General features: G+C 31.1%; 9 protein-coding genes and 1 pseudogene across 13 annotated transcripts; 4 read left to right on the top strand and 6 right to left on the bottom strand.

The window, feature by feature from the left end:
- Window positions 1–3,412: 3,412 nt before the first annotated feature.
- LOC124831861 (triphosphate tunnel metalloenzyme 3-like) lies at window positions 3,413–4,778 on the top strand. Its single transcript, XM_088115702.1, has 2 exons — window positions 3,413–3,455; window positions 4,423–4,778. Exons 1-2 carry the CDS (start codon window positions 3,413–3,415, stop codon window positions 4,776–4,778), a joined length of 399 nt encoding a protein of 132 aa, XP_087971828.1.
- Window positions 4,779–7,439: 2,661 nt separating this feature from the next.
- Window positions 7,440–9,883, bottom strand: LOC124832005 (ABC transporter G family member 20-like). Its single transcript, XM_047306113.2, has one exon. It carries the CDS (start codon window positions 9,854–9,856, stop codon window positions 7,619–7,621), a length of 2,238 nt encoding a protein of 745 aa, XP_047162069.1. The 5' UTR covers window positions 9,857–9,883; the 3' UTR covers window positions 7,440–7,618.
- Window positions 9,884–15,302: 5,419 nt separating this feature from the next.
- On the bottom strand, window positions 15,303–21,726 carry LOC124832014 (calcium-transporting ATPase 4, endoplasmic reticulum-type-like). Its single transcript, XM_047306127.2, has 8 exons — window positions 19,881–21,726; window positions 19,551–19,623; window positions 19,157–19,278; window positions 18,181–18,462; window positions 17,708–18,085; window positions 17,345–17,454; window positions 16,268–16,496; window positions 15,303–16,150 (listed from the first exon to the last, which is right to left on the bottom strand). Exons 1-8 carry the CDS (start codon window positions 21,291–21,293, stop codon window positions 15,578–15,580), a joined length of 3,180 nt encoding a protein of 1,059 aa, XP_047162083.2. The 5' UTR covers window positions 21,294–21,726; the 3' UTR covers window positions 15,303–15,577.
- Window positions 21,727–31,324: 9,598 nt separating this feature from the next.
- LOC124831833 (uncharacterized) lies at window positions 31,325–32,370 on the top strand. The gene has a single exon (XM_088091924.1). It carries the CDS (start codon window positions 31,636–31,638, stop codon window positions 32,071–32,073), a length of 438 nt encoding a protein of 145 aa, XP_087948050.1. The 5' UTR covers window positions 31,325–31,635; the 3' UTR covers window positions 32,074–32,370.
- An 8,462-nt stretch (window positions 32,371–40,832) lies between these two features.
- On the bottom strand, window positions 40,833–42,830 carry LOC124832025 (protein CANDIDATE G PROTEIN-COUPLED RECEPTOR 7-like). Its single transcript, XM_047306137.2, has one exon. It carries the CDS (start codon window positions 42,662–42,664, stop codon window positions 41,342–41,344), a length of 1,323 nt encoding a protein of 440 aa, XP_047162093.1. The 5' UTR covers window positions 42,665–42,830; the 3' UTR covers window positions 40,833–41,341.
- A 282-nt stretch (window positions 42,831–43,112) lies between these two features.
- LOC124832033 (phosphatidate phosphatase PAH1) lies at window positions 43,113–50,970 on the top strand. 2 transcript variants are annotated; one of them, XM_088115069.1, is made up of 11 exons: window positions 43,113–43,465; window positions 43,743–45,407; window positions 45,489–46,075; window positions 46,167–46,240; window positions 47,073–47,157; window positions 48,204–48,290; window positions 49,258–49,330; window positions 49,975–50,018; window positions 50,110–50,238; window positions 50,328–50,426; window positions 50,514–50,970. In XM_088115069.1, the coding sequence occupies exons 2-11, from the start codon at window positions 43,814–43,816 to the stop codon at window positions 50,565–50,567; spliced, it is 2,826 nt and encodes a 941-aa protein (XP_087971195.1). In that variant the 5' UTR covers window positions 43,113–43,465; window positions 43,743–43,813; the 3' UTR covers window positions 50,568–50,970. The 2 variants fall into 2 exon arrangements, with proteins under 2 accessions (XP_087971195.1, XP_047162105.1); XM_047306149.2 differs by having other exon boundaries at window positions 43,611–45,407.
- A 7,810-nt stretch (window positions 50,971–58,780) lies between these two features.
- Window positions 58,781–60,052, top strand: LOC124831852 (putative membrane-associated kinase regulator 3). The gene has a single exon (XM_047305944.2). The coding sequence runs from the start codon at window positions 58,880–58,882 to the stop codon at window positions 59,960–59,962; it is 1,083 nt and encodes a 360-aa protein (XP_047161900.1). The 5' UTR covers window positions 58,781–58,879; the 3' UTR covers window positions 59,963–60,052.
- A 3,999-nt stretch (window positions 60,053–64,051) lies between these two features.
- Window positions 64,052–67,507, bottom strand: LOC124832060 (ankyrin repeat-containing protein At5g02620-like). Of its 4 annotated transcripts, none has more exons than XM_047306192.2 (5): window positions 67,307–67,507; window positions 67,142–67,216; window positions 66,390–66,924; window positions 65,566–65,975; window positions 64,052–65,166 (listed from the first exon to the last, which is right to left on the bottom strand). In XM_047306192.2, the coding sequence occupies exons 3-5, from the start codon at window positions 66,679–66,681 to the stop codon at window positions 64,306–64,308; spliced, it is 1,563 nt and encodes a 520-aa protein (XP_047162148.1). In that variant the 5' UTR covers window positions 66,682–66,924; window positions 67,142–67,216; window positions 67,307–67,507; the 3' UTR covers window positions 64,052–64,305. The 4 variants fall into 4 exon arrangements, with proteins under 4 accessions (XP_047162148.1, XP_047162142.1, XP_087947539.1 ...); XM_047306186.2 differs by having other exon boundaries at window positions 66,390–66,921; XM_088091413.1 differs by having other exon boundaries at window positions 67,314–67,507.
- A 6,428-nt stretch (window positions 67,508–73,935) lies between these two features.
- On the bottom strand, window positions 73,936–76,450 carry LOC124832049 (ankyrin repeat-containing protein ITN1 pseudogene; annotated as a pseudogene).
- A 22,424-nt stretch (window positions 76,451–98,874) lies between these two features.
- LOC124833462 (exocyst complex component EXO70H1-like) lies at window positions 98,875–101,401 on the bottom strand. Its single transcript, XM_047307958.2, has one exon. The coding sequence runs from the start codon at window positions 101,128–101,130 to the stop codon at window positions 99,040–99,042; it is 2,091 nt and encodes a 696-aa protein (XP_047163914.2). The 5' UTR covers window positions 101,131–101,401; the 3' UTR covers window positions 98,875–99,039.
- Between the last annotated feature and the right edge of the window lie 12,626 nt (window positions 101,402–114,027).

Genomic DNA, 114,027 nt, shown 5'->3' with positions numbered 1-114,027 from the left:
CTATAAAGACTTGTTATCAATATAAGTTTATAATGATTTAAAATACTTTTAAATATTAAAATTTAACAAGTTACTAGTAATTAAAAATTAAAAAACAATATTATGAATAAATAAATAAATAAAAAATATTATATTTGAAAAAAAGGAAATTTAGGAACAAAATTGTTTATTTTTTTGAAATACCAGGATCAAACTTTCAATTATTTTTGTAGTGGCTGAAACTTTTGTTAATATTATTAACAATGATTAGTAGAGAAATCTGTTTTCACTAAGTTACCACATAAATGGCATTTTCACTTAATATTTCTTAAAAAACTATATTTAACTTCTACCTTTTTATATTCGTTCATCCTTAATCTCTAAATCATTTATTAAATTATCATTTAATATTGTAATACAATAGTAATAATAATAACATATTACCATCATTGTTATTATCTTATCGTTTCATTCATAAAACAAAACTTTAAACTTTTATATAAAAAAACTTTGCTACCTTTATATTACATTAAATATTGAATAAGGTTGATAATAATTAGTCTATTAATATTTCTATATTATGATACTTTTTTAATTATTATACTGTTTTTAGTTTTATTTCATTTTTTTAACACTATGCATATCAGTTTTTTATGTTATTACCACTTTTTATAGATTGAACTGATTAATGATTAACATAATATAATGAAAGCTCATTGTACCACTTAAATAGCATTTTCACTTATTGTTTCTTAAAAAAACTAGATTTAACTTCTAACCTTTTATATTCATTCATCCTTAATCTCTAAATTATTTAATAAATTATCTTTTAATCTTGTAATATAATAGAAATATTGATCATAATGATATAATATAATAACTGTTATTATTATCTTGTTTCATCCATAAGATAGAACTTTACATTTTTATACAAGAAAACTCGTTTACCTTTATATTGCATCAAATATTCAGTATGGTTGATAATAATTTAGTTTGGACTAAAATAATAATAATATTGTAAGTAATATCAGGTATGGACTCAATAAAAACGGATGATTTAGTAAAAAGAAAAATCTGATGACCTGTAGACATGTATAATATATTGTTCTCAGTTCTGTCTAGGCAAGCAAATAACATTCCTAACATCTATTCTGAATCTTTATTTCTTAAATGACTTCTTTTTCGTATAAATTACTTTAAAAAGTATTAAAAGTAACTTTACATAAATTATAAATATAAATTTAAAAATATATATATATATATATATATATATATATATATATATTTAAATTGTAGTCTTTATAACCATAATTGGTTCTTATAACTGTTACTCCATAGATTTCACATCCAATTTTGTTCCAAAAATCATGTTCTTGAAGTAAACTAAAAGATCATTTTTGAAGTAATTTGTTTGATAACTTTTGTTCTTGAGAAATGTGGAACTTGAATGAATTATTTGAAAGGGTAGAATGTTCTTGTTAAGTTGTAATTTCTTCATTAATTAATGAGTTATTGTAAATGTTATTTAAGTAATGAAGGGAGGTCTTCCTAAAGAAATTTCTTGATTCCTAATTAATAAGAGATCAAATTATAATAATAGAAAATATAATAAATATAAATGAGACAAATGTTACTTACTGGTGATATTTTTGTATAGACTTTTAGCCTTCAAATAATAAGATAAAAACGAAAAATATAATGAAAGAATATATTAATAGTTTTGTTGTTGTGTTATATATATTAATAGCTATGATATATTAATATATCAATAAATTTTGATTGATAATTAATTAATTAAAATTACATTAGTATATTTTGGTTTATAATTGATTAATTAAAATGGATGAGTAACTATCACTACAAAAAATTAGATTTTTACCGGGGGTTATTTTTTCCGTTCCCAGCGGTTTTAACCCCCGGAAAATATGTTACCCGCGGTTAGCAAAACCGTTGGGAAAACCTGCATCGTTAAGTAATTACCGACGGTTTTTTAAAAAACCGCAGCAATTAGCGGGGGTTTTGGAAAACCGCCGGTAATAGGGGGGGTTTTACTAAAACCGCCGGTAGTAGTGGAGGTTTTACTAAAACCGCCAGAAATAACCGGGGTTAAGCAAAACCGCCGGTAATTTGTGAGGGTTTACAAAAACCGCCGGTACTTTTGAGGGTTTTTCAAAACCGCCGGAAATGTAAATAATTTAATTTTTTTTTATTATTCAAATTACTTGATTATCATTAATAAACCAAAATTAAACAATATGAAACCAAAATTAAATGTAAACATTAAATATAAACCAAAATATTATTATATAAATTGTAAACATTAGAAATACAATTAATGTTTCTTAAAAATTAAAATTAACATGATATGAATAATAATTATAGTTTCGTACTTCTTTATTATTTTCATCATTTGGTACTTCTTCATTTTATCCATCATTTGGTACTTCTTCATTTTATCCATCATTTGATATGCTTCCTTTTTCAAATACCTACAATATAAAACAATAATTAGTTAATAATATTTTAAAAAAATTATTAGACGAATTTAAGAACTATTGATGGTTGAAAAATATTAAAATATGATATAATAGAAACTAAATCCAAGTATATCGATGAAAACAAAAGGTTAAGCATTTTATGGAAAGTAAGAGAGAAAAAAAACATAGATCTTGATCTTAATACACTACAAAAATATCTACTATATCTTTGATATATATCAAATCATATGATTCAAATTGTGAATCTTAACTGTACGAAAGGTAAAAAATAACAATTGTCCAGATTTGCATCTTTGAAACAATATTAAACAGAACATATAAACAACTATTAATATAATATATAGAAAGGAACAAACAACTATTAATATTATATTAAACAGAATAATGCTTTATTTGTTTTTAGAGAAAGGAATTAATACAATATATAGAAAAGATTTTATATCCTTTAATAATAAAGATATGATACAAGAATAAACAAAAACACTCTTAGTAATACATATATACTTTGTGTACTACTGATTATATAAGATATGTTCCTTATTTCTATAATTAAAACAATAACATATGCAAATATCAATTATATTAGAGTATCTCATGCCTTTAGCGTGCTTTCATTCTTTGCCCAACTTCTCTCCATGAAAAGATATTCAGAAAACCACATTGACCAACCAATAACCTGCACATTTTAACTTAGCAAATAGAACAACATTAACACAAATGTTGATATTATCAATGAAGCAAAAAAAAAATGCAAGTAGGTTCAAAAGCTTCCATGTCCAATCAGGCCTGAAGCAAACATAAATCATGTGATAAACCAAACCACCAAACAGAATCCCATCCCATTATTATCAATAGATACAAACAATAAAGCCCCATTTCATAATTCATTCCAATTTAAATCTAAGAATATCACATTTATGGTTCTGTGATTGGATATGGCAACATTCACTGTTGAAACCAGTGACACAGCCTGCACTAGTTCTATTTTAAACAAAAGAAAGGCTTAATTCATATATATACATATAATACCCCACTATGTGACAGGGCATAGATCAAGCAGTACAAAATTTAATAAGAGAGAACGGTTCCTGAACGTATAGAAGAGGCACCAATAGCAAAATGAAGAGACTTGAAGGACTGTACCAAGTATAGGAAGATCCTGTCAAGTATTTCTATGTGGTGTTGAATTTGCATCGCAAGCCTTAACAAAGATAGGTTACACCACAAAGCATATATTGACAAAAAAATAAGGTTAAAGTCCAATTATTTGAATGGAAAGAAAACCAGCCCGTGTCATAGGCAAGGAAACCTACACTACAACCATATACTACACTAAAAACAACGTCTGCACCAATGTAAAGGAAATAAAACTGCAGCAACAATTTTATTAATGAAAAAGTGACTGCACAACTTTAATGAAGGAGGTTCTTAATTCCATTCGTGAATTACAATCCAAGGTATACATCAATTCCATATATAACCTTCATTATTTTACCAATTAAATAAATCCTAAAGAATGAAGTAGGTACAATACAAAGTAATTTGACAGATCATTTTATTCAAGGTATATGATTAAGTGCATATATATTCAGCACTAAAAGATTCTTTAGTCATGATTAATGTGCAGCTTTGGCCTACACCGAGAGAATTAGCACCTAGCAAGAAAAGAAAACTAAACACAGTATGATTAATGTTCATCATGTAATCTAACCTCTATGGCTCGGTCAGGGATGATCACAGCTTATTTCTCTTTCTCCTTCTTCATACTTCTTCAATTCACAGTCGCCTTTGCATCTTCTTCCAACCTAATTCTTGAAATCTAATTTACAAGAAGAGAAGAGATATGTGACTGTGAAGAAAGAAGAAGAAAAAAAATAAACCATAAAAAAAGAGTAAAAGAGAGATAGAAAGAGATGAGAACCTCCTAAACGCTCTTGTTCTGCAGCGCCCACCGTCGTGTCACCAGCTTGCTCTACCCCTTCCACGTCGTCACCCACCGAAAAAAACCTCTTCTTCGACGGCGCTGTGTCCGAGCTCTCTAAGCGCCACGCTGTGCTGCGCTTGCACTTCTACGGTGACGACGAGCGGTGCGCCGTTTCGCTGAAGGCTCGAGCAGTGCTGGTGGACAGCGTCAGTCGCGTAGACGAGGATGAGAAGGATCTGGACCCACGGGTCAGGCACGAATGCGTTGCAGAGCCTGGGAAGTTGGGATCGGTGGAATCTAGGGTTTTGCGGAGAGTGAAGGAGGACTTTGGAACTGAAAAGGGGTTTACAGGATTGGGAGGGTTTGGGAGAAGATAAAAAAGAAAAGCAGAGTTTCAAACTAAACGAAGGGCAATGAAAAGGAACTGGGGTTTACAATAATTAGTCAGAAAAATTATTTTAAAAAAATAAATAAATGTTTAGGGACGGTTTTTACTTATAAACCGCCGGAACTATTTAGGTTTCAAAAACTGCCGAAAAATAACCCCTCTTAAAATATACTTTTTTTGTAGTGTATGTAGTCTTTAAAGCTCAAAATCCATAAATATAACATTTATTAAATGTACTACTATATGACCGTGGTTGCATTTATATAAATTTTGTTATTCTTAATTGTTCTTAAAAGGATCTGAACATGGTTTCTATGACAAGTAGTAAAAGTTAAGTGAACGAAGAAATCTAAAGTATATTTCTTGACAACGGAAACATAAAAGATCTGCTTATGAAAGACTCTGAAATACTCAAATTAAGAGAGTTTTAATCTTTATGTGTAAAGAAGAATGAATATTCACTAGAAAATAACATATGTATTTATAGGAGATTTAGGCCTTAAGGTCCATGGTAATGTGATATCATTATCAAATGATATCGATAAAATAAAGACTTATCTACAATAAATAGACAATAATAGCGTGGTACCTTACCATAAATAGCAATAGTAATATCGTGATATAATCAAATTGACAAAGTTTGTTATGATTAATGTTAATATATGTATATTTGTTTCAATAAATGTATTTTAGACTATTTCAAGATGGAGGCTTATTAGGCCTTATTGAGCTGCATTTTTTAGCGCATCTATTAACCCGAGTAGGTACATAAGTTCACCTAAGTCTTGAGAGTTTGATTAGTGTATAATGACACATTCACCATTTTCAGATTTATAGTACACACATTTATCAACTTCATTATTTGAAAAATCATCACAAAGTCACATTATCAAGTTTTTCATGCTATTATTTTGGTGTTTGTTTCATTCTACAAAAAGACTTTAAAAGTTTTTCATGTTATTATCCTGGGTATAACACATCATTCAAGATGAGTCATATAAATTTCCTTTTTTAATTCATCATTCAAAACAATGGTCTTAATATCCATTTAGTGTACCACTAATTTATGGATAGTTGTTAAAGCTAACAATACTCAAATATAAAAAAATATTAGTCACAAAGGAAAAAACAATCTATGTTGGGCTTTTGGGTAAAACATTTTTCCATTAATCACGCCTTATATTTCCTTATGGATCCACCGTGATGATACTATTTTATCAAAGATCCACTTACAACTAATGAATTTTGCTTCTTTAGACAAATATGCTTAAGATAAAAATGCTTAAGTCTAAATTTTATTTTTCTTAAATAATTCAATTTTAATCCCAATTGTCTTATCCCTGTTGGGAATCAAGTCTAAGTCTCATATTTAATAAAAATGGGAAAGTAGAGTACTTATAAAGGTGAAAGACTCGTTCATCCATTGTCTTAAGATTTTGGATAGAGAGTGATGTTAATCCTTTATATGGTTGAGCTCATGTCTCAAACCCAACAGTGGTATGTAATAGCTTTTAAAAAACTTGTTTGATAATCCTTAACTATAAAAGTATAAAATTCATTTCCAAAGTAAGTTTTAAACAGAAAAGTAGATAGAAAATGAGAATGGGAGAGAATATGTGAGTTTGTGTGTGTGTTCGGAGGAAACATATTTATAAGTGTGAGAGGGGCTTATGTCGGGCCCGATATCCAACTTGAGGATGAAATTTGTAACAAATTCATTCAGCATTCACAACAGGAGAAAAAAGTCTGCAACCGTGTGTAAGGAAAACTTTTCGGGTGCAGCTCCCGTAACTTCGGCACCGCTTCAGAGGAGTATGCACTAACAACCCTGGAGTTTGTTCACACCAGAAGGAACGTTGCATTCCTTTTCATCTCATGATAAAACCCAATAATGTACAGGAATTCTAAACTAATGCCCTTTCTTTTGCAATATTCAATTTTTCACAAGTGTGAACTTGAATTCCTCAAAACGCTTTTCGTAGACATTAAACTTAAATCTTAGATACATAAAACAACAAGCATATGAACGAATGTGTGAATGCATGATAATCGTTAGTTTGAAAAAGATGAACTCCAATTGTTTTGGGTTGACATTGCTAGGTTGGGAAAATAGGGCTCGTTGACTTGAAAAAAAGAGACAGATATTGACACAAAATGTGAATGAGTTTTCATTCCGTTCTTCAAACAAATTGAAAAACCGGTTCTTCCAAACATGATTCACTTGCAGTAAACATTAAACTCAACTTGAGATACATGCAACAAGAAATGCAAGGAGACATGAGATACCACAAACAAGAGAATAAGATGGGAATGAAAGATAACCATTCTCCTGAATAAATGAACTTCAACCAGTGCTTATTCAATTCTTAAAATAAGGGTAAGACTTTGATTGATTTGGAAATTTTTAGAAATGGGATTCGTTGGTTCAGAAAAGGAAGGTTGATTCATGGACAAAATACGAACGATTTGAAAAATGAATTGGGAACTGGGATTCATTTTGTTGCTTCAGTATTTATAAAATGTAATGTTTTAAAGTTTAAGCTGAATGGTTCTGCCATTTAACATGTTCTTATAAGATGGCACTATAAATTATAATACAAAGATATTAGCAAGTAAACTAATAAGAAAAAAACATATTAGTTATTTATAAGTGGCTTTAATTAAATTAGCAAAGGAACATGATAATGTGGAGAACATGTAACTACAGAAAGAAAACATGTTGCAAAATGTAATCAAGACTACGATGAAAAAAGTAGAGAAAGAAGGGTTGGACAGTTGATTTAGTTGTCTGTTATTATTGAAAAAAATGAGGAGTGTTGGTTCCATTGACTACCTCCTCTTGTTCCTGCTCCCAAAGAGAAGCGTCAAATAAAAGAGGAATCGAAAGAAGAATCCCCATGCAACCGTGATCCACAAGCAGCTCCATTTGCTCAGCTGCGTTATCCCTTGCTGCTTCAGCACATCCGCTCCGGTGATCACGCAGGTGGACCTCGTGATGTTCATGCCCAGCGTCTCGCTCATGCTCTTCAGCAGCTCCACCTTCAGCGTCTCCGGCACCATCCCCAAGGGCGTGTTGTCGAACATCTGAATCCCCCTCACGAAGCACCTCGGAGAGTTAACGTCGAACTCGTTCTGCAACACTCCCTCGTACGGGTACTTCACCAGCGACAGGTAGTGGAACCATATCCAGTAGGGAGGGATTCTGTCCCTGCTGATGAAGAACCCGCTGAAGAGAAGAAAGTAGGCCAAGATCGCAACCACCACCGTGAACCCTATCATCACATGCGACACCACTCCCGACAGGAACGTCACGAAGGAGCTTCCAGCCCAGAAGGAGGCCACGATCACCAGAAAGTAAAAGAGAAAGCCCGAAGAGCCGCCCGCCAGGCCCACGGCCCAAAAGGTGGTGGCTGCAAAGGCGAAAGAGAGAAAGAGCAGGGAAGGGAGTGAGATGATTGCGTGTGAGAGGACGTAGGAAGAGCGACGGTAGGCGTTGTACGCTGTCTCCCTCATGAAGATGTAACGCTCTTGGAGGAACACTGGGATGGCTTCGGCGCAGGTGTAAAACGTGGTGGACATGGCGAAGGCGAAGAACCCCACGCGCTCCTGAACCCCTTTTGGTGAATCATCCAGGTGCCAGAAGATTGTTGCCAAGATTACCCCCGTCACAAGAACTGCACCTAAACGAATCCCGAATAACTCTGGCATCCTTCGTGAGTTCGTCAGAGACCTTTTTCCTATCACCGCCATTTCCATCCAAAACGGATTCGCGAAGGCGGGAACGGAAACTGCCGCCGTTGAGTTCTTGCCGTTACCGTTAGCGCCGGACACCAGTTTCCCTCTGGAAATGCTAGCGCTGATGGCGTCCTTCAGAGATGGTTTGGGCTTGTGATCATTCTGGGACTGGACCGAGTTTTTTTCTTTCAGCTGCCACGATTTGTTGAAGTCCACTAAACTCTTTGTCCCACTGGGTTGTTCTTCCAGTTCTCGAATTAGGTCGAGAGCGAATTCTGTGCGGTTTTCGTTCTCCGGTATGGGGTGGCCGAACTCGGAGAAGAAGGCTGGGAGGTTCGCCGGAGAGCCGCTGTAGACAGTGTTACCGTGGGAGAGGAAGATCAAGTGGTCCAATAAGCCTAAGATTCGGTAGCTAGGTTGGTGAATGGACATGATGACGATGCTTCCACTCTGAGCGATTCGCTGCAGCACTTTCACCACCATGAAGGCACTTGTGGAGTCGAGGCCCGAAGTTGGTTCGTCGAGGAAGAGCACGATGGGATCATGGATGATGTCGATTCCGATGGAGACGCGACGGCGTTCTCCCCCGGACACGCCGCGGTGGCCCTCGTCGCCAATGACGGTGGAGGCGGCGGAGCGGAGGCCGAGCTGGTCTATCAAGGCCTGGACGCGTGCTTTCTTCTTGGATTTCGAGAGGGAGCGAGGGAGTCTGAACTCCGCTGCGAACATGAGCGTCTCTTCGACGGTGAGCATGGGAAAGAGGAGGTCGTCTTGCATGACATAAGCGGAAATCACCTTTAAAAGACTCGAGTCTAAAACCTCGCCATTTAGGGTGACTGTACCTTTCAGACTTTCCTTTGATATGCGGTTGGCGAGGGCGTCGATGAGAGTGGACTTGCCAGAGCCACTGGCACCGAGGACGGCCATGATCTCGCCGTCCCTGGCCTCGCCGGAGATGTCGTTGAGGAGAGTCTTGGTGCCGTTGGGTTTAGTTTCGTGGTCGGGTGGGAAAACGGTGGTGGTGGGAAAAAAAGTGAACTTGCGGTGAAGCTTGACACTGTAGGTCAAATTGAAAAAGGAGAGGACAAAGGGGTGGGTGGAGGAGGAGGAGGAGGAGAGGTCAAGAACATGGTGGGGTGGTGCAGGTGGTGTGTCGTTTTGGGCGTCTTGGACGCGATTTAGGAGATCGGCGAGGGTGCGGGATCGGGTTCGGGTTGTGGGCGGGTTTGGGAGTTGGACAAGGTCCATGGATTGGTTGAAGAAAGGAAACCTGTCGTCGAGAATAGTGTTGGGTTGTGGTGGTGGCGGCGGCAGCGGCGTTAGACGAGTCATTGGTGGGTGGAAGCTCTATTAAGCTGAGAAGAGTTGAGTTTCTTCACACTGAAGAAAGTTTGGTGTTTCCCAATTTATAAGAAGAACTGCATTGCATTGCATTGCATGGCTGATTCTTCACACAGGCACGCTAATATATATTAAAATATTACACTTGTCGTGTGTGAAATCTGTTCCTGATATTTTGGTCTTAAAATTTAAAAGTTAAATTTTTTAATTTAATTATATATATTAAACTTTTTATATATAATGAATTTCATACTAATATTTATTTTAATATCAATCAATTTATTTATTGTTAGAATTTAAAAACTAAAATATATTAAATTTTTGAATTCCAACTCTAGGATAAAAGTTTAAAAGATATTTTGTATTATTGATAAATTAGTATTATTTGTTTTTATTTTGTATGAAAGTTTTGATACAGTAGTTGTGTATTCTAGTTTTTCTTGTTGATGTTAACAAAATCGTTAATTGGATTGTTTGGTTGTTGCATTATAGTTTAATTTTGGAGACGTGGTGGAGTGATGAAAGTCTGAAGCAGATGGGGAGGAAGATAACCAATCTTGTAGATATAAATTCCTAAAAGCTGGTTTGATATGTTGGTTACAGCAAATTGCAGTGCTCAAACACAAACTGTGTGCAAGTCAATTGCTTCAAGTTCATTTATTATTTGTTAAATCTAAATTGTGGACTCAGAGACAAAAAGGGGTCACCAAACACATCCTAATCCATTTTCGCCTTCGGCACGCATTCGTTTCTATACGAAACCAAAAGCCCACTCTGTTATTAGACCCACCCAGTTCATACGTGGATGGCCCTTGTTGGACAATAATTTTCTCCAATATTTTATAAACTTTTATACTGTTTTTATTCGATTCAAAATTATAATTTAAATAATTTCTAATTAAAAATCCCACCAAGTTTTAATTGAATGACATAAGCTATTTTGCTCATATTTTCAAAGCAATGGACATTCCTAATGTAGGCTTGGATCGTCTTCCAAGTATGAGAGAAGAACACTTCTGCAAAGAGCTTTTATTGTTTCCAAAGGGTTAGGTCTTTATTTTTGTTGATTTATTTCAATTGAGTATTAATATTTTTTTTTCAACGAGATTCTACTTTTTTTTATTTTTTTTATAAGTAGTTTAAATAGTTAATGACATGCGAATATAGAATGTTTCGTGTCAGTTCATAATTTTTTTTATATGAGTTTGTCGATATACTCATTAGATAAATTTAACAATATACTTTAGATGAATATGTCCATATAATTACTAAACAAATATAGCAAAAAATATTAGATGAATTATTCTAAATATTGATTAGACGGGTCTAGCAATACTTATTAGACAAGTCTGTCTATACATTAATTAAACAAGTTTATCAACAAACACTAATTGAGTGTTTTATACATTGATAAGATAAGTTTTTTTTTTCATACGCAAATTATATGAGTCTATTAATACACATTAGACGAGTTTATTCATTCACTGGTTAAACAAGTCTTGCAATACAATTAAATAAGTATACAATTACATTGAATAGACGACTATGTCCATATACTAATTAAACGATTACAACAAACACTAGACGAATATGTCTATATACTGATTAAATAAGTTTAGCCATATACATTAGATAAGTTTGTTTATATACAAATTAAACGAGTTTATTTATAAACATTAGATGAGTTTGTCCAATAACTAATTAAACAAGTCTACAAGACACATTACACGAGTCTGAATATATACTTATTAGACAAGTATGACAATACACATTAGACGAGTTTTTCCATACACTGATTAGAAGAATATAAAAAACTACATGAGATTGTCCATACAATAATTAGATATAATAATTAGATGAGTATAACAAAAAAATATTAGACAAGTCATTTCATACATTGATTAAACGACTATAGTAATATACATTACACGAGTCATTCATATATTTATTAGACAACTATATATACATTAGACAAGTCTTTTAACACATAAATTAGATAGGTGTATTAATAAACATTAGACAAGTTTGTTTATTTATTGTTTAGATGAATATTGCAATACACATTAGACGAGTCTATTTATATATAGATTAAATGAGTATAACAAAAAATATTACACAGATCTAACAATATATATTAGGGGAGTTTGTCCATATATTAATTAGATTAGTAGCAAAAGTTTTATATGAGACATTCCATACAGAGTATACCAAAAATATTATATGAGTCATTTTATACATTGATTAGATGAGTCTAATAGTACATATTAGATGAGTATGTCATCTATACACTAATTGACAATTCACATTACATCAGTTTATTCACACACTAATTTATATTTTTAAATAATCAACTCTATATATTTCTGCATATCTTTTATATTTTTAGAAAGTTTGCTCTTGTATATGTTTTATCTTTTATATTTTTACAAAATCTACTATTTATATTTTTGTAAACATATATTTCTAAGTCTATAAATTATTTTTAAGGTTAATTCTATTCAAAACTTAATCATAAACCTAAATGTAATTTTTTTATCTCTAATTTATTTTTAATAAACACACAATCAAACATTAATCAGTGGTTAGACATGGATTTAAAACAATTATTTTGAAAAGATGAACTCCAATTGTTCTTTCTTGGATTCTTGAAACATGGGTGATTGGATTGACATTATTAAGTTGGCAAAATAGGACTCGTAGACTTCTAAAGGAGAAAAATGATTGACAGACAAAATATGAATGATTTTTCATGTTCTTCAAACAATTTGAAAACCGGTTCTTCCAAAAATGATTTACTTGTATTAAACATTAAACTCAATTGAGATACATGCAACAACAATGCAAGGAGACATGGGTACCACAAACAAGAGAATAAGATGGGTATGAAAGATAACCATTCTGCTGAATAAATGAACTCCAATCAGTGCTAATTCAATTCTTAAAACAAGGGTGAGACTTTGATTGATTTGGAAATTTTTTAGAGTTGTGATTCATTGGTTCAGAAAAGGAAGGTTGATTCATGGACAAAATACGAAGGATTTGAAAAATGAAATTCAACTAATTGAATTTTGAAAAGCATTTAATTGCATTGATCAATTTGAAAAAGAAGTGGGAACTGGGATTCATTTTGTGGTTTAATTGGATTGAATATAGTGTTGTTATTCAACTCAAAATTATAATTGGAATAATTTTTAGTTATAAATCCCACCAAGTTTTGATTGAATGGCATAAGTTATTTTGCTCATATTTTCAAAGCAATGGACGTTCCTGTGAATGTTATAATCTAACACACTCGTCTTCCAAAGATAAGAGAAGAACACTTTTGGAAAGAGCTTTGATTGTTTCTTAAATTTTTAATTTCTTCTGTCAATATTTTGTCGTGGTACCAATATTAATAACTAAATATTTCACCCTATCATTTCATACATACTAACGGATATTTTGTTAAATTTCAATCGATATTATAGAAAGGAAATTTTTAGTTTGTTTTAAAAGTAATATTCTTAATTTACTACGTCTTTCAGAATTTTTTAGTTAATTTAAGAAAATCATATTAAAAGGTGACAACTTTTTTTACAAGCTAAAAAATATTTAGTGCGCCAAATTATCGCGTTTTATAAAAAAATTCGTTACTCGCTTAAAAAAATAATATTTGCAAGTTTTATGACAAACCAAACTGAATTCAATAATTTTTACAGATAATATTAGACAACGCCTCTTTAAAAAATATATGAATTTGGTGTTACAGTCCAATTAAAGCTAACCTTGTGGTAAAATTGGTCTGGGAGATATGTCTAAGCTGTAATCGAGGACACAATGTAATAAACATTACTTTTTTTACTTCATGTGTATGTCTTGAATAATATATCAATATATGTTTGAGACATGATATAAGTTGCATATATGGTAAATAATTGAAATTCAAAAATGGTTTATTTTAAATCTTAAACTGTGTCTTTGTATTACTCTAGAAGAAGATCAAGCTCTAAATTTTGGTTTTCATTTACAAATTTGATGAGGGAAAATCGGAATTTAAGTGTTTCAAAGGAGTTACATGTATTTGAGGCCCTAAACTATATTATAATAATCACAAAATGAAATATATTGACGTAAGATGACATACTACTCACAACATATTAATAAGTGAACAAATTATAAGCCTTGGCTGCTTGGTTAATGTTTTCTGCTACAGCTAAAATTTGAAACGAGTAAAACGATTAAACTGAAGTGCAGAGGGGTATGGAATGGAAGGAAGTGGAAAAGTCTTCTTATAGAAGAAGACTACAAAGACACGGTTTAAAATTAAAAAAATAATATTAAAAGAGTTATTTTAATTTGAAATATTACTTATACTATTAAAAAAAATATTCATTAAGTAAGATGACCAAATGGTAAGACCAATTTCTATTTCAACATATATGGTAGTATATTATTGAGAAGATGTATAAAAGTTTGAAACAGTTTTTTATTACCCTTCCCAGAAACGCATGTTGGATGAAGTGAGATAGAAGAGGGGATCCTAACAACAGAAATGGGTTATAAGATCTGATCTTAGATCAAATTGATGCTAAATGACACACTCCACCATTTATATATTTTTCATCACAACTTATGGCGCGTCACTACTAAGTGTATTATTCATCCAACTACATATGTAATTGAGATATATTTCTTTTATGCCTACGAAAACTTTGCAATCAACTACGTTTGAAATTTTGTTACTCTTTAACTTCATTAAAATTGTTCTCTACTTTTTAAACTGCGGTTACTTATATTTTTAAAATATACATTTTTAAATTTAATCTCAAGAATAGATTGATGATATAGAGATTGTAAACTCTCAGTTTCTAGTTTAGTAAGATTTTGAAGAATAAATTTACGAATACACGTTGAATTGAAATTTTGTTTACTTGAAAAGTAACCACTTTTCGAATATAATTTAAAGATTTTGAGAAGTAATCAAGTATGGTAAAATAATGTATAAACGTTGAAGGTTACTTGTAGAAAGGGTAAGCGTGGTGCACGAGGTTGCGCTGGAACCAACTACCAAAGCGTGGGGCAGTTTAAATATTATTTGTTGTCTGTTCGAATCTCCCCAGATGCCAAGCAGAAGGGCCAGTTCCATTTTGTCTTCAAACCCCTATGGGAATAAGAAGTGCCAACTGGCAACTGGATTATTGCTGCATCCTCATGATAGTACATATCAGAAAGTACCTTCCACACAGACACAGCAAAATCCTTATCATCAAAGTTTAAGGCAAAGACGCCAGTACTACTTAGTCCTTTCATCCCGATTTTTCAGGCACAGAAAAATGTTTCCAAGTTGCATCAAGAACAAAGTGGATGAAAATTATACATCCAATTTTAGGTTTGGTATAAAATTCCACCCACTAAAACAAATAAGTAGAAGATGACAGATTTTTCAGTAATATAAATGTGAAGAAATCAAAGGTTTTTTCCTTTTTTGTGAGAATCTTAAAAATGTTCAAAGAACTGGGCAAAAAGGAAAATAAAAGATTAAAAAAAAGATATAGTGCACCCAATGCAAGCCCGGCCATCCCTCATTATAAAATGGGATGGAGACTACAGAAAGGCCTAAAATGCACTAATTTAAGATTAATTGGCCATGAAGCCACCTCTTCAGTCTCTAGTATATCATCGTCCATGGCGCTGAAGGTTTTAGCAACTTTTCTACCGACTACAGAAAAACGTCTACTCTGATTTTTGCTTTGATTTTCTTGATGGTCGACGCCCACTTGTACATCTCCCCACAAATTTCAGAATCTCGTCAATCAGAATGACAGGAAGTGCAACAGCCAAAACCAAAAACCACTCGTTCAAGCTCAGGGGCACGATACCAAATACTTGTGCCAAGAATGGCACGTACAAGATCAAAAAGTGTAGACCAAATGATACTGACATTGCTAAAAGAAGCCAAGGGTTGACCCAAGGGGGCATTGTCAAAAGGCTTCCATCTTCAGATAGGGCATTGAGAGAGTTGAACATTTCAATGGCTACCAACACAGAAAGGGACAATGTCATAGCCTTCACTTTACCAGTGTGAAAGTAATCACAGGGGTTGTCAAACGTGATTGTTTTAGCACCGGCAGTGAATGGAGAAGCAGTGAAGTTCTTCCATGAGGAGCATTGATCCCAGTTGGCAAGTTGAGTATAAGTGACAAGAGTATGTCCATCCCCAGCGAGGTCAATACCCAAGAAAGAACCGTGTGTATACCATATGATGAAGACACCAACTGTAGCTAATCCAACATAAATCCCAATTACCTGTGTTATGTATAAAATCAGGTAGAAGATTATAGGTAAGTAATACACATAAATCATCATAATAAAGCCTAACAAAAGATACATGTGTGCAACAGAAAGAAAAGAGAAGGCAAATACCATATAGCGGAATAAAATCCACAAATTAATTAATGAGTCATCACTACGACGAGGAGGCTTCTTCATTATATCCTTATCTGGAGGATTAAATCCTAGAGCTGTTGCAGGGGGTCCATCAGTGACAAGATTGACCCACAAAAGCTGGACAGGTATTAATCCTTCAGGAATACCTAGAGCAGCTGTTAAAAATATTGAAGCAACCTCGCCAATATTGGAAGAGATCATATACCTGCAAAATTAATGTGTTACCACTTCAAGATAATATTAACTCATATTTTATCATTAGAGAAGGATCTTAAAATAGTAGCACGCATATAGGTAACTAACAAAAGTACATATCTAGAATACTAGATAAGGGCCATGCCATGAAATGCCGCACAGGATTTTGAATGCTTTACAGTTAGAAAAAAATTATGAAAAGTTCATTTTAGCGTTCTTAGAGTTCTAATAAAGATTTCTCGTAGACAGCAAATTCTGAAATAGGCACCTTAGGATTGGTAAAAAGAAATCTAGCAAAACAGGATTTGATCCAAACCCATCTAGCATCTCAGTTATTATAAATAAAAACGACACAGCTTAAACATCCAGATTAAACCAAACTAATGCCTCCCATGTTTCCAACAATTTGGGGGATGGATATGAAATGTGAAATACAATTTTCAATCTTCGTTATTTTTTCATTTTGTTTACTTGATATTCATAGGAAAAAGCTCATGCATCACAACTGTACACTTATGGTAGCAACATATGAACATGGTCCATGTTTATCTCAGTTCCTTTATTAGAAATCTAACTGTAAGAGTGTAAACAACAACTAAATGCACTGAAGGCATTTCTCCCTTTTCTTTTGAGTCATAAACTAAGCAAATATTGAACGATGAATTGATGCAGTAAATTATCAATATCCGCAGTAGTGGCTTAGATGAAATTGTGGACACGTCAATCGATCATTAAATTACATTTTATATATGCCAATTGTGAGTCAACACAGCGCTCACCAACAGAGAAAAAAGCCTATGGCAAGGTAAACACATCCCTTCATGCATGTATAAATTATTTAAAGATCATCAGAATCACCTTATGAAAGCCTTCATGTTATTGTAGATAGATCTACCCTCACCAACAGCAGCAACAATTGAACTAAAATTATCATCCGCCAACACCATATCTGAAGCTTCCTTTGCCACCTATATAGGATTAGCATAAGATAGAAGAGATGAGTTGCCAAAAATAAGCAATATTAACTGGCGTTCCTTAGTCCAACTAATTACAATTATCTTTGAGAAAAGACCCAGCACTTCAATTTTCATCAAAACTTTACATCAAACTAAAAACACAAGCATTCCCAAGACTACCTTAGAAAGCCCAAATCAATCACCAATGTTCACTTGTTAGTAATGCACCAGAATCCGTAATATGATTACAATGAAAAAAAAATACCTCTGTCCCTGCAATGCCCATTGCAACCCCGATGTCTGCAAGCTTCAAGGCAGGTGCATCATTAACACCATCCCCTGTCATGGCCACCACCTCTCCTTCTTCTTTGAGCAGCCTCACAATTTCTTGCTTGTGCCTAGGTTCAGCCCTTGAAAACAAAAGGCCCCCACTCTGGTTCAAATATGCCTTTTTATCACGCAATTCCATAAAATCTCTACCCGTCAAACTTTTAGAAGTAATGTCTTCATCAGGGGTAAATACACCTATTTCACGGCATATAGCTTCAGCAGTGTTCTTGTTGTCCCCAGTTATAACCATAACACGGATTCCAGCCTCTCTGCAGTCTTCAATTGCTTGGTATACTTCCTCCCTAGGGGGGTCCTAAGCATTCAATATTCAATTTCACAAAGTTACCACATTAACAAGATATGATGCAGATGATAAAACATGGCATATAAAACAAGCCTAAAACTTACCCTCAATCCAACCAAGCCAACAAAAATAAGTTCACTTTCAATTGATGAATAATTGGAAGGATTAAGCAAAAGCTGGTGTGCTGGATGATCGTCACTACCACTGTAGTTTTCAAATTTGGGGAGCTCATCCTTGTAAGCAAATCCCAAACAGCGCAATGCGCTAGTTGACATTTCATGAAGTGCTTGCAATACAAGGTTCCTAGCATTATCATCCAGGTTCACAATAGAACCATCTCGCAACTGAATTTTCGTGCTTCTGTCTAACACGTTTTCCACAGCACCCTACCAAATATTAGGGACAAATGCTGGTTAAAAGGATTTCCCAGTGGTGAGAAAAGGGAAGCAAGAAACTTTAAGAACATAAGCATGCATAGGCTCATGTATGGATTCAGCAAAAGAAACTATTCAAACTCCTACAGATATGATGAGAAACAAAATGACAAGGTGAATGAGAAGAATGATCAGGCCATAGTGTGACACAACCATGTTATCGAATTTGTTTTGGAAAACTTTATTCATTCAACAACACTCTGTTGTACTTGTAAATAACCGGTACTAAACATTGTACGAGACTAGTTTTGCCCCAACATGTTCCTGTTCTTTTAGTCTAGCCTTACAAAACATGTCTAAATTTTGGGGAGTTGGGATATTACCTATTTAGTTAAACAATTTTTTAAAAATTTTATTAGTAAATAAATGGTGATAAAATAATAAATTTACTTTGAGGGAAGAATAAAAATACCTTACTCAAATAAAGATCTGAGAAGATTTCGTTTTCAAGAGATATGCTGCCTTGAATTTATTTTACAAAAATGAGAAAACCACATGACAAAAAGAATGGTATACACTTCCAAGTTAACCAGTATTTCCACATAGATATTAATTATGTAATTACAGAACAAGGTCATATCATAGAAAACTGATAATCTAAATGAACTGTCTAAGTGAGAGAAAAGGTGACAAAAAGAGATAATACCTTAACTAGAAGCGACCTTTTTCCTAGACCAGAGTCCACAATGACGCCCATTGACTTCCGGTCACGGTCAAACTCAAGAGTAGCAAGCCGTCGGTCATGCTCATTCCACCATTCACAACAACCTACATTGAAATTTGAAGGTCAAGAAACTTAATATATTTATTGAATATGTTTTTTATACTAATTCATATTAATAAGCAACAACGCTTGTTGATCTGATATATGTGGTCTTTCTGATAAGTTCTGAATACATAAACTCAAACAAATTTATTAAAAAAAAAAACTTAAGATTACATAACAGCAAGTAACCTGTTTGCTAAAAAAATGCTTTACAAAATAATTTGCCTTGGTATATTTCACCACATTATTCTGTCGATAAACAAAATTAACTTACGCAGCAAGGTACTTGTGCTTGCCGACCGCATATCCTTGGATCCTTCAGGATGGCCCATCTTCTCTACCAAAACCTGGAGTTCCAATACAGAGTACAAAAAACTGTCAAACACCTTTACCTCCTAAAGCCGGTCAATACGTTCACACGGATGGATTAGTAAGAAAAAAACAAGAGATAATTAAAAAGAACAACAAAAGCATTAGACAACTTGATAATCCTCACTCTAGCGCTCAAAGTAATTATTTAAATAGATACTTCCTACAGAAGCATAGAAAAATTGCAAACAGTAAATGAAAAATATTCCAAGATAAATAAAAAAAGGGGTCCTACCTTTAAAGCTGCTTCAGTAGGCATTCCATGGGCGACGAACTTATGTTCTGATTGTGCGACTCCGGCATCATTACAGATAGCAGCTATTTTCGCAATCATCTGAAGATTAGCATCCAATCCTTCAGTCGGCCAGTTCTCAATTTGACCATCAGCTGGATTGTACGTGGTTCCTTCAACCTTGAAGGCTCGAAGTGTGTCCACATTATGGCCAATTGCGATTAATTTCGACACGGCCATTTGATTGGTAGTCAGTGTGCCAGTTTTATCTGAACAAATCACAGTGGTACAACCCAGAGTCTCCACGCTAGGTAGCTTCCGAACCAGGGCGTTCTTCTGGGCCATCTTGCGAGTACCAAGAGCCAGGCAAGTAGTGATGACAGCCGGTAAACCTTCTGGAATAGCAGCCACAGCCAGCGCCACAGCAATCTCAAAGTAATAGGTACACTTTTCAAATGAAAACTTGAAATTCCTGGGCCAGCCATCCACGTACTCCCATGTAAGGAAGTACTTAACATTGATGAGCCAAACCAAAATACATATAAGTCCAATTATCTTGGTTAGGTTCTCTCCAAACTCGTTGAGCTTCTTCTTCAATGGGGTATCTTCCTCACTCTGCGACGCCACATGTATCTGCGTATGCACCTTCCCAATTTCCGTGTCCATGCCCGTCTGAGTGACCAAGCAAAAGCAATGACCGTTAACAACAGTAGTCCCAGCGAAAACCATACATCTCTTCCCCTGGATATCAGCATCTTCCTCCACACGCCTGTTAATCTTATTCACCGCTTCACTTTCTCCAGTCAGAGAGCCCTGCTCCAACCGCAAAGTGGAACTGATCAATTCCACAACGCGCATATCTGCGGGCACCTTATCGCCAACCTTAAGCTCCACGATGTCACCAGGGACGAGATCCTTCGCAGGCAAACTGGGGATTTTCGTGCCCTCTCGAATAACCATCGCGTGCTCCGACTGAATCTCTTTCAGCGCATCAAGCGCCTTTTCCGCATTGCTCTCCTGCCACACGCCAACAATCGCGTTGACGATTAGTATCAGGAATATCACCAAAGGCTCAACGAACGCCGTTATCTCCATCTCACCGCCTTCATCTCCGTCGTACCAAGCGAGCACAAAGGAAATTATTGCGGCGGCGAGGAGAATCCGAACAAGCGTGTCGTTGAACTGCTCGAGAATCAGACTCCATATCGATTGGCCGTCGTGCTTCTCCAACTCGTTCAATCCATAGATCTTTTGCCGATTCTCGACCTCCTCGTGATTCAACCCCACTTTCACATTCACCTTAAAGTGTTCCTCGCACTCACGCACGTCTTTCGCCCATGCCTTGAAGATTTCACGGTCCGAAGCTCCGGAACTCGTGTTCTCCGGTTTCCCATAATCTTGGCCTCCCCTCCCCATTCAGATCCGTTGAATTTTAACCTGGAGAAAACAATTTCCGTACAAAAAATTGTTTCTCCCGTCAATTCATAAACGAAATAAGCAAATCTCGACGGTATCTATGAACTCTTGATGCAGCGATGCAACAAAAACCCTAATTGCGAGATACGCGAGAGCAGCAACCACTTCGCGAAAAAACAGAATAAAAACTGACTTTGTTAAACGAAAGAGGAAATCAGATATGAGATCCTGAGGAACTGAAAAACTGACAAGTGCTTGGTATGTGAGTGTTTGTTAGTGTGAAGAAAACTCGGAGTTTGTTGGGGCTCTAGAATGGCGGAAGGGGCGTTGGTTTCTCGTGAGAACTGAAAGTGAGAAAGAGAAAAAGAAAAAGATTGAAAGGGAAAGGGTTTTCAACTATGCATTGTCTCACGCATCGTACAATGTGCTTGCCCAGTAAGCTAACTAATGGAATTTGTGGCCCAACTTCTCACTCTACTTTGTTTAGTGCGTGGCTTATGCCTGGTGGTTATTATTTTTTTACTAGGTTAATCAGACGAAATTTCGTGGTACGATCGTCCCACATTTAAAATATACACAAAACATTAACCGAAAATTCACATTGAAAATTTCCACAATGACTTGCCGTTTTTCCATTGCCCACTCTTTCTTCCCATTGCCACGTGTTCTGTCCAGTCAACACCATTTCTGGCTTTCGTCTGGAACCTTCTTCTATCAATACTTTTGACCGCTCATATGTATTTTCTCTCATAATAATCTCTTTTGCTATTAAGTTATTTTATATATTGTTATTTATTTAATTTCATTCATTTATTCTGTGATAATTAAAGATTTGATTTATCAGGTAATTATATTATAACTAATTTTGAATAACAATATATAAACAAATATTGAGGACGAATCTAAATCTAAATTATGAAGCAAAGATTAAAAGTATGTTGAACAGCCGTTTTCTTTTACTACTATTAAAAAATTAATTAAGCAAGCAATAATTGAGAATCCTAGGGCGTAGTTTTAATGCGTGCTTTCGTGGAATGTTCATTGTCACACAAATCTATGAATGTGCTACGAAGTCAAAATTACAGTGCCACGGGATTGGTAGAATTGAAAGACCCCAAGAAGGGTTCGGTAAAATGATTATGTTTATTTTTTTTTTCACACTGATGGAAAAAGGGCGAACAGTGTTATTATTTTAATGGAATACCAGTTAATGTCTAAAACTTATGTCATCTTTTATCAGAATGAAAAAGCATAACAGTGACAGAAACAGCAATAAATTATAACCAAAAAAAATGTTTGTTGGATAAAATAATTTGGGTTGATTTGGCTGAAAGACCACATGAAATTATTGTATACAAATTTAATTTTAGACCGTCACTTGTTTGTAAATAATAAATATTTTTAAAGATGGAAGAAAAAAATAATAAATATTTTTAAATTTATAATTAAATTTTGAATAGAATTAACTGTATCCATAATTTATAAGTTTTAAAAAAAATGTATATATATATATATAGAAAGAGAAATATAAATAACAGACTTTATAAACATATAAAAGATAAAATATTTGAAATTAAAAATATAAATAGTATTTTAAGACATTTTAAATAACAGACTTATTTATTTTTTGAAAGATATTATAAGATGGAAGAAAAAGTAATAAATATTTTTAAATTTATAATTAAGTTTTTAATAGAATTAACCATAAAAATAATTTAGAAATTTTAAAAATTAATATATTTATAAAAACATAAATAGTAGAATTTATAAAAATAAAAAAGATAAAATATGGAGAACTGATTCTTTAAAATACAAGTCAGTATATAAATAAATTATTACATTGATATTCATCTAATCAATATATTATAAACTAAATATATATTGTTACACTAATATAATTAATACATATTTGTATGTATTTTTATTATTGAATTTTTTTCATAATATTATAAAATATAATTTATAATATTAAGAAATATAATTTTTTTATTGCAAATATATAATTTAAATATTTAAGATGAACTCTTTAATATAATATTTTAATTTATTTTGTTATAATTATAATTACATAAAAACTTATATCATTTTTTATGTATAAATGAGTAGTGTTACTTTTGTATTAAATAATATCAATTTAATGTTTATACACTAAAAAAATAAGAAAAATATTCAAAAATAAAAATATTCAATAATAAAAATAATTATATTATAAATTAATATAAAAAGATAAATGTAAGTTTTTTTAAGACAAAATGATTACATTGCAATTATATATTACCACGTAAATAATATGTATTATTAATAAATATATTATTTTTTAAATCTATTATATATATATAATTCATTCATGTTATAAATATAAATAATAAATTAAAATATTTTCTACTTTACATAATTATTTATTTCAATGTAAATTTAATTGATTGATACCTGCCAATGAGTTAACTTCAATTGATGGTATAAATGAGTATGCGAATAATTATTTAAGAAAATAAGTAAATAAATATGGCTTTTATAGTAAGTGTTGTGTGAAGATCACTATGTTTCAAAGTAATTATTTGGATTAAATTTGATTTTAATTGAAAATTAAAATTAGTATCTATTCTAAATTTTAGATTAATTTAGTTTTATCATTTTTAAAATAAGTTAAATTTAGTTCTTTTAATTAATATTTTTTAATTTATTTAAAATTTTAAACGTATTCTTTAACTAATATGAAAAATAAAATACATCAAATAGTTGAACAACTCAAATATTATATTCAAACGTGTTTAAAATATTAAGTATGCTTAACTAAATTTAGTTAAAATAATTAAACCCACGTAAAAACAAAATTAAGAAAATACTAATTTCAATTTTTACTAAAATTTAAAATTTAAAGAAAAAAAATTTAATCCATATATATTTTTAACTTTTACTTTTATTAACCTATGCTTTAGGGTATTTGTTAGTATTTTTGAAAAAAAAAATATATATGAATCTTAATATTGTTTATAATTAAATAAGTATAAATCTATAATCAAGGCGCATAATAACTAAGTACTTCAGTATAAATATAAATTATATATATATATATATATATATATATAAATATATATACATGTCTTTTGAAATTATTAATTATGATTTATAAATGTATAAATATGAACTTTTGGATAAATACTTGATTGTTGCAACCCTACAATCTGGGTCTCCATATGGGTTTTAGTTTTTAGTGATGTCAGTGAAAGAACAACGGGCCCACTCAAATATCAAAATTTTTGAAAATTAAAAGTCTAACGTCAAGGTCGAGGTAGCTGAGTTGACCCGGATTCCAAATTTCAGGCATATGCTTTCACGAAAGCAACCTAAACAAAATAAAATAAATAGCTCCACAAAAATTTCTCATTTCCAAATAAAATCAATACGAATAAAACTATGGCTATAAATTTTAAATCCATTTTTATTAAATCTAATTACAATTCCATAACTTAATTATCACTTATTGTTAATTTTAACACTAAAATGATTTCGATTTCAATGTACTTTTGTCATTTCATTAAATTTCAAATTTATCACCTCTTTTAAAACACAACCTCTTTTATTACTAACTAACATAAGAGTGAAAAATGTAAAAGACGTAAAAGGTGAAAGAAAATTTGAGACTAAATAATAAAATGTGTGGAAAAAGTGTTGGTTAATCAAATTTACAAAACTGTCCAAGCAGACCTTTTATAAACAAAAAAAATAGCAGAGAAATTTGATTAAATAGGGCTACTATAGCTTTTCAAAAATTAATTAATTATTAAAAAAAAAGTCATGTTAGTGATATAATTAGTGAAAAAACAAAAATAACAATAATTAGGTTTAAAGTATAGTTGGTGATTGGAAAATGAAAAGTGGAAGTTGGTCTTTGGAAATTTATTTCACTTGAAAACCATTGGTGAAAGGTTGTAAGCGGTGAGAAAGGACGAATAAGAAAAAACAAACACATATTTTATAATTGATAAAAATAAATAAAAAAAACCTCTCCAAAACACCAAAATACAAATCTTACCAAACAAACCTACCCACCATGAATATAATAATATAAGAGCACGAGAGAAAGGAATCCTGGCTAGTGTTGTCTTTTCCTCCACCCTTTTCTTTTTGACATTTAAATTCTTATCTTAAATATTTGTGGAAAGGTCTAAGTTTATTCTCTAAGACGATGGGGAGAATACTATCTTCTCATCTACTAATTCTTCACACTGTTATTCAAATTTTTAAGAGTATTTAAAACAATTTATTTATTTTTTTATTACTATTTTTATTGCCGTTATTATTATTATAAGTGAAAACACATACATGATGTATGTGTTATTCTTTCTATTATAATAAAATTACTATTATAATTATAAAATTAAGTATAAATAGTTTTTTTAAGTAATTTTAATTTATTTTATAAATAATTTTTTAATTAAAAAATGTTAATTTTAAAAGCGGTTAAATTTAAATAAATGGTCACTTAAAAAGTAATATTAATAAAATAATTATTTTAATTTAAAAATACATTAAAATGGTAAATTTTTGTTGAGTTGAGAAAAATAACACATTTTGGAAAGTCTCATATCACCTCTAATAAGTTATGAAATGGATGTTAGTGATTATATAATAAACTTAAAGTCAATGATATTTTTTTGTCCTAAGTCAGAGACATTTTAAGAACTAATGCGAAAAAATGAATAAGGACTAACTTGTAGTCATTGTCACTCTTACAAGAATTCTTTAACGTGTTTTTTAGTTTTCAAACTTTATTCTCACAATTGATGATATAATATAATGTAGAAGAAAGCATATTTGATAATCTAAAACACAAAGGACTAGTGAAATTTATAGAATTTTCCCAATTACTATAATAATTTGTTGCAAAATTAAGAGAATTATGGTATTAAAACTCATGCAACAATTCTAAAAATTAATTAACTAAATGGATCATTATGGAAATAATTGATTTAATGTAAATATCTCGTATTATCTTGCGTATTTGAGAAATTGACAACTTTCTTCCACTTGGTCTATTTATTTAATTATCAATCAATACAATAAACTAAATACATATAAATCATGGTGATAAATCTTCCAAAAAAAAATGAGTATTATCTTCCATGTATCACAATATATCAAGTTTTTCATAAAAGATTCTTAACTATAATGAATAAACCATACGTTTGGGTCAAATAAAATTTCTCAAAATAAACATACATGTATACAACAAAATAAGAAAAAAAATTGAATAACAAATTTATCAAAGTAAAATTAATGATTGTCACACCATAGGAGAAGATCTCATTTGCACTAAACGATCTTTAAAGTTCTTTAATGACATGCCTATAAACAAATGACTAACAATCGTCAACATACAATGTTAACGTGTTTAATGACTACTTAACATACCTAACACGTTCTCTTATGACTATATATTTAATGTCAACGTGTTTACCTTGACTTCCACTTCTATTATTCTTAGCCATAAATACTCAAACAAAGTTATCATGATAGAACATCCACAACTTTAAGCCCATATGTAAAACTCTTCAACCATACACCATTTGAGGTAGTCTAAAAAACAATAAAGCAAATTCAATCTTCATAGTGAAAGTAACTCTCAAGGTCATCTTTTTGTTACTCCAAGATATAATTCCACTCTTTAGCATACAAATATAATTAAATGTTCATTTTCTAGTATTAATACAATCATTAAAGTCTAAATCAAAATAATTTATCACCTATAAACTATCAATTTGTTTGTATATGAGCATAAAATCCTTTGATCATTGAAGATATCTCACTACCATCTTTGCAACTTTCTAGTGGTCAACACTTTGATTACTTTAATACCTTCCCATAATAATTTAGGAAGTTTTGCATGACTCCTTATGCTTCTTAACATATCCATTATTTCTTCTTCTTACCCTACAATTATGATCCAGAGAATCAAACATAGTACATTGGGCAACGATCTCTAGTTTTTGAAGAAATTTCACAAAAAGACTAGGTGTTTGTCCACTCGTAATGTATTTAACATAATACTTTCCACATCTATCTAATATCATAGTCTTAAATTATTTTTTTGCATTTTAACTTTACTTCGGTCTTAAAAAGTTTAAAGACATCTAACTAAAGCTTGATAAAAAAATGAAGTAAAAATACATATATTATGAATAATAATGTATAAAAATAATAAAATATCTCAAGTTACTTGCATCCATATATATATTATTTTTGGTATATTTGAACTCCTTTTAGCATCATTTTTTTTTATTTGTTAATTTGTTTATCTTAATGGAATTCACACAAGTTTCAAAATCACTAAAATATAAAATACTAAGTAATCGAGAATTTATTAATAACTTGATTCTCCATAAATATTTTATACAAATTTACTCTAAATTAGAAATGTGAGAATCAATGTTGTACAATTAGAGTATTCATGAATTGTATTTTTTTATGAACAAGTTCTTCCTCGTATAAGTCAGTTTTTTTTTTTGAGAATTTACAATTTAGTTGCTACTCTCTTACTATAGTGAATGTTCACTTATAAAATAATCAATATTTAACCCCGTCTAAATAGATAATATGAATAACGAAATTTACTAGAAACAAATCACGTGCTTATTTTACTCGTCGTCACCTCGTTCTATAAAGTATTTTAATTTAATTTCTTCTAGTTAAAAGCCTTGTAAACCTCATTTATTTAGGTTAGACATTTACATAAATCCCATTTACCTCGAATTCTACAAGGAAAAAAGTAGAAAAAAACATAAAAGAAACATAATGAATACTTATTTAGCTAATATCAATTTACAACATTGCTTCTAATTTTTTTATACAATAATGTCCTTAATGTTTCTTTTAAGTTTTAGGATATTTTTTTTATAATAATCAACATTATATTATACTAGTGGAGACACATGTGCTGTGAGTCCACTTTTCTTTTTGGTTACAAAACATTATTAAACTATAAAATATTTTTTTATTAAAAATAATTATAAAAAAAAAATTATGCAACACTTATTATTAAATATTTTTTATTATAAATAATTATTTAAATTTAAAAAATAATTATTAACTAGATTTAGATTAACCAATATTTAAAAGGTAAAAATGAAAATATAACTATCTTAATTTAAAATAACGGTAAAATTGAAAAAAAAATCATATACAACAGAAAAAAAACAAATTTCTTTATATATATATATATATATATATATATATATATATATATATATATATATATATATATATATATATAGTTATAGGTAAAAAAATGAAATTAAAATTGGAATACATATATCAAAAGTTACAAGAAGAAACAAAAATAAATAAATAAAAATATTAAATACGTATCTGGAAGTATTGGAAATAAAGATTCTTTTCCATTTTGGAAGTATTTTAGTGAGTTGTTTGATTCGTAAAAGTTTCGCTACTACTATTTGTTTGTCTACTTGTATATGACAATATAATAAATGTTATGTTGTCTCTTCAAACGTTCACATTCGGAACTGAATTAACGTAGTCTTATGATTTTCGTCTTCTGTTTAATTATTGTCTAAGGAGTGGTAATATTGTGAAATGAACCGATACTCCGATATTTATTATTATCATTAAAAAATAAAAGATGTTTACAATAAAAAATAGGCTTCTGATTTTTATGGTTATATTAAAATATTTTTCTCACATGCCCTTTATATTATTGGATGAGTTTACGTATATCTCGTTTTAAAAAGACCAGGCTAATATGTTTAAATTTAACTCATAAATTATTTAATAATAAATATAATATATAGAAAATGTGTCTAATACTAATTATGCGTATGCTAGTTTGATTAGTAGTTGAGGATCAATTTTGACACATTTGTATGCATGTATTGGAAACTAGACAAATATTAATCAAACTTATAAATTAAGTATATTTATCGGTAAAATATGTTTAATAACTCTTAGACCGTGATTAGACGGATATTAATTAAAAATTCATCTGAAATTTATAAATACTAGTAAAGAGATAGATAATTATTGAAAATTAATTTTTTTTTATCATAATAACTTAAGCAACTAGGTAACCGACTGTAACTAAAAAAAGTAAAGACTTAAATTATCAGACAATTTAAATTTTTTTAAAATTTAGTGTGCAATAAAGTTGATCTCGACTTCAATACATATTTAAGGAGTAACTTTAAGCATGCAGACTTATAATTTGTTTAATGACAGTGGACAAAACTAATTACTTTTTTTTTTAGAATGATATTCTCACTAGAGTCTCATTTGACGTAATGTTATAATTTGTCGTTGTTTTTTCTTTATTAGTAAAAATACATTAATAAAAAACATTTGGTAAAAAATAAATTAATAGAAAACATTTGGGTATTATATATATATATATATATATATATATATATATATATATATATATATATATATATATATATATATATATATATAAAGTGGAGTGTGTGGCAGTGCGTGGAGGAGAACGAGACCCCAACCCCTGCGGGGTGGTCGTGTAGAGAGACGAATTAGATCCGGTGGTTGTTGGACGAAACTGTGATAGTGGCAGGTGGCGAACAACGGCAAAACAGTGAAAAACAGTGGCTAACAGCGTTGAAGAGGACAATCGTGGACAACGACAAACGACACCAGACAAATGTTACGAGGTAGAAACTAGAGCGACATCGATCCATTCTGATACCAAGTTAAGATTGAAATTGTAAAATTTTGAAATCTTGTTAAGGGCTCAACAGATTTAAAGATTCTCTTGTTGCTCAACAACATCATCTTACTCCTCATAAATATCCATCTCATGTAATGCCCCTGCTACAAGTTGATGCCACAGGTCTTATTCTTTCTTCACCTTAAGAAAAACTCTCACCTCAATATATGGTGTTCTCGTTGAAAGTTTTACATCAACTAAAGATAAGACCAAATTATAACATATAAGTAGGGTGCAAAATTCACTATACAAGCTATTTTTGTAGAGTTGAGTTAGATTTAAAATCATTTTCTCTAGTTCTTGTCATTTTTCTACAAACAAATTTCTAGAGACCTTAATCTTGAAATCCGGATAAGGCCTCACCTTATTTTGACTCTCCTTCGTATAAGCTTAAACAATTTTCACAACAACTTAACCAGATTTCAACCACAAACAAATATATATTGTATTCTACGCATTTACACTCTAAATTGAAATCAAAACCAAACAGATCTCAACGAAAGCCAAAAGTAATACATACTAGTTTAGCTGGTTCGTGCAATGAGAAAGAATAGGCGTAAACATGCGAACCTTCACAAATCTGGTCCATAGTGTCTTCAGACCAAATATAGTGCAAAGAGGAAGTCGTGGAGACCAAAGGAGAGGAGTACAAGGCATCAAGGGTGCAGGATTTGGTTGCATTGTGCAAAGGAAAGGAATGAAGCTAAGGAAATGTGTAGGAAGAATGCTTGGAGGTGCAGAGAGAAACACCCTTCATTAGTTATTGTATAACATCGATTGTCACAATCAAAAAATTTAACCTTTGTTAGAAACTATGAATTAAAATAATTACTTCTAAAATATAAAACTAAGCATGTCAGAGTTTCAAGTTTTATCTAGATATTTACCATTTTTCGTAATATCTAGTCGTTGGTATTGATTATTTGTATACGTTATTGTATTTTTCTTATCCACTCTCTCATGCACCATATAAAGATGCCAAACCATCGATTATAAAGACAACATAAGTTAAAATTTGCGTCAACAACTTTATCATTGAAGTGAAATTTGGTAGGAATTCTTAAATGTAACGTGACATTATTATAGCACAGAAAAAAGCAAAATAAGAACCCATTCGAAAAGTCAAGAGATGCTCCAAATTGTTTGGTTCTCCTTTGTTGTATTTTGAGAAGTGTCAAATCCATTATTATTTTTCACAAAATCCATGTGTTCCTGTACCTAACTCTTGGTATATAATTTTTCCATCACCATTTTTGTGCAGAAAAGAAAAGAAAATGTAGCATAAAAGAAAGAAAGAAAGAAAGAAAACATGATTCCCCCCACTTGGCTTGTGTTTTGGCACCGTATGGAAGCTTCAAAACACCCTTTAAACTAGCCTTCAACATCACAAACTCTCATACACACAACAACTAACACCGAAAAACGTAGTCATTGCAAATCATGGCACATCATAGCCTCACAAATAATGTCCACTACAAATCCATTCAATCATTAGTCTTTTCCTTTCCACACCCTTTTCTTGTAATCTAAGTTTTTTCTTCTTTTTCTTTTAACTTTTCTCAATTTATACCCACTCTCACCCGAGAGAGCTCACAACAAGAAGAAGAAAAGATGACCTCAGTTTGCATATCGCACTGCCTCAACGATGCACGTGACCCACGTGTTCCGGTGAGGGCAACGTACGTGAACCTTTACAAGTGGCCGGAATCGGATGCGGAGTTTGTGAGGTCAGTGAGTTCCAACAGAGAAAAGGGTTCCCATGTGTACGGACACCCGAGGGTGGTGGACAGTATCTCCTGCAGGCAGATGTATCTGAGAAGCTACACCTTCTCCAGGGAAGAAGATAAGGACGGCGACAAAGCTCAGAAATGTTTTGGCGTGAAGAAGAAGAAGAAATGTGAGAACAACAACTCAAAGCCCGAGACTGGGAAAAGAAAGTGCTTCGTTTGGAGTAAGGCTAAGGAGATCTCATGTTCTGCTTTGTCTAGGTTTTTCCGAAGGGTCTTGTTCTGCTCCGCCAGTGTAGATGTTGTCCACGATAAATATTGAATTTTTTATTTTTTTATTTTTAACCAAGTTCTCGATTTCCTTTTTCTTTATATATATATATATACTCTGTTTCTATTTATGATCCAGTGAGAAGAATCTGTTAGTGTATCTTTTTTCACTTTGCTTTCTTTTTATTAACTTTTGTACAAGTGTGCGTTTAATGTAAAATTTTATGTCTTACAGAGAAAGGTTTATGTTAATTTTTACTACTGTTTTTGGTTGTGTCAACTTCTTTTGTGGGCTTATAAAGGAAAATGTATAGTTTCTTAATATTTGGATATCATCAGAGACATAGTTTTTATCCTAGTTCATGTTGGATTTTCAAATTTTAACTATGTTTTCTTGTAATTTTATTTTGTATGATTATTTATCTCGTGGTGTGAGTTGCGTAAATCATTATTCTAAATGAAATGATGAAGCAGACATGTTAGGGTTTCCTTTGTCACGTACTTCCCAATATAGAAAGTTGGTTGTCTTCCACGCTTAGCGGTGTTCACGCCAGTTTTGTCCCTTCGAACATAGAAAATTTTATGAGCCAATTATTATTTAATTTACATTTTCATTTTAGTTTCTCCTCCTTCATTTTCTCAAAACTATGAATCTAAATACGAACAATTTTTACAAAAAAATAATATGATAAGACTATTTGTTTTTTCTTGTAACCTTTTGGGATCCTTGTCCTAAGCTCACTAGGGTTGGATATAGTTAACTTAAAAAATTTAAACTAATTTTACTAAAAACTAATTATACTCGTTAATAATTCAGTTTAAAAATACTGAACTTATTTCATTTTAAGTATAGTTAAGTATGGTTTCAGTTTTTCCAATTCTTTTTTTAATGACAATTTCTCAATCACAATTACGTTTTTCCATTTCCTTTCTCCATCACAATTTTCTTCGGACCTCTCGTTACATCTCGTTTGTCTCGTTCGTTGCCGTTGAAGGCCGCCGCCGTGGAACCTTCCCGTCGAAGGTTTGCTGCCATTGAAGACTCGCTGTCGTCGAAAACTCACCGTCGTCGAAGACTCGTCGTCGTCGAAGACTCGCTATCGTCGAAGGCTTGCCGCTATCGAAGGCTTTGCCGCTCTCTGCCGTCGCCGAACGGTTGAAGGCTCTACCACCATCGTCAAAGGTTCTGAGAACACTTAAAGAGAAGCAAATCTGCAACCAAAGGTACGAATGTTTTTCCCTTTCCCTTTGAAAAGAGATAAATAAAATTGAGTCTTAAAATAAGGTCGTATCAGTTTATTCTTTGGAGGGTGAGTTTACAAGGCCGCTGTGGACTTTTGGTGTGAACCCTAGTCGCGTTGTTGATGTTAATTCCATAATGCATTAATTGTTCGATGTGATTTTATTTTTTTACCTTGGCATATTTGTGTCTTGTTTAGCTTTTGACAGATGAAATCCATGCTCAGTATTTTTTCTTGTGTTGATTCTTACCATCTGATTATTGATATTGACTTCTAAAGTCCTTTCGTATTGAAATGATTTGCGAAATAACTGCATTTTACAAAGAATGTAGGGTTCTTCACAAACATCTTCTTACTTGTATTTAACTTGATTGCTAGGTGTTGTTTAGGGCTAGAATTGACTGAAGAAAAGTTTTCGAGCATATGATTGTGTTGGTTTTCTATAGAAGGAATATATCTTTGGATTTCCTGAAGTAAAGACCATAATTCAGTGGCTTGCAGCTTCTCAGGTAATTTTATATTTTTAGCCATCATTGTATTAGGTAATTTTATATCTTTGGGTTCTTGACCCAACAATGTTCTGGTATGACTGCTCTTATTTCAGCAATCTTGAATGGTGGAGGAGCACTGAGGTCAAAATATTTGGGGTGCCATTTGCAGCATAGGCTAAAGGCTTTGTGTCTTTAACCATTGCTGCTAGGTTCAGTGGTTATTGGATTCAGGATGTGTGGTAGGTGACTGAGGTAGTGGCTTTATGCTCTGCAGTCCAAAAAACATTGTTAGGTTCCTGGGTTTGAAACCTAACTATCAATGCTCACAGTAACCAAAAGAACAATGAAAGAATGAATTTTTGTTATTGATACGAAAAGAATGTACACAAATAGCGCTAATGGAGGCCTAATCCCCCTCTTAGCCCTAACGGATGCCTAATTCACCTCTTCTGGCCAAAGTTCAGACTTTACAAAGAATTCACTCAATAATCCTCTACAGAGTTACAAAAGCTCTATTTATAGCAGCTTTGACCCGCTCCCCTATTACAACAAAACTCTCTACACCCTTAATCGTTCGGTACTGCACCCCACACTCTTAACCGTTCGGTGGTTCTTGCTTCCCCCTTTCTACTATTCGGTGGTCCTCGCTTCCCCCTTTCTACCATTCGGTGGCCCTCGCTTCCCCCTTTCTACCGTTCGGTTTCCTGCCTTTATACCATTCGGCTTCTATCTTAAGCCCATTATAACCTATTACTTTGTATCCTCTCAAAAACCAAGAAGTATAAATCTTTGAAAATTTTGCTTATGGGTAGTGCATTTCTATAACCGTAGGTTGTAACAGTTGTAATAATAATATAATAACACCCAAACATTGTGCTTTTACTTCATTTGCTTCTCCACTATTTACGTTGCTTTGCCTATAACAACTCATAAACCAAGTTCCAGGTTTCAAAACAAAGTTATAATTACACTTTACTATTCTACCTTTTTTTTGTTCTTTTACTTTGTAAGGTAAATACTTTTATTTATATTAAAATTGTAATAATTATGATTAACATGTTGATTAATATCGTTCAATGTTTATATTTCTCATTGCACAATAATTATGGTTAACTAATAGTTTTTTTTATTTAATTGTTTCTAATTTAAGAGAACATTATAGAACTTCTATATGAAGATGAGAAAAAAAGGTTGCATTTTAGTAAATATTTTAATTAGCTTCACAATATAGTATTTTTATAGTTTAATATATTAAGAGCCTCGATAAAATTCTTCTAAATAGTTGAAATTGGATTTAGTTCATACATTAAAAAAAGTATGCATTAAATTTCCAGGTTCATAGGAAGTGAAAGTAGTGTTCATTAGGTGTTTTATGATTTCAATGTGATGTTTTGTGGCTATTTTAACCACTACATCTTGTTTTCTAATTTTCACTTCTCAGTTAGTGTTCTTTTTGTTGATGGTTTTCAAGGCAGTGAAGAGGATATTATAATATTATCTACTGTGAGATCTAATGGGAGTGGAAAAGTAGCTTTTCTTTCCAATAGTCAAAGAACAAATGTCGCTCTTACCCGAGCTAAGTATGTTTCTTGTAATTTGGTCATTCTTTTTAGTGCTATTTCCATGTTATATCAATATGCATATAGCTACTGGATTATTTTTCTTTTACTTCAGATACTGCCTTTGGATATTAGGAAATGCTGCAACATTAATCAATAGCTATGGAGAGAACTGGTTCTCGATGCCAAGGAAAGAGACTGCTTCCATAATACTGATGAGGGCAATAAATTGGGTCTAGCTATGGAGAGAACTGGTTCTCGATGCCAAGGAAAGAGACTGCTTCCATAATACTGATGAGGACAATAAATTGGGTCAAGCTATTGAAGATGCTATTCTTGAGCTTAAACTTGATGAATCTTAGTCTCAGTTTAAGAAACTCACTTTAGTAGAAAAGTCTATAATTGTCTCTAATTTGTCTCAAATTTGTCTAGGTGAATTGAGAAATATTTGTTTAGCTTTAATTGAGAACTGTAATTGTTTGTAACGGAGAACTGTTTTCATCTTGTTATGTATTCTTTAGGCTTTAGCTTTAATTCTGAACTGAACAATAAATAATTAACTGAACTGTGAATTAAAAAACTATTTACTAAATTGTATTGCAGTCAGTTAAACTAAAAAATAGTCCAGTTCAGTTTTTTTGGAACTATTTTTTAGGTCATTCCAGTTTATTTGAACTATTTTATAGTTAACTATAATTGGTTCATAGTCCAGATAGACAGTGCAGTTTGCCCACCCTAGGTATCTGAGTCCAAGTGCCATCAAATCTGCACTCATGACAACAGCTTATACACACGACAACACAGGGTCTCCGCTTCTTGATGCAACGGGAGAAGAAGCCCTCTCCACAACCTGGACTGGTTTATGATGCCACCACACGGGACTACATTGCGTTTTTGTGCTCCCTCAATCACACCTCGACCATCTCAGACTCGTGGTTAAGCATTCCAACACCAATTGTTCCACAAAATTTAATGACCTTGGTACTTGTGATTTTCAACAACAGTTAGATTCTCCTTCATGCCTTGAATATGTGCACATGACATACCAAGCCGATGACTTTCTCGCTTGTCATTGCTTTTCGAGCCTCCCATTATCCTACTCTAACTCAGGTACGACTCTCTGAGAAAAGATTAATCATAACAACAACTAATTCTTGGTTTTTCAAGATAGTTTCTACCATCTTTATATGCTCTACTTCTTTTGATGATGAAATTTTGGATTATTGTCGTAAGCACTTAATTCTCTGAGAAGCAGAGCACATTATTGAAAAAATCTTATCATGAAAGTATAAATTCAGATAAGTCAATTGTAAACATTAAATTATTATATAATTATAATTCTAACGACTAAATTCACTTATAATATATAACTCCTCACACACTTATGGAATCTTGATAGTGGCAAAAATCATTATAACTTAATACTTACAAATTATTTACATTAGGACCAATGCTAGGTTACTCTCATTTCATGCAACTTCTATATTTATATTTTTATCTACATATGACTAATGTCATCAAGTAAGAAAAGTAATTAAATTAGCATAACCCACTTTAAAATCCTTTAAAATAATTTAAATATTGTTAAAATATTATATTTATGATATAAGAATATTATTTGAATCATATGACTTCACCTGAACAAAGTATATCCTAAAAAAAACTCTATAGCTTTCTGCTGTTAGTATTTTCTGAAGTGACCTATACTATTCTCGAATGTTAATATTACTCAAATTGTTATATATGTAATGTATTTTTTTTATTGAATATTCATTTTTAGGATTGACAACACTACATTTAGTGTAGAATAGTATATAAGTTGGTATAATATTATGTTAGAAACTTTATACATATGTGTAAGTCATCTTTGATCGTTCTTAAATTGACTTAGCAAATTTAAAATATAAATTTACATCTTTTTTGTCTTTCATTTCATGATCTTTTGAGGACTGTCATTTGGATAGTCATAAGTCATTCATATATATAGTATAAAATTTGGTGATCATGTGAAGATTATACTTAATTTCTTTTGATGGTTTGATTTGTTTGATGATTAATTACACTTAAACTAAAAGATTGGTGCATCAAAACTTTACATTATTTGTTATCATCAAAATCATATAATATTTTACCAAGATTGCTAATTGGTGAATACTAGAATGTTATTGATCAAATCATTATAAAATAGGATTACGTTGGACTAACATTATTATGATGTTTCATTTTCTCCAAAACTATACTTGAATTTTATATATCACAAGCTCGTCAGTAAATTATTTCACTCAAAAATCTTAGATAAGAAATTAGTTAATGTCAAAATCAAACCAAAAATTATTTGTCAAGATTAATTATACACTTATTCATCTATCATATCACTGAATTAGAATCTAAACATAATTACATTTATTGTTCACAAACTTAACTCTGTCTGTAGTCTCTCAAAATATTGTCATACATACAAACTTCCACAAACAAAAAGATGAGATTTGAATAGAGGAAGTACCAAGTATTCAAAAGAACACTCAAAATTAACTATCTACAATTGCTCTTAAATATCTAATAGCTCAAAAAAATCATAAAATAAAATAAAATAAAAACTTGTTTATTAGACCTTTCAGAAAATATAAGAGATAGTAAAAAAAAAATTATGAATAAGGAATTTATGTTTTCTCAAAATAAAAATACCTTTTCAACCCGTTTACTTACATCCATTTTTACATCTATTTGCGTTATTCTCTTTCATTACAACCTGCAATTTCAACTTATCTTCTTTAAAATGCACAATTTAATTTTACTAAAACTTAAGCATACAATATATTTAATATATCACTTTAAAGTTATTTTACATACTTATAAGAAAAATTACTTTAACACACTTTTACACTCGTTTAATATATTAATTTTCATTTTCTTATTAAAATATATGTCAGTGCCAATCTATTGTTATTCTAAAATATAACACATATTCTTTATACGGATAATTAATGTGAAATGTATTAAATAGATATAAGTAAAAGGTTTTTCATTAAGTTATTTATGTTTTACACAACTATATTTAGAATGTACTAAATAGGCATAAGTAAAAGGTTTTTTGTTGCAAAACTGTATGAAGAATTAATGTTATAATATTTTGTCAGCATGTAAATATCAAAACCATATTTGTTTATCTATTCTGTTGTGACTTGTGTTAAACGTACAAACATAAAGGGATGGTTTCAAATTTTTTCAATGACATTGGAAAGGTTGAATCCCAATTCATTCAATGGTGTATGTATGTTTTACACAACTATATTTGAGATTAATGTCATAATTATATTTTCTCAATATGTTGATGGAAAGACTAATTACCAAATTTTGTCAATGGATAGATAAAAAAAATACTAGTAGTTTAATTTAAAGAAGTAAAAATCAATTATTATTCCACTCTTAGTTTCAGTTTTTTTCATTCATCGGCATGCAAAGATGCTAATGTGTCGAGTTAATTGTCATTCATACATTTAATTTAACGTGCCAATTTTGTTTTTTTTAATACATTAGATGACATTAATTATTAAGAAAAGACTAAATAAATTGATGATATATAATTTTAAGGACGATTTTACCATTTTTTATTCTTATATACTAACTTGATTTAGTATTATAAATTTAAAGAGTAAATTAATTGATACTGTATACTTCATAGATTATTTTATTTTATTAATTTTGAGAATTAATTTAACCTACTGTTATAAATTGAGGGAATAAATCAATCTTTTATAAATTGAAATATTTCTTTCTTAGATGCGTCACCTTTTCGAATTTTTTTTGTATTCATTGAAAGTTATCCATTTGGGAAAATTATTGCTTAAAGTTTATTGAGAATAACATAGTTAGGGCGATCAGCACAAAAAGGTTTTATTCTCACCTACAAAGCTAAGAAGGTTTTGTCTCCGCTAATTTAAAAATGCATATTCCTAAGAATATATTGTACATTGAAAATATGTTTATCCCTTTTTACTCAGCGAGGACAACTTTTATTCTCTTGTCACTTTCTCAAAAATATTAAAATCTAAAATTTCAAGATCACAAAGAATAGAATCATCATAAAGGCTCATTTTTTTAAAATATATTCAATCGCTACAAGAGTTTTCTGTGCAATATAGCCATTGAAATAAAGTGGATCTCAAAACCCAATCAAATTATAAATATATTTATTTTCAGTAATGTGTATCCAAGATGGGCATTTTTCTCTTCAACTAAATTTTTTGTATACTTTATAAGATGTAATATCCCAAAATCAAATTATTTAAATCAAAAAAAGTTTTTTTTTTTTGGTTAAGTTTGTCGAAAATAATTTTAAGATGATTTTCTTACACTTTTCATGAAGTTGAAAAGGACAAAAACTGTTAAAAATAATAGTTATAAACTATAACTCTTTAGCTTTGTAAGAACATTTTTTTTTTGCAAATTGCAGGTATAATCTCAAGCATACCAGTAAAATTACAGAAATTTTCTTAAGTTTAAAAACAATTTAAATATTTAAAACTTGTTGCCTATAAAATGAACAATATATGCATTTGTGCTTATTTACTCTAAAATGTATCGTAAACATTTTAATAAAATTTAAACATTTTTTTAATTTTTTTTAATATAGTTACATTAAAAATAATAATTCAAAAACAGCTTATACCACATAATCCACGTTGCATCCTGAATTAATTCAATGGCTATTATTTATGAATGGTGTATAGAGGACCACTTGCTAAGGTGATCGCCCTAGAATTAGTCTCGTTTGTCCCTTTCAAAGGAAAATTTAAAAGGGTGTCTAAAAAGGGGCAATTTTTATCACTTTTGCTTTCTATTTTCACTTTTTCATTTGTATTTTGTTCAACGTACATTTTTTTTGTTCAGATAATCTCCGTAAGGGAATCCCGCACAAAATAAACTGGCACATCAAAATTGAAGTTCAAACTAACTTATAAACTCCTAAATGTTATAGACACACTCTTTCTTAACTGAAACCATTCGAAGTTGGTTATCCTGTTAACACACATTATAAACATCGAAACTTGGGAGCTAGAAATATCGGTGTGTGATAGTTATCATCTACCAACCGAAACCACCCAATTTCCACAAGCTGTCAACGGTCAACCAATTAGACCTAAATGACTCCTCCAAAAAAGAATAATTGGTAATACAGTTAGAAATATACATTAGAAAAATCACAATAGAATTACATTCTGTAAAGCCCAGGTTATACTCCATATCAGGTGATATGATTAACAATAAAATGCACCACTCACCCATCAATTGTTCTTTTTGATAAAAAATGTGGAGCCTGATCCTGGCTGTTGATGAACCATTCACCGGCAATTCAAAAAATGCTCTATTCAATAGCACACTCACCAACTAAAGAAGCATAATTGCTTCATTATTAAATATTACATCATAAGTAAGGCACATCAGTTAATTTTAGCTTATAGGACAAGTTCGATGAATTTTTCATTCTTAAGTAATTTTTTTTGAAGAATTTGTCCAATATTCTCTAATCAGGGTCTTTGTATATCAAAACTAAATAAAAAAGCAATACGAATTATGAAAGGAACACCCTATTATATAAAAGTAACGTGATATAATTGCACACACATGAGTAATGTAAGTAAAGCAACAATATTTTACGACTAAGAACAATTTGGATAAAGTAAGAAACTAATGAATGAATTGAGAAATGTACAGAGCACCTGTTCCCGCCAAATCTGATGGAAGAAATCCAATATGATCGATCAATAGAAGATCTCACCGGTACAACTTCTCAAAATGACATATAGCTTGAAATGGACAAAAGGAAAGTAGGAAACCTTTTTCTATGCCGCGGAATTCATCATCATCATCATCATCAAAGCTAACCAAGAAAAAAAAGAAGCTAAATATAGAGGCAGTATTCCCTTGTGGACACTTCTCTGGCAGCAGAAGGTTGAAAGGGGTATAGTAAAACAAAGGAGAAAAGGGTAAGCACGTGAACATCCATTCAAATTCCATAATCAAGATCTTCAAAGCTCAAAATCTTCATCCTTGAGAGCAATTTCCGCAGCCTCCTCCTCCTCCTCATCAAGAACAAAGTACTCATTCTTCTCCACAGGTCTAAACATGTAGAACATGACAACATAAAACGCAAGACTAGCAGTTTCCTCCGCAGCATTGCTCACCCATTGGTACTTATAAGCCGCAATAGTCCTCAAAGCAAACACCACTATTCTGGTGAAATACAAGTAGCCAATAACAACAATATAAAACTGTCTGAAAAGCGTTAACTTAGCCAAATTCCTCGAGGCCTTCCCATCAGTTTTGGAAGTCTCTCTCAGCGACCTTATAGACCAAACAATGGGGAAAATAATAGCACAACAACATATAATATCCACAAGCAAAAACACCTGGTTCCAAGTAACCCAGTCTTTGATAAAAGGCCCGGTTTCTCCAATCACAACGGAAGCCAAGTTAGCCAGAACCTGAAGCGGGATCACAATCATTAAGACCTTCTTCTCCCTGTCCTGCAAAAAGGGCTTGAGAAAAGACCATCCCGTCCCTATCAAAACGATGACGGTGAAGAGCAAAACGACGCGGATGAACTGGAATATATAAAACAACACGTCCCACCCATGAGGGAGGCCGGTGACTTTTACGTAATGCTTATCCTCGGCGGCGCAGATTAGATTCAAGGCCTTCATGAGGAGCAAGAGAGCCATGAGGATGTGAATGCGGTGAACGGAGCGCCTGTTGGTGTAGCAGATGTAGAGCCAGAAGACGAAGATGGCGAAGTAGGTTATGGAGAAGAGGAAGAAGAGGGAGGGGAGCTGGGTCTGACCGGCGGAGAGGTAGTCGCGGGAAGCGTCGGAGTCAAGATTGTAGGCCTCGGTGTGGACGACCATGGTGACCGAGGTTTCCGGTGCGCAGTTGGCGAAGAAGAGGCTATACTCGTTGGGGGAGGTGACCGGGTACGAGCGGTTGAAGGAGGCCAAGGGGGGAGGGGAGAGGTCGCGGAATGTGAAGAGGAGGAGGATGTAGTGGGAGTCGAGGACGCAGAAGGAAGGGTTCTGTTGGATCTCCATCAGCACTTGGAGGAGAGACTCTTCGTTAAGGAGGAAGAATCCCAACCGCGACGATTCCGGCTGCACCGCCGAGGAGAGCACGCCCACGGAGACCGAGGACACTGCAATGGACACATGGCCTTTGTGAGTAAACCCGAATTTCTCGAACAGGATCATGGGGCGGGTATCGGAGCTTATGGTGAGGGACTTTATCTCCGCCGTGGAGGGGGAGAGGAGGAAGAAGAAGATGAGCAGCGAGAATGCCGTTCGCATTTCGGCCATGGCCATTGCTCTGGTTTCGGTTCAGAATGTGAGCAAATCCGATCTCAACGTATCATCATATTCATAGATCTGAATCTGCTTCTGAACTCCTTCACGACGATGACTTGCCACCTACGCAGAGCGAACACATTCCGTGGGCCTTCAACAGAGCCTTCTTTTTTTACTCTTTCGGCCCATTACTTTCATTCTTCATTGGTCATGGATCGGGCCCATAATATAAGAAACGAGAGTCAGAGAAGGTAAAAATAGAGAGAATCAGAATAGAAAAAAGACTAAAAAAAAACTTATTGGAACCCCGTTGAATTCAGAAATTTTATTTGGTAAATAAATATTTATTTTAATTTAATTTTGTGAGAAAATATTGTAGCAAAGGCTGGATCGTTAAACACGAGAGAGTTGTAGTTCTTAAAAGTGCTTACAGGAAGTTTGTATGGTATGTATGATGATGATCTGGATATAAACATAAAATTGTCGTGAAAAACACTTGTGATTTCCAACGGCAACTAACTAGTATGAAATGGCGGAAGAGCCCTCACACGGTTCGTAATCTGGGTTGGCACGATTTATTTATTGCTCTGCTTCGTAGTTACTGTTCAAACTTCTAATACCTGATTTTTCTCTCTTTATCCATTCGTTCATCAAAACAAAATAAATAAACCCAATAAAAAAAAAGTCTTCAGTTGGAAACCCCCAGGAAAAAAAACCCAACAGCATTCAACGCCCTGCAAGAATCTCAAGAAACCTTCTTGCTAAAACCACGCAAATCGTCTTCAATTTTTTTCACTTCTCTTATTGGTTTCTCAATTTGTAAGTCTCGCCGCCTTTTCTCCTTCTTTCTTGAGCTGCTTTTTCTATTTTCAAACGTTGAAATTTTGTGACTTGAAATTGAGGTGCTCGAACTTCATCACCTTAATCATTATTCCGTTTGTTAATTTTGTCGAGTGCCATGCAGTGCTCTTTTTGAACAAGAATTTTGAAATCACGGGGAAACAAAACAAGAAATTAGGACAATCTTGGGTTAGGTGGGTTGGTGAGTAATTTAAGTATATGGTTGTATCAACCCGTTGCGATTTTAACAAAGCAGGATCGGACTCAAGAAATTTGAGGTCTTAGTTTTGGGCCTCCCAAAGATTTGGTCATTGGTTGCTGCCAAGAATGAATGTGGTGGGCAAAGTTGGAAGCTTGATAACCCAAGGTGTCTATTCAGTTGCGACCCCTTTTCATCCATTTGGTGGGGCGGTTGATGTCATTGTTGTTCAGCAGCAAGATGGCACGTTCCGCTGCACGCCGTGGTATGTTCGCTTTGGTAAGTTTCAAGGTGTCCTCAAAGGTGCTGAAAAGGTTGTTCGGATAAACGTCAATGGGGTTGAATCACACTTCCACATGTATCTTGACAATTCCGGGGAGGCTTATTTTGTAAAAGAGGTGGATGATGATGGTGGTGATAATGGAATAAAGTCAAATGGGACTGCTGGTAATTCTGAGTGTAGTCAAGAAGACGGTGGTGTCGAAATCGATGAAAAAAATAATAGTTATCTGGGCATTGATGGTAGAGTTGGTCACAGATTTGACCATAGCATATCTGATTCAGGGGTGCGGTATCTTACTGGTGAAGGCCATTCCTCGGTTTTGTCACAACTTCAAAGGGCAGAATCTGATGTCGATAGGAGATTTTATGAGTTCCCAGATGATCAATCCTCTTTTGAAGGTTCACTTGATGTTTCGGAATATGATTCTACTAGATATGAGAATCTAGACGTGGATAATTTTATGGACTCACAGGGCTCCCATCCGGAGGTGGTTTTGGTCAGTGTTGATGGTCATGTATTGACGGCCCCTATCTCAGAATCGGAGCAGAATGAGGACAATGTTCAGTTAAAACATCCTCAATTTCATTTAGGCCCAGGTGAAGGGACTGACTTCTATGAGGGCAATGGGGAACTTATATCTGATGAAAATGCTTGGACTGCTGATTATGTTAGTCCTCTGGATGCTTCTAGTAGTTATGACACTGAGGTAGGTGGTGATACTTCCGGGCTCTTGTTGGAAGCTCAAAGACAGGGGGAAATTAATTGTTGCACTGAGGAAACCTTAGTGATTCAAAATCAAGAAAATCATCTTTTGCAAACTGATTCAGAAGAGGCTGTATCTTGTATGAAGAGAGAGACTGTCTTCAAAAGTTGTTTGGAATTACGTGAGTTTACTCAGCAGGCTGGAAACGATGATTTACAAGATGTAGATTCTTCATTGGAGGTTCAAAATTCAGCAGAGGAATCCAATGCAAATATTTCAATTACTGATGAGAATAAAGACGAAAACATTCAGGTTGATATACAAGATAGAGATTCTTCACTGGAGGTTCGAAATATAGCAGAGAAATTCATTGCAAATGGTTCAATTACTGATGAAAATAAACAAGAAAACATCGATCATTGTAGAAAAAGTGACAGGTTATCTCCCCTTAGTGTGCCTTCTTCCTTTGATGACCACAGCTCTCCAGAATTAGAAGTAGAAGCTCAAGTGGTTGATAGAGATGCATCAGTGAAAGTTGACACTGGTTCTGGCAGTCATTCCGGTACTAAAGATGTTATTGAATGTAATAATGAACGTGTTGAGGAGTCAGTATCAAATGATCATGTTGATGATAGTGAACAAACTGCTACACTTGAAGATGGCAGTAAGAAAAGTGAACTTACTGAACCTCAAATTGTAACTTCCATTGATGAGGACCAATGTCATTCTGCTTTGAGTAAGAACTAACACCTGCACTTCAAGTTAGTTTGGCTTGTTCTAGGAAATTAAATTTTTATTTTTCTTAAAATATGTGCAGGATTTGAGGCCTCACTGTGTGGTCACGAACTTAAGGTGGGTATGGGTTTGGTTGCTGCTGCTGAGGTTTTTGAAGCACATCGGATATCTGCGGAGGAATTTAGAAGTTCAGCATCATCCATAATTAAGAATGAAAATCTGGTTTTGAAGTTCAGAGAGAGTTATCTGCGATGGGAAAAGGCTGCCCCTCTTGTCCTTGGAAAGACTGTATTTGGTTTAGACTTACCTGTTGATCCCAAAGATACAATTCCAGTGAGACAGGACGATACAGTAAAGGCTACAAATGAAGTTTCTGGACCAGCTTCGTCTGGACGCAGATGGAGACTTTGGCCTATTCCTTTTAGAAGAGTCAAGACAATTGAGCACACTGATAGTGAATCAAATGAGGATGTATTTGTAGATTCTGAGTCTGATTGGCAAACTTCTACTGTTGAACCTTCTCCAACATCTGCCAGGCATGAGTCTCCTCGCAAGCAATTCGTGAGGACAAATGTTCCATCGAATGAGATGATAGCATCCTTAAATCTCAAGGATGGTCAAAATTTGGTAACCTTCAGTTTCTCTTCCAGGGTTCTTGGAAGACAGCAGGTTTGGCATTAATTGTGAATATGAGTTCCATATGACTATTCACACAGTTAGGTTTTGCTTACTTTAGCGGGTATGTTTAATCATGTTACAGGTTGATGCTCATATTTACTTATGGAAGTGGAATGCAAGAATTGTAATTTCAGATGTAGATGGAACTATTACCAAGTAAGACTAGAGATAATTCTATTTATGCTTCTTAATGTTCTTTTAACCTACGGAAGTCGAATGCAATAATTGTAATTTCTGATGTACATGGAACAATGACCAAGTAAGACCAGTGATAGAATTTCTTATGCTGTTTATTGTTCTTTTGTTAATTCATTACAATACCTCTGCTCCCTGCTTTGGACATTACTTTTGATGAAATCAGAATGTGGTTCTAAAATGCTAATTTTGGTAATAATTTATAATTCTGGATCTTACTGGATGAAGGAATATATAAAAGAGAAACTAGTTCCATTTTTTATTGTTTATGGTATAGGTTTAGACTTTGAGTAGTCTAATGATACATTAACATAATGTTTATTCAGATTGTCGGGGTGGGATGAACAACCTTTCTATCATTAGCTTGTGTGCATACAATATTAGGGCAATCCCTTTTTATAAATCTTGAAATGAATTGTCATATATCTTTTCTTTTTCTTCTACTTTTTTCCTGTGATGTTCACTTACTATGAAATGTATTATCATTATTAGGTTGTTTTTACATTAATGTAATAGTTGGCTTAGAAAAAAGTTGTTTACATGAATGCTTTTGCTGTTATTAGTAGATGAATGGGTTTCGTATATTAACGAGTTTATGCTGACTACCAAAGCTTTAACAGTCCTTTACCAGCCTTTGAAACCATAGACAGAGTTTATGGCTAGCTAAACATATGAAACATGAACTAAAATAAGAAAAAAATTCCTGCTAGAATATAAGACCGAGTTGCATTATTATGGCATTGGTTTCAATTCGTATCAACTGCTTAGTGCTTTACCCTTTTCTTCCTTTCAGATCTGACGTTTTGGGGCAGGTCATGCCTTTGGTTGGCAGAGATTGGACACAGTCTGGAGTGGCAAGGCTTTTCTCAGCTATTAAAGTATGTACATTTCTTTTACTTTCACATGGAAGTTTATGTAAATTGAGATGGAGTAGGGTTGTTAATGTTTACATTTAATGAGGTCAATCCTGTTAATCCTGTTAAAGGAATCTTGTGTAGTGTACATGTGATGAAATACCTGCTTTGTTGTTGTTGTGATTTCTGAATGTTCTCAACATTATTAAGTTTTACATGACTCTCAAATTAGTGACTTGACTTTTGTAATGATATTTGCGTTTTGGCTTTGGAGAGGAAAAGAACATTCAGTTCCCAAGTAACTGGTATTTACTTAATCAGTGTTCTATTTTAGGGATGATGAACTATAGACGAAGAGTTTTTGTTACATCTGGAGTGGTTTTTGCAAACACTTGGGGAAATTTTATGCTAATTTGTGTGTGTGTATGGATGTCTATATGTACACTCAAGCAATTTATATATATATATATATATATATATATATATATATATATATATATATATATATATATATATATATATATATATTATGCAAATTGATTTCACTGCTCTAAGCTTCAGTTATTTATAACTATACAGATATGAGATAACTATGCTAGGGAACAAACTATGGTACAGATGCTAACTATAGCAAGGATATCAAACTGTAATTAACAAAGTTTAGTTAAGCTAATAAATTGTAACAAACTTGTTACAGAGGTCCTGAAAAGTAAGAGATATACAGCCGATTAAAGTATATACTCGAATACCATGCACCTAAAATGGTAATGGACAATGCCCACAAGCCTCTTTCAATAACATTTACAATTTTTTACTGTTTCGTTTTGAGGTTTGCACACCTAATCAACATTACTATTTTTTGCTTAAGTACTTCTTTTCTTCTTACCTTCTCTTGCTTTGGAATATAGTATAGATGCAGATACGTGTAGTGGGTATGAGCTGACCTTTTTCTATCTGTATAATGTAAAAGTCAACATAGTGTGCCTGATGTTATCATGATTTCCCATTATTTCACTGTATTTTGTGCCACGAAGATTAAGGTCTCATACTAGATCGTATTTTTATGTCAGGAAAATGGATACCAGTTACTGTTTTTGAGTGCCCGTGCTATTGTCCAAGCTTATCTGACCAGGAACTTTTTGGTTAACTTGAAACAGGTACTGAAGCCACCAAGCTCTTCTGTAAACAATAAAATATAATTTTTATAGTAGGATTATTCTGTTTCTAATAAGATGATGCGGCAAACCCAGTAAAACTTATAAGTAAACCATATATAGAGATGGCAATTAGAGTTGTTTCCATTATTTTAATTGTAAAGTTTTCAGATCACAATAGATCTATAGGATAAGATCCTTATATTTACAGTGAAATGGTATACAAAGTCAACATATCTAAATGAATAAAAAAGAGTATTTATGGGTACGCAAACTGTTGAGGATAATTCTATATCTGGTCCAAGATGAACTGTTGTAAGGATGTTGGGTTATCACCTTTCATTACCCTTCTAGTCTTGTCAAATTGCATGCATGTGGAAGCCATAATTATTAGCATATGAAAATCAAATCATACTTAAAATGTGTTACTTATCACTTAGTTACAATTGAAAGACGTGTTGAAGTCATCTGATATCAATTGATAAGTATGGGAGTACCACACCATAAAAGCTAGCCAGTTTAGCCAGAGTGCAAGGCTTTATAAACCTCACATCAGAATCTTATAATTCCAATATGGGACTCAATTCCCATACCTCAAAATTGGATATCATCACTTTTAACTCTTCAATTTTGTAATTTATGTTCTTTATATTTTTGCATCTTGACTGGTCAGTTATCTTTGTAAAAATTCTGTTAGGTACCAAGAGGTTCCAATACTAAAGGTCTATTCTAGGAGGCAAAGGAACCAATGTGATGTAGTGGGTAGTTAGGAGGGCCTCTTTGTTGGTTAAGGGAATTAAGAGAAAGATTAATAAATACCATTGTATATTGTACAAGTTTGTAAATGCTCTAAACTGTTTTCATGGTGTAAAGGGGGTTTTCCCTTGGGAGAGCAGAATTATAGAAATTCTCTCTGCTAGCTAGTGCATCCCCCACCTTTAGGTGATACTAAAAGTTCATATATTTGCAGGATGGCAAGAACTTACCCAATGGACCTGTTGTCATTTCTCCTGACGGATTATTTCCCTCTCTTTACCGAGAAGGTGAGACACTTTTAATGTAAGAGCAATTGCCATTGAATAGGTATTATTGCAATATCAGTGTATGTAGCGACTTGTGATCCATGGATGAAATGATGACTTCTCTTTCCGCTTATGTACACATACTTTACATATGATAATTCCATCTTTATGAAGACTTGTATACTGTTGTCAAATCACCAAAGTGAGCTAGACAGTAAAAGGTATGGTGGACCAAAACATACAAGTGATGCAAATGCACGAATTTCAGCAAAATTAAGTGTTTTCTGAGTTTTGACTACTGTTAGGCTAATGGACTTCTTGATATTTAGTCATTTTATCATTATGTGTTTGGAGTTCTGAGTTAAGTGGCTGGGTATATCTTTGCCTGGCCTTATGTATTGGTGTTGAATTACGATGCTATTAAAAGTTTTAATATACTTTCCTTGGTTTATCAACAGCAAAAAGAATATGGACTTCTATTATTTTGTTTGGCATTGAATTATCTATAATCCTAATCTGTACAGATAGAAATTACAAAGCTTTAAAGAAAAGAAAAAAAAAACTTATAGTCAGTCATCAATTATTTGTCTATGATATCCATCCTATTTTATTGAATATACACATCTGACTTCTTATATTATTATGTGGCTTTGAACTGATGGAAGTAATAAGAAGGGCACCTCATGAGTTCAAGATTGCTTGTCTAGAGGTAATTTCAAAAACACAAGCAACTCAGAAGTGTCATCAAAAGGTATTTTCCTTACTGACATCACACCTGTTCTGATAATAATGTTTTGCAGGATATCAAAAGACTTTTCCCTTCTGATTATAACCCATTCTATGCTGGGTTTGGCAATAGAGACACCGATGAACTTAGTTACAGAAAGATGGGAATCCCAAAGGGCAAGATATTTATTATCAATCCCAAGGTGTGCATCCTGTATTGATGTTTTTTTTTTACCATAGTATTTGCTTTAGTTCTCACAGGGTACTAACAAAATGCCATGAAAACTAATAGGGTGAAGTCGCAACAAGTCACCGTATTGATTCAAAATCCTACACATCATTACACACACTCGTCAATGACATGTTCCCCCCCACTTCTCTGGTTGAGCAGGTGATAAAAATCTCCAAAACGTGTAGCTTTGCAGGTTATGAACTTTACAACTAATAAGATTTGATTTGCAATTTTGAATTATGACAGGAGGATTTCAACTCATGGAATTATTGGAGAATGCCTTTTCCAGAAGTGGATTAGTTCAATGCTTAAGGTATATTGTTCCTTTTTTTTGACAAGGATCCGTTGGTATGGGACCATCCAAGATGTTGATCGATAATGCAACATGTCCTTTCTACTTGGCACAAAACTGTGACATGATTGGAAAGTGTCCTACTACACGGGAATTCGATGATTGCATACAAGTGATCTCGCAGAACGTTATTCAACACGCCTTTGTTTTTCTTCTTTTTGATCTTCATTGAATCTTGATTAATCATTACCCATTAATCAACCATCCACATTGTATAACATTTGGTTTACATGTATTATACTCATTTTTTCCCGACCAATATTGTCCAGGGCAACATCTGTACAACATATTCACTTTGTCAGAAAAAAACATGTTAACCCAAATAATTGGGTTATCCTTTTCTTTCCAGAATCCTCCTCCCTCACGTTAAGTTGATTACAAGTTTCATATCAATGACTTCAAATGTTGAGCCAAGTTCAGAAACGTTGAAACCGTTGGATTGCAAAATGCATCCACCGACTGATTCAATAAGAAAATGTATCTATATTAATTTCCATTCGTTGCACCTGGCCGCACGAGGGAAAACTCGTACAATGTACGGTGAAGGACTGAATGAGTACGTATAGCACATCAGATTATGTTTTTGAAACATTTTAAACGGAAATTGAAACATGCAGAATACTGGTGTAACGAATTCCAGCAAGCTAGTACAGCAATTACTCATGTCATGTAGTGCTTGTCACAGTTGTCCATTGAACTTGTGAAGTGGCATCGACATTTTTGTCAAAGAAAAACAGAGTCTATAATTCACAGGCTTTTATAGATTTTGCATTTCCTACCCTTCGTAACATACAAATTACACTCACTGTTCTATCCATAAATTGAGGGTGCTAATATTTTGACGTTCAATAAATTTTTACACAAACTCTACATCATTATTTTACTTTTTTAATATCTCTTTTCTTACAAATACAAAAAGTAACATTTTTAATCTCAAAATACCACTTTATCAACTGGAATAAATAATGTCAAAAGAATATTTTTCCATAAGTTATGCGTTCCATTCAGAATCATTACATGACAGATTTGGCTATTTCCGTTTTAGGAAAAGTAGATCATATATTTATTTTAGGAAAAGGGATTTTTGTTTTTTACTTTTACGATGTAAATGATGTGCAAGATTAGATAAATTAATTTAATATTTTTTCCATTTATTATCATCTCGAAGCGGAAGAAAGTCATTGAGTTTTAAGTTTGAGTTTTTTTCTTTAGTATGCAAATTGTATTTGAAAGACAGTTTATAAAATTAATTTTGGAAAAGGGATTTTTTTTTAGTTTATAATTTGCATTTAAACAACTGTATCCAAAAAAAATGATTTTAAATAATAATTTTTGGTAAAGAAAGGTTTTATACCTCTGGCCATCAAAACAATCCTTAATTATAGTATCAGTAGTAAAACTCAATTAAAGTATCTATATTTATACACCGTCTTAACTAGTTTTATAGCAGCGTTATAACTAGACTTCAATGACAGTGTTGGAATTTAGAAGCATAAGTTTATTTTTAGCTTAAAAATGAGAGAAACATGTTTTTTGTATATCTGTGAAGTTGTTTTGGCAGATGTTAACATGGCTTTATGGTTCCTAACGCTATTCAAGTTGGATGGAGAATCTAGTGAGAATAGGAACTTGGTGAAGGACAAAGCAATTGCTTTCGAGCTTTGTTTTGTTGCTCATTCTTTATTTTTCGAAACCAACGCTCTTGGGTAAGCTTTGGAGAACGAGTGAATCACATATCAACTACATCTCATCAGCTCAAACATGTTAGAACTTCCAAAGACACAAAGAAACCAAAATGCTAAAAAAGAGAACACTTGTATTTGACCAAGTCAAAATAAATTAACGTATTTACCACATCACATCATTCCCCATCACTCATTTTACTTTTTTTTTAAATTTTATTTCCGTCCTTCATAATACCAGTTTATAAAATTAGACTAATTAAGTAGTTTTTATTCGAAAAATCGAATGGCCAGTTTAATATAGAAAATTATTTTGATGAAGTTCTTAACTAGGATTAAAAGAGTTTGAATTGTAATTAAATCAGTTATAATTAAAAATTTATTAAAAAAACTATAAATAGAAATTTAAAGTCTAAAGTAAAATAATATGAAATGTATTAATTATATATTTATTATTCTTGTATTCAGATTTAATTGATTTTAATATCAGAGAATCTTTGATAATTGATATAAACAAACAAGAAACTGAGTTTGGAATAAAGAGTTTTGGAAGATCGATTCTTAAAAAGTGATTGATTGACCAACAAATCCAAACAAGTAAATTTTTTCTCCTTAATTATCTAAATATCATAAAATTACGAGAGTATAAACTTTTTTTGCAGAATCTTAAATAGTAAAATACTTTTTGTTTCTCTTAATCTATCTCTAAATAAACAGAGGTAGTATAAAAGAACTTTTAGAATGATTTTAAAGGACCTTACTTAGCTCCTTCAATAGAAAATGTAAACTTTTAAGTTGAAATTTCATATGTGGGACCTTTTTGCTTCTAAAAAAATCATCAATCTAAATATAATAGATAATGTAATATAGAGAATAAATATTTATATAGTTATGTGCTTTAATTACAATTTATGATAAGATAACTATGTTTAAAACACATGATTATATTTTTATATTTATGATAAATAATTTATATTGTCATATAAAACTATTTTTAAGTTAACGGTGTTTATTTTAAAAAAAAAATATTAAAATTTAATTTAAAAGTAGAGATGGAAAGAATTGAAAAAGATAATAAAAACCCTTATGTTGAATAGTGGTTGATAAGTAAAAGGGTCTACAACACATGATTAATTGATATAAAATTGAGAGTAGGCACAAAAGGAAAAATTGAAAAGTCGACAAAACAAGCTTCCTCCACGAGAGATGCTGCGTTTGGGTTTCTGATAGTTAGACACTCCATTCCGAACGACTTCTTCACATTCAGACATGTCTTTATACAGAGAAATTTTATGTTCTTTCGAAGATGTGGCAGAGAACCACGTCGGTGTAACAACAAATTAAAAAAAAAAAACAAAAAAACATGTCGTTTCATTTCATTTACCTTGTCAATGTTCAATTTGACCACCTCTTCATAACTCATTTTTTACATGCATGAAACTGTTACTGTATGAGTCACTGTTGCATGGCAGTATTACGTTAACTACTGATTACCGAAACACGTAAAGATAAGGACGCGAAGATTCATTTGTTTGAGACCTCTCCCTATGTATGATTTACCTACTTCGGTACTAGATTCTATCTAGTGTGTGAATCATTCTTTAGTTTCGTTTTCATGGTACGAACAACGAGTGTGTGACTGTGTTACTTCCATTGAAACTCAATAAAAAAACAACGTTTGTGTCAACATCGTCATGAGTTGGAGACTCTCGACCTTTACTTAACGTGTATCAAATTCAAATGGAAGAAGACAACAAAAGTAAGGATATTATTATTATGTATGAATTAAACACATGCATGATTGTGTCAATTATGGAAGCTACTAATTACGTTAATTTATTCTTCTTATAAAATAAGGCTATATATTGGTGTCCTTGTTAATCCAATAAAAATATAACATGTGACATTATTTTAGGTCACGGTCAAAATTCATTTAATCATAGGAGATGAAGAGATTATGTATTAGCACTTATAAGGTCACTCAGTTCTTGTCGGTAGGGATTAAACCAAAACTCCTTTTAAAAGCAACGCCCCTGTATCTTGTTGGGATTAAACCTCTAACATGATTTTGAGTTATCTTGGTAACATGATTTTGATTTGAACTTACTTTATTTGCACAAAATATTGGTTCAGAGCCTATAATTCACTCAGAAGATTGCTCTAAACAGAAATAATAATTGTTCTAGAAAGTAGCCGTTAATAGGTGTTGTGTATTCATTCTGCACCAGCAAAAAAGAATGATTAAAGCACAGCATGAACAGTAGTACTTGAAACAACGTAGATACAACTTTCTTTTCTTTTCATGTTCGCGTCGTATTGATGTTAATTAGGTGTTGGATGTTTGACGACAAAACAACATTACTAGTGTTCATTCCTTCCTTTACAAAAAGACATAGAAAAATATCTTAGAAAAATGTTCTTTTAATGATTTTTTTACAACAAATTTTAAATATACGAATCAATAAAATAATAAAACATAATTCTTTATTACAAAATTATTAAAAAAAATTATTAAAAAAATTATTAACATATCATAGTTTAATTTTTAACAAAGAATATTAAGTATTTTTCTTTTACTTAACTATTTTTATTTACTTTTGAAATTTCATATTTGAATTACATTTTAAAAAATTTACAAGAAGATTTATGATGAAGTGGTAGAAGAAGAGTACAATTTAATTATTAATGTTGAAGCGGTATAATTTAAACGGGATTTTCGTTACAATTAATTTAATTAATCATTACTAAATCAAAGTCATGTAAGTAGCGTCTGCTTTATTGAAGATTTGATAAGTAGTAGAGAAATGACGCGGTTTTTTTACAAAAATAGGAAATACTGAAGTTGTGCAAGTAGATAATAACTTTAGTGTAATTGTAGTTTAACGGAAGATGACGACTTTTCTAAATTAGAAAAAGTAGATGGTCTATTTTTATGCACGACTTCTTTTTTCCTTTTTTTTTTCCTTTTTTTTTATGCATGACTTCTCTTTTCCTTTTTTTTCTACTTTTTTATTTATTAAAATTTTGATATATGCATAAATTTTTATTTTAAATTATTTTTTAATAATTTCATTAATTGATTTTAAAAAAATTTAACATTTTTAAACTTTTTATATAATCATGTATTTTTAATTTTAAGATGTTTCTTCTAATAATTTAAAAATTTTGATAACATTTTATATCTTAAATTTTTTATAAGATTTAATGTTTCGTCCATAATTTCAAATTGATCATTTTCTTTTCGGCGTCTCAACTGGGTCCTTATGTTTGTAAAAATTGCAACAATTAAGACCACTGTCGTTAAATTAGACCTAAGATGTTAATGTATGGTTGACATGACACGCTGGTCTTCATTTTTAAATGACATGGAATTCAATATATTCTTACGTGTCTTTTTTATTTATTTTTCTTACAAATAGGAGTTACCGAAACATTAAACCTTTTTAAAAATCATATTATTATAAAAATAAATTAAGATATAAAATTATTATCAAAAGTAAAGAAATATCTTTAAATTAGAAAATATACTATTATATAAAAAGTTTAAAATTATTAGAAAATTTGTAAATCAATTAATTAAATTTAAAAAATAATTTAAAATAAAAAATTATTTATATCAAAATTTCAAGAAATGAAAAATTAAAATAAAATAAAAACAAGGTAAGAGAAGTTGTATACAAAGAGCATAACTTCTATATTAAGTTAAATCCTGCTCAACAAATAATTGAACCACTGGGTTTTACGACTGATGAGTCCTTATAAGTTGTGGTCCATCCCAATGAATCCACGGTCAACGACGTAAATATTATAAATAGTGCATTAATAATAATTTATGATTCACTTTTTACATTAACTGATATTTGACCTGAGAGCTATGACTAAGTAATGACTTAAGTGCTCAACAGTGTTTTGAACATATTTTTCATTTATCGATATCGAAAATAGGAGGTTTGAAAGTTGGTAAAGAAATAATATCTTTATAGAATATATTTAGTCCTAAAAAGTTGTCAAAGTATGGATAATAAATATGATTGTTAATTCTTTTTTCACAATTATTAGAAAAAAAAATAACATAATTAATATCAATTCATTATATAAATTTGTTGAGATATTAAGATGTTTTTCAAAAAAATTATACTTAGGTTTACATGTTTTATTCAAACTAAATAAATGAAAACACAAGACATATTAAAAGTAATAACCACATAAAGTTAAACATAAATACAAGGTAGATATATATTTTTTTGTCATAAATTACATTTTAATCTTTGACTATGAAAACCATAATCGTTTTCAATTTTATTTCATTTTACTTTATCATTATACCGTCTACACTGATGCATCTTAATAAGGTTACATGTTTGAGTTTATTTTTCTAAATTATAATGATAGAAAATTAAAAAAATTAATATTTATTATTATTTTTATTACATTATATTAAGAAAAATGGTAAACTAACCCCGCCATGTTCCATCTGGGAGTTGAAAATTTCCTAACTTACAATTAAACTACTCAAATTAAACTTATTTGCTTTTAGACTCAATACGTGGTGAATCATTCTTCATCACTCATGCTAATATATACCCATAATTGGCATTTTAAGAATATATTTTTTCCTTTTAGTAAGTTTTCTTTAGAATACAACTATACACTAAAAATACAGAAGCTTTCAGCATAATTAATTTTAAACTATTAAACATTAATAAAAGTATATATTGAAATTAATACCACTAGTAAATTTTACATTTTCTAAATTAATTTTAATTTTAAAATAAATAGTACACAGATTTCCTTTCAGAAAATGATATTTTGATACTTAATTTTTTTTATATCCATTTTGATACTATCTTTTTTAACTTTTAACTTTTTATTTTTTTTTATAAATTTATTTTTTTATAATTATTTTATTTTTTCATTACTTTTTTTTATTTTACCCCGATAACCTATAAGGAGAAGAGAAAAAAAATAATATAAAGAAGAAGAAGAAGATAACTATATTTTATTGTTGATCTGAATCTATTAATAATTACTAACAAATACTTATATGTGAATTTGTTGTAGTCGATAATTATCAATTCAATTAACAATCTTAAATTCAATATAAAACTTAAACTTATATTTAAATTTTTAATAAGTATAAAATGTTTTATCTAAATATTACATTTGTATAAAAAGTAGAAGAAAAAGAAAGAAAGTACTAAAATCAGCAGGTTTAAACTTTTATTGTACTAATTATGCCAGAAAAATATGAAAATAAACATTCAATGAGAATATATAAAGATTGTCCAAGATTATAATATTACCTAAACTGTGAAGTATTGACTTGTATTTAAAGTATGATAATGGATTATAAAAAACTAATATCGACTATTGTAATAACAGTAAAGAAATAAAACAATATTAATAACCAAAATTATAATTATTTATAATAAATTAAAAGTTAAAAAAAAATTCACTTATTTTTCTTTTTTTTTTTTGTTTTGTTTTCACTAACTCTTTTTTGTCTATTTCTTTAATCTTTATCGAATCCAATACATACAAACTCTCTCGCAACTAAAATTAGCAAAATGCTTGTTTATTGGCATAATTGTCGTTGTTTTTTTTTTCTCAACCTTTATTTTTGTTGAAAAAATAAATACACGACTAAACATATCATTAAAATATGTACTAAGATTAGTATGATCTGAGCTGTATATTTTATGTTAGCTTGGAAAGAAATTAATTTTAATACTAAAGTAAATGTATAATTAATACAGCAATAAATTTTTAATGAAAACATTAGAAAGGAAATAACTCCCATTAAAAAAAATCAATATTTATAGTAACTCATTTAAAAAATACTTTAATGTTAAAAGATTATAATATTTAATAGAGTCAGAGTGCAAGCAAATTTAATCTTAACCATTATAAAAGAATAGTTTAAACTAAAATAATCAAAGCAATATTGTCTGTGTATGACAATAACGTAGGACGTGTTCTTAGATAAGAGGCTTCCAAAGTACGTTCAAAAGCTAATATTACGAAAAGTATGAGAACTGAATATTAGGTCTAATTTAAAATTGGTTTGCATTGTAAACTCATTTTATCACTGAGATAATAAGTGGCATAATAGGATTAACAAATAACAAGTCTTTTTACGTAATTGAAAGAAAAAACTTTAGATACATCGCAATTATCTTAAAATTAAAAATTTAAAATTAATTTAATCTTACACACGTGAAAAAAATAAATTAGGTTTAAAATTTACTGAATTAAATTAGTTTATAAGCTAAATTTTGTCAAAATTTTCCTTAAAAATATTAAAGGAAAACAGAAAAAGAAGTGGAAAGTGAGTGTGTAAAATGAAATTAATTTAAACTTGAATGATTGCTTACATGTGCTTACAAATATAAATTTTATTTTATAAATAAAAAAAATAGGAAATATTTGTTATATATAAGAAGGTTTGGGAGCAGCTTCCCTCTGCAGTTGAAAGAAGAGCTTGGTCTCTTTCCTTTATAAAAGCTCAATTTCCGAAAGGCATCTCCATTGTGTGACACACAAATAGAGAAAGCACCAAACAGAGAGAGTCACATGAAATGGCCACTAAAAGAGAAGCCTCGGTTCATGTAGACGAAGACTACATCGACATTGAGCTAAGATCTTCCCCCAACTTCTCTTACTCCATTCACAACAGAGAATTTGAGTTCCAAAATAAGGAAGAATCCACAACTTCCCCTGCTGATGAACTCTTCTACAAAGGAAAACTCCTTCCTCTTCACCTCCCTCCTCGCCTAGAAATGGTGGAAAAACTCCTCCAGAACGCTGATGCAACCTTTGGTTTCACAAGATCACACTCATCATTGGAAGAAAGTAGGTTTCTTTCAACAAATGCCATCACCCCTCTTGAATCCTGCAACATCTCTCCCTCCGAGTCACGCAGGGTTAGTTCCTGCGAAACGCTTTCTTCTGAGTATCAATTTGATTGGTCCTCTGAGATAGAAGGCTTGGTCAGTGATCATCACCATCTTCCAAAGAAGCAAACCAAGCACTTCTGGCTCGCTCAAAGGCTCAAGGCTTCAAAAACTTACTTCAAATCTTTGTTCGGCAAATCTGGCTGCTCAGATAAGACCTTTGCCGGTGATGCAACAAGCAAAGTGGGGGCAGTGAAGAAAGCGAAATGCAAGGAGTGCCAGAGCATGGAATACGCGAAGGATGATGCCAGGAAAAACAGACACAGAAACAAAAAACCGTTTGAGCTTTTTTGTGACAACAAGCACCGTAGGCAGAGATCTTGTATGGTCAAGAACAGTGACGTGGTTGAAGATGGGTTCACTAACAGCAGCAGAAGGTCTTTCTCTGGGGTGATTCAACGGCATTATGCTTCAAAGGCCTCATCTTTGTCCTCCTCTTCTTCTGGGTCATCCTCTTCGTCTTCGTCTTTTTCACTCAGTTCAGCTGGGTCTTATGAGTTGCAGTTGTTCAACAGGAGTATAAGTGCGGAGCTGGAGAATTCAATCGAGAGTGCCATCGCTCATTGTAAAAAGTCCCAGGAAAAGGGTGGTTCGACCAATGTTTGTTCAAAATCTGCAGTTTGTGGAAATAAGGAATTGATAAGAAGCACTTGGGTGAACCAGCGAAGGGAAAGTGCGATTGTTAAAAGGAACGACTTTCTCATTTGAAATGTAACTGTGTGTTAAAAGAGTTTGATGCTTGAGTAAATAGCTTGGTTTGAAGCATTAATTTGTTAAATGGGTACTCTAGCTTCTCTCTCTTTCTCTCTCGCTCTGTCAATTCTTGTACATGTTGCATACTGAGTGAAATTGAATCTTTTAGCTGTAACAGTTGCTATAATTAGTCCATGGGAATGCAAATTCACTCAAGCGAAAGTGACTTTCGTTTTTTAAATAATGCATAGTTATGATAAGTCGTCATGAGATTTCTCTATGACAAAGCGCCATGATAGGATACCGTGTTCTTGTCTTTTTAAATTTGAAATTGGTCCACACTTCTCAATCAACCCTCCTGTGCCACTCCACGAGATTTGTGGATTTGATTGTTCAACAATTTACACTAAAACGCAGCCCCCACATACAAATCTCACTTAATTGTAGTTACTTTGTCTCAGATATCCTAAGCTGTCACATACCTCCTTTAAGATCACAAAGCTGCCCCTCTAGATACTGTATACTATAGATTAACTGCACCCAAACGATGAAAAATCCTCAGAATTTTTTGACTGTTTTTCTTAGTTTGGTTCCACTGTAAAGGGTGAATTTTTTACCAACTGCCAAGTCTAATGTTCTGAATCTGACTCATTTCCCCAGAACTAGATTCTCAATGACTGCATCAGGCTTTCCCAGCAATTATTCCTTCAGAGTTCGACAGAGATAACAGATAGGATGATGTGGTAGTGTATGTAAATGATGAATGCGATGTTTATATCCTTTCCCTTTTCTCAGATTTGTTTAATCGTTTTAAGCTTTTGTGTGAAAAGAAGGGAGGGAAAAAGTTGAAAGTCATTTAGAATAACCTAACAGTGACCCAAAAAAGGTTAGTAACAGCCATTCACCTTTTTGGAGGAAGAAAAAGCCTAAAAAGTGGTAAAGAGTAGTCTCATATGTGAGATGTGAAAATCATGGTACATTTGGTGCCTCAAACCTTTTCCTCGCCGACTTATCCCTTTTTAAAAACAAGCATCATTACTAACAACGAATCCCCAGCCAAGCACCACAGACAGACATAGTTGACTGCAGTGTACAGCTAAAATGGTTCAACTGTATATCTTTGATGTAATGTAATTACCCAAGTGTAACAATGCAATATATGTCTCCCTTTAATTCAATTTTAGAACAAAAGTAAAGTAAAGAATTCCCGTTTTCATTCTGTAAAGGGCGAATAAAGCCACCACCACACACGTCACAACTTGCCATTGCGGGGCATATACTCTGCAGATGTCACATTAAACAAATAATCTAGTTTACAATTATTCTGCAGACAATTAAACCTTTACGCGTGCACTTCTTCCGTTCTTCGTTTCTTTTGGTTTTGAACTACACACGAACATGAAACTCAATCACATGCGGGGACTCCGAAGTTGCACCAATACGTGAATGTTGTAACGCAGTGTACTCATTAGACAAACACATGAAACAAAACACAAAGAACAAGCAATTATTTTCCCCCGCCAACGGGCTTTGTTCTTCATTCACAGTCCTAATGGTCAATGGATAAAACTATATACGTATCTCTCTCCCGCTCCCTCTGTCTAAGTTCTTGTACTCTTTCTTTTTTCATGATAAATATTTAAAGAATCTTCCAGAAAAGCTAAAGCTGTTAAGCTCTTCAGCATGAAGCCACTGACTATACCACTATTCTAGTTTAGAATCCGTACAAGATGAAGTCCTAACTTAGAATCTGTCCCCAAAGGTAAATGCATATTAAATCAAATGTGGAAAACCAAAGTACATGATTATTCTACAGCTCAAAGTTCAGCTAAATTGATGTGTACTTGGGTGGCAAGGCAATGCAAATGGATGGTTGTGTGTCGATCTTAAAGGTGAAACCTTTCAAATTTGTACTATGCTTAATGTCTGATTAATATCATAATAATATGATAAAAATATTATAGGTTTGCATTGATAGAAGGTTCTAGAGACATTTACGTATTCTGTGAAGTGATTTGTTTGTTTCTTTACATCTGGTACAGTTGTATTTGAAGGGTCCCGGTAGTTTAAGAAGAAGAAGAAGAAGAAGAAAGCACCAACCGAACAGATCTTCGTGGGTGTCATCGATAGCATCCAAGAGTTGCAACTTGCAATAGTCACGTCAAATTGTGAAGCCAATGGCTAGTGTTGATTGGTGTCCCTCCTTTGAAAATATTGCCTCCCATACTAAATTCACCTCTACTTCGATAGTAATACAAATTAATAGTTTTATTAAACATTTTATATAAAGAACCGTATAATAAAAGTTCAAGTTTTTCAGTTCTGAAAGTTTTTTGTTTCTAGAAAATTAACAAATATAATAGCTTTATTTTTTTATTAACATTAAAGATGTTCCGTTGTGTGAGTTAACTGGTAGAGACATATTTACATATTGTGAGAAATGATTTGTTGTTTTGTGTTCATCTTGCACATTTCAAAGGGGAAGAAGAAAGCAGCAACCGAACAGATCTCGTGGGTTTCGTTGAAATCATCTGAGAGTTGCAAGTTGTGTTAGTCACATCAAATTGTCAAGCCACTGATCTAGTCTTGATTGGTGTTCCTCCTACGAAAAATAATGCTGCTTCAATTCCCCTAAACAAATCCCAACTCAAGAAATTTTCAACTACCAGATAATTTGCATGCTGTAGTGTTTATGATCCTCGTACACGACAATACCAATGCATTATTAGCACTTCCTTTGCATTTATCGAACCAGACACCTCCAAGTAGCTAGCAAATGGCAACGTAAGCACTGGTTTACGAGAGTTTGTTTGAACAGGAAACTGTTGATAGAAAAGTCAAAATATGTATGCATAAGACGACAACAAAAGGAGCATTATAAGCACACGTATAAGTAAATATTGATCAACGATCATATCCTTTTGACCCTTTCCAGAGAAAAATACGAAGGTGGCACTGTTGGGTCAGTGACCAAGTGGAACACGTCAGTAATGTCAGCGGATATTCAAAGCCTCAAAATCATTATTTTCATGTGGATAGTTTGCACTGAAATCTTCTGCTAGTTTATTGTCGTATATTCATTCTTTCCTTTTATTATTCTTATAAATGTTTACTGCTAAAAAATTAGCAAAAGACACAACGGAAAGAAAAAATTACGTTTCTTTTTCGCACGTAACTTTCCACGACCTGTTCTTACCAGGCATATATATATCAAGTTGCAGCTAACACACCTCACATCATGCTTCTACCCACTTAGGTTTTTAGCCCACATCTCTTTTTTCCTTCTCAAAACACAATGCAGATTCTCATGGATTGTACTTTGATTGATGAAGACGTTGAATGAACAATATTATAATTTGGCATTACTTAGGCACTTACATTCCAACAATGTTCGAACTTCATTCAGATCATTGTTTATTCCTATCACCCCTCGTTACTTCTTTGCTTACAACGGACAAATAGTAGATTCTAACTAATAAACATGAATAAATTAAATATAGAAATCAAGGAGTCAGCAAAGGACAGAGGTTTTGACAAGAAATTACACTGATTTCTGCACGGACCATGTGCCAGAAGGTAGTGTTGAATTTCTTTTCCCTCATTTTCTCCTAAGATTATTTTGAAGGAAAGAAAACTTAACCTGATATATTCAGAAAATTACATGTCTTGCCACAGTATTATTTTATTTCCCAAATCATAGAAAGTGGACACTCATTTAACGTAGTAAAGTGATACACATGGCAGTCTTTCTAACTTGCCAGTAATCCCTAAAGCAAATCTTTCTGTTTTATTTTTCCTTTGTCTTATTATACACAAATCAGGTGGCCAAAGTAAGTAGTCTTATTCATAATAATAATAATAATAATAGTAAATTATTATTATTATTATTAAAATATCACTTGATTGGCCCAAGATGCAGAAGTGAACCTACTTCACTCTTCCTTTTTCTTTTTTGGTGGTGGCCATGATCTCTTATTTGGTGCTAATTAAGGAAATTGATACTCTCTTCTAAAACAGAAAGTTGAGGTAAGGAATACTAGTAACTCATTTACAGCAATCTTCTTGCAAGCCATAATAATTGATCTATAAATAAATAAAATCCCATAGAGAAAAGTTTGTATAATATTTATTTTATGATGAAGCTACTGAGAAAATAAGCATAATCCAACACTTTCAATTTAGAATGGTCATTCACATATAAAGTGGACAATGATTACACATTTTGCCTGTGTTCTGCAAAGGCGTGTATGCTTTTGTAACATTAGTTAATGTTTGTTCTGCTAAGAACAAACACCTACATCAATGTTAGTGTAATTTGACAAAAAAGGAGAAGAACTCCGAAATGGTAGAAATCAAAGTTATATGGCGTACACTGTCTTGTACTCATTCTCCGATCCTGACATCATTGACAAAGACACTGACTGCCTACTGCTCATTGTTGTTCGAAGACTTCGCAATCTTGAGGCCTCAAGGCGGTGAGCAATCACCCAATAACAGAGTGTTCCTAAAGTTGCTGCCATAATCACTGTCCCTAAAGCTGTGGCTGCTATAGCCAACTCTTTATGATCTCCAACAATTATGAATGACATTGCAATAAACGCCACAGAAATCAGCACACAAGCCACCCACATCAGCTTGTTTATAACTGCCATCATTTGTCTCTTTGCTTTCCTCTCAATAACAACCACTGATGTTTGGACAATCACAACAGCCAATGATATGAAGAGGGCAGTAGAATCAAAGATTATGAATATCTTGAATCCAATATCAGGAGCAATGTATGCTTCCCCAGGAGACATCTCAGGAGAGAGTTTATCTTGTTGCTCGGGATACTGGCCCGGGACATTAAATATGGCAGCAAAAGCAACTGTTGCAATTAGGACAGCCACAATAGTGTTGTAGTTGATGGCATTGTTAAGCCCTTCAGTGTGCATTTTGTTAATTCGCTTCGCTATACCTCTCATACGTCTCTGTGTTTTGAAAGTGTGTTCCAGCTGGTTATGAACCCCACTTTTTATGTCACTCACTGTTCGTTTCAGCTCAAGGGCTGTGTTTGTATTAGGTGATTTGATGGACTTGGCACTTTGTGCTCCCCGGTGTTGCAGAAAGTTCGAGATTTCCAACCGACCATTTTTCTCTGCAGCATCCAAGGCAGTTTCTCCAGATTTGTTAACAACATCTGTGTCTATTTCTTTGCAATCTAGTAGCTTCTGAACAACCTGCGAGATTAGTACCTAAATATTAAATTTACTTACTATGGTTGCAGAACCTAATCAAACTGTTTAAGTTCATAAATTCAGGCAGAAGTTAAGCTTGACACGAACAAACATTTACCTTTGGAAAAATCTCCAATTTAAATTTTAATTACTATGAAGTGCTGATAGAAATATGCCGTCTATTAAACAATGTTATTAAAGCCATACCCTTTCTGAAGTATCAAAGAAAGAAAACATTCTTGCCCTAATAAAGAAAATTTAGTTTGTTCATGATCTTTGATGATGAAGAACTCTAGAATCTGATGGCAAGAAGCAGTAGCAATATTTCAGTTGACGCAGAACGATACATCATCAGTACTTTCTTAAGAGATGAAACATAAAAGGGAAAGCATCTTTTTCTACCTGTAAACGACCCTTCCTGGTTGCTATATGCAGTGCAGTGTTTCCCTTGGCATCCACCATATTAGCCAAAGATGAATTCAGTTTCACAAGCTCATCCACCAACTCAAGATTCTGTCCTTTAACTGCCATATGGAGCGCTGTCTGCCCCTTCTTATCCATTCTCACTGCAATTTCAGGTTCTTTGTTCAGAATGGCCTTGACTACCTCCACATGACCATTTCTTGCAGCAGAATGCAACACAGTTTTCCCATTGCTTTTCGCAATAGTTACCAAGCTGCTACCATTTTCCAAGAGAAAATTTACTACCTCAATATGTCCTTGTGCTGCAGCAGTATGCAACGCAGTGGTGTTTGTCAGATCAACAGTCATTGAAATTTCAGGAATAAACTCCATGAGGACCTTCAATATCTCTGCAAATAAGTAAAAGTGAAAATCATTCAGACAAATCCAAAGTTCAAATTAGTAATAATGATATAATTTAGAAATAAGACTATTAAACCTAAAAAGCTAGCGTTCACAAAGATTCTGGGAAATTTGAAAAACAAAAAGCATTTAAATCTTAGATAAATAATACATATTGGGTATCAAATCAGTACATGACCAAGCTTCTGGACAAATTAAGCAAGAATTGTTAAAATATGTATATCATAGCATTCCTAAAAAAGAAGTTAAATTACCGCAACAGTGCTTGTATGCTAAAAAGGGTTTAGAAAACACCCTAATCTGGTACTGATATAGTAATGTCAAGTGGACCAACAAACAATATGTAGTAATCAATAGCTAGGATCCTACACCTACCCATTTGAGATCATTAAGAGACTTACCCAAGTGTCCATTCTTAGCAGCGATGTGGAATGCATCGAATCCATTTCGAGCTTTGAAGCCGGCCAACCCAGCATCATGGTATCTAATTAATTCCTTCACTATATCAAGATGACCATTATCAGCTGCAACATATAAGGCAGTTTCACACGAGTTGTTTCTCTTTGAAAGAAGCTCCTTTAATTCTCCCTCGGGACTCTGAGAGATGATTTCCCGAACCAATTCAAAATTCCCAGCTCGTATTGCAGATTGCAGGGGAGAATCACCCCGTATACCTGTCAATTGTCTCTTCATAATCTTTTTCAACGTATCTTTACGACTTCAACGGAGCTCCAACTTATTAAGTTTACTGATTTCCTCAAGATGTACCCAAGTTACAACCATTGACTATCTCTCACTATCAATTCACCAACCAATATTGCGAAGGCAATTCAAAATTGTACAGAACGGGTAAGCACTCAAGGTCCACTTGACTCCAAAACTCATCCTCAACATTTCAGAGTTCACAGTTCAGACTCGCTTTGCATCTACCTTCTGCTACATAGAGAGGTCACAAAAACTAAAGGGTGAGCAACAGTAGGAACCCAAAGTCGATTCAAAGCATAAGTTTTTTCAGGAGGGGTGGAAGGGAATATTGATTCAACAAATCTAAAATAAAAAAAAAAATGATCTTTTGAAACAAAAAGAAAATCAAACTCAATAGGGTCAGCAAGCAACAATATTTAATTGAAGTGAAAAGAAAAGAACAACTAACCAATAATTCATGAATAAGACATGGTAGCTGATAGAGGGCCGGTTTATATGTTTGTCTTCCTAAGACACGTCGAAACTAAATAGGAAAATAGTATTAGTAAGAAAACTTCAAAAGGGAATTTGGATGAAGTTGAGGTGGGAAAAGGCAAAGAAGCAAATGAAAAACCTTCTACCCCATGTTCAACGGAGGAAAAAGGTAACACCTTTGTGGAAGCAGTTCAAGTAAGCTTCAAAAAAGAGATTAAAAAAAGAGTAATTCAGAGGTGAAGAACAGAAGAATAATAGTGTGAATGGAGAGGATGATTGCAGCAAACGCGGAAATCAAAATGCACGAGTTAGGTCCAGTTTGCCAGTTTCAACTTTGCATACAATACAATACAATGCAGTGGCCCCCATGAATGATGACATGACATAACAATGCAAGATGATGTTCAATGGTTGACTGCCATTTTCCACTGAACAGGGACTATTCAGGTTTCATTTTTTTTTTTTTAATATGTATTTTGTTGCCTATTTTTATGAGTTTGATTCAAAATGATCCTACCTTTTAAAAAAGTTCAGTAAAGTCCTGTAATTTGTTAAAAGATGTTCACCATGGTCCTTTTCGCTCACACTGTTAAAAATCTAACACTGTAAATGCCACCGTGACGCAACCTTATTGAGTTGTCAAGTTTGATGAATACGTGCATGTTACACCGTGTAAATATTAAAAAAAAATTTAAAACTTCATCTTTCACCTTCATTGTGAATTTAGGTTTTTTTCCACGTGACATTAGAGGTCGTTGTCTCCTTTTTCCTCCCCCTCTCCCTCTCCCTCTCCCTCTCCTCTCCACAATAAAAAACAAGGGTTATATAATTGTTGCTTGCAAGTCCTACTAACATGGAATTAGCATGCAAGTCTTACTAACATGGAATTAAACCGTGACTTGCCCTTTCTACCTTTTCCTTGGTTTTAAGCTGTTATAGCTTTTTTGTTAAAGCTTGAATTTGTGAAAAGGTAGCTTTGACAATTTTGAGTTCACTTGTACATTGTTATTTTTGCAATTTTGAGTTCACCTGTACATTTGGGTTTATTAAAGTACATTTCATGAATGAGTCCACACATCAAAAGAAATTGCACTAATTACTGAGACATTAAAAACACGATGAAAAATGTTAAGAAATCGAAACCCTAGAAATCGAATCAGCGATGCATCTTCTTCGGCGTCGGTTCAAATAAAGCTTATTCTCCATTTTCCAGCGAAGATTGAGTTTCTGGGGTTCACAAAGTTTCTGAGTTTTTGGGATTTGGGGTTTTCAGAGTTTCTGTGCACAAAGAGATTAGGACGTGTGAGAGTGAAAAATAAGAAGGTTTTGCTCTGATATTTGTATCCCTCTTCATCGGAGTCGGAGTGGAACCGGCGGAATCAGAGTGGGAGGGAGAGGCATGCTTGGGAAGCTGGTGGAGGTGGAAGGTGATGTGCCATTTTAATTTTTTTTTAATATTTACACAGTGTAACGTTCACGTATTCATGACAACTCAATAAGGTTGCACTTCGGTTGCACAGTTAGATGTTTAACTGTGTGAGCAAAAAGGATCAGACTGAATATTTTTTAACGAGATCTTACTGAACTTTTTTAAAAGGTAGGATCATTTTGAACCAAACCCATAAAAATAGGGACAAAAATAGGTATTAAACCTTTTTTTTTCTTCTTCTCGTGTTTAAAAACAAATCTAACACATTACACAGTCAATGATACAAGAGATATTACGGAACAATATTATATATATGTAATAAAATTAAAGTGAAACCTTTTTAATAAATACACAATTTTTTTTATTTTTAATATGTTGTTTTGTAATTTATGGGATATTTTTTGAATTATTTAACTAGGGTTCTAAAAATTATATTAAAATATAAAAATGTAAATATCTATATAGAAGTATAGGACTGTGTTAGATAAAGAAATAAATCCATGTTTATTTATTTATTATCTGGAAGTGTAGTATAGGCCACGAGTTGCAAATTAAAAATTCTATATTAGTGAAAGAATAAAATAGACACTTATAATTAAAAGTATTGCCACGTATAATTTAACAAAAATAATGCGTAAATTACTGTTGTCATTTGAAAATTAAAAATAAATTGTAAAATAATTTAAATGTGGTCACTAATAATTTATCGCCAAAAACATTATACGCTCTAAACGATCAGAAAGTTCTTGCAGTGATGGTTTGAAGGTACAGTCTTAATCAAATTACTATATTTTAGTCATGGTTTCAGAACTTCCTAACGGTATAAGTGCTTCTCAAACTGATTTCTCGAAAGTAAAAGTAATTATTCAGATAAATCATGTCAACATTGAAAAGTCAAAGATTTTTGATTTCAAACAGAATTCATTTTTCTTCTTCTTTGTTTCTTTCCATTCTTTAGCAAAGCTTCTATATAGTGTATCTTATCTTCCATCTCTGTAAATTTCTCTCTTTCATCTAATTATTTTTAAGATTAGATCCTACTAAATAGTAACGAGTGAATCCAGGATCATTTCCACTATAAGATATAATTCTATATAAATGTCTATTTTCTTTTAGAACCCTAGAAATTCTTTTTATGCTTTATGTTTAAGTTTGATACTGATTTGATTGGTTGAGAAAAACAATTTACGTAACTCATTTTGTCTTCATTTGAAGTTTGTTTATGTTGTTTATTCCCTAATGAATTATTGAGAGTTAAATTATGTATAGAGTTGAAATGAAAATGAAAATACGTGCATAAACTTGCGTGATTTTACTAAGTTAAAACATTTTGTATGGGTCATTGAAAGATTGGATTACCAATTGAAGTTTGATTTAGAAAATTTGTATATCAAAACACTTTTTAGTTGAGAATTGAAACTAAAGTAAATAATTAAATTTTAATATATATTGAACTTTAGATTATTTACATTTCTTTAAAATTATTTTTTAATAATTTGATTAATTAATTAAAAAGTCATAGATGCTGTAGTAAGTTCTTATTGCCCAAAAAATACAGAAAAAAAAATTGAAAAGACATGAAGCAAAATTTGAGCAACAACACGAAAAGGAAAATGATTGAGGTAAGATAGGTATCGCTGTAACGGTGTTTGAGACCACCACGGCACTCAAACTTCCTTCTTCTATTCATCCCTTTCACACTCTCTTTCTTCTTCTCTTTGACGGCTTCTTACTACACCCACCAAACATCTCTCTCAACAACTTGGAATATTCAACAATATATTTTCACAAATAAATTGTAAAAACTAATGATAAATTTTAATTTTTATGGACATCTTTTTTTCTTTTATCTTCTTATAATCCTTAGAACGTGCTTTTCCTCCTTCAATATTTAATTTCCTGACTTTAATCCTTTTATTTTAAAAATTATGTCATTTTTAATATAATATACATAATCCTATACTTACAAGAATAATTAAAAATTATTTTTTACACGTTAAAAAGACAGTTACTTGAAACAGACGTTATGAAAGACTTTACTTGGTGGGATAAAAGATAAGGCCCCACTGATATCTATTTTTGGATGAATTATCAAGTATTAAAATAACAAAAAGAAAAAAAACTCGAAAATCCTTCTTTTTATTGCTCTAGTTCACTTTAAATATATAAAAAAGGAGTTACGCAACTTCGTCTTTAACGTTTATCTATGTCAAATAAAATAATGTTACATATATATTAAATCTGGTTAGATGAATTCTAAATAAAACTTCATATGTATAAGTATCACGAATGTAATTTCAATATACTTTAAAAGAGATATAGTTATCAATATATTATTACTAAACTAAGAAAGGGAGTTTTATATGAAATCTATATCTTAACTATAAATATGTCATGTTATGAAATATTAATTTTACAAGTAAATAAGTATGTGTGAAAAGTGTTTTATAAATATATCCCTATTTTTGCTAAAACATTATGAAGCGAATATAAACAAATCTAAAGAACTATTTCCATCCAAATAAATGACACACTGATTTTTCATCACAAAAAGTTGAAAGAACATGGTTTGTGGGGTAACACGTTACAAATTATTTTAGAGAAGAAAATATTTTTTTAACAATTTTTTTTGATAATTTTTTTATAACGCATACATGGTAATTTATGATTGATTTGTTTTAAATATTTTTTTAAAAATAAATTTAACCAGACCAATAAAATATTGTAATTAGAAAAATGTAAATGTTTGAATCGAGTGATATTTGGTTGCAAACATTTTCATATCACTAATTCAAAACTTTTGAAAATGCACGAAAGAAAGAATTGGGGGCACGTAGCACGGAGGAAATTAGTATGTTGTAGAAGTAAATTAGCAAAAGTGTAATTATTGTGGTCATAAATTATTCGACATTTTAAAGTGAGTTCAAATTTCTAAATAAATTCAATTTACCCTGAATTTGAGTATGTTTGGATTAGAAAAAAATATACTTTTTGATATGAAGTTCAAAGTATATTGACTTGTAATTTATAATAATAACCCTTTATAATATTTTTATTAATTATATATTATTTTTTATTATGTAAATTAACAATTGATATGTTTAAATAATTAAATATTGTTTAATATTGTTTGAATGGTTTTTTCAATTATATAATTCAATTACACACTTGACGTTATGATCTTCTTTTATTAACTTTATAACAGTTACTTTTGACTTGTAAAAATAGGTTAACATTTTTATTTTGTTTCTGTAACTAAGTTTAATAATTTACACTGTATCACAATAAATATATAAAATAAATAAACATATTTAAGTGAGTCAATTTATTAATTTATGGTAAGTTGAAACTAATTATAGAATTTATAGTTTAAAAAAATGAATTGACTTGACTTATTTTTACTTCAATTTATGATAAATTAACTTATATAAACTAAATTGACTTATTTTAAGATATTTGTTTTGCTTAGTGACCAAAATCACACTGTAAATATAAGAAATTATCTTTTTACTTTTCAATCTTTATTCTTAGATGTTTGTCAATAAATATTGTAATAATTTAGTGAAACAATGTTATTTATATTAAGTTTATGAATTTTTTTATCTTGTTAGGTTTGGATCATGTAAATTATTATTTTAATTAATTTGTTTAAAATTTCATTGATTTGTTTTATGTCTTAATATCTACTAATTACTAAAAACAGGTGATTCTTACAATCTTAATCGAAATATTTTGTCTGATATAATATGATGTCATTTGATACGAACTTTGTCATCTTTGACATAAAATAAGATGGTGCCAAATAAACATTCATACAATTTGAAATGATGTTGGATATTTAGGTCAAGATGAGAATATCAAATATATAGATCTAGATAATCCCAAATATGCAATCCGAAATAATATCATCTTATAATACATTTTCAAAATGATAATTATATATGTGATAATAAAATAACTTAATCGTGGCAATCAATCTCAAAATTGGCAAAAGAATAACGGTTGTAAATTACTTAACGTAACGTGTGTGTATAACTTTTATTAATTAAATTTATATTATTTTTCATATTAATTGTTGATCATATCTTTCTAGAATAACATAAGTATTGGAGTTAATACAGGTTGTGTTGTAGAGTGGTATAAAGAGGATTGTTATTATATATAATTATCGTGTTCAAAATGTCATTACCTAACCCATATGATTAGGTATGTTGTAAAAGAAATCAAATCTATAGTCTCTCTTACAGTGAAACTATAGGGTTAGAGTCCCACCAATTGCATGCAAATACTGTTTCTGAAATCGAGAATGTTAATTATATGCTTAAACATTATTAAAAATTGTATCCTGCAATTTACCTTTCATTTTCTAATTTCTAAGTCAAGAACAACTTTCTGTGGGTCGTTGGAAGTTTTCAATGCGATATGTTATGTAACAAACCAATTATATGTATTTAATTATAAATTTCAATCATGATTTGGTTAAATAGTCACAACTATATACTAAAGAAAACACCAAATAAGTTGGAAGTTCAGGTAAATGCCTAAGTATCGGAGTTCAATTTACATTGTGATCAGTTAATTAACTCTTAATATCAGTTGAAATATTACATTGTTAATTTAACAATTTAGTTTCTTATACATACATATTTGCAAATATATATATATATATATATATATATATATATATATATATATATATATATATATTTTACCCCAATACAAGAATTACAACCACAGAGAGATTCAGATTGAAGAAAAAAGAGTTAAATGCAGCTTGTCTAACTCACATATATGGACAAAACAAATAAAATTTCTAGAAAATGAATGATGGAAGAATAATACCAACTATTCCAATACTAATCAAATAATATTTTTACTTTAAAGTATAGAACTGGAATTGTAACCGGGGATTAGATTTACATATTGATACTAATCAAATCTGAACTCTTAGAACTCTTGAACATCAAAATCAATTGGTACACAGATTCTAATCAAAACTCGAGAACCAAAAAATGCAAGAATGAAAACCAGACTTCACATGGTTACGTTCATATTCTTCATGAATGTAAATTGCTGAAACAAACTACAAAAAATATTAATGTTCTCAAACACTACATACATATGACAACTGATATCTGATGTGCAACCAAACATTATAAGAAAAGTGTAACCAACAACCTCGGCTTCCTTACATTGTTCCCTTTGAAAACACTCGCTAAGAAGGAGCCATTTACATACGATACAAATCTTTTTTAATTTTCTATGAACAAATGAAACCTCCAAATTAAACTAAGAATCCTTCAACGTATAAAAAATCACTGAACAAAAAAATCCAAACATCAAATGGCATAGATTGGATTTATTTCTGACTCATCAGAATTTGAAAGACGCAACGTTCCTTCTTTCTTAGACTTCTTCTCTTTCTTCCTCTCTCTTCGGGAGCGTTTGGATTTGACCACATAGTATGTCATGGTACCCAGAACACCACCCATTATGATCCCCCCTATTACTGTAACAAGTATTGCAGCCCACTTGCTGCGCCGACCAACTACTATATAAGAAGCTGTAATGTATGAAACAGAAGTGCATACAGAGGCTAACCACATCATCTTGTTGATTACCTCCACAACCTTTCTCTCAGCCTTTACCTCCCCTCTAACAATGGTGATTTGAACCAACACCACTGCCAATGATGTAAACAGTGCCAAGGCATTAGATATGAAGAAGGCCTTGAACGGTGCAGTATGTACCATCACTCCCATCCCATTATCATAATCCCCACCAGGAACTGTGAAAAGTGCTGCGAATGCAACCGCAGCAAATAGCACAGCAACCACCGTTACTGAGTTCCCAGCATTGTTGACTCCAGCCCTGTGCAACTTGCGTAGCTCATTTTCAATCCCACTCACATTCCTGTTTGTTTTTCGAGTCTGTTCCAGCTGAAAATAGACATCTTTCTTGATCTGTGTCATTGTTTTCCTCAGCTCATCCCTTGGTTGGTTGAGATCATTGGCTTTAACTGCGCCATAACGAATCAGACACTCTTTGATCTCCAGAATTTCTTCAGTTATTGGAAGCCCCTCCGCAAGGTCTAGCGCTGTCTTGTGGTCTCTTGTCAAGGTATTTACATTGGTGTCAGGAAGAAGTAACAGCTCTTGCACTATCTGCACCAATGTTTGTAAGGCATTAGTTCAAACACACTTTTATATCAGAAAGAAATTGCTTGAGAAATATGAAAAACTTCAAGTGTGTGCGTAGTAAAAGAAAAAGTTTTGCTTGCATTCTTCATAAAACTGTACATAGGAGATAACACAACTCATGGTTTAACTGCTACATATGAAACTTTAAGTGAAAGCATTATGATACCTCTGCCCTCTTCTTCCTCGTGGCTACATGCAATGCAGTGTTGCCAAACTTGTCAGGGAGCATGACAATGGCTGCATCGGCAACCAAAATGAGCTTTACCACATCACAACTAATCCCTTTGACAGCCATGTGCAGTGCTGTTTGTCCTTTCTTATCAGTTCTTCGAGCAAGTTGTGGATCCTTCTGAAGCAGTATCTTCACAACATCCACATGCCCCTGCCGTGCGGCTAAATGGAGAGCATTCTTTCCATTGGCCCTTGTCATCTCCAACTGAGTAGGATCACGAGACAACAACTCTTCAACAACATCCGAGTGCCCTCGTGTAGCTGCAGAGATTAGAGGCGTTGTATTTGACTGAGCAAACGTTTTAATCAACCCAGGGTCATGCTCTAGTAGCACCTGCACAATCGCTGCCACAATAAAATGCACAGTTGTAATCTTCACGTTCCTCCTCAATACAATATTTATCTCCTCTCTCTTAATAAACTTCAATCCAAAAGCCTTATGTATCAACAACAAATTATCTTTTTAATTTTACTTCAATCTCAAAGCTATTTTATTTATTTTGCAGCCTTTTTTATGTTATTTTTTACATGGCACCGATCCATCTCTGTTAAACTAACCATGGTCTGTAATATAACGTTCTTAGAAACACCACATGCATTACACTATAGTTAAAGAATGTTAATTATGTATTATAGCCGAAAATTCTAGAGGTTTAGTATTGAGATTTAGAGTTTGGTGTCCTTAAACTTATATATAATACTATTGCTCAAGAAAAATTATTGTATTGGAATATTTCTCTGTGTAATAATGCAGCAATTGTCTTGGTGTGTACTGAAACTCATTTCACATATCTGAATAACAAAGAAACATGTCTTTCATACTCTCGTTGGTTCAAAACCAATGTTGCATGAACAGTGAGAGCGTGCATTCATGCATGCATGCGTGGTGTTAATATTGTATAAAGTTTGTAGTGTACGTACCAAGATGACCTTTGCTAGCGGCGATGTGCAAAGTGTCAAAGCCGGAGCGGTTTTTGGAGGAAAGGGATTCCGCGGTGGAGTGAGGGAGGAGCTCGCGGACGACGTCGAGGTGTCCCTTTTCCGCGGCGGTGAAGAGAGCTGTTTCGCCGAGGTCGTTGACCTCGTTGAAGATGGCGTACTTGATGTGGGCAACCTCGGCGTCAAACTCGAAGGTCCCCATTAAGACGGAGTCGATCTCGTCGATGATTTGGCGGACGGCGGCCACGTCTCCACGCTGAGCGGCGAGGTGGAGCTCGGTGTCGTTGTTGCGGCCCGTGACCTGCTTGACATACTTCTTGCGGGGTGTGTCGGGGCGCTTGTTGGAGTTGGAGAGAAGGAGGGCCTTTCCAGAGGCAGAGAGGAAGAAGGTGGAGCTCGGAGTGGTGGAGGGGGTGGGAGTGGTGGGTTCGGAGAGAGGGTCGCGTGGATGGTGGAGTCGGCGAAGGTGATAACGACGATCCATGATTGGCCGCACCAACGACCAAGGTGGTGGTGGTGGTGGTGGAGGAGGAGGTGTAGGTTGCTACCCTCATTCTACAATGCTCTCAACACAACACCGCTTCCATCGTCTTCGTTTGAGTTGCACCATAAGCGCTAACTCCCTTCTCCAATATCGTTGATTTCTTTGTTCGTTACTTTCTTCCTTCTTTCCATACACTAATTAACCATCATTTATTTTCTTCAAACCTCTTTTCTCATTTTAAATCTTACTTTTTTAATTAATTAACTTTAATCCAATTAATTATGCTCTCAGTCTTTTAAATTTCAACTAAACTTTAAAATAATTCTATTTTAAATTTTAAGTATTTTAAATATTAAAATTACATTCTGTTATTTATTTTAAGGGCTAAAAATACAATTAACTTACGGTTTTTTAAATTGAACAATTACCAACTGATTGTTTGATTTCGGTTTTGTTGTAGTTTTTTTAAATCATTTAAGAAATAACAATTTGGGTTGTAATCACACATCGTAATTCTCTAAAAAAAACATAATTGTAAGAATGTAATTGAATCCGATGAGACTTCCATGAATTTAAGAGTTTATATCTCAATCATTAGAATTGGATGTGATCGTTACACTTCTTACAACAGAAAATTATAATCATGTACCTGACAAACTCTTTTTTCATAATGATTTTTTCTTACAAATTTGTTGGATTTGAGAGAAGTTGCAGGTTCAAGACAAAATTAATCATTTTAATATTAATACTAGTATTTAGTACACAAAATTAAGTTACGGAAGTATACTGATGAATCAAATTTTAATTAATGATGAAATTTTGTTAGATTAAATTTTAGCAGCTCATACTAATTTATTTTTTGGTAAAGGATTCCATATTAATATTGTAATTGATACACATAATTTATTATCAAATCTTCAATCTATTCTTATATGGTGAAATATAAAATCGTGGATTTGGACTTTAGTTTCAACAAATGTCTGCTACTTATAAGCAAAGCAAAAGTCCGAGAAACATCGTTTAACCCACCAGAGTGGCCCAAAAAGAAAGAAAAGTCCATAAAAAGGCCCAATCCCTTCTCAGTTACCCAACAACACCAGTTAATAATTTTCATGTCAGTATCCAAAGAACGTTTCTTACTAAAATTTATATATGACAAAAATATATCTAAAAAATTTCAATAAAATTGAATTGACTAAATTTTTATAAAATTTAATTATTAATAAACTAATAAACACTTGTATACATTTTCATTAATTTTTTTTTATTAATTTTTATGTTGTTTTTCAATTTTTGTTTTTTTTGTCTTGTCAAAGTAAAGAATGATAAAATAGGTTAATCAAATTCAATTTTGTCAAATTTAATGTTAATTTGTAAAAAATGTGATGTGAGCTTATCTATCCTAACAAAATAGGCCAAAACTGTGGTTTATCCTATCAAAAGGTAGTGAAATGATAGGTGGATTCTTTTTTTCTCAATTCTTTTTACAATTTATACGTGTGTGTGTGTGGCAATTTAACCATATAATTGTTTTTCATGTTTTTAATTAATTAATTAAATTCTCTAATTAGATAAATTAAAATAATTATTATTTTTATATGTTAGTAGTTTTATATCTAATTATAGATAAAATTAATTTATAATATATACATGTCATAACTATTAAAAACCACTCAACACCCCAGCTAAGTGGAAGACAAGTGTCGAGGAAGGGGAGCTGGAAAACAGAAAGTGGAAGACAGGTGTGAGCAGTGGAGTGGCCGTTCGGCTTTGACGGTAGGAGTAAAACTCTAAGTTTTCAAAATTTACGCCACTCTCTGCATGCAACCCTCTTCTTCAACCTTCTGAAACTCCTCCTTCTCTATAAGATTTCTTCATCTTCTCTCTACGAAATCTAACTCTTTTCTTCCTCCGATCATCAAACATACCACACTTGAGCATTCCCGACGTCGAGGGCGTTCGTTTGAACCGATCAGTTTTCGATACCGAGCTGGTAAGTTCATCTCTCCCTCAGCTGTGTGGTTTCCTGGACATGCAAACCAAGTTCTGGTTTCATGTGTTGATCACTCCTCTAAAATGAGTGGTTCTAATAGTGTTTTGATCTTTACTTGGTTTAGTTTCGAAAGTTGTAGAGCGTTGAGGGTAGAAGGATTTGTAGAGGTGAACCAGTAACCATATCTGTGAGCGTTCGGTCACATTAAGAGGTAAGGGAAACTTATTTAATTTAATTTTATTCTTACTTGGAATGATGGCATGTTTGTGTGAATATTGGATGAAATATGAAGTATGATTGTTACTATGTTTTGGCTGTATGTATGTATAGAGATAAATGTTGAGAAATGTATTAATAAGAGTATGAATTCTGAGTATGTATTTCCATATGAAAATTGATGTTCGTCACTGAAGGTCATTGACCATTCAATTATACAAGCGTTCATTCTGAATAACGTTCGTTCTTAATAAGTGTTTGGTATTAGACCAACGCTTGTTCGATATAGTGTTCGGTTTTCTTGTGGACTCGGTTGGAACTGGATTCTTTCATTTGGAGAGAATTCTAGTTGAAGACTAGCGTCTTCGTTCTGTAATATTTGTACTTAAGCATCCAACCAAGGATATTCGTTCCTTGGTATTTGGTTATAAACTTCAGTATATCTATATGTATTTGTATACTTCGTTCGTTCTTGAACACTAGTTAAATGGTATCTTATATTTATCAAGCCTTTCTTCTATAAGTTTAGTAGTGTTCGGTCTTACACCAAGCGCTCGTACTAAGTAGTGCTCGGACTTACACCAAGCACTCGTACTAAGTAGTGCTTAGTCTCACACCAAGAGTTCGTACTAAGTAGTGCTCAGTCTTACACCAAGCGCTCGTACTAAATGTTGCTCAGTCTTAAACCAAGCGCTCGACCTTGATTCAGTAATATAATTTTTAAAATAAGAGCATTAGGCCAAACTCAATAGCGTTAGCTCTCTACGGTGCTCGGTCTTCGACTGACATTCGGTTTCCTTGATGTTTAACTCATTAAGAAGCTAAGTACTTATTGGTGTTCGGTTTCTTCATATGATTCTGTCAAGTACTATTATTTGATGTCCTACAGTATCTGTCTTAATTGGTTTCGGCCTAGAGTCTTAGTACTCGGCCTAGGCTTTACGGTGTTCGGTTTGAACTCTCAAGAGTCAATTCATTAAATTGGCTCACTTGGAAAATAACGTTCGATTCTATTAGTCTCTAAGAAGTATTATTGTATTCGGTCCCTTTCACAACAAGTGAGTAACTCTCTCGATTTGATTTGTTTTGAGTTGGAGACGTCTTGGTCTCACTCCAAGTTTTCAGTCTTGTTCTAGGTTAAAAACTAACGTTCGGTATTGGGTATCCTACGAGATCTTTATTCAAATTGGTTAAGTTGAGGTGTTAATAATGAAAGATGATGGAATATGATGTGGATGAAATGACTTTGGTTATGGAAGAGTATTCTGGGGAGGAATATCTCATGAATGGATATTGGAATTGGTAAAGTATGAATGTGGATAAAGCTAAGCTGGCGGTTCATCCTGATATTCCGTGATTACTCGTTCTCACGTAGAGAATGGTAAGTCATGTGTGGGAATGGTAGGAGGTCTTAGTCCTTATGGTTAATTTGGATAGATAGGACTAACCTCGGGTGACAGTTGTTGAGGGTATCCCAGTTACTACATTACCCGGGTGCACGAACGTCGTAGCTACACAGAATTCATACAGTCCGGATAGTCAGAGTCTAGTATTAGGCTTTGCATGAAAGAGTTAATGATTTATTTGGTTTAATTGATTGTGTGAAATATATGCTGATACATGAATTAAATTACATAAGCTTACCCTATTTTACTGTCTTGTCCGTTTTGTACTTTCAGTTATTCTCCTGTCGCAATGATCATCCGTGTGTGGATGTGAGCAGAAGGAGAAGAGCTGCTGGAAGAAGAAAGTTTGGTCGAGGTAGAAGTTAAGACCGAACAGTAGAACCGTTCGGTCAGTAGTTAGTTTATTGTACGATAACCGTTCGATCATCTTTTACTTTCTTGTTTTGTATGATCATTCGATATAGGTCTTTTGTTAACCGTTCGGTCTAGATTGCTTATTTGTACAGTTTTAACTTTCTCGTTATTTTGTAAGGCCGTTCGGCCATAAGCGTACGTCCTATCTTTTGTAAGACTGATCTGTAGTATTATTAACATGTGATTATTCTATTATATAGTTTTATATTGTATTATTGGGATGTTACAATACCTGGATACAAATCTCATCTTATAAATTAATCTAAGTCGATTTTGTGAAGTTGAATTAAATTTAAATTTTATTTCTTAATATGATATCAAAATGATGTATTATAATTTGTTCAAACTTTGTATCATTCATTATTATAAAATTTACTTTATGTTAGAACTATTATTCCATTAGTTATCGTTTAAGATATTAATATCTAGTTTTATTTATTAGACTTAAATTTTACTTTTTAATATTACATCATAAATTATTCTATTATAATTAATAATTAAAACTTAATTTATAACTGTTAATGATTTAGCTCATAATATTATTTTATATCTTTATCTTTTAAAAAAAATAATACAAAAAAAATTGTTTATACTATTTTTTGTTTTGACTTTTAATTAAAAAAAATAGCACACCAACATATTCCATCTTTAACCTATTAATTTGACAAACTAAACAAAAAGGATGAAAGCATATTAGTAAGTTTAAAATACGAACTTAAGCCGATAAATTGGAAAGTCACTTTCGTCTTCAACAAAAGATATTGAAATTAACAAAAACACAATATATACTTTTACACGCACACAAAAATAATCACTGAATCCATATAATTATCTAAATTATTTTATTCTCTTTTTGTTATGCAAATACGTGAAATACTTCCTTCAAATAAAAAAGACAACAAAAGTTTCGTCCTTCGGTTGTAAAAACTTTTCCTCTGCTTTATTTTTAACTATGAAGCTCGGGTCATCATCGTCTAGAAATATCCGAGGATTTAAAACCCTTTTAGTTTTTGAACGATGTTTCAAGACGTTTGAAGTTTGAAAAAAGTGTAGGTGCTTAGTTGAAAAAATAAGTTTGATCATACAAACAAAATATATTAATTGGAATAGATATTACAATAAAATAATCAAATTCGATACATGTATATATCAAGGAAACTGAAAATTCTATAAGCTATCATTGAAATAAACATGAATCGTATTTCAGTATGGACCACATTCAAATGACAAAAACTTCTTACAACGAGGCTAAAAATAAAACATGTGAACGTGAGGGTTGGAAAAATTGCATCTTCGATGGCTGAAAATATGATCGGAAACGACCCGCTGTTGTATAAAAAAAACATAAAACAACTACTTTTGGAATTATTGGAGTCATTACTTTGAAGAGAAAAATAATCTTCTCGTTTATGTGGATAATATGCATTGTTAAATATCCACAGCAGAATGAGAAGAAAATATCTTTTAACAAAATACGAGTTCAACAAATTAAATCTTCTTCTATGCTTTTATACTTATAAAACTTCTTATTATCACACTCAATACTGTTTATATTATCTTGAAAACGAAATAAAAAATAATAATTAAATATCTTAACGAAAAGTTTAAGAAATCGAATATTTCGTAACCTGTTCTACAATAAATATTCTCCAGATCAAGTTTTTACGAATTTGTTTTTGATATCATTCTAAAAGGTCTTTTACTAATAGATATATTGTTTGTATATAAACTTATGTCTATCTCTTATTTTATCGGAGATGAGACTTTTTTTGTTCTCAACAATAACATCATTAAAATTAATAATTATTGTTTCTTCTAAAATTTTATCTGTTACAGTTTTATGTTTTATTTTTAAAAGATATAATGGAAAAATAAAAAATATTTAAATTATCTTATACACAGTTACTATTATAGGAATATATATATTAATTCTACCAAAAGAGTTTTAGTGGGAATCCGGTTCTGGATATGCGAGTAACCCAGAAGAACCTGTTGTTACTTGGAAACCGGAAAAACAAAATCAAAATGACTTTTGTTTTGGTTATGTTTTTCAAAAGATTTATGCCAATTTGGGTTTGGTGTGAAGGAATAATGTCATTTCACATTCGAAATCGAAACAAGACAAAACACTATTACTGTATCATTTTGAATAATTTCGTTATTACTAGTTTTAAAAAAAAAAAAATTCGTTCTAGGAGTGTAATTTGTTTACCAATATTGGAGTTTTTTTTTTTTGACAAAAATTGAGAAAAAAAAATTGAAGTTATCGTTAAATGAACAAAACTTATTCGTTTTGAAACGGATGAAATTGAGAAGTAAAATAATTATGTAAATCCATTACTGGATGTGTTAATAGAAATACATGGATACACGATTTTATATAATATTATTTTAGTAAATATTGATTAGGAGAATTATACCATAATCTTTGATATATGTGTTACGCATTGGTCAAACTAACTTTTTTGGGATATTAACAAAAATAAAATAGGCTATAAAAATCATGAAAATTGAGACCTTCATATACCATTAGACTCGTTGGATTAATCAAGTATGAAAAGAAAAAATTATTTACATATACATAATGCATGTGTTTTCATTATAACGTCAGTTCTTTATCAAAAATCTTGAACAAAAAATTGATTTTTCAATTTCATTTTTTTGTTCTGGTATTCGACAAAGTCTTATGTGTATCAAATTAAGATTCATACATTTCAGTGTTCATTCCATAGCGCATTGATGAGAGTTTAATACTAATTTACTTATCTATTTGGATCAATCGATCATTTCATTTGACCTGCATGTGATTTTTAACACAAAAAATATAATTGACGTTTTGTTCATATTTTATCATAATGATTTATTAATGTGTTAAAATATAATCAAATTAATACTTTTTATGGAAAAAAATTATTTATGTTCCAGAATTCTATTAAAGCTTTTATATACTTTTCTTTTTAATTGTGAGACTCAAAATCAGTATAATAGATATGTTCGTTTTGAAAATGAAATAAAAGTTGGAAATTTAGTTTATGTATATGAATTATTTAGTTATTAGTTTTAAATTTTTTTTTTCTAAATTATTTTCTTTTTGTTTTAAAATAACTTCTATCTAACTTCTTAAATCCAATTATCTTTTTTTTCTATTGTAGTGAGGTATATCAATTTTTATCGACCAAAATTTTTATTTGAGGAATTTTTTTTTCCTACTTTTATTTCAGTTGTATGCGGATGTTTATCTTATCATATGTAAGATTAAAATAAAATAGGTGAATATATGTTAGATTAGTGATATGTTTAATTTGTAATTCAGACATCACGATAGTAAATTAAGACTTCTTTAACTTTTAAATTTTTTTGAAACAATTGCTCGAAGAAAACAATAATTAAGGTAGCGGAGACTAATAATTTCACTTTATTTTCTATTGATTTTTGATTTGATATGGAGTTTGATCATGAGTTGAAATTGGATGAGTTAACGAGTTGGTATATTACAAAGTTAATCAAACTTTTGGAGGTTTGGAGTAACCGTTTTATTTTATTAATGTTGAAGATTGATGGAATTATTTGATTTGGTTGATTTTTAGTTTTCTTGTTAAAGTGTAAATTCAATTGGTGTTGATAATACATTTTACTTTTCTTTAACATATTTTCACTTATTTAAAATGTTGTTTTAAACTTGTTAAAGATGTTAGAATATATTTTGTGTATGGTTTTGGTTTCTTACCAATGTCTTTTTTAATACATTTTAGTTCAAATGAAACATTCTTGTTCAAGAGAAAATGGGGACAAAGATGAAAAAAACCAATTATTTTGTTGTTGTTAAGTTTCTCTCAAGTCAGATGCTCTCACTTAAACTTTTATATAATGAAATCGGTGTTTTTAAGTTGATAAATATGTAGATGAAAATATTTAAATATGTTACATTGTTAATAATTTTTATGATAAACTATAAATGAGTGTGATTGATTATTCATAAGACTTTTAGTGTAATTAGTTATATGTTATTGTTATAAATATATTGTAAAATGTATATTAAATTTGGTTGTTTGGTTTGTTGGTTAAGTTTAATTATTGGTCGAGTTTGATTGTTGATCGAACTTATTTGGTGATTAAACTTGGTTATTGGTCTCGCGAGCTTATTTGTCGGTCGAGTTTATTTGTTGGTTGAGTTTGTCTATTGGTCGAGTTTGTTTGTTAGTCGAGCTTGTTGTAACTTGTAACAAGAATTTGTTAACCGAGCTTGTTGCAACCAATTTGTTGTTGGACGATCCCTTCTCTCCAAGACCGAGCTCTATCCTAGTTATAGAGTTACAAGAGTCATTGATCACCTTCAATCGCAAAGGTCACTGATCACCTTCAATAACAAGGTATTGTGTATCTATAGCAGTTCATAGAATTTAGCCCATCTAAAAAACCTCTCCTTCACCTATAAACATGGTCCAGTACTTCCTCTAATATCATAAAACACACATTTTTTCCTCTTGTCTTTTTTTATTATCTTTTTTTTATATTCTTATGATATCCTGAGAATATTTATTCTTTTTTAGATCTCCTTGTTAGTTTTGACATCTTCAAAAAATTTTAAAAAAATTCTATGGTATTCTAAAAAACTTACCTAACATAATGTAGAAAAATCTTTAAAACACGTATTTGAGTAATTTTTTTATTTAAGATTTTTTCAACATTCACATCAGTGATGTATGTAGATATTACTGTAGCATTAAGTCAAATAAACAAAAATAACATTCATTAATATTAATATTTAACTATAAATATAAAAATCACACTTAGTTATTTGATGTTATGACTATAATTTGTATAAAAGATTTTAGAGTGTTTGACACTCTTTATAAACAAATTTTAATATCAATTTGGTAGAAATAGTAAGTATTTACTCATTCTGAATAGATAAATAATTATTGACATTAATTATATATATTAAAAATTTCTCACCCTTTTAGTATATGATGTTGCAGTTTCGGTATCATGATTAGAAAAACAAATCATGATTTAGAAAAACAAATAAGTGTACTTGAAAAAAAAAACTATAAGTTACTTTTGAAAAGAAATAATATATATATATATATATATATATATATATATATATATATATATATATATATATATATATATATATATATTACTAAATTAAGTATTAAAGAAAAAATACATTAAAAACTTATATTAATATTTCTTTAATTCTACACATATTTGATTATTTTTATATTTTTATAATTATTAGACTATTATTTAATTATGATTTGATATTTGTTTCGATAGGGTTGAGATCCATAACTCAAAACATTCAAAGTTGTTCGCTTTATCCAGTTACGTTATTCTTTCTCTTTTCCTTGTCCTAACCGCAGGGGAGAGTGCCTATACAGAAGATACTTCGACGTTCAAGTCACTAACTTGGCTTAATAATGTTTAAACAACAAGAGTACTCAACATTCGTTACCTGCCCTCTTTTAAACATATATTTAAAATGAGCTTATTAGCTTTCGTTATTCCATTAACTGTCAGTCAATTGTTGTTATTATTATTGATTACTCTTTAATTACTTTAACCACTACAGTGTTATAATTCACTTTATATTTGAGAACAAAAAAGAAAATATAACAAAATATTTAATAAAATCGTAATTTTCTTTTTGTGATTTTTAAGTTTATAAAAGAATTATTTTATTAGTATTCGTAATAATAAAATTATAAAAGTTAGGGTTACATACTTATCCTATATATAGGTGTGTTTATTTTTAAAGACAAAATTTAAAGAGTATTTTAAATGAACTTAAGAGAAAATAAATTTGAAATTGAGATTATTTGGATTGAGGAAAAGGTGATAAGAAATAAAGATAATTAAGAGAAAATTTATGAAAGTTTGTAAATTGTGTGATGAGTTTGATAGATTAAAAATGTTTTAATGGTTATAAATAGAATATTACCATTTTAACTTTGGTCATAAAAGTAAGTTAAAATATAGGTTTAATACTCTATTTTGTCCCAAGTTTCGCTCCAAAATGTTAAATTAGTTAATCCTTTAAAAAGTGTGTCAATTACGTCTTCACTTGATAATGAAATCCCTTCCATTAATCTGTACGACGTTAACTATGTCTCTCTCTTTTACTTTTTTTGTGCAACGCATAATAACCTTTTAGTTTCATTGGTCCAATAAAATCGGGTAGGGTGAGCAGAGAGAAAATTGTAGAATGGGATTAAAGAAAAAAGGCTATTAAACATAAAATCTTAACTGGTATCTTTTTATTTATAGAGTCATCTCCCAATTACTTTTCATTTAATTCAAATTGTATTTCTCATCACTTTTTTTAATATTGTTTCAATGTCATTATTTTAATATTAAGTTTCAATTAGAGATAATTTAGGAGAAAATACTTTTGAAATAAAATATGATGATCTAAAATATAACATTTTTAATAGCCATACTTATTTTAATTATTCGACAAATAATACCCAGTATTAATATTCCAATTGAAATTCACAGTAAAAACTAAAAAGCTTGAGTTAATTGCAGTAAAATTTCCTAAAATATTCTTAATTACATTTACATTTTTCTTCATATATAAGTTAAAAAAATTTATAAAAAACCAAAGATATTTTTAATTTAACTCATAATTTCATTTTTTTTTCTACATTATATCATAACTTAATAAGCTTCATTACGGTGTTCTTTTTTTAAAGCCATGATTATCATGATTAGCAATTAAATTCTTTTCTTAAATCTCTAAATATAATAACTAGTGTTTTTTTTAAGGAAGAATACAAAAGTCGTTTCTTTTCTAATCTAAAAATAGCTCATAATTGAAAAAAAATAATACACAATTATATCTTAAAGTTATAAGAGAATTAAAATATAGAAAAAAATAATAACATTATAAGAACATTATTAATTAAAATTTATTGAAAAGTAAGAATCATAAATAAATTCTACTAAACAGGTTATTATTTAAAATAAACAGACCACATTAATTTTTGTGTACGAAAGGGACAAACAACATTTTGATACAAAATAATTGCCAAAAATAACAGCATGTTGAACCCTCACATGGAAAGTAAAGAACAACATGCATGGGAGGTAAGAGGCTACGTGAGTGATACGGGAGGATAAAATATTTAAAGTAGAAGAAAAGTAAAAGAGAAAAAAAAAACTAACAAAAATAGGAGAGAGAGAAAAATAGTTAACGTCGTTTGTACGGATTTAACGGAAGAGATTTCGCAAATTTTATTAAGTGAGGACATAATTGACACACTTTTTAAAGGATGGGTTAATTTTACATTTTCCAGCTAAACTTGGAACAAAATAGGGTATTAAACCTAAAATATAATATAATAAGTGTAAATTATTTTAAAGTAAAAAGTGAGTTGTTATTTAAAATAAAAAAATTCAAAATGATAAAATTATATTGAAATAAAATGATATTGTTAGAACTTAAATTCAAATAAATTATAAGTGAGTGATTTGTTTAAATAAAAGTAATATTATTGTTATTATTATGAATTATGAGTTATTATCTAAAAAAATTAAAAATTGACTTAATTATGTTAAGTACAAAGTTGCAAATGCATGGATAGTGAAAAAAAAAAGATAGAACCCTATTTGTAATTAAACACCGTGATATGACTTTCTCTTCTAATGTCTTTACTTCATGAGAAGACCTAAGAAAACTCATTCCTTAAATTTGTCTTCACAAACATCCCAAAATCAGTTATACTACATCACTCTAAACAAACACAACCATAAAAATAAGGAATGAATAAAAATATATATCCGATATATGTAAAAATTATGATAAATTACGAGATGTTAAACCCCTAATCATTAATATCTATCACCATTACATGTGATTCTTTCAAATCAATAAACATTTTAAAGTTATATAAAAAATACAACAACATTATTTAATATATATATATATATATATATATATATATATATATATATATATATATATATATATATATATATATTTAATTTTGTTTAACTCAAACAAAATCTTATCTCAAACCATACATGTAGGTAGTATTGAATATTTTATCCATCTACAGGTTGGTTAGCTTTGGTTGTAAGGAGATAGTATAAAAAATGTTAGAAAATAAGAATTTTAAAAAACAGACAATCAAAATAATGTTTTATAATAGCAATAAATACTTTTAAATAAAAGACAATATTTATTTATTTTTTAATTTTAACCTTTTTTCAAACAAATCACTTATATATTTTACTCATATCTTTATTTTATTCAATTCTTTTACTAACGGTATTTAACACTCAATATGTCCATTTCACGTCATGTGCAATCTGCTCGTCCGTTACTTCATATTAGTACGTGTTTATTTTTTATTATTTATTTGTTTCCTCTTTAAATGTCAATCGCCATCATAATAATGATTAATCACTGTTTTTCACAATCCAATGACTCAATTTTGGTTTTTGTTGACAAAAAAGTTGTGGTTGTTGCACATTAAAATTTTGTGTCCTTTATACACATTTTTTCATCTATAGAAATAAAAGGAAATGAATCTCATAAGAAAAAGTTCAATCACATAAAAAAAGGAAAATATAAGAAAAATTACAAGCATACAAAATATTATGATTTTTTAATTAAGCCTTATATTTGTCTGGAAAATGATATTAAAGAGTTTATAGAGAGAAAATATAATGTAATGAATTAAAATTTTAAAGGCTTATACATTTCATAAAAAAATATTTAAATAGTTGGTAGTAAAAATATAAAATGGTAACATTTCAATTATTATTTTAAAAACTATTAAAATCGTGTATATAGTAGAAAAAGTGGACCGCTAGTTCCTATCAATGAATTCTTCTCTCACCTACCGCTTGAATGAAATGAATGGAAAATGATAAAGACATTACAATTATAAATGCATATGGAAAAACAAAAAACAATGTCAAAATTACATTAATGTAAATATATCATATTAAATGTAAAATTATATTCAAATAACGCGAATATATGAAAGGGCTGGCAGAAAAAACATAAATATTAGCGCTACAGGGATAAGAAAACAATAAGATTAAAAATTAATAAGAATTATGATAAATAGTGTGACATGTAAAGTTTTCAGTCGTTGACATTTTAAGAGAAAAATAAATAAATAAAAGTCAAAGTTCATAGGCAAAGATTGTTCATTAGGATTCTTTAGAAAAAAAATCTCTCTTAAACTATAATAAAATAAAAAGAGAGGGAAATTAAATTATATATCAATACATTTTTGTAAGATAATAACTTTAATGTAAAAAAACATTGAAGTGAAAATTATTTTTTTATTATACAATTAACTTTATATAACTTATTAATTTGATTTCTTTTTTTTTTCTCTTCTCAGTTTAAACAGCATTTTTTTAACATTTTTTAGAATATTTTCTATCACATTATTTCTGATATCATACATATACTTTTTTTTGTACATCATACGTGTATGTTTTTCTTTTTTTTCTTTCACTGGGTGTTCAAATAACACAGTGAGTATTCAAAATTCATTTTTATTAATTTTAAACACAATTTTGTGAATCCCACAACTTCGTTGATGATAAGTATTGTGTTTAGAGATGGCAAGATTTTGATAGTTAATAATAAAACGAATTCCGACAAAATAGAATTGAAATGATTTTTTACTTAATTATAAAATCCTTAAGAATTGTAAGTTTATTTTTAATAAAGATAATTTTTCATAAGCATCACTTTTATACTTATAATAAAATATTTTTTAATCTTATTTATTTTTTTCCTAATTTTTTTTTATAGTCCTGCCTAAAAGGTTTTCATTTATTTGTAATAAAAGTTATGGTGCTTCTTTAGGAAATATTTTGAATCTTCAGTCAAGTGTAACCAAGCATAAAAAATGTTTATAAATAAATTTATATTATAAAGTTGTATTATTAATTATACATTTCGAATTATGCATAAGTATATAATTGACATGACAATTAATGATAAGTATTATCTTTAGTTATCTTCAATGATGAAAAAGTTAGTTCTTAACAACTAAGCTTGATTGGTAATCAATTGTCCTTTTTAAGCTCATACCAACCTAATGTCAATCTAATAAGTTAGCAGATCATTTTGACTTGCTAAAAAACATTTAAATCACTTTTTTAATTTAAGATATATCAATGCAATTAGTTTTAAATTTTAAATTAAATGGTTTGATATATATATATATATATATATATATATATATATATATATATATATATATATATATATATATATATATATTAAGTGTCTATGATTAGTGAGAGAAGTTACTCTCATGTTGTAGATAAATTTATCTAAAAGATTATCTATTGATAAGTGTTGTTATTGAATTATATATAACTTTTCACTTTTAACTATCAATGAAAATAACCATTGTCTCAATAAATAAAATGGAAAGGGAAGAACAAGAATGAACAAGGAAAAAGAGAATAAAAGAAAAAAGGGAGGAAATGACGTGTTGGCAACAACATGTTTGAGTCATTTTGGAGACTCACGTTGGTAGGATTTGTTGTGGGAGAAGATTTTGACAAAAAGCAATGTATAAAGCAACAGAGAGAAAGAGAGAAGAATGTGAGAGGAAGTGAGAAAGTGAAAGACTCATCGAAAAATAATGGAAAAACCATATAGTTAATGTGAAAATATGTTCTAATATGAATCTGATACAATGTTAAGGAGTAACCTTTAAGCCTAATTCAACCTTACAAAATCAGCTTGTAAGGTGAGGTTTATACCCATTTATATACTATAAATTGACCTTATCTCTAGTTGATGTGAGACTTTCAACACTTAGTGCAATAAAAGAATAAATGAGAATATGATTTATAATTTTTTTATGAAAAAACGTTAAAAAATAATGATAATTTAATATAATAAAAAAATCTAATTAGCTTATATTCTTTTGTGCATGAAAAAATATATAATATACAAGAGAGATTAGGGATATTCCAACTTTTATACAAAAAATTACTATGTATATCAACATAATCACTTTTGTCACTTTTTGTCAAGACACACATGCAAGCCCATCTTTCTTGAAATTGATGGAAGGGAAACTCATATGAGATATATCACCACTCATAAGCTATAAAGATATATTTAATATATTTAATTTGCCTAATACTTATAAAGATTTAGAGTACATGAGATGAGTATGATAATTATATAGCTTTAGTAAAAACATTCTTGCATCTTATTCACTTGTGTAGAGTTACTTAATATACTTTCATCTTTCATAGATCTCGTACCTTTATAACAATATATATTGTTAAGATTATTTTACAAAACTTATGAAAAGTCCCTTAAAAAATCATGGTTATATCAATATTTAAGTTCACATATAAAAATAAAGTATGTCTCAATCACAATATAGCTTGTTGCTATGAATCATTCTACAATACTCTAAAAAACTCGATTTGCTTATAACTTCAACATCAGAGTATCTTTGTAGGTTCCTCAACAAAGGTCACATCACTCCATCAAAAGAGAATATATTAACATTCATAATAATTAAGAGACTTAAAAGAGGAAAATAAACACTAAAATCATCTGATACGTCTTGACCTAAACAAAAGACTAGTGTACCTCTAAGTATATTTCAACCACACAATCACATTAATTATAAAGTAAATTTACAACAATAAAATTTTAAAATTTAAACCAATAATCTTAAAACATTTTTCACAACATGAATTTTAAGAAGTCGAATTTATGATATATTACTATAAAATATAAAATAAACTTTATAATAACTAATCAAATTTACATATAATTGAATTTCCTATTGATATAAAATTTGTACGATACAAATGATCTTTAAATATAAAAAAATTCACAAGATAACACTAAAATATATAAGACTATGCTGTTAAGAAATATAAAAAGAAAAGTAAATCATAAAAAAGTTTGTAAAAAATATTCTTTTTACATTATAATGGCATTAATAATTTGTTGACTAATTATATTAATATTTAATTATATTTTTTATTTGCATTATAATAATTTGATATCTATAACTTTTATATATATATATATATATATATATATATATATATATATATATATATATATATATATATATATATATATATATATATATATAAATTTGTACTTTGACATCTTAATTATCCTAACATCCCAAATTACACCTATCATTTACTATTACATAAAAAATATCAATTAAAAAAAATCAAACCCATGCAAAAAAAAATACATAACAAACTTCCTTCATAAAAAGCTAAACAACTCTAAACATAAAAATTATATATCTATTATGAAAAAAAAAATCAAAAGCATAAAAATTATATATCCTAAGTGATGTGTAGTATCATATGATTTATAATGAATTTTATTTTCTTGTGCTATAAAGAAACCAATTTATCCGCATAATAATTGTCTTCACTAAAAATATGACAACATTTAAACTTCATTCTTTTATATATCCTTAACCATTTTCTCCATCTCTATCTAAGAGACCGCTAAACAAGTTAAGAAATAGACAAAAATCATACATAACATTATAAAATCACTTTTCAACCAAACACATCAAAATCCAACCTCCTGATAATGCTCAATAGCAATAATAAAGTGTCATAATTTCAGCATATGAAGAATTTTGTATCCCTAACAAAGCAAAGAAACTATTAATATATTATTAATATATTGATTCATAATAACTCTAAAAATACTAGCACAAGCCACAGGATCATGACTTCCAAAAGTTACACTATCAATATTCACTTTCATCCACCTTAGTTATGAGAATTTCTAAAGAAATTCCATATGAAAATTAACTTTCCTCGCTTCACAGAAAAATTATTTGTGAACCTTACATATCTTTTGATAGTGTGATCATAGTTTGCAGAGAAACACTTTGCTAAATTTTGTTAATAATTTCTATCTTCACTAGTACACTCAGAGAAAACGATAATGGTTATTTTCGCTCTTTGACAGCGGTTCCTGAACTGAGGCATATACAGACGAGGCAAAAAGTCTAGACTTTTATGCCGCAAAAAGGTGGACGATTTTGTCTCGGTTCAAAGTCAACTGAAGCAATATGTCATGTTTTTTATTTTTTTCGCAGGACTTTATGTCTCGGTTCCCTTTGAACCGAGGCAGTATGTCCAACGTTCACATCTCGTTATCCTCAACCAAAAACATCTCGTTATCCTCAATCAAAAACAGTAAGGCAGGACCAACGAAACATTCAACATCTACACAAGAAAGAGAAGTGCATAGGGCATTTAACAATTAGATTTAAACATATATATACCGACACCAAAATGTCAGTTATAGATATGGTAGATGTAACAAAATAGTACAACCTATATGGATAACAACAAGAAACACACTGAATTAGAAAAATCATGCTCACACCAAACAGGGTAACAATCAATTTATCTTCAGCATCATCAAGTCAAACATGAACGAATCAGGTGATGGATACTCTCGAATGACCTTGTTGTAACCTTGTCGATGGATGATCGTTTGCACACAATATTCGCAATAAAAAAAAATGGGAGACCTCGTGAAGATCACAATATGAGCACACCAAAGCAAAAATTAAAAATCAAAGAAATGAAATAGCCAAAGACAAGAGCAGAGACTCAAACTCCTTAAGTAGCCTCTTGAATTAAACAACAAAAAGGGCTAAGAAAAGGGACCGTGATTGATGAGGCAGCGACACCAAACGGGGCTTAATATACAACAATTGGGTCTACGACACAGCTATTAGTGACACCATTGGAGATAGTTGAGTGCACGAAAATGTTGATGTGAAGGCGCAACAGAAGAACGGGCATGTGTCTTACCTTAATCTGAAGTCTTTTCGGCGATCTCTTAACTCGAAAACTCTTCGGATATTTCAAATCTCACTCTCCGCGTCCATAGCTCAAGGTTCTCCTCCGCCTGTGTCTTCTTCTCCTTCTTTCCCAAAACGTCTCGTTGTTCCTCTCTCTTGCTCTTGCACTGCAGAACCTTTCCTTCGTCAAAGTTTTAGGTTGCGACGACAGAGGCGGAGGCGCTGCGAGGGAGCGCGACGGCAATGGCGTCGAGGCAGCACTCCGACGACGATGAGGAGGGAGCGTGACGGCGAGGCAGCAAAGCGGTTGCGCGAGAAGCAGGGGACGACGCAGCGCGAGGTAATGTGAGGCTGAATCTTACGCGAGAACAACGACATAGTGGTGGCGACGGAGCGACGGAGTGGTGGCGACGGAGCGACGGAGTGGTGGCCACGGAGCGACGGAGTGGTGGCCACGGAGCGACGACGCTATTTCAGGGTGATTGGAGAATAGTGAAAGCAAAGAGATTTGAGTGAGTGAGAAGAAGGGGAACAGTGAGAAGGCTTACCGTGACGATGAAAGGCTTGCGATGAGGAGATACCTCTCTCGAGAGTGAAGACGTAGGAAATCGAAATGGAGAGAATGGCTGATGCGGATGGAAGCAGCGTCGTGGAGATGAGAGAAATAAGGTGGAGCACCATGGAACGACGGCGGCCGGCGGCGTGGTTGAACGGCGGTGCTTGTGGCAACCCTAATGCCTGGTGATGGTGGCGCCCTGATGCTGGGGTTTGGTGGAGAAGAAAAATCAGAGGCGGAGGGAGGCAAATGAGAATCGCAAGAGTGCGAAAGAGAAATCGTTTGGGTTTTTTATTTTAACCTAAGGGTATTACCTCAGTTATTTAAAATCGATGTCTAAACCCTTTTAAGTGCTTCAGTTACACAGCAAATTGGTGCCTAAACCATTTAAAATTCATATTATATGCCTCGGTTGGCCTTCTACTCGTGACAGTAACATCTATAGGCATCGATTCATATATAACCGAGACATATAACCACTTAATATTTACGAAAATGCCACTGCATTTTTATATGCTTCGGTTTCAGTAAAACCGAGATGCATATAGTACATTAAAAAAGTTTTTTTTACTAGTGTCTTTCACTCATAAAAATAGTATAAGTTACAACAATTAGCCAAATAAATTTCAATAAGGCATTCTATAAAGAAAATGAAATAATGTCTTTAGTATGATTTAATATATACAATATTAGTTTGACATTCAAAGTAAATATGCTAAATGGACTCATCTTTATCCTTAAAAAGAAGACACCTATAGCATAAATTCAACCGTCTTACATTTACCTTTTTATCAATTGGAAATATGTTATGCATAGGTTTCATATCACAAAAAATTTTGAGGGAGGAATAGAATCTTACCATAAAGCTTATTATAATCCTTTGGGACAACAACAACAACACAGAAATAATTTTTAGCTACTTTTTAATTTTAAATTCTATTTTCTTTCAAAATCTAATTAGAAATTTATTTAGAGGGCATCACTTGAAGATTGCATACAAATTACACCTCAAAAACCCCACTTAAAAAATTTTCTCCCCAACCTACTTCAAAACTTTTCAACTAGGAGTCTGAGAAGGTTCTGCCATATCAATTTTAAAAATCATATTAACACCTTTAGTTTTTCTTGAAATCATATTTACTCCTTCAGAAGCAATATTAATACACACTCTTTACTATTTCTCCCCCTTAACAAAATAACATTGATTCTTAAAGCAACAATGGTCAACCTATCAAGAAGAATTTAAAAATAAATTTAAATTTAAAGTTTGTCACAACAATAAGCTTAATGTCTTTATCATAATCAACCTCATAAAATTTAGGAATAAAGAAAAACAATATTATCATCTTTAGAAAAAGTCAATTATGATGAAAGAATTGTCTAACAATATAAAAAAAATATTAGAGTTCATATATACAGGAGAAGTTGATTATGACAAAAAATTGTCTACAAATATTATATACTATAGACATTCACACTAATAATATTCTAGCAAGAATGATAAAATAAAGTCACTAAATTCATTAGGAGTAGGAGTAATTTCAATATTTAAACTAAAAATAATACTTTTTATTTTATTCAAATCATGACATCAATGGAACATAGTATTTTTTATTTCACTAACTTAAGAATAAATATTATTGTACTATAAAATACGGAGATCATCTCGACCAAAATTATAGCAACATTATATAGAGATTGAGTTTATTTTGTCTAAGATCATAGTAATTACGCGCTACTCGGTTCAAGATTACCAATATCATATATATATATATATATATATATATATGGAGTTTGTTAGCGCGCGTCTGTTTTTCAGTTGGTACATTCTAGCAATGTATATCGAGTTTTAGTAGATAAAAATACTTTTATATATCATAGATTCTAACTTTTAAGGCTAAGGGTATTTTAATAATTTTCATTTTCAAAACTAAAAAAAAAGTGTTTCTGATTTTTTTCTTACCAATTCCTTTGATGACATTATGCTTGTGAAAATTAGATAAAATTAGATAAGACAGATTATAAAATGAAAACTCATTATAAAATCATTTTTTTGTAAGAAATTGTTTAACATCGAGTATTTTTAATTTTTTCCAGGTCAATTACCAATTCCTTCATTTTTTGTAAGATTGTTTAACAGCCAATGTTTCTGATTTTTTTCAGTTGGGCTACCATAGGATGACAGAGAAAAGGTTGGAGTGAGAGAGATGAAAGAGAAAGGATTGAGAGGAATTAGGGAGGTGAGTAAGGGTTTGGATTTCTTTTTTTTAGTTTTGAGAATGAAAATTATTAAAATACCCTTAACCTTAAAACTTATAATCCATGATATATAAGGATATTTTTATCTAGTAAAACACGGTACACATTGCTAAAATATACTAACTGAAAAAGAAGCGTACGCACATTAGCAAACTCATATATATATATATATATATATATATATATATATATGTATATACATATAGATATATATGTATATATACATATAGATATATATGTATATGTGTATATAGATATATATATGTATATGTGTATATATATGTATACATGTGTATATGTATATATATGTATACATGTGTATATGTATATGACACTTATTAGTAATTATTGGAGGGTTTAAACCTTTCTAAAATGGTCTAATATAATAAGTTTCAGCTCAACGAGGTATATAAAGGTGATTGCTATCAAAGTAAATATATCTTGAAATTTGTTTATTTAACTAAGTCACCTTGATTACACTCACTGACTTAACATCACAATGTTTACAAATATTCATTCCTTTTTAATTCATTTAGCCTTTGTTCACTTGAATGAATTTATAGGAGAGTGATTAAATAGATTTGAGAGGATTTGAAAGTAATTTTTTTTGTTTATTTGAGTCGATTTTGGAGGCAAGTGAGAGTGGATTTGAAAGTAAATTTTTTTAATCTGTCACATCAATCAAATTATACACTAATTATCACAAACTTTACTTCCAAATCTACTCTCAGTTACCTCCAAAATTCACTCAAATAAAGAACAAAAAATTTATCTTCAAATCCATTCAATTACTCTTCTCCAAATTCATTCAAGTGAACAACGCCTTAAGGACTACAAAGAAACTTCTCAAATAAGAAAACATAAACATATAAGATTTCAAAGCTCAGATATATATATATATATATATATATATATATACACAAAAACAATTACCATTTAACGGTGAGATGTATAAATTAGGATCCTATTCAGTGGAATCAGAACATAAACTTTAAAAAAAATTAAGAATATAATTTTCAATTTATTTAAGGTTTAATCCTTTACTACATCCCTATTTATGTACGAATGTCTCAATTGGGTCCTCGTTTTTTAAAGTGTATCAAAATGGTCTTTAATTTTGAAAATTGATATCAATTGAGTCCTTTCCGTTAAGTTGGCTGGTCGACCACCGAACGAACGGTCGTCCAGTGTGGAACGAACGGTTGTCCAGCAGTAAGAGGTCGACGAGCGTTCGTTCTCTGGTGGACGAGCGTTCGTTCGCTGCTGGACGAGCGTTCGTTCGCTGGTGGACGAGCGCTCGTTTGTCATCTCAGCATCCACTCATCAATTTTTTTAACGCCGTCCAGCCAACTTAACGGAAAGGACTCAATTGATATCAATTTTCAAAATTAGGGACCATTTTGATACACTTTAAAAAACGAGGACCCAATTGAGAAATTCGTACATAAATAGGGATGTAGTAAAGGATTAAACCTTTATTTAATCTAAATCATGATTTAGTCACCTCTTTTATGAATAGCATTAGAACAATTTCTTCTTTAATAAAAAAAATATGTTTCTATCGCATCCCTTCCAAAAGTTCACTTACATTTAGTTTAAAACTTCTTAATAATAAAATATGACATTCCCTTTTCCTTTTTTTTTTTATGTTCGCCTGAAGACAGATTGGTTTGGTAAGGAACTCTGGGTCAGTGATGCATGAAACGAATTTATCTATTGATTAGAAATGTAGGAGATGAAATTCTGAAATGGAACGTAAAAACTAGAAAGAACCTGTATGATGAAGTCATGATTACGTTTGCTATAAGCAGAAAACCGAGAAAGTCGTTATATCTTTTGTTGGCTATCTAGAAAAAGAAAAAAAAACTAATCATTACTAGGATCAAGAAAAATAACGGCGAAAAAGGTCGCCGTTTGAAAGCGTGCTCTCAACTCCAACGCCGGAGAGGGGACGAAGTTACCGACGAGGAGGATACAGAACTGGATGACGTTCCAAATAAGAAGAGGTTAGCGAGGTAATTTTCAATGTCTTGTGGGGTAAACGTCACAATTTCTCTCACCGTCAAGTCCCTCACTGATCCCACCGAAGCAAGCAGCTCATTATACCACTCGCGATATTTCGGCACAATACTTCTCGCGATCGAACCTTTTATTTCGTCTCGCAGTTCTCTATCAGCTACCACAAACGAGTTCTGCTTCCGATATGCTTCCTCGAATTTTAGGTTGAAGTTCTCGAACACCGCCCTCGCTTCCGCTGCGGCCGGATTTTCCGGCAGCGATGAAACCACCTCTCCCCAAGCTATCTTCTCGTAGTTCGCCACAAACCTCTTCGCTTTAGCTTCGTGCTTCGTAATCCATTCGTCGCCAAGCACGTACTGCAGGTTCGAGCTTCGGACTCTGGCCACCACGTACCAGAGATTGTTCGCGAGAAACAAGTAGGATAGTGAAACGTCCTTGCAATGCTTCGCTTTGCCATCGAGCTTGCAAAGGAGGACGAGAATCAGCCACGCCATGCGCACCGTCAGCGCCGGCGTCGACACTGAGTAATCAGACTCTGGACTGTATAAATAAGACTCCGGCAGCGACGAAGACTTCGGCAGAGGAAGCCACTCGCGCGGGAATATGTCAGAGAGAACGTTGACGTAATCTGCGAGGATTGCGAGATAATTCATTGTCTGAATCGTGAGCGAGTGCACGCCGCCGCCGTTCACCGCAGTCTTGGAAGAGTCTTTCTGCATCGTGGACTCGAACTCAGTGAGCAAGAATTGCGCAGACTCGGTGAGTCGTTGAATTGAAGTGAGGACCTGAGAACGCACGGCGGAGTTGTAATCGGAGGAAAATATGGACTCGATCTCCGGCAACAGTTCTGAAGCCACAGCGTGCATGTCGAGCACGCGGAACAGCTTCTCCGGCGACGATTTCTTTGTTTTGGCAACGAGTTCGGGGAATCCAAAAAGAAGAGAGGCGCCGTCTCTGGAAATCTCGGCGAAGCAGGATTCTCTTACGGAATCTGAGTAACTGAAGACGTTGTCGCAGAGGATTCTCTCTCCGTTAAACAGCGTTCTAACGGCAATCCTCACCGCCTCCAACCAACTCTTGATTTTCAAATCAAGCACTTCCCAATCCATCTTGTTTGCGCGCGACGAGCTCAGTTTCTCAACGCCTAGGCGATAAATTCCTTCGTCGATTATGGATTTTCGGATCACGATGTAAACGCTAACGCACTCCTTTGCGTAGCCGGAAGAGACCATGCAGTCGGCAATTAATTTCAGATCCGCCATGGCGCCTGAGGAAACCTGTTCGACTTCGGTGATAGAATCGCCGGCGGCACGAATATCGTCGTCTTCGGCCGCGAAGTCGTCGTCGCAATCGGAGCAGCTGGAATTGGCGGAGGTGCGAGAGGATCTGGCGGAGACCGATTCGGGGTCAAGGTGAGCGCGGTTCATGCATAAGATCTGGTAGAACTCTTTCTTGAGTCTTTTCATGGCGATCTGCATTAGGTTGTGAGCGAGGACGAGTTTATGAGAGGAAGGGCTGTGAGAGATCAAGGAATGCATGGTTTGGTGAAGCTGGTTAACGCAGTTAATGTAGTGTTTGGCTTCCGTTTTGTCTTGGTAAAATAGGGAAGTGACTTTGGCGTAGGCCGAGGAGTCAGGGTTCCATTTGAGTATGATTGCCTCTGCTTCCTCCATGAAGCTATCTTCGTCGACGACGCTGCCAGGTTCTGAAAAACTGAGCCTGGGCGGTGTAGGGCTTGAGATTAAAGATTGTGGCGAAGAAGGAGAATTGCGGGCCAAGGCAAACGACGCCGTCTTGGGGTTAAAACACAGCTTTCTCATATTGGAACTGAAAATGAAAATGGTTTCCTTATTTTGCTGGTTAAGAGGACAGAAATCCCACGCAGCTGTATCTTGAAAGTGGTTGTGTTGGAGAGCGTGAGAGAAGAATAGATATTTGGAGAGCGTGAGTGTATATATAAAGATGGGAGCAGGGTGTATTGACCTTTCATGAGCCCACATAACGTTGAATTTTAAGTGCTTGTTCCTGTTGATTAGGTCAGGAAATGAAACAGGAACTGATCTCTTCCATGCTCAAGAGTTATCTTATGGACTCAGTTAAAGCTACGCTACGCGTGACCCTCTTCCTTCACCACATTACATTCCTTCCCAGATCAAGATACCACACTGATGTTGATTTTCGGAACCTCATTTCAACCATACAACTAACGTCCACCACCACCCACACAACCCTGCCACGTAAGAAAACTCACATTAATCATACATAAACTACCATCAATTCACCGTGATTTCCCACCATTAAATCAAAATCAAAATTTTAGGCGAAGCTTCATAAGAGTTTAATTTATTTATTATAATTAGGATTTTTTTTAACATATATAATTTAATAAAGATTTCTTAATTACTCTTGAGTGCTTTAGCCAACTACAACTGAGTTTCGCTATATTACATGTAACTTTCAACGTCGTCAAAAGAAAACGCGCTTGTGTTCATCGCATTTTCCTAGTATTGTCACTTGCCAAAATCATATCAATATCGTGTTTGTTTCTATTGATTTTGGAAAAGACATATTTTTACATCTCTTTTAGAAAATTATCAAATAATAATACTTTTATTGTAATGATAATAAATGTTTTAAATTTTTAGGTTTTTTATATTTATTTTTCTTGTCATTGCCTTTTTAAAATGGAATTATCGATCAACTACAGGTCCTGATTTTGGTTACTAGGAATAAGTGGAGATAAACGGGAGCATAATACTTTTGTTTGAACAACATACAAATGTGAGAAGAGAGAATTAATTTGTATAAAGCAATGTGTCGATTATTTATTATTTTTCACCATACAAATAATTTTAAAATATTATATATATTATTTTCTCTCTTTCTATTTCTTTCATTTAATCGAACACGAACAAAAGAATATTTTGTCTACTCATCATTTAATTTACTTTTAATACTTATACTGAGTTAATTTTCGTTTCCCTTTACTTTAACTATTCCAGTACTTGTCACGTTTATTATATAGGTATGTATAATTACGTTTCCATTTAGATAATTCCTTTATTTATGAATAACTAATATATGATATATGTTTCAATTTCAAGATGTCCAATTAGAATTAATTATTTTTCATATAAAATATTGTTCATTTTAAAATACGTGTTTCATCACCGTTTTGTTTTTAAAGTGTCTCAAAAAATGAAAAAAAAAATTAAACGATCTTTCACCTTGACAATTAAACTATATAAAACTATTAAACGTTAAAAGAATACTATATGATAAATGTATAAAATAATGTGCAACCAGAGTGTAAACTGGAGACATTCGTCTTTTTATAGTCACTAAAAAAGATAACTTCATTGTTAAAAAACAAAAGTATATATATATACATATATATATATATATATATATATATATATATATATATATATATATATATATTACATTAAAAAAAAAAAAAAAAAAAGAAGACAAGTGCAAGGCAAAAAAACTTATCTTAAATTTTGTCCTCTATCTATTTGTATTAAATAAGTAATCATATTTGTATTTCATTTTTTTATTTTTAAATCTATCATTTATGATATCTACTTTTTAATTTTGTAAAGTTTTACTCCTATATCATAAACCCACTAATTATTAGCAAGCATATATACGAACATATATGAGATTTGAGTTGAATATATTCATCAATACTAACCATGATCTGTAGTAATATGTTTGATTAAAGATTTATATTTTCTAGAAACAAACTTTTAGATGGTTTTTTGTTTCAGTAGGGATGTGGAGACCGAGATACCAACCTAACAAATCTGGACTGCTTCTTCTTGTGATGCCTATTACGGTGCTCCCTCTCTCTGTGATCTGCTCTCTGGAGGAAGATGGGCTGGGTACCTGCAAAGGCACTCCGACGCTCAAGTCAAGAAAGGAATGTATGATTAATCTTCAGAATAATAATCTCTCTCTTAATTTCTCTAAGGGGAAAAACGTACTTTTTTCCGGTGTGCTTTGCATATTTAAAACAGTAAAATAAACCGTTTACCTGAAAACCCGGTCAGTTACTGAAGTTGACTATTTGGAAGTTATAACTGCTAGGTCGTGTTTGATACTGAGTCAATTACCTCCGCAATTCGTGGTGTTAGCTAATATTCGTAACTGCTTATTCTTAACCGCTCAATCGTATACGTACGATATTGTGCTCTGCATGTCGATCGTCCTGTGTAACGACACAAATGGGCGACTTGTCGCGCGAGCGCTATATGTCGCGACATCACTGTTTGGTTGTCGATCACCAAGTGGTCGACATCAACATGTAAGCGTGCGACATTACGACCGTGAGAAGGCTCTGCATTGCATATCCTTATTATTAGCTTTAATTGTCGTCAGGTCGCCTGGGTTACCGGTCGACCATTGGTGGACTAGGTATCCTATTATATTTTCTAGAAACAAACTTTTAGATGGTTTTTAAAAGTAGCAGATGTACAAGTAAAAGGGAGCTATTTATTCTAAATTTGTGGACTTTGTTGAACTTACTTGGTTTTGCATTAAAAAATTAATGAGAATATTGTGGGTGGAGAAATATCGAGTATGATAAATGTATAAGATTTATTAACCCATATGTGATGTTTTAAAGCACAATATGAGCATAGAAAAATATTTGTGGTATTTCTTTTAAAATAATGGAATTTTATGAATAATGTAAACATCGTGTTACAAAACTAATTCCACTCCCAGGTCAGTCATGCAGATTTTTTGGAAGTTTTATGGTCTCATCATTCAGATGACATATTGGAAGTCTTAGGACGCAACATGTTCGCTGTTTTTCATATATACTTTTTTTTGTTTCTTATTTTCCTACACTGCAATAAACATTTTTTTAAGAATATTTTCTATACTTAAATCCCATTCACAATATATGTCAACATTTCACATGATAAGATATTTCAGTGCTTCAAGCTTATACACTAAGATTCTAATAATAGAATAATAATTACATGTTTTCTTATTAATTACCCCATTATTTTACAACGAATGGATTAAACAAAAAATTAAAGATATGCCTTAATATTTAAAATTATTTGTGGTAAATATACATGATAGCTAGACTTGACTCTGTTTTATTTTTTCCTTGCATCAGCTATTTAGATTTTACATATGTCATAAATCATGAATTTATCAAAGCAAAAGCTATGTCCTTATAAATTCTTCCTGACTTGGAAAAAAATTACCACGAAAAATAAGGTTCTACACGTCCAATTAATTAAAAACATAATAATTATAGCGTCATATATAATGTAATGGATATATCATACTTTGTCTTTATTGTTGTTCTCTTTTACAAAATTCCATTTCTGAAAGTGAAAAGACAAAATATATTTAGCTTCTCCATTTCTCTTATTATCTTTTTTAAAAAGAAAACACAAAGAAGGAAGTCAACCAAATGTGTGGGGGTGTAAATACAATTGCCTGTTGGACCGACTCTTACTTATTTTAGCCCACTTAGAAAATAGATGACATTAATACGACTTATCGGTTTGGTAAAAATAAAAATAATTACTATTAAAATGTTCTTTTAAATTTATGTTATATATTTAATAAATAATAAATTTATGTTCTTTTTACTTTAAGTTTAAGTTTTATAAATTAAAGTTTTTTATTTTAATATTATGATCCCAATTAGGCAATTCTTTTATTTGTTTGAATAAACATGAGATATGATATCTAAATATAAATAAAAAAGAAGTGGTGCTTTTAACGAAGATGAAATGAAAGGGAGTGTTGTTGTATATGTAATGTTTGATAATCTTGATTTTGTCTTGTTAAGATAGATGGTATTTGACCGTCACTATTTACATATCAATTTCATGCCAACTGTCCTATTGTCCAACATTTATTTCAAGATTTTTGCATACGTGCGTACCAAGAAAACAGAGCACAAAGTGGGGTATTTAACCATATACATAAAACTATGTTTCACCAAAGTTTTAATGAGATCAACTTCTTATTTTCTTTTTCTTTTTAAACATTAATAATAATTGCTACTGTTAAAATTTAACTGTTACCTCTGGTAATATATATATCATACTCTGATAATAAATAAATTAAAGATTTGAAAGTGAATCAATTGACTTATATATAAGTTGAGATAAAAACTATGAAATTTTGTAATCTAATTTTATCTATTACTGATCAATGAGTTAGATCCAATTAAAAGTGTTTTATTTTTTTGATTATTTTTTATAATTAATAAATAGATTAATTATATTCTTTATTTGATTGCAACATAGCACTGTAATCAAAATATTAAACTATTTTACCTTTGTTATAATGATAATAATAATTTGATACATAAATAAATTAAACATTTAAATTATTCCAATATTATCAAACAACACTCAAATATTAAATAAATGATCATATATAACTAAAAGTAATAAATAATTATTACAAAAAAACTTATGAAAAATTAATAAAATTATCAAATTTAGTCTCCAATTTTATAAATGTATTTTTTTTATCTAAATTTTATTAGGTTTATTTAACTTTCCAAATGCATGATAGCATTTGAGTTATTTGACATATTTATGTTTCAATATTAATTGATAACATTTTTAAAACATTAAATAAATTTAACAAATTATAGTTAAAATGACTAAATTTATGAGGTTTTAGAGATGGATGACTAAATTGGTTGAAAAACTAAATTGATTGAAAGTTTTGAAGAAAAAGTAATTTTATTTTTCACCAAAAATTAAAAGACTAAAAACATATTTAATCATAAATTTTATAATTTAAAAATAAAATAGAAATTTAATTAAAATTAAAATGCATTAAGTGTTTACATTAGATAGATAGAAAAAAGTAATGATAATATGGAATAATTTTGACCTTCGTAAAGAGAAAATAATTATATAATAGTGAAATACATTTTTCTAGAACAAAAACTCAATTATTTATGATAACATAGTATTACTTATCAGGTAAGCATTAAATGTTGTATTATTGAAAAATATTATCAAGATCTAAAATAATTTGTTTGACATTTTACCCTTGTGCAACGTTGCAAATGTATGTTCATGGTGATAGTTTGATGGAGTTTAAATAATAATTAAAATGGTTACAATTAACAACGCCTTATAAAAGAGATTACTCTTCAGTCTTCACAAAAATTATAGGAAATGGTTATTGTGGTTGCCTTGTTGGGGTGAACAAACCAAGAACTTGCCACGTGTCCTTTCACAAATGACTTCTCAGCACCACACTCACGTGACGTAAACTTTCAACCACAATAAATTATAACTTTATAATCATCGCTCCTTTTTGTCTTCAAATACCAAGACACATAGCTTCATAAAATCACAATAACTTCAAAATATATATATGCTATTTCAAGAATGAATTTCAAATTTATAATAATAAATTATTCTAATTTTTTCACAATTTAAATGATTTTTAACTCGTCTTCCTGAATAAAATGTTATCTGATACAGATAATTTTGTATAAGTATAAAGACTCGTATACCAAAAGCATTTGGAGATTTTTCTTTGTCGAAATCTAATGTCATTAAGAATAAAATACGCGTGGCATAATTTTCTAATCTTAAATTGTTTTTACAGGTCCCACAAAGGGAGATTTGGTAGGTCAAAGTAATATTTGAACCACGTAATTTGACTTGACCTTCTTTAATTTTTTGGATATACAAAGTAAACACTTTTTTAATGAGATACGAAAAAACAAAGTCTCAGTCTTATTTTTAAATTTTTCCCACACATTATGGAAAATAAATTAGGCGTGTGAGAACTATTCGAACCAAATGAGATATAACGTGATTTGTAATTTCCACAATATTATATTATTATAATGTAATTTGTATTTACTTTTCCTTTAATGAAAAATAAATAAAAAATGTTTTCAAACAATTTTTAAATTGTAAATTTGATAATCATATATACGAAAATTTATTATTCGAATGACCAAAATAATATCTGACTATCTTTATGGTTGATATTTTATAATTCTTTTGAGAAACAATCGGATTTTTGTTTAAACAATTTTAACACTTTCACTCTTCAAATGTCTGAAAAAACTCTTAAACCTCTTCTCAATAGGCTATAAGCATTGCCGTACTCAGATTTTCAAATATCTTTCTTTCAATTAACTTTTTCAAATGGGTGTTTGTATTCATAAGAACACCTCGACCATGGGACATCCATGATTAATCATGAGTATTCTTTTTAAAAACACTAAAAAATTTAATAGCAAATAAAATTCATTTTCTTATATTAATTTCAACTCATTAAACAATATTATTTTTTATTCTAATTTATTCACTTATATTTAATATTATTGTTTGACAAAGTTTGTAAGAAGAATCTCTAGCACACATTTCTCATGTTGAGAGATAGTACACTATTATATAATATGATAAGCACTATAAACAACAAACTTTGTTAGATTAAGTTTTGAATGACTCATATATCATCTTAAGATATCATCCTAAGAAGATACGAGATGTTGGATTATTTTTTCTTTTCTTCTTTTATTATCTAAAAAAATATAAAAGAATGAAATATCAAACTTTTAATTTGATTTTTACTGATAAAATTAACCAAAAAGAATGAAAACAAAATTCATGATTAATTAATTAAAAAGAAAAAAAGTCCCTTGAAAAATACATAGGGTGATTGGAATTTCGTGAAGAGATATAGATAATAAAGTGATAGAGTAGGAAAACCACTCCTAAACACATAATATAGAAACTTCCATGAAAGACTTTCTAGAATAAATCCTACATAGACTTAAACCTCAAACAATTTTTGGCATATATACATTGCTCCTTCATTTGGTTTGATAATTCTGTTGCAAAGTGACGAATTGGAGCAAGAGTCTCTAATTAATCTAGAGGTATTCACGTATGCCATAAGCCCTGACCTCAATAACCATATATATATATATATATATATATATATATATATATATATATATATATATATATATATATATATATATATATATATATATATTTCAGTCAAGCAAATGCAAATGAAAGGTCCTCCCATTTTCTAGAGATGACCGACCCAAGCAAATCACATCATATCAATTGTCTATAACTTTGAAAATAAACAACCTACGCGATGTAGACATATATTTATACAGTTAAGCGATACATGTTAATTATATATATATATATATTCTTTCTATTTGTAACATTTAGTTTCATATCAAATCAATTCAATCATTTTGATTTAACTAAGTATTTTATTTCAGTATTAATATCAATATTATTTTTTTATTTTTTGTATATTTTTATGAATCCATATACTTTATAAGTTAATGAAAACGTGTTACGAAGAAAAAAAATCCAAAGCAACAGAAAAATAATGTTGTTTTGTAAGAATTGATGAATGCCATTTTCATTTTTCTGTTGTAAGACGTCACTCGTCGTGAAAAAGTTAACGAATAGAAAAATGCATGTCGGAAAGTTTATTGTAAATTACGTGAAAATTGCGAACTTTACGAAATTGCAAAAATAAATCAAACCTTAATGCTTTTAATTTTCTCCAAAAGAAGGTATATTTTTATTTACTTAACCCACAAGAAAGGCATGGAGTTTTCAATTAAACTTTACATATTTCATATACTGATATTTGGTTCGATATGGAAAATAAAGTGATGGAGAGAGCAAAAGGAGGGGAAATGAATGAGAAAGGTGTGATAAGTAAAGGTTGAAAAAAAGAAATAGCAAATTAATATTTTTGTCAAAGATGATTTCATGAGGCAAATACGCTACTGTGCATGCACGTATACTGAAAATGACCACATGGGAAAATATAAGCTTCACAGTTTGTGAATTAATTTACATAATAATTTTAATTAATTAAGAAGATTTTGAAGCTGGAATGTGCACCACGTTGTTTTGCGTACAACAATGAATAACTGCAAGTTATTTGGAACTGTGTTTCTATAAATTGTGTTGACAAACAACTAGATTACACCCACACATGTGATGCACGATTGATATGCCATGTGTCGTTAATATGCTCCCCATGTGCCAATATTGCTTAAAATTTGGAAACACCTAAAGATACATTAAATATTTATGAGAAAAACTCATATCTTTACGCATCACAACAAATTATTTTTTATTTTTATTTAATATAAGATACACATAAAATTAATAATTTCTCTTTAAAAATAAATCTCTTTCACATTGATGCACTTTATTTTTATATATCTTTTTACTTTTTTATTTTTATTTAATGTGAAATGACAATTATGTAATATGTGTTGAATTTTTTCATTAAAAAATATTACATTTAAAATATTAGTTAATTAATAATATTTTAGGAAAATCAATACAAAAATTAAAAGAAGTATCTTGTAATAAAGGGACACCTAATGTTCAAAAATTGATGCTATTTATTATTATTTTTAATAAAAACAAAAATTGTTCTTATATATAAGAGAAAAGAAGAAGGGTAGAAAAGTCTATGGAAAATTGCTTCACTCTCAGACCATGTTGAACTAGTTTATAAAGAGGAAAATGTATTTTTAACAACTTTTTTACAATCGCTTAGTACTAGTTTGTAATTCATCTGTTTCAAATATATAGACCAATAAAAGTGACACATAGTCTATTGTCAAAAAGTTGTTAAAAAAAATTGTTAAATATCTTCACATCCAATATGCTATTTTATCTTTCATCATTTATTTTTCTTTATAAATATAAATGTATATTTTTGAATGATGGTATTATCCTTAAAAATGAGTTGTTAAATGGTTGAAAAAGTATTAAAACATCATTTCTCCATTTCCAGTTTTTCATAAAAGGATAATGATACTTTGACAACCTTTTTTTGACAACATTTTAACATTATTTATGTGTTATTTTATAATTGATCCAAAATTACTCCACAATCAATAATAATAATCATAAACACCAACATAGACCAATCACATAATGACAAGTAGATAATATTAAAATATTGTCATAAAAATATTGTCAAAGTATTATTATCTTATTTTTATTAAGTGTACTAATATCTTATCATGAAATATAAATAAAATTTTAAAAATCACTGTGACTATTAATTTTTATATAAAATTAGAGAAAAAAACAAATAAAACCAGTAAGATACTGTTCAGAAATATTTATCCAAAAATATATTTTCTATAATATATATTATATCATTAGTGCGGAGTATCTATGATGTTTTAACATTGATCTACTTTAGAGAAACTAACTACCTATTTATCTTTAGTGAATTCCCTACTCCAAATGCATATTTGATAGACCATTTTACCAATATAATAATTATTCAACTAAATCGCTATAAGACTTTTATTCTATTTATTGTAGATTAGAGGGTGATGTTATCTGAACTAGTCAGACTGTTGAATGATAAAGCTGGGCAAAAATAATCATTGTGCATTAAATAGTCTTGCCTGCTCTTTTTTTTATAACGTGTAAAAAAATTTAGGTAAAAATGAAACATCTTAAATTATTTGACCTTATAAAATGATTATGAAAACTTTTATTTTGTTTATTAATTCTAATTATTAGTAAATATATAGTATAGTGTATATTCTTCTTTAAGTTTACACTTATTTTTAAATTTGCATTCCGCTTAAATTTAAAAAGGAAAAAAAGTTTAGAATTAAGTTTCAAATGATTTTTTCATTAACTCTGTCGAATAATAATTCACAAAAAATTGTGGTTTCGATTGTTTCAACAAAACAATAATCCTCAGATCCTTACTATCATTTAAACATAAACTTTGACCTTTGTGTCTCTCTAACTGTTTATATTTTACAATAAAATAAATTATTTTTTCGATAAATATAAAATTTATTATATGACTCTTAATATTTTATAATTATATAACTTTAATATTTCATAAATCCGTATCCAGTTAAATATGCACTACACTCTCCGCATCAAAATATGAAGTTAAGTGAAAATATATTATACTAATTAATTAAGACTAAATAAAATAAGGAAATAATTGAAAAATAATTCATATTATTTCAAAATTTTAAAATAATAAATAAATAATTGTTGAATATTTAACATTTAGACGAAAAACAGAAACAGTATTTATGAGGAGATTTATTTGGTAATCCCCACAACACAATTCCCACATATCTTGGTCATTCACAAGGATGAATGGGCCAATGGGCCAATGGGCCATGATCCATTATGGTGGCAATTCTCACCAAGTTCTCTAAGCTCGTTTTGGACCATTTTGGGGGCAATATTTCAATGAACTTTAATAATTTTTATATAACACATTTTTATATATTTGAAATATTTATTTTTAAATTCATTATTAGTAAATTTTTCTTTTTAAAGTAATCATTAATACTGCCGATTGTTAGAATATAAGATTTATCATTTAATATCATTATATGAATACAAATAATATATACTCGTTTTGACAAGATTACGAGTGATACAGGCAGGAGAAAATAATGTGCACAAAGAGAAATAGATTTTTCTATGTAAATTGTTCAATGTGTTACTCATACGATTTGAACATTGTATAACTAAATATGAAAGAGTAATTAGATATAGAAAAATAAGATATGTAAGCAAATTTTTCTATTTAATATATTTTGTTTTAAAATAAAATATCAACTTTCTTCTCTTTATAATTTGTATTATTTTATTTAGTTAAATTACATGTTTTCTTTATTTATGTTATATGTTGAAGTTTTTCTTTCTATAAAGTTGTAAGACAATAATAGTAATATATATATATATATATATATATATATATATATATATATATATATATATATATATATATATATATATATATATATATATATATATATTATAAATTTATAAATTTTATATTTTACTAAATAATAATTAATATTATACGTACCTGAATCATTTCTTAATTTGTATATTAGAAGATGAACATATTTTTAAAATCTAATGTATATTGATAGTATAAATTTTTATTCTCATTTTGAATCTAGTACAAAAAAAGTATAACGTTGAATATTTTGGGCTTTTAACAGCGAATTCGCAAAAGACGTTATATTACGAGACATTAAATTGACGTCGAATTTAAAAAGTTATACGTTTACGTCAAATTACGACGTTAACTTAACATCGAATTTTGTTAATATATGACGTTAATCACCTTTTTTGTTTTTTTTTAATTAATTGTAATATTTTTTTACAACTCTACACGTTCGAGATGTATATACCTCGGCGTGAAGGGGTGTGTTGAAAGTCTCACATCGACTAGAGATAAGACCAATTCATAGTTTATAAGTGGGTGCAAACCTCATCTTATAAGCTGATTTTGTGGGATTGAGTTAGGCTTAAAGTACACTTCCATCAGTAACGTCATTAAAGTTAGTCACCCTTCATCTAAAGTATTGTCTACTTTGAAATGTAAAACTTCATCACAATTTTACTTAAAAGATGTCTAAGAGGATGAAAGGAGAAAAAAATATAAAACTATGCGGGTGTAGTAGAAACATTTTTATCATGTACATATTGAAAGATTTCTTCTCTGTTGTTTTCAATACAATATAATTTTAAAAACATGCATAAATTATTATTTAACTATAATGCGATTCCAGGTATAATCAAATTGTTTAACTAATAAACTAAAAAAATAAGAGTTTCTAAAGGTGAAATTCTTAATGTTTGTTTCAAGATTGGTATGTATGAATGTAAGAAGCTCAGTTTTTGGGTTATCCTGACACTTTAATGGTTATCCAATCTCAATTAGTGGTGCATGTGGTGAGAGTAGCATGATGTCTTAGTCTAGGTGCTCCATTATGACCTAAGATGCGGAACGGATTAACTTTGTGAGTGTGGTAGAGTCAAACCCATTGACAATGGTTCTGTAGAGCAGTAGAGGCCACCACAAATGCATGACTTGTCATAGCTCGACATTCATACTTATATTTGGATGTCATGTCTAGGTTCATTGTATGCTTAAGATGTTTGCTTAATTTTGTATGAAATATAATATATGATGAATCTTGATATTATTTCTTTTAACATTAGCTTACCATTGTTGTTATTGTCGTCCTTGTTTGTTTGTGTGTTTGTTTTATCTTTTGTATTGATCACCTTAATAATGTGAGTTTATGGAGATATCAAGGATGAGGAGGTATTAGGAAACTATAGAACTAAGACATAAAATAGGAAGATGGATTTTGATATTCTCTTGTTTAGATAAATACTTTATTATGTGTTTTTTTTATAAAAAACTGGTTTAAAGATTCTGGGACGTTACATTTAATACATAATAATTTATGTTTTTTTTATAACAGAACACATATATTATTAATCCTAGGGAGAGAGAAAAATAATAAACCACTCCAAAATTACTAACGCGGATTATAACTTGGCTTTCATCTTATTATATTTTGAATAATCTACGTTATTATAATGAATTAGTGTCCCTTAAGAGGTTTTGAATCTTGATTCAAATTAGAAGGTAATTCAAGTATAATAGTTTTGCCTCCATCCCTTGTGACATAGAACAAAAGCTCAGCTCTATCTCTAAAACCTTTCAGGATTGGAATCGAAGAGAAAACAGAATAAAGGGGAAAAAGAAAGAGAGAATTTTGAATGGTGGGTGCAGAACATTGGCTATCGTTCAAAAATGGGGGAAGAAGATAATAAAGTAAGGAGGAAAAGAGAAGGAAGAAAGCCACAGAAGCATCTGATTCCATGAATATGTGAAGGGAATTTCGTTCATTTTTTTTAGTTGATAAAAGAGAAAAAAAAAAGTGACTTTGCGTCGCATCCATCCACAAGAAAGCAAAATTCGAAATGGTTTACTAACTGGCAGAATTTGTTCCATTAGAATCTTATAATGTGTTGTGTTTTTGATTTTCCTCTTCGTATTGTGTTCAAGTTGCA

Source organism: Vigna umbellata, chromosome 5 (assembly GCF_029865625.1).
Source record: "Vigna umbellata cultivar VRB3 chromosome 5, Vumbellata_1.0, whole genome shotgun sequence".
Lineage (NCBI taxonomy): Eukaryota > Viridiplantae > Streptophyta > Magnoliopsida > Fabales > Fabaceae > Vigna > Vigna umbellata.
The sequence above is the reverse complement of the archived record's forward strand: the minus strand, read 5'-3'. Positions and strand labels throughout refer to the sequence as shown.

Bases quoted from the DNA above. Each gene is read 5' to 3' on its own strand.
- LOC124832033 (XM_088115069.1), top strand. From the start codon at position 43,814: ATGAATGTGGTGGGCAAAGTTGGAAGCTTGATAACCCAAGGTGTCTAT. The intron at 45,408-45,488 runs GTAAGAACTAAC...AAATATGTGCAG, and splicing joins CCAATGTCATTCTGCTTTGA to GATTTGAGGCCTCACTGTGT. The intron at 46,241-47,072 runs GTAAGACTAGAG...TCTTCCTTTCAG, and splicing joins GTAGATGGAACTATTACCAA to ATCTGACGTTTTGGGGCAGG.
- LOC124832014 (XM_047306127.2), bottom strand. From the start codon at position 21,293: ATGGGGAGGGGAGGCCAAGATTATGGGAAACCGGAGAACACGAGTTCC. The intron at 19,279-19,550 runs GTAAGTTAATTT...ATTTCAATGTAG, and splicing joins AAGCACAAGTACCTTGCTGC to GTTGTTGTGAATGGTGGAAT. The intron at 17,455-17,707 runs GTATTTTTTTTT...AATCCTATATAG, and splicing joins TGGGCATTGCAGGGACAGAG to GTGGCAAAGGAAGCTTCAGA.
- LOC124831852 (XM_047305944.2), top strand. From the start codon at position 58,880: ATGGCCACTAAAAGAGAAGCCTCGGTTCATGTAGACGAAGACTACATC.
- LOC124831861 (XM_088115702.1), top strand. From the start codon at position 3,413: ATGGCAACATTCACTGTTGAAACCAGTGACACAGCCTGCACTA. The intron at 3,456-4,422 runs GTTCTATTTTAA...CTTGTTCTGCAG, and splicing joins CAGTGACACAGCCTGCACTA to CGCCCACCGTCGTGTCACCA.
- LOC124831833 (XM_088091924.1), top strand. From the start codon at position 31,636: ATGACCTCAGTTTGCATATCGCACTGCCTCAACGATGCACGTGACCCA.
- LOC124832060 (XM_047306192.2), bottom strand. From the start codon at position 66,681: ATGAAGAGACAATTGACAGGTATACGGGGTGATTCTCCCCTGCAATCT. The intron at 65,976-66,389 runs GTAAGTCTCTTA...ACTTATTTGCAG, and splicing joins TGCTAAGAATGGACACTTGG to AGATATTGAAGGTCCTCATG. The intron at 65,167-65,565 runs GTAGAAAAAGAT...CTAATCTCGCAG, and splicing joins CCAGGAAGGGTCGTTTACAG to GTTGTTCAGAAGCTACTAGA.
- LOC124832005 (XM_047306113.2), bottom strand. From the start codon at position 9,856: ATGACTCGTCTAACGCCGCTGCCGCCGCCACCACCACAACCCAACACT.
- LOC124833462 (XM_047307958.2), bottom strand. From the start codon at position 101,130: ATGTGGGCTCATGAAAGGTCAATACACCCTGCTCCCATCTTTATATAT.
- LOC124832025 (XM_047306137.2), bottom strand. From the start codon at position 42,664: ATGGCCATGGCCGAAATGCGAACGGCATTCTCGCTGCTCATCTTCTTC.